This window comes from Amblyomma mixtum, chromosome 5 (genome assembly GCF_055824585.1).
Source record: "Amblyomma mixtum isolate Tamu chromosome 5, ASM5582458v1, whole genome shotgun sequence".
In the NCBI taxonomy this organism is placed as follows: domain Eukaryota; kingdom Metazoa; phylum Arthropoda; class Arachnida; order Ixodida; family Ixodidae; genus Amblyomma; species Amblyomma mixtum.
The window spans coordinates 77,747,686-77,891,864 of record NC_143016.1 but is presented as its reverse complement, the minus strand read 5'-3'; the positions used below and the strand labels follow the sequence as shown (position 1 = coordinate 77,891,864).

Below are 144,179 nucleotides of genomic sequence, written 5' to 3'. Positions count from 1 at the left end.
ATTCACGGAAGAGCGCGATTCTAATTGCGCTTTTAAAGGCGTTTTGAATAAATTCTTTCTATAGACACGTGTAGAAAGCCGCCGACCAGAGGACGGCTTTGGTTTCTGATGTACGCCATCATATTGTCGGCCTGCTAGAGAGTTGACTTAGTTTTTCTTGTGTTGGCAGCAGCAATAGGTACGAGACCAAATTGGATGAAAAGGGATATTTATCCCATTTCTGTGTACGTAAATGGTAAAGTAGATTATTCGATCGAGCTCGACGTAACGCTGGAGAGCTCCGTACGAAGTGTTCATGTGGTGCATCTGATGGTTGTCTGACAGTGAAAAAAAGACAAAAAATACAAATGAAATACAGAGTAAGCTGTTGAAATTTTCAGGCTGCTGTCGGCTAGTGCTCGTTGCACCAGCAACTGGCACAGGCCACACTGTGCCATAAATTGTGCCACATTGGAGATGTCACTCTTCCCTGCTTGTGCAAGCTGCTGGAAAAAAAAAAGCAACTTATTGGACAAATTTAAGTATTATAACCACGCGAATTCAAAACTAGTAGGTTATAACACTTTGCCTTTAATCTACGCGGCCACGCTAAAACTGACGCATTAGGATTGTGTGAAGGTCGGGTACTACTGCCCCCTTTGTTTTCTCGCGCTGTGATTGATCCCATCTATATTTCCACCTCTTCCTACGCAGGCCAGAGGAGGCACAAGCGATCAAGAAGCTCTGACCGCATCGTTGGTCTTGCGGCGACGTGTACATGGTAAAGCATTAGGCGTGATCTACTTCGGCAGCTGACTGAGTGAAGAGTTCCGCCTGGTCACTGTTAGGATCGGCATACATTGGAAGAACGTGCTTGAGCGAAGTCACGCACGTGCTTCGTCAAGTGATGTCTAGCAGCAACGAAGTGCGCCGCAGCCTTCATCCCAGACAATGTACTCTTCCCAACTGGGAAGCAGACAGAGATAGAATACTCGGCTGCATCTGCTTTTCAGAAATTTTTGACATGGGAAGGCAGCCATGGTGCAAGCTGTTTAGATACGGATGAAGCTGATGACGTCACCAAGGGCAAAGAGGGATGTGCTTGTGCTTTGTGGCATTGCCAAGTGAACCTTTGGGGTTTATAGGATGGCTGCAGTGTCGTGCATCTGGTGCTTGGACCTCCTCATCTCATTCGTGATTCCAAAGGTGACCCGCCCATGTTCGCCGGCTGCGTGTGATTCGTCGAGGCAAGGTGACATCCTCATTAGGACTTCATCTGAAGAATGCAACTGAATTCATTCACGGCTTTTCTTGTCAAAAAAAAAAAAATTCTTCGAATATTCGTCTTGTAAATATTTGTACATAAAACTCTTTCTGCCTATAGAACTTTATGTCAACTTCTGAGGTCCTGCCTGTAAGCCTGGTTTCATGCAATACATTTCATGTTACTTCTAAAGAGGATAATATGCTGTCTTCGTACAGCGGCAACGGTGCACATTTTTTCTTTACCTTTAAGGCGATAACTTTAAAATCGCAGCTAGTTTCGTAGCTCGGAGCGACATCAGCCACAAAGTGGTTCGAAAAAGAGTTTCAAACTTCCAAACCTCAAACTTAACTTACCTAGATATGCTTTTGTAAAACACGAAGATTCACTTCTCAGGGGACTAGTGTGAATATTTTGTGGGCTATACGTTTTCCTTAATTAAAATCGGTTGTTGGCCTCCTCCGAGGCGCTGACACTTAACAGCCGGCTTGCGACCATGCCCTTGGTGGCAAATAATATGAAAAACAACAGTGTTTCGATGCAAGTGATGGAACAATCCAAAAATTCATGGACTGGGTACTTTCTTCTCAACCAACGTGAAGGAATACAGCGGACAAGTAGATGGAGGATGAAAAATTCGGATCAACAACTAATGTATCTAAAATGCCGTAAAGGATTTGTTATTCGACTGGATAAAATTAAATATGGCTTCCTTGAAATCTGAATGTTTCATATCATCATCATCATTATCATCATCATCAGCCTGACTACGCCCACTGCGGGAAAAAGATCTCTCGCATGTATCTCCAATTATTCCTGTCCTTTGCCAGCTGCAGGCACCGTACCCCCGCAAACTTCTTAATCTCATCCGCCCACCTAAATTTCTGGCGCCCCCTTCTCTTGGAATCCACTCCGCTACCCTTATGGACCAGCGGTTATCGTGCCTTCGCATTATATGCCCTACCCAAACCCATTTGTTCTTCTTGATTTCGACCTGGATGTCATTAATCTGAGTCTGTGCCCTCAACCACTCTGCCCGCTTACGGTCTATTAACGTTTTACACTTATCATTTTTCTTTCCATAGCTGGCTGCGTTCTCCTTAACTTAAGCTAAACCCTTTTCGTTAGCCTCGTAGTTAGCGTTAGTAGTGGTGAGATACAGCTGTTATATAGATTTCCCTTCAGGGATATTGCTAAACTCTCATTCACGATCTGAGATAGCCTGAGATATGCGCTACACCCTATTATTATTATTCTAGTTATTTCCCTCTCATGATCCGGATCAGCGGTGACTAACTGCCCCAAGTAGATGTATTCCCTTACTGTTTCCAGCCCCTCGCTACCATTTGCGAACTACTGTTTTTTTGACAGACTGTTGAACATTACTTTAGCTCTCTGCATGTTAATTTTTAGACCCACCGTTATCGTTTGCCTCTATAACTCATTGATCATGTTTTGCAGTTGATGTCCTGAGTGACTTAAAAAGGCAATGTCATCTTTGAATCACTGATTACTTAGGTATTCTCTATTACGTATGTTTTATAAGGGAACTAAATTCATGATCTGAATAATCTCTTCTATTTTACCGCCGCTTCGATGGCTCAGTAGTTATGGCCTTCGGAGGCTGACTCAAAACACGCGGGTTCGATGCCGGGCGCGGTGGTCTAATTTCTATTGAAGCAAAGTTCTAGCCGTGTGCTGTGCGATATCAGTGCACGTTAAAGAACCCCATGTGGTCGAAATTTCCGGACCTCTTGACTACGGCGTCCCTCATAGCCTGAGTGTGTTTCAGACGTTAAACCTCCGTAAACCAAATCATATTAATGTTTAGCAGTAAAATAGAGCCTAGGTAAAAAGGTGCGAGCATCAATGTCGGAGATGTATTTCAGATTGCTTGATGCTCAAGCATAATGTAGGAGGACGCGAATTAGCCTTGTCCAGATCAGAGCATCTTTGTCGTTCTATTTATTTATTTATTTGTGACGCTGAGTGTGCCGCGCGGCATAAGACGTGGTGTTAGTCACGAAAGGTAGAATAAGTTACAGAAATGCATGAAGCCCGGTTGCGTGTAAATAGTCACATAAGCTTCGGGCGTAAATGTTTTTAGTTACCCACACGTTCAAACTAGAGTCATTGTTTGCAGACAGTCCTGCCTCTTCAAGAACTCGAGCGCGCACCAGTGAAGTTTGTCGTTCTCGAATGTGTTTGTTAATCATGTTCTCAAGCACTGCCACTATGGCAACAAAGCTGCACGCTGAAAAAAAAAAAGGCTACAAAAGCAAGTTTTTCTCTGGCTACCGCAGCCGCAGCCACACCGTCATAATAACGTTTTACGACTAAGGCTCCCGGCAATACTAACTGGACAAAGACAACTTTTCCTCCGTCGGCTTTCTATTTTCACGCGCGGTCTATTGCTCAAACACCGAGTAAATATGGCGCATATATACTGGTGACAAGCTTTCGTTCTCAACGCTCGAAATGCATAAGTGATCCAAATATTCATTCATGTTAACGAGGTTCTTATCATCCGCCACCACTGCCATTATTACAGCTTCAACAAGCATACACAAAAGCGCTTTCCTTGCCACCCCCGTCAGGAATTTGACGCCTGCAGTGACAATATATACTGGTCCTGCTCACACGCCATAAGTCACCCTACTACCTCTCACCAAAATTTTTACTACTTCCCGTCCCTTAGCCCCTCCATGACATACTATCTTAAGAGCTACATCGCTTCCCGCGCTGTACTGCACCCGGCAGTTGCACTACGGTCGCTTCTTGTGGCCCACATAACCCACGTGTCGGGCAACCCTGATACTCCGCACAACGACACCCTAAAACCAACCACTTCAACCAGGGACAAGGATCTAAGACTTGTTAAAGTTGCCTTTCTTCTTCTTCCAACACTGCACCAAGAAACATTTAATACCTTGAAAAATAATTTATTTTGTATAGGGTTCATGAACAAATGACATTTAGAATGCCGATGCAAAATTTGCAGCCGGGAGAGTAAATGCGAACATCTATTTACGGTGAGATTTTGACCGTTATAAGACTGTGCAGTCACCTCTGTTTTGTTTATAGAAGCATTTTTCAGTAAAACATTGCGACCCGTTTCTATTAACAGCATATATATTACGTTTGTTTAGCTTACGAACTGGAGCATTGTAAACTGGCGCAAATTTGAGGCAGAATTTAGAATTCTGCGGTTTAAAGTCATGGCGTTACTTTGAAATATAAGGGACGCCTTCGTGGAGGGCTTCGGAATACTTTAGAATATCAAGCTTTCTTTAACATGCGATGACGTCACGTAACACTCGGCCATTTTGGTGTTTCGTCGCCATCGAAATATGGCCGTCGCGCCGTCAGGATTCGATCCTGCGACCTTGGGGTCAGTGGCCGGATGTCAAAGCTACCGAGTCCCCGCGGTGGGTACAAATTTGATGGAGTGGTCTTCTTCTGTGGCAGTGTAGTGTCGCAGTATATCCAGCTCATGATCGTAATTGTCTCGTAATCGCAGTTTTTAAGACGTTATAATTGTAGTGGCTTACGAATTTGATCTTTTATTGCAGCCACACAATTTTTTTTATTATCACAATATGGTACAATATTTTTGTCATGTTGCCATATTATGATGCTGTGTGCTTTGAGCAGATTATTAGTTGAACATACAGCAAAGTTAGTGAGAAATCCTCAATGCATTAGCTGTAGAGAAGAACTGAAAGGATTATAGTGACGGCTGCCGAGTTTACAGTCACCTTTCTTTAAAGCTTCCTACCGAATGATCAATGATGTAATGTATCAACAGTGTCTGCAAAACGGCTCGATTTATTCTGTTTTTACACCATTGGAAGCGGTGCATATTTATATGAGAGAAGATGCTTTCTTTAAAAATAAGCAATCAGTGCCCATGAAAACATACGGAATGTCAAAGTAACGCAAGCCATAAATCATGCCCAGACACGCAGAAGGAAAAGATTTCGTGTTGAACCCCGGTATTTCCAGGCCCCAAATACCTGAGCAGACAGATTTTCCCGCCAAAAGAATGCCGAAAAGCCACCGAGTTGCGTCGGTCTGATCAAAAATGCACCATCTCCAGCGGTCCAGAACATTCGCGTGTTGACGTTAGCCGGTTGTGCACCATTAGGCGTCACCAACGCAGAATATATTTTCTCTACAGCGTCATGTGCACAGCCCGCCTCCGCGAAATCAGCGTCCGACAGGCTCTTTATTTCTCCTCCGGGAGGAAAGCAAAAGCTGTGAAGCATGAACAAAATCTGGGACGGATTCCTGCGAACACGGCGGGGTCCGCGTATTTGAACAGCCTTTTGTTTGGCGGCCAAGGCTTGTTGGTTTCTTCGTTTTTCCAGAGCTCGCTAAAAACATTTTTCAGATTCCACAGGTCCCTCTGGTGACATTCCTCGAGCTAAGAATTCTTACGACGTCATTACCAAAGCCGGAAAACTGAAAAAAAAATTAAATCGATGCAAGCGGTAGCATAGAAGCACTCAAGTATAGGCAGAGCTTTCCACCAACTTAGCCTTCGAGGCATGTGTGCTAGCAAGGCCTGCTGGTTAAATTTTCCATTCCGGCGATCTGTTTCAGCTGCCGACAAAAATTTCCTTCCGTAAACGAAGATGTGATAATTCGTCTTCATCGTCGTCTGTGTTTTTGAGAATTTGTTTTGTTTGCTCATTATTCCGCATTACAAGGCCTCTAATAGGGTGAAAGCCTACAGCTAAAATCAGAGCCACTGGGAGGTATGCATTCCAGCACGCTGCTTAGACTACATCAATAAATTTAATGTTCATCATGGAAGCCAAATAAAGTTCCCACGACTGCAAAAAAAAAAAAAACACGAACAAAAGCTTCGGTGCTGTTGAGCGACAGAATTTTTATTAGTTTCGAAGTAGGGATTATGTATATAAAAGCTTATGTGAATGGTTTAACATCGAAGTGAATGTTCAAGAAAGGCGAAAGTGATTGCTTGATTTGTTTTTTTTTTTATAAGAAGACCTCCTCTGCATGAACAGTATTCCCAAGCTTGAAACCGGGTTTCTCTGAATATTGCGGTCAGAACCTCATGCGAATGCACGTAGCTTGTGGAATGCTATTGTTTTTCTTGCCAAACGAAGCTTATAGGGAGAGAGCGAAATGCCAGTTGCGGCCGCTGCATTTCGATGGAGGCGAAATGCCGAAACGTCTCCTTGCTTGAAATTTCAATGTACGTTGAATGAGTGTAGATGGGAAATTTCTGTTGCACTTCTCTTCCGTTTTGCAAGATAGCTGTGTATATGAATAATTACGTGGTGTTCGCCTATGACGCTGAATAATTGACAATCAATTTTCTTTTCTGATGCGGTTTAGGTTTCACTTTCAGCCACTGTACGATGGTGGTGACGTGAAAGGACAGTATAGAACATCTGAGTAAAGCTGGTTGGTTTTTCGTGCCCGACTTTTTGAGTGCGCTACTCTAGTAGTCAGGGCACAAGACAGAAATGAAGTGTTCGTTTTTACTTTTCGTCTCTGTCTGCTTCGTCACATGACTACGTCATATGCGGAATAAAAAATAGTAACATAATCCCTGTTATGTCGTTTCAGTTAACTACAACGCTGGAGCCGGCCTTTCTACAAAGAGCCGGAATGGTAACAAATGATGAGGCAATGGTTACAACGCAGTTTTTTTTTTGTGACTATGAAGCAATGTCAGTTTTTAAATTCATTAAATGCAACGCATTAGGGGAAAATGGCAATCACGTACGAAACCATCCCAAAGAAAGAAATAGGATAGGTAACTGCAGTTAAAAACGGCTACTGTAACTTTATGTGCATATGTGAAAGTTTTTATAACATGCCTAGTTTAACCACTGCACGCGATTGCCAGCTTGAGCACCAATCAAAATGAGTTCTTGGGAAGGAAAAAAGAAAAGTCGAATCGAAATGTCCTTTAAACCGTCGGGGACCAGCTCACGAAATAAGAACAGCACTCGCTTGTCAGGAGCGGCTATAGTTCATAGCGCAGGTGAGTTGAACTATCTATCGCACAAATATTCAAATACCAGCACGGCTTTCGCAAGGGATGTTCATGCGATGGGCAGTTAGCGGGATTTACTAATGACTTGCTATCCTGTATTGGCGTCGGCAACCAGGTGGATGCCATATTCCTGGATTTTTCTAAAGATTATGACCGCGTTCCTCACCACAGGCTAATAGCGAAACTAAAACATCGTAACATTAACACACATGTCATTTTATTGATAAAACATTTTTTCTCATTCGGAACACAGTTCACAAATATAAACCATTGCAATTCATCTTTTATTACAGTCACGTCCGGCGTTCCACAACGGAGCGTGCTTGGTCCATTGATTTTTCTAATGTATATCAATGATTTGCCTCGCTACATTTCGTCCCGAGTAAGACTATTTGCCGATGACTGTTGTTTACCGTAAAATTACTACTGAAGCTGACGAACAAGCGCTGCAGTGAGACCTAAACGCGATTAATATGTGCTGTTCTGACTGGCAAATGACCCTAAATCATACCAAAACTAAGTGCATGTCATTTACACGGTCCTCTTCCCGCATTCTAACCCCATATCTTATAGATAACAATACTATCGAGCTTACTACCACGTACAAATACCTAAGATGTAATTTTCAAACGGATCTAACATGACATCACCCCACCAACGTTACTCTTGCAACTGCTCGCTCGAAATCATGAAACACAGACTAAGGCAAGCACCCTCACTATTAAAAAAGCTCGCATATACCACCTTAATCAGGCCTAAAATTGAACATGCATGTGCAGTCTGGGACCCAGGCCAGGATTACATCGTACGTAACATTGAATCCCTGCAACGCGGTGCTGTTCGCTTGATTTTTTCAGACTATTCCCCGTACACCAGTGTTACATCTTTTAAAAACCGTGCCGAATTAGATCCCCCATCACTACGATGAAAACACGCTCGACTATCTCTGTTTCACAAGCTTTGTCACCACGACGTTTTGCATGACGACTTCTTTCAGCCAGGAAAACAAAACATTCCAGAAATTCCAAAAAATTCCAAAAAATTAGAGTAGCTCTCAGTGCATTCGTCGTTCTAAGCAATAACTGGGGAGGAAGTTCTTGAAGCGTAATTAGGGTTATTGTTGTTGATGGTGCCACAGGGGTTTACATCTTTAAAGACTTGTCAGATGCATTGCTTGCTACGCCCTTATAGAACTAATCTCTTCAGGTTGCACTACTACTTGGTGTGAGAGAGGAAACGGGAGTTGTGTGTACGCAGCAATAAAACTGTTTAATTCGTAAGCGCGGGCTCGTAAACAATAACAGCTTTCCTCTTAACGCTTTGAATAGCATAGCTACAGCGAGCAGCTGCGATCACCATGCTGCCTTGCTACCAAGGGTTCGTTTTATTGCAGAGTACTCTGGCCTGGGAACACTTGCGTTAATCGCCGTGAAGGCTCAGAGGTTGCGGTGCTTATCTGCTAATCCAAAGACACAGGCTCGATACCGGCTGCAGCAGTCGCATTTCGATGGAGGCGAAATGCTAGAGGCCCATGTACTGTGCGATGTCAGTGCACGTTAATAAACCCCGGGAAGTAGAAATTTCCGGAGTCCTCCACTACGGGGCCCCCAATAGACATAGTCGCTTTTAAATCACATAAAGCAATACCAAACTTACGGATTAGGCTGTTTTCCGCATGGTATCCAGATGCTTTGGTTAGATTTTTGTTTTGCATTTTTTTTTTATTTTTCTTCCCGCTTCAAAATCCTAAGTAATCATTCCCTCTAGTTACTTTATTTCACCCCAGAAAGATAAAATCTACAATGTTGCTAGAAAAGTAGGAAGAAGAGAACTAGAAGAAAGCCTTCTTGTAATCCTTGCTCTTAGAAAACATCTCGCGCTCCGGGCATTGGTTTGGTTATTATAGCCTTGGCGCAGTTGTATTACCTATTTTCGTATTCATCCAAACGTTTTTCTTAGAGCCAACCATGCCGGGGCGAAGGCAGGAAGAAAAGTTCTTTATTCAAGAATGGGGTTATTTCCTTTTTGATTCCGGGCAATCAATTAATTTGTACGTGCAGGAGAGTAGTTCATAGAATAATACTCATTCATGAGGTTGGATCTGCAGGATGCCATTAATTTTATGGCCAGCTGGTGGGGTGTGTTTTTACGTTTCGCCCCCATGGAAATGTGGCCGCCACGGGCGGGTTCGAACCCGGACACTCCGGCTCTGTAGCCGAATGATCTAACTACTGTTTTGGATTCATGTAAAACCAAATACAGCCGATACCGCGTGTTCCTGACTTGAAAGAAATGTCACAGTACGAAGTGCTAAAAACCACCGCACCGGTGAAGACACCGTCTGGGCTGATGCACAGACTTTGTGTAGAAGTGGACTTCACTACAAAATGATGACGAGAATTTCTAGCTACCAAATGCCGGGGATGCTTATTACCATGCGCAAATGAGTGCCGAGGATTTTATGTCATCTTGTTTTCGTCTCCTCGGTTCTAAATTTTTACGTAGATGTAGTTTCTGCCTTTTCCCGTCACTCCCTGCCAGCGAAGCAAGTGAGAGAGGTGGATGGGCATTTCCGGTGCTCGCACTTCCTGTCGCTAATTAAAAGACGGCCAGAATTTCTGGTTCTTCTGGTGCGGTCCGGCGGAACTTATATTCGGCAACAACCATGCAAGTACATGCAGTGTCTTTGTCGTCTTTTGTTTCCCACCGATATTTGTCTTCTTTCTTCTTTTTTTTGATTCCTGCTTCCTCGAACTGTTTGCTATACGTCTTTCGCTAATTAATGCACCGCATTTCGTCACGTCTTCTGCCGGTAAAAGCAAATTATGTGGATACAGCTTTTTCATTAATATTCACGACCAAAATACCCATAGTAAGGTGTAATTTTTTTTTTCGTTCATAATGCCCTATCCGCCACGCAGAATTTACATGGTTCTCCTTGCGGCTCGTATGTCCTAGCAAGAAACCATAAAAAAATTTTGTGCATACATGGACAAGCAGGGTTTTTCTGCGGCTATGGTGTGAAGAAAAGAATGACAGACGAATATGATAGCTGGCAACGCGAAAATTGGGTGCATCTCTGCACACACTACCTGCCGCCATTGGCGGGTGGCGTGTTACACGGTTAGCCACCCTCCAGGACTTTCCAGGAGCGGCCACCCGCAAGCTGCCGTTTCACTCTGCTGCTCAGAGAACCGGTTACGTCGACAACGGCGACGACTGCGCATACGTCGACGACTAGCGCAACTACGACGCGGAACGCGGGAACGGGCACCGAAGAGATGCGCTCTAAAACAGAGTTCAGTTTCTTAGAAAATGCACGCGTATGTGGGCATTTGGTAGAACTATTTTACGCTGGCCCGACTTTGAGAATTGATCAAATTAATAAAGCAGCCAGAACGTATCTCACTTTTCGCTTGATGATGAGCACGTAAAAGGTATAAGGAGGAATTTCATTTACTCCTTGACCTACGGGTTTCGATAGCGAACTGAAATACGCCCTTCATACCCACGTCCAGTTTGGTGCGAAAACATTCAGGCAACTGATGTCGACAATGCAAAAGTATTCATTTTGAAACAGAAGTCAGTCATAGAAGAATTTGAGCGTTCAGCTTGACTTTCATCTGCGCTTACGAAGCACTCTGTTTTTCGATTTAGAGGGTGCGAAGCGCCCTAAAAATGCACTTTTTTCGAGCTCAGTATATATTAAAAAAAATCGACCGCCGGTGTACACCGATCTGTACACACCTGCTTGCCAAGTAGTACTAATCTTCTCCTGTATAGTCCAGATGTCGATGAGAGTGAGCATGGCCTTTTCCCAGTGTCTTTCTAGCAGACTAAACAGCGGCACTGTAATGCTCAAGACTCAGATTTGCATCTACATTCGCCATACCTAAGAGACCAGTTGTAAAGAGTTGGCAGCTTGAATAGCGCGTACGCTGAGATGTCTGTATGTGCGCCGTCATCAGATTGAGGGTCTCTTGAGGCGGTTCGCTACCGCGTACGCAATGCTCTATCAGGAATTTAGTTTGCATTAATAAACCCATCAAAGGAGTTTTCTGTTGCAAGCGAGTGAACTGGAACGACACAACGAGGTAGGCCGTGCACAGGATGCAGAAAAAAAAATGAGCCGCAGAGGTTCCAGTGGCCGCACGAGAAGCACCGTTGCTTGTTAAATATCCCCGACGCAGAGAGGAAGCCGAGCAACTTTCGCGATGCGTTGGTATTGATGCAAAGCATTGTACTGCTCGCATACAGTTCAAGACCTGCGATCGCTCCAGGAAGGTCCCCAGACGAAGGCTAGAAAGTTGCCAAATTTTCACCATGGCCCTGAGGTGCAGTGAATGCGATGAGTATCATATACTTCAAATAATCGTTGCTAGTGGTATACCCTGTAATTACCTCGCACATCTGTTCAACATTTGCTTTGTCAGCGTAATTTTCGCAGCTCGCTTTGGTGCGCCCCATATCAAGCGCGTACTAGAATCATTGGAATGTTTTTCCAGTGATTCTAGGGCGCACCATCTGTGGAGCCACCTGGTGTATCCGGATGGCATACTGCACGTAGCGCCATGCCTCCTCTTGGGCAGCGCGCTGTGTTGTTCTTTTCTTGTCCACATATCGCCTTCACTCGTCGATGAGGGTTAGGCGGCCCTGACATCGGCAATGTGGACGCACGAACGTCCACACTGTCTCCTGGCGTGTGAAGCAGATAAGAAACAGGGTGACCGATTCACGTCTTGCGCTTTTCTAGGAATGTATAGCAGGTGGAAGAAAGCCGGGAGAGGGAGAAAAAGCCTGTTTTCATTTCATTCGAGTCTTTGTTAAGATTTAAAAAGTTTTGCAACACACAGAAGTATCTACGAAAATGCGCGTAAACTACAAAGGATATAGTACAAACAACATCCAAGAGAAACTGCGGCACATTATGTTACTGTGGCCCCTTTTCTTACATTCATCCTTCAACACCGGCCTAGCGCATTTTGTTTTCTCAAAGGACGTTGCAAGATAACGTACAATTCCACTAAACAATACGGCAATGGCCATAATCCAGCTGCTGCAACTTAGCCGCAGCTTTGTCTTCTTTATAAACCATCCTTACTACTTTCGACTGCTTTCTTTGCACCCTGCGGCAGCATGTTGGAGACTAACAGTATATAATTAATGTGCACAATGTAGCCAAAGACAAACTGTGCTCTGTGCTGAGGGACCGCGAAAGGAACCACTTTCTGAGACTCATTCTCAAGCGGTGTTGATTGACACTGGCGCGAAGACCTCTCCCCGTAGATTTTGTTGCGTGACCCTGGAAAGGGAAATAAAATATGAGCGATGACGAAACGCCTCAAGAAAAAAATTACCCGCCAAGAACTTCCATTTATCAACCGAAGATCGATATGCTCTGCTCGCTTATGTCAGGACAGGTTCCACCAAATGTCTGAGAAGCCTTAGCGGAGGACGTAAATGATCTATGATGAATACTTTGCTTCAGCTTGGACCTGCAGCCCTTTTAAAAAGAAGCTCCTATACAGGGCATAATTGGTAAGTAAAAGCTGTGCATGATGCAAAAAAAAAAAATTATAGCGTCGTTGTTGCACTCGATTTCATATTGCAAACAGAGGCACATAAGGTATGCAGATTATGCGATGTGCTCTTGGCATCTTTGGATAACCTTAATTGGCTCGTTAATTGGAAGACACATGCTATTGCGAGATGAAACCTACCCGGTGCCGCGACTCATTGCTTAAGGTACTTCGCTTCTTATGTTCACTATATGACCGTTGTGGGATCGTTCCATCAAAATTCAAAAGCATCTTCGACAGTTAGCGCCACACGAGACTTAAAGCATCAAGGGCGCCTATTCAATTAGGCGCAACAAGATCAAGCCCATTACAATTAATAGGGTGGCTATGCTATTTTCAGTCTTAACCTGTTACGGGTAGGGGCTTTCGAATATATTGCGCTATTTAGCTTCGAATTGGCGTCTGTGCTTCCTGAGAGTTAGTTTGTTTTATAAAGCACATATGCCTCCTTGTTGAAGTAGTACACGCTTAGAAGACTGCATAAAATGGTTTATAAAACTAGAGTTGCCTTTTTGTAATCAATATAAGTTTTCCTGAGCTTGCTTTCAAAAAGAAAAAGACTTTCCTAAGAGGGCAGGTCTGGAAAACTTAATTATATCCATCTTTGTGCTTCGTGTGCGCGGCTCGTTTTGTGTTTACATAAATTACAAAGTTTCAAAGGACAATGAAATGTTTTGCTTAATGTCACGTTGACGGTCACTTTATAGTGATATGCACAAAACAAAAGCGCCGCAAATACGTACCGCTACAAAATCGTAAATCTAATAACATGGTACACATTGAGCTCCTGCGCCTGAGGGATATCAGCTAGGAGGTAACCTGTGCCCTGTCATTTTGGGCGATTCTTTTCTCACGATTATCACATGAGTAGCACATTCTCTATGAAAAAGGTGTAAGTGGAAAACGAATCATTTAGTTCGTTCCGGTTCATGCAATAATGAACCGCAAGCCCTGTGAGTGATCCTATTATTGATAGCAGCCCCTTACCTCCTCTTGCGGATTATAATGATCGCGTTTATTTCAGTGTACGAACACCTGAATGACCTCAGCTTTTCTTTCATTTACTCATTACTTAATCCTGTTGCTATGACTGACACACCTTGTCTATATTTCACTTGAACATAGAGTGAAATAGCCGTGCATATATTTAAAACTTGATGCCCTAAATTCTTGATGCGTTACCTAAACGGTTATGCTGTAATGTGAGGCTCCGCGTAGTTTTCTAATCTTTTTTACTTTTCTCAGAGGACTCCCTCTGAGGACAGAAAAGAGTTAAGAAGATATAGCTATCCTTTTGTGCTTCTTTCAGGCAAGAATCACAAAATACATAGACAAGTAAATGTTTTTCTGCGGTTTTTTTTGGTTATTGCGTTCTCTCCACGTAAGGCGTCAAAAAGACGCACCTAGAAACCAATGACTTTATTTACCATGGTGTATTGTAAGTTCACATTTGTGAGCCTAGATTACGCTAACGATATAGATTGCTTCTTTTCAGCACTAAAACAAAAGACGAAAGTTTGATGACAAGGATGTTTATTTATTTTATTTATTTATACAGAATACCCCTAAAGGCCCTCGAGAGGGTATTACATAGGGGGGGGGGGGGGGCACAGGCAATTGAACAGAATAAAACAAAACCACAAATATAAAACAAACAACAAAAACATAAATAAGACACTTTGGATGACATAAGTAAGCAAAAAAATCAAAAGAATGGCTGCGCGGCAAAGAACGAAGATTACTGCAGTTTTAAAATTATACAAACAGAACACTAATACAATGAATCTTTTTAGTAACAAACCCTGCAAAAAAGGAAGCCATGAACAAATAAAATAACAATGTATGCGAAGAGTTAAGCAGTAGTTATTGAAGATATAAGTTTAAAATATTTATCAGGATCAGTGGTGGTTGCGATATGTGAAGGCAGAGTGTTCCAGTCAGATATTGTGCGTGGTAAGAATGAATGCGCATAGATAAATGTTCTGCAGGTGAAACGTCTAACTTTAAAGGGATGATCCCAGATTTTATTTTATATTTAAATGAGGGTAACGTTTCTGCAGTGTTCTGGGCTTTTGTGTCTGCCCACTGTGCTGCAGAGAGTTATAACTTTCGGGATGAAAGTGCGGTGGGGCAGAAGGCATTAGTTAGCAGCAAGCACTTCAACGAAGAAAGGCATCCGACTTAAAAATAAAAAGAAAACTTCTTGTTAATGAACCCCGTCCGTATGAAACTCAATGGCTTCTAGAGAGGCAGGAGTGATATAGTAGCACTTTTCTCGCTCTGGGCTCCAGCTGTTTGAAGAAATTTCAAGTTATTTTCTAAACCACGACTCTACGTACAGGTTTTTGCAGATCGCTTGCTGCCTTAAAACAAGAAAAAGCACATCCGGCTGAATATTTCAAGTGTACCAATAAACTGAAAGAAAAATTAAAACTTCAGTCAAATTCAGATATTATTTAAGCGCTTACCTCCCGGCATTTAAGATTAAGGGCACAATAAGTTCACAGCCGAGGGCCACACGAACACGTTATTATTATGAACCTTGGTCACCGTAAAGACTTACCGATGAACTACACGAACAGGAACAATATAAACCGTACAAGACTGCGTTGGATGAGCCCAGGCGCACGGCTATTCTTCCCTCTATGGTAGGAGCTGAACAGCGCCCTCTGAATTTAGCTCGACATGAAAGGGAGGCATACGAGCCCAGAATCAAACTCTGCTTCTTCTCTTTTATAAAAAGCAAAAACGCCTCACAAACGTATGTTTCCGCCCACTTGGCTTTATAACCAAAGGAAGCTTCAGTGCTCTTTGTCGTCCGAGGAATAAAGTTTCCATGCGCAGAGGCAGAAAAAGCACTTGAAACAAACTTTTCGTAAAATAGAGTCACGTGGTATAGAGAAACTTCGCAGGTGTAAACATCGGGATGGCTTCTAGTGAACGGAATGCTTTGAGTGAAATGTGGATGTAAATGCCTTATACTGCTGGTCGCAAAACTGGCTACCGAGAAGCTTTTGTATGCACTGCCCACTCACCTGGTGTGGGAATGCTCTGGAGCTATGTTTTTTTTTTTTGGACAAACTGCATATCGCCATTCTTTGTCAACATCTTCCAATCCTTTTCTTCTAGCTTCTGTTACGCGTTTGTTTTATGTCTGCTATTCAGATTTTTGTGTATTTTAGACTTCTTCCTTTTGTTCTTCGCGATTTGTTTTGCTTTATTTTGTTTTACTTTGCCTCCCGTAGTGCGTAACTGAAAGCTGCTAAGGTACTTGCAGGATATTTTTTTTTATCTTACAGTATGGTGACACTTACACTTTGCAGGATATTTCTATAGCAATCCTAGGTACTACCCTCCGAAATATGAATTAGTCAGTTCGGGCTTGAACCCAATCAGATTTGGTTCGGCATTATCTGTTTAGCAATAAAGGAAGTAGGCTTCACGAGCTGATATCATTTTTATTCGGTGGAGCTCCCAGTGGCGGAACTGGCACAGACTTATTTTAAAGATTTCTTGGTACTGGCTCTAGAGCCCACTCGTGCTTCATGGCCTATTGGTAGCCGATAATATGGCATCAATGCATTTGCTGCATGCATCCATGCAATTTCCCCTTTTCTAACTTCGTGTCTGGCCATTTAAATTTTCTTTGTCACTCAACGCCAAAACGCAGTTTCTACTTGTTCTGTCTCATTCTTGCTGCTTTATTCTAATCCTTTAACTACTTTCACCTCTTTGTTATCCCGGCCCTTGTGTAGCCCTGCCCGACGTTTTTTTGCGTGTTGTTTGACATTACAGCCGCTCAAGAAATCTGCTCTTCATTTTATGACCTTAATGCCCATGATTTTTTTTCTACGTCTTTCAGCAATGATGACTGTCATGAAAAAACCCTGGTGCGGGCGCCAAGTTCCTGGGCTATTGTTCCTAAAAACTAGCTTCTTCGCACTTTTAATTTTCAAGGTGGCTTCTTTCAACGCAAGATGGTTGTGCTAAAAAGCACGCTTTAAAGGACAAATGGGCGTGCTATCGCTATGTAAAGCCTTGACCCGGGGAGCGGACAGAGAAAATAATTCGAATTTTCTAGGCAAGTCGAATCAGGTCGATCCCGCTTCTGAATTCTAGCAAAAACTCCATTTTCTGATTAATTTCCGTAGTTGGAGAGAAACGGCTACTTTATGAGGGAAAGAAAAAAAAATGAATTTCTCCCTCTCGGTGCTCATCTGAACTGCGGCGTTAGGGAAGGTATTCATGAAGAAAAGAAGGATTAAAGCAAATGAAGTAGATACAAACAACGCATGGTTAAGATCATGCGAGGTTGGTACTAACTTTCTTAAACCCGGGGCTGTGGTGTTGCGAGGCACCATCAATTTTCTAACTGCAGATGCCCCCAGCGGGGAGTGAAAATGGGGAAAAAATAAATAAATAGAACAGTGTTTTTTTTTCCTCAAACTGAAACTCTCTCCAGGTTTTGGACATTGTATGGTTGTCGTACATTTTGCGCCCTTGCCATCCTGAAATTGCTTCCTCTAATGTCACTCCATTTTCCGAATTGCTGAATTCTCCATGGCTAAACGTTACCGCTTTATTTGGCCCCTAAATAAAGTGATCTAAATGTAAATGCTACGATTTCTGTAACGCTCCTGCGCACTCGGTTATTTGCCTACAGCAACTGTGAGGAATAAATTCCTGTTTGCGTCAAGAACTACCAGCAAGATCATATGTCCCAGCCTGCGCTTCCCAGAAAATATGCTGACTTCTACAGTTCAGCTCAGTACCTTTTTGGAAATCAGTGCAATGGCGATAAAGTACATAATGACACAACAAAAACAAATGCTGCCAACTGTACTGTTGACATTAAAAATATCGGCCGTGCATAGCAAGGTGAACCGACGCCTCTCACTGTACACATCACAAGCTTAGAAAAACGGCGTTCTTCTTAATGTGTCGCTAAGAACTTTTTGCGTGTTCTCAAACGCATTTCCCAAGTGTAAGCCATTGAAAACTTCAGATCATATACTTTATTTCTTTTTCAATATTTTTCTCACAACAGAAGATATTTGTTCTTAAAATCTGTGACACACCTGCATACAAGAAAAAATTAAAAAACAAGTCAAAAAAGAAGAGTATGAGAACGATATGCTGCAGGAGCTGTGAAAAGCAGTCACTCATAGCTAGAGCCCGGAACTTTAGGGTTTTGCGTAAACATGCATAGAAATGCCTAAACGGGGGATTTTTGCGCTTGCCTGCGTTTTTTTTTTCCATTTTCTGGGAAATACTACCTGTTTGAACCACACTTGTTGCCTATAAATGCCTAAATCCGGCATTTCGGTCCTCGGTGCTGTTCTTCAATTTTGAGACATCTTAAGTATAGCGAAAGGCGCGCGCCAATGCACGTATAAACGGCGCGGGTCTCGGCAAACGTTTTTCTAGAATTGTAACTGGCGCAACCAAAAAAGTTATATAACCTCCTCGAGTGTAACCCTACACCCGAACCAGCGCCGCCCAGCCGAAGACCTGAATGTGCTCCGTTCAGGCGGGGACCGTCGCCTCAACGCGCGCAGGACTCTCACCTTCGCGCGCTCACTGCTCGCTCGTCACTCGGTCGACTATCGGCTGCCTGCTCCTCCGCAGAGAATGGCCACTTATTTGCCTGCCGCTTCCGGGACTCGCGACACTGGCTTTAGCGGGCTCCCAACCTTTGCTTCGTCAGCGCTATTCATTTCATTTCGTACTGACAAGTATGACATGCCGAAAGAAAAGGCGTCGAGAGGCGCTCGTAGCAGGCAGTGGGTTTCGCAGTATGGAGGTGTTTTTTTCAACTGATGGAACTGTGCCTTTCTGCAAATCGTGCGAAACATCAGTATCAACTGAGAAGCGTTGCCATGTAGAGCAACACGTCGCTACCAACAAGCATATTGCAAACCTGAAGCGAACGAAAGAGGGGACTTCGCAGCTCCTACTGGCGGTGGCTTTCAGCGGCAGTTCGACAGCAAAGGAATCGTCATTTGCGAAAGAGTTGTGTGAAGCATTTTTGGCGGCAGATATTGCGTTGTGGAAACTGACTAACAGTGATCTTCGGAGCTTTTTGTTATAGTACACCAAGCAGTATGTCGCCGAATGTGCCCGGCTCTCTTTTGCCCAAGTGGGCGCGTTAGTATCTAGCACAAAACAGGTGCTTCTTAAATCTCCGTCAAGAATTGTCGTTTTCTGCGCCAGAGCACCGAATATTCATCTGCCGCCAAAGCCTGTTTAGACTCGATGGGGAGCATGGATAAACGCAGCAGTATATTATGCACGGCACTTTGAAGTGCTCAAATCTGTATTTTGAGGAAATCAAGGATGACGCTACGTGTCTGATTCAACCAATATCTATGTTCGAAGGAGCGACTTTGGAAAGAGACATGACATACATCAGTGAAAACTTCTCAACATTGACGGAAAGAATGACGAAGTTGGAAAAGGCTGGACTCTCAATAGATGAATCATTCAAGGCAGTCGAAGAAGTACAGCAGCACTTTGGGAACTGGAACAAAAGGGCGCTACTGCATTGCAACAGTGGTAGCAAAAACAAAATAGAGGCTTAGAAACATGTTCGCAAATCACAGACCTTATACGCGTAAACAATACGGCCACATCACGTGAAGCCCTGAGCCTCCATGACCGACAGAGCTTCAAGTTCGAAAACCTGAGATGTGTTTATTGTGGCATGCTTCAATTGAGAACTGCGTAAGCTCCGTGCTTGACTGACAAATCTTGTACTAATAAATAAAGAGTACTATTCAAAGCACCTTTTTTCGCTTTATAGCAGCTATTTCCATATTTTTTAGAGCCTAGGTGCCTGCCTATTTAGGGGTTTTTTAGTGCCTAAATTTCCGGGCCCTACTCATAACTCATGCAGTTCTTATAATTTTACTTAAACTTCGAGCCATTTTGGCATAGTTGTCGTCTATATAATCAAAGTGTACAACTTGTAAACATTTGGCACTGGGTGCCAAAAATTGCACCGGATACTGAACACAAGAACAGTAAAGCTTTCGATATATATTTCTTAACTTAAAAAATAGAAAAGGTTCTAAAGCAGCTCTACTAAAGAAAACGAGTAAATTGACTCTGTTGAGCGATATGTTGATAGCTGGCTTTGAACCATCGGCGTTATGTTTATTTTTCAGGTAAACCATTCCTTTTCGGAGATTTCCGCGATGGGAAATTCCTCTGACAATGCATTTAAGATGTGCCCCAGCCGATGCAAACAAAATACACGGCTTCCTAAATGAGAGAAGATGAAAGTCAGATGATTCCTGTTCCGTGCTTTCTACTGACCCGAATCCCCATGTCGGGTGAGGTCGTCTTTTTCCAAGCGCCACACTTCGGGAAACTTTAAATGCAGGCGTCAGATCCAGAAAGAGATCAATATAAAAAGCGGGTAAAAGCGTACGACAAAACATTAATGGTGTGTAAATGGCATCTCGTCTTATATTTTAGACAGCATGCCGGATGAAACCCATCACTTTTAGCTTACATGTTGGAAGTCCTGTTTTGCAGGATTGTCGCTATTCTTTCTAAAAGATGTGGTCCGTGGTTTGGTACGTGGGAGGTCAACCCCTACTGAATATGCTTGCGCTGCATCGGCGCTTAATTCACCCTAGATCCTAGGTGTCCTGTTTATTGCCCATAAAACTGTGCTAATTACTAGAAAGAACTCCAGCCAATCCTACTACTTTTTGTTAATACTTTTGTCCCAATGGTCTCTCCATATTCGGAAGAGAGACTTGTTCCTTGCAACTAAAATATATTCATATGCAAATTTTGTTTTCGTGTTACACATTTTATAAAGCGGTAGCACACAATGTTACTTCCGTGTGACAAAAGGCTTTTGAATCTTCGGAAAGTGACAACCCTTGCCGTCTGTCTATCATGGTGGCTTTGGTTCAGCCCATGTTTATGCTGGACAGATTGCTTAAAGTTTGATGTTTTTATTCTTCACGTCTAACAGTCCGTGCGTTCATGCTTGTCAAATGAAGTTTTGCCTACCCTTTTTTTTTCTCTTCTAATAGTTCTGTCCGCGTTTGCGAGGGTGAATGAATGAAATCTGTTTTGGTGTTAGTTTATTACTGGTTCATTTTTCACGGGCGTGCTCGTTTTCAGTGCAGCGAGAAAGGTTGCACAAAGGCATGATCTTTGTTCTTTTCCCTCTGCTTGTGTGCCTCTCTGCATACTTTGGGCTGGGTGGACCTGACGTAATTAAAACAATTTTTTAAAATGTTTCTTTCGCTTTCTAGGAAGACTTTCTTTTACACTTTCTTTTCTTGGACAATGCGCTTGAAAATAGGGATAGAGAAGATGGGCATCTTTGTGCTTTCGATAAAATCTAGCCTCTGTTAATGCAATACTGTACAGTGGTGAGCAGCCTTGTCTAGAGCGCTCGGGCGGTGCACTTCCTTGCAAACAAATCCAGATTTTGTGGCAGCCCCTAATGTCCAGCTGCAACGCTTGCACGAAAGTAGCGCCAGATAGCCTCGTAAACAAAACAGGCACGAAAACTTTGCCCTGTAATTAAGGGCTGCTCTCTAATTTCGGTTTTTGTTACCAAGTGCGCACTGCTCAAGGTCTCTAGACAAGGCTGCTCACCACTGTACTAGGGTGTCCTACAGTGAACATCAAAATGGCCAATTACTTTAGCTGTTGCACCTCACCGTACTGATCTGCAATATGCTGATAAATATCTAAATCTGTTTAGCCCCGCCGCGGTGGCTCAGTGGTTACGGCGCTCGGCTGCTAGCCCGAAAGACGCGGGTTCGATCCCGGCCGCGGCGGCTGAATTTCGATGGAGGCGAAATTCTAGAGGCCCGTGTACTGTGCGATGTCAGTGCACGTTAAAGATCCCCAGGTGGTCGAAATTTCCAGGGCCCTCCACTACGGCGTCTCTCATAGCCTCAGTCGCTTTGGGACGTTAAACCCCAATAAACCAAACCAATAAACCAAACCAAATCTGTTTAATTACTGGGCTCCACTGCCTATGAGAAACTCGCATGATGGACTGGCATTGCAAATTTGTTATGGCAACCAAATCCTATTTCAGCCGAATCATTGCACATCTCGGGGAGGTGCGTGCCCAGACAGGCTTCAAACCGGAGGGTCACTTCCTCTTGGCGATGCGCTCAGCGGTGCCATCAGACTGCCGGGGCGTACCTTGTTTCACACTTGATTTCACACTGCTTCCTAAGCAATTTGTGAATTGTTCATGCCCACAGATCCTTACTTCCCTCTAATAAATGTCGTAGATTAGAAAAAACTTGGTCACAGCGAAGCAGTTTCATGTGCTAAGGAAGCTTTTCATTCTCTGTCCGAGGTGCGTGGGAATTTTTATGTCCTCGGACGTAAAATTAACAGCGGCGTATTTTATATTAGTCAATTTTCTTGAAATAGGTCCAGCATGCAAAAATTCGAAGACTTTGTCCTCGGACGTAAAATTAATAGCGGGGTTTTTTTATATTAGTCAATTTTGTTGAAATAAGTCCCGCGGGAATAAATTCGAGGACTTTGCGAAGCAAAAATATAGGAGTTTAATTCATTTACTACATTGACAACAACTGAAAAGGAGGAGCTACAGCTAAGCAGAGTGTCGACGTGCATCACTGAAACCTTACTGGTACTCCTAATTTCACAAATAAAATGATCGAATTTGGGCGTAAAAATCACAGATATGTTTGTGCAGGCTTTATGAATAAAAGCAAATCAACAAATACTCCGATAAAGCGTAGAGCTCTGTTTTTAATGAAGGTTGGCCTATTGAAAACAATATTTATGATTTACAGCTCGGTTAAACGATTTTGAAAAAAAAAAAGCACTTCGTTTCGAAAGAACGTGTTCGGCATGAATACCGTTTGTGTGATGCCAGGTTAAACGATATTTTGAAAAAAAAGTAAATGGATTCGAAACAGCTTGACCCGAAGAAATTAAGACAGGCTACTCGTCGGTTGGTGCACTTGTGAACAGCTGCATTAAAGGTAAACAAAAGTAGTCAGCTCCTGTATTCCTGCACTTAGCTGCTGGCTCTATATTATGAGTCAAAAGAGCACAGAGACCCCAGGCAACTCTTTTAGCACGCGTTCCATTCCGACATATTTTTCTTATTAAAGCTTCCATTTATACCTGTCTTTGCTGCCGAGCAGAGTGGGCTCTTAACCGGCCAAGTGTTTCCCTGACCCCTGGCGGCACCTTTTCGGACCCCAATGAAGGCCGGGAGATGTGCGGCCAGGCGGCTGGTTCTCCTTAGGGACGCCCAGTTTCTTCACGCGCAACAAGCAGCTGCACCCCTGGAAGAGTGCTTCCCTCTGCTCGAACAAGTAAAGTGCATACCTGACCTGTTTTTGTGCTTCAGGAAGCTTGCAGCTGGCTCTTAGTCAGTGCAATAAGCGAAAGAACAGGTAAATTGCTTTAAGCTTTCATTTCCGGTAGCCCAGAGCAAGAGTTTTAGCGAAAAAAATTTTGCCTGAACACGCTGATTCCGCGCGATCATAAGTTTTATTAAGCACTAAATGCGCCAGAAAACGCCTGGAAAATAAGCGCCAGAAAATGGCATTCCTGCTTTATTTCACAGTATTTATGAATACTGGCCTGTACCGCAGGACCTTAGGAGCAGGAAATTTGTGTTTTTAACCTGAATCATAGACTTCATTAATTCCGGGAACTGTGCGCGTTGGACCAAATAAGGTGGAAAAAAAGTGCTCTGAAAGAATATAAGAATATGGGGAGTAAATTATGTAAATGTAAATTTCTCAGTGCGACTGCGAATGAAACGCTTTTTGCGGTAGAAGTGCCAATAATTTTGTGTTTGTTGGTAAAACGAGAAATAGATAATTTTGAGCAAATTAGCCATTTTGTTTGCTGCATACCCTCGTAAGGTTGTTAAAACGGCGTGGTTTTAAAGCTACCTTTCGCGTTCTTACCCTTTGTTCTATTAATCTTGTGCTAGAGACTGTCTCTTTAACTTGACAAATTAGAAAACTGCTTCACATTTTCAAGTACAGTCTTTGTCAAAAGTTTAGAGCCCAGGGGGTTCACTTCAAAGCTTTATGCTGGGACTCCAGTAGCATTCGCGGAAGTTCTACCTATTGCAGGAGGCAGTACCAGAAATCTTCTCACGTTCAGGAAATTTGGAGCACTAGAGATTCATTAAGAACGACACAGTGTGGCTCAAAAGAAAACCCCCTGGGCTCCAAACTTTTGACAAAGGCTGTACATTCCAGTGTAGCGTCGGCAGTGCGGAAACAGTAATTTAGGTGTACAACATGCGAACTCCGGGTTCGGTTCATCTGGAGCGCTTCTGGATGCATTTTTGAATTCTCAGCCGCATTTCTGCTGTTGCTAAACGAAAGGCTACTCTCAACATCCCTTCCTGTGCTGTCCGTCACTTAAGTGCTGTCCTTATCACAGAATTAAGCGCAATGTTTTCGAAAAGAAGTGCTTGCTTATATTTGTCTGCTGCGAAAATACGGGCTGCCCAGCTACTCTATCATAATATCACAAGAGCGCTCCTTATCTTAAGTCGTTAATATACTGCTATCATTGTTTGTCACTAGAGTCGTGAGAAAGGCAGATATAAATACAGCTGCCTGCTCTTTTCTTCCTTTGGTACCTGGCTCATATCAAAAGAAAGCTGCCTGCCGTTGTTGCTGACGACCCCTGTGTATATGGCGCATACCAGCTGCCTGTCACTGCTATATGACATCCTCCATGGCTTTACCATATTTGAACAAGATGGAGAAGAAAGCAGATTATTCTCTTTCTCCTGCACCATGTTCAAAGGTGGAAACGGCTGCATAACAAAAACAAAACCAGCCTTTCGACAACCTCATGTGGCTGCCGTCGAAATAAAAGACAGTCACACACGATACACTTTCCTAGTTTTATTCACCGCCATTAATTCTGCAACTCGATTATCCCTTATTTTGACAGTTCTAGAAAGGGCTACAAGCACTGGGAGGATGCACAATTCCATTTAATGAATTTTTCCTGCGGAGAAGCAAAGACAGGTGCCTAATTTTCTTGTCTGCGGAAAGCTTAGTGTGGTATAGAGGCGCGGCAGCGTGATAAATAGCGGGATATAAGTGAGACAAATGTAGCGCGAAGCCGAGTGACATTCTGCGACTCCGCATTCGTGAATGCTCACGGACCAGCCTCCACGCCCGCACTCTGGCACACCTACACCGCTTGCATCCCCCGCAATACCCAAATGTCTTTGCCTGGTGCAAGGATCCAACCACACTCACCCTCTTCATCTGGACACAAACACAGGAACAAAAATATTTAAAGCCAGATAACCCGGTCTTAAAGCGATGGTATGTACAGCAGACCAGAGCCGCCCTGGAGGGATAAGAAGAGCTCATCTGGATAGTTACCTCGTCGGCCAAGGCCGCAGAGATCGGACTAAAGGTACCCCCCCCCCGGCCTTCCTTCCCTAACAAATAAAACTTTTCTGCCCAACTACCTACTACCGGCCCGCGTGGCTGTTGTTGATCATTTCTAGGACTCACTTCACTAACTGCGCAGCCTGGCCGCTATAGAGTTTTTAATCTGCACTTAAAGATTAGCGTTGTTAAGGCTTTGCGCTCGCAGGGCAACTGAAGCGTTCTTGGAAATGGGCCATACGTCCAGTCAGCAACTGAAAAAACGGCACAACTATGCGCACGGCCTGACTGCACTATCCTTTCAGGCTGCCCAAGTGCGATCGGACTAACGTTATGGGAGTCGTTTTCCTTCTCCTCTTGGTAGCTCCGTCTCAAATGATTTATGACAGTTATAAAACTAAGGGGATAAGATCTCTTAGGAAGAAACGAAAATGCGGAAGGTGTACTCACGCGTATGCGAAAGACTGAAAAAAAAAACACAATAAAAAGAGCTCTTATCGAGCGGAAGGTTGCGCGCGGAGGTCGTGAGCCGGCATAAATCAACTGCGTAATAGGCAATTACAGTCGGTCGGCATTTCAGCGTACTCTAAGCATCGACGCATGGTGGTGCTCGGTGAACGTGGAACCCGATGTTCCCGCATATATCTACGCATTTATTTTAAACCGATTCTTATGCACCTGGCTTAATATTTTTTTCAGGGGAAAAGAGCGAGAATAAATGGCTGAAATACGAACGTCCTATTCCCTAATCTCTAGTTTTTCTGTGCTCTGGCTAAAAACACATCAGTTCTCCATGCTTCCGTGCATATTTCCTTTTTCCGGTCTCACTAATGCCCTCAGCCTCTTCTATTAATGCCTCTAGTTTTGTTCGGCCGAGCTCTGCAAGGTTTTTAACAAATATAAAAAGGAAAATTTGATAACCCACATTTTCGTAATACTCGCGGCAGGCTCACCTCACTTGATTTTTTGGGGGAACTAATATTGTTTTGCGTTCTACTTCACAGGGGGGAAAATTTGCCAAAAAATAGATGAGCTTTAGCGTTGGATGTTTGGCTGTTTGCAAGGCTTGCTTAGAGAAAGATCATCAAGACGAGCGAATGACGCGTAAGCTCATTCTGAAAGTAAATATTAATACACAATTGCTGCCAAAATAATGACGCCGATTCCTGTAGATATTTAAGGAAATCCTAAGCCGTTTTCATGGGGACGTAGAGTACGATCAACGTCTTTCGTTACACAGCTTTTGTATCAAAGAGCTAAGAGCGCTGCAGCCCCCATGTTACACATCGACCGATGGCACCTAGTTAACTCGACACTATGTATGAATTATGTATTCGAGGTTACACTTTCTTCTGAAAAGCGCAGTCCGTAATGATTTGACGGCTTGTAGTTCAGAGGATTCTTTTCGCAATCTTCAGTTTTTTGCCTAATACGTGCCTCTAGCACTCTGTGATCGTGTTGTGCCCAAGCGTGCACCAATCCTTACGCAAGAATCGATGCAAGCTGCCGCAGACGAAGGTTCTTTATGTGTGTGCATGTCGCAACACAGTGCCTATACTGCCGGCTACACCGCTCCACGATCTGATTTCGTTGGTTGCTCAGCGTTCTAGGCGTTCCTTTCACTGCCGTTATATCGCTTACTTTTGTTGTTTTTCCTAGTGTGATGAGCGTGGTAACTTCTTTATTGATTTCTTTCGTATGTAACATCTGCGCAGTTTGCGAATAATACATTCACGTTAGCCAATTCTTTACTAGTACATCGGTTCTGACGAGCTCCTGGGCAGGACGCCATTCTTCACTGTTAGTCCTTACTCTTACTGCCAGATCCACGGTAGGTCTTAATCAAACAAGGTTTATTCTCTGTTGCAACCATCACTTCACCTTTACTCTGTACGCGCCACATTTTTTTTTCAGCCCTGCGGAGTGGTCTCGTTATTGATGTGATGCAAGATCAGGAGGCAGAAAGACCAAAAATTTCAGGAAAAGAAAGAGTAAGACAATAAATGGGGCTTACTTAGGGAAAGAAATGTGGCTGAATTCCAGCTGATGGTGCAGCTTCGTTCCTCTGTGAAAAGAAGCAAAAAACTTAGCTGCCTTTCTCGACAGTGCAGCTCGGAAGAAATCCACTTAAATTAAATAAGAAAGCGAAATAGTTAATACAGTAAAGATACAGCTGGTTATAACTACCAAATACACTAGTTCTAGATCAAGTATAAAAAACCCGTTTAACAACACGTTCCTTGTATGTGAGCGATCTCTTGTATGAAAATAGAGAAAAAAATTCCAGGGAAACTGTTTCGAAGAATGCTTGGCAAGGGATACCATGGCAGTGACTTCCAGTCAGAAAAACAAATAAGACGAAATTCGAAAGCAAAACACAGCGAAGAAGTAAGTTTAAAATGAGTAAGGCAATTAATTACCTTGCTAACTCTGAACTATTTTGCTAGCTCTGTGCTCAGTACGAATCAAGTTGACTGCGAGCACCATTTTAGGAGCATGTGGCTGTAATATCACCTGAGTGCGTCCGGCTGCTTCGTAATTGATAGAATGGGTAGTTACTGTCGTCTTCTTGTGAAGAAAAGCGCCGTTTGTCAGTAGAAGTAGTCGCTTTGTTTTAAGTGTGACGTAACCAATTGACATCGGCAAAACGAAAAATTCGGCCTCCACTTCCATTTAATGCACCCCCCCCCCCCCCCCCCCCCAAAGTGTAGACATCAAATGAACGTGAAAGTTGCCTATGAAGAAAGCAAAAGTGCAGTAACTGTCTCAACCTCGGCGGAAAGAGCTGAACTGCACTGTGAGGGTACAGAGTGAATAGGAAAATAAGAAATAGAGCAAGAAGCCCAGTAGTGGAAGGATCCATCGCGCTGCCCATCTCCGAAGGTGGAAATCCGACCTTGGATGCGAGACAGAAGGAATAAAAATGATAAGGTCGCGATGTTAGCCCCACAAGCATCCTGTTTGCAGCCGCAACCTGTGTGAAAGGGAGGACAGGAAGAGAAAGAAAAGAAACGAAGGAAATAGTGGAAATGTGTTTACGGGAGCTGAAACGGGGCTATAGCGCATGGGGTGTATAGCTAGCGTTAACAAAAAAGTTTTCTTCCGAAATATGCGCAGATGGTGAGTTGGTGAAGCTGTTAATTATGAGCGCGCATTCGAGCAGGCCTATAAAGCACAATAAGGCGAAATATGGCGGGTTCAATTTGAAGGAAAATGAAATTAACGGCATAGACTCCCAAATGCAGCGCAGAGGGGGACTGTAGGAACGGAGAATACAGGCAAGTGAACAATAAGGTTCTCTTTTAAATGCAGATAAGAACGAGAAATCGAAAATTTGCACACTTTTCCCTTCTGGTAAACCGACCAGGAAAATGAAGGGTTAACAACAAGCATAAAAGTGATTAAGTAAAGCAAAAAGCCAAGTCCGCGTGCAGATAATTAACAATAAGTCCCACGTGCTCTTATCGTATAAAAACAAACGCGGATCTCCGGATCCACGCTCAGTGATGCATGTAGCGCTGTAGCAGGTTGAAATTTTAGATTGAAGCGTCACGAAATCAGAGCTCATTGACCATTAGAATTTTAAACCGACTCATTGAATTCCTGTTTCTGGAACTTGCATGCTGATTAGTCCAGATTTCTGAGTAGACCTTATTTTGTTGCAACTTGAGAAATTCAATTGTATTCCGGCAAACAGAGAAAAAAGTAGCGGGCCACCATAATATATGCGGCTCGATGCGCATTTCACTTGAAATCCCTCTATCCTCTAACTTTCACAAACCCAACGGTGCACATACTCAATTTTCACATGCACGTTCGCGAGTATAATGACTTAAAGAGCTCTTGCAGAACTGCTTACATGTGTAACAAGATTATCCACAGGATGAAAATTCCATCTCCATCCCTCGAAATTCAGCGAACTGTATCAGCCTACCCACTTGTAGTTCTTCCTTCCAAAGTGCAAAGCCTGCTAAGGCGGCTGGGTCCCCGATAAAGCAAGCTTATCTTTCTTAAGCTTATCTGTCCAGCCTGGCCAGCACACTTTTCTCCCCCGTCGAAGAGAACAGCAACAAAATTTCTTCTTGGATGGACGTCCACTTAACGGCTAAGTGCACTACCATTTTTGGAGTGATTTGTTCTCTTACCGAATTGGCAGCTATCTTTCAACGCTTTCTCGAAGAAGGAGGAGCGGTGGCGTGGGTGGAAGGAATGCGTGCTTTCATAATTCTACGAATAGCTGTATGCGGTACTGAAAGCAGTGCCCTGCCAGTTTCTTTCTTCGGCACAATAGCTTCTGACGCAGAGGAGGCGAACGGAGCGTACATTAGTTGCAACATCCCGGAGTTTAAATATAAAAGCCACCTCATGATCTGAAGAAAGAAATGAAGAATAAAAAAGTGTAATAAGAATAGATAAATTCAAACGTGTATTTGACTGACGTCGAAAGAACCCGCGGAGGTTCGTGATAGAAGAGAAAAATCACTCAGGGCACACAAGATCACAAGATGAACAAAGCGAAAACACCGTATCTAGGAAGAATAAACACATGCTTCGAAGCAGCAAGGAGAGGTGAAACAAGGTAAAGATCGAGAGGGCGCAAGAGAGGGAGAGGAAAAGCAAACGCGACAACAGACCGTGAAAATCTCGTCCAATCCAATAAGCCAGGCACGAAGTCGCAAGCACCGGCTGTTGCTAAGTGGATTGTGCTCTTTGCCTGCTTCTTCTTTGCAGGCACAGGTGAGATTGGAAGTATCTTCATGGACTGTGCTCCGTGAGGAAAGAATTCGTGGTGCCCCGTCGTGTTCTTTCATTTCGTTAAGAGCTGGAACACACGGTTTGAGTGCGGAGCTTGCTAGGTAATTACCACTATTCTTTAAGAACACACTGAAGCGATGAGCGTTCTGAAAAAGAGCAATTTTTCTACTGTCGAAGTCTGTGCTGTAGAAAGCATGGGCAATATTAGCCCGAAAAAAAATTATAAATGAAAAGGTTGGACATCGTTACGCAACTGAGCACCAGTAAGGTATGTACAACCGCCATGTGGCCTGGGAAGTTTTGACGGACCCTGTACACTCGCCGTCAGAAATAAATGGAAGGCGACTTTGTCAAAAAAATTAAATTTCTTTAAATCTAAAGCATCATGGTCCCTGTTTGTTGGGGAACATTGCAATTCGCACAATCACAATTAGGCTGCGCATATGTATTCAAGGGTGCATGAATTGGGGGGGTAATGATTAAATTTTTATGCGAAGCATACTACTTTAGCTACCACTTCAGCCCTTCACCGTGGTTATGCGCCTCCAAATCACGTGATACATGACGTCCCACCACGTGACTTGATGACGTCACGACAGTGGAGAAACAGGGGCCCACCTCGCGCCGTCGCTGTGGTTGTGCGCCTCCAAATTACGCGACACGATGATGCTTCGCATTCTCCAGGCTTAACCAAGTTAAGCCTTAGCCATTTTTTCGTTAATATTGCCTCCCATTTACTTCTCACGGCTCCTGTACATAGGCGGGCTGCGCTTTTTTCTTACTCACTGCATTATATGACGGTGAAAAGCATGGCGCTTACGCAGTTTTCAGAGTTGAGTTTAAAGGAAAATAAGAAAAGCGGAAGGCACCTGTCGTACAAGCAATGGCTCAGCGGAATTCATTAGCACCTAGCGTTGCAACTATCGACGATCTTCATTGTTTTCAATCCGCGCTTCACTCATTCTTCCAATCTCAATGCACTTTAAAATAATTTTCCCTTTATATTCACCGTTGCTTCAGGTGCTAGTTTTCGTTGTGAAGTAAAAAAGAAACTGTTCCCAAGGTTTTGTTTTCTTCATTTCACTTATATTTTGTAGCAGTATGTTTTTATTACAATATCAGTGTATGTACCGTAGATTTTTTTGTTTTTCTCTCTAATACCCGGTGTCTATTTGTGGTTTTTATTGCATTTCTGTATTTGCCTGTACTATGAAGGTTTTTGTATGCAAAAATCCACCAAATTTATTTCCCTTCGGGTCCTTATGGTATGCAAATATATAAATAAATAAAAAATACCTGAACGCAAAATATTGAATTTAAGGAAACAAAGCTAACTAGCAGGAAAAATATATGGGGAGGGAAAAAAAACTTGGACGACACTTAAGCAGCCTTAAAACTACTACGCAATTGTACTAAACATTTGACTAATACAGTTCCCCCTTCGAGTTATTGATCAATTCGCTCTCGCCCTACCATAAGCTTGCCGTCACGATTACCAAAATTGGTAGAGCGACTGCTCCGGTGAAGCGGTGGTCCCGGGTTCGAATCCCTGACCAGGACGAACTTTTCTTTAACTACGAAGTTTCTGTAAAAGCTGTGTAGCTTTTCCCTGTAGCCGTATGGCTGCGCTTGGGTGGATGTCAATGAGTAATTACTCCCTCATTATACCATTACAGATATCTCCCGCGCATGTACTCCTTTACTTCATGAAGCGGTCGCATAGGGACTTCATCACACTGAACAAACACTCCTCAGTGATGCAGATTTGGCGCTTCCGGCTCGCGACCCAAAGGCCGAAGGGTTGATACTAAGACAGAACTGCCTGTCTGGTTGGGTTTAATAAATTATTCACAGTCTCCGTAGACCGTCCCGTCATGTGGCGGTAATAGAGAGAAACGCCAGAAAGTGGGTACTGCGGGAGGCCGGGAACGACATCTCAAGCGCGTTGCTGACCTGCTCAGAGATGTAAGCTCATCTTTCTTCATTTCTTAATACTTCATGACCAAATGCGAAATCCGAAGACTGCGTTGGTGCTTTAATGTTCAGGACGAGCCGTCTGTAGCCAGAAATTAATTCATACTTGACGACGATACGCAGGAGAAGTAAGATTGGAGGGTGAGCCGGCAGATTTGTGTGCGAATCACCGTCACTAAAAATTGCCCTTGCACATTTTACATGCAGGTTTTATTCTAGAGCACCATGGCTAATAAAAACGCAGCTGCTTAGCGTGCTTTGACAAAATGCGAATATTTTTGCTAGGAGGTGTTTCCACCGCCAGAAATTATTTTTGGCCCTAGAAGTGCAAAAACCAGGTGAGTAATAAAGGGGTGACGTTTCTCTGGAATTTTCTAATTTTTCAAGCCTGGTGGTTTCTAAGCCAGTGAGTGACATGGTGGCTGTCCTATAAGTGCTGACAGGACCACCCAATACGGTCTTGTAGGGTGCGACGTTTATTTCGGCCTTCGCCACATCTGACCGTGTTGGGGGCGAGCAATTACACGAGTAACCTTCTTATTGAGCTTCTACATGCTGCCAGGATCATACTTCACGCTATAGAAACCATATGATCGAAACCGCCATGCGACCAACCTTGTTTCTGCGTTTTCTGTATTGCGGTTGATCCAGCGGGCTATAGCAGCACGTTCCAGCAAAAGTTATCAGAAACAGAAGCAATGAAAAATTGGCTGTGGTTTAATTGAGCTATACCTAATGAGATGAGCAAAAAACCAGCCTCCATCGCTCCGCAGAGTCGAGCCTCCAACTGAAGCGAGCGTGGAGAGGAGCGCGCTATATGTGGCTAATAAGGTGGTCGTATCACGTGGTACGACGGAGGCTTGACGCAGCGACGAGGCGAGTGCCGCAGCGAATGAGGAGCTGGGCTCCAGCTGTGGTTAGTCACGTGGTAGACGTTAGGAGTGTGAGGCCCGGCTCAAGGTCAAAGTGAAACCTTGTTGTCCTTGAAAGTTGCTGCTTGGAGAGTGAAGCATTCGCTTCAAAAGCTGAATTTGCCTTCCGCTTGTAGGCGCGGACTGCACCGAGCACTTCACAGGTCTCGCTGGAAAGTAAGAACTTAATAGCAACATGCTTAAACCGCCAAGAGAGAGAAACCGCTTTTCGCTGTTTCCATGTTCGAAAAGTTCAAAACGCACCAATGAGTGCAGCGCTTTTTCTTTCCCACTGAGTCCTGAAGGAGGTCTAATAAAAATTGTTGCTTCCTTCCTTCCTTTCATTTAATCCTATTGTCAAGCGGCAGCTGGCACACCGTCGGACACTGAATAAGTGCTTCCTGCCGCATTCTTCACGTGGCACAAGCTTTGCCCACATGTTAGACGCCGCGACGCGTAGCACATGAGCCGAACTAGTCCGTGAGCATTGCGGCAAAACAGGGGAAGTCTATTTACCTTACAAAGGGAAGTATGTGAAGCTCCGATGTCAACACGTAAGCGATCTAACACAAGATTTCACGCTACACTGAAAGATGCAACGTGCGCTCGATCATCGCCTTTTCACCTTCAAATAAACATAGAATCCCGGCCTAATCTGCTCATATGTGGCTCATTCGATGTCCTTGGGTGTGTGAGCTACTGATTTAAACTGGCATACTGTTGCCCCGTGCAGCAACATGCACAAAGCCAACACTGTGCTGCAGCGCACTCAGTCCAGAGTTTCCTTCTTCCAGGGAGCCATCTTGAATTTCGTCGCGCCACCTAGAGGTAGTGAACACTGCGAAAAACTAAAGCGTGAGACAATTCCAATCGAAAGATTTGTAATTTAGAAAACATGACTTTTCTGAACTGGCTCGGGTCCTTCTTAAAGGCTGACAGGGGACTGTTGGCTTGCGTCTTTGGAGAGGCGGAAAGAAAGAATGCGGCGTTGTAAAGAATGCGAGGGGGATGGGGGCGCCGATTTTAGGTCTACACAGGAGGAGATTGCTCTTTGTGGAGTTGACATAGTTTACAGTGGTTTGAATATTAATTGTCAGGCTCGAGCATGAGTCTCTTTCAGGAATGGGTTTCTGCTACGGTCACTGTGGTTCTGAGGCAGCCCATTCTCTGCTCGGCCACCGTTTTATCTTCGAAGAGAAAGTGTCTTCTATCTTCAGAGACATTTCGTAATGATGGTTTGATCATGTTACAACTCTGTGGGTACCGTCACCGCCATCTCAGTGAATAGAAATTTCGTTTCACCGCCGACGTTTTCTCAAGTATGTGTCTTCTAATGCGGTCGCATTAAAAGCATCGAGCTCCTGAAGAAAGTCTTCGTGAAGCAAGTCTTCGGGAACCAAGTCTTCGTGATACAAGCCTTAGTGATGCAAGTCTTCGTGAAGCAAGTCTTCGGGAAGCAAGTCTTCGTGATACAAGCCTTAGTGATGCAAGTCTTAGTGATACAAGCCTTCGTGAAGCTAGTCTTCGGGAAACAAAGTCTTCGTGATACAAGTGTTAGCGATGGAAGTCTTAGTAATGCAAGTCTTCGTGAAGCAAGTATTCGGAAAGCAAGTCTTTGTGATACAGGTGTTCGTGATGCAAGTCTTAGTGAGGCAAGCCTTAGTGATGCAAGCCTTCGTGAAGCCAGTCATCGGGAAAAAAGTCTTCGCGATGCAAGTCTTCGTGAAGTCTTCGTAGAGCGCTTAGTAGCACGCAGCACAAATTATTACTCTCGTCCCCGTGAATAATCGTTTGCTCTGTAGCAGCTTCAAGGATACTATTGGTTAAAAATTGGTGAGAAATATTCCGATAAATCGTTGCTGGATATTCATTTTTGCGCGAGGGCGGCTTCTCAAGTAAACACATTTGAGAATTCCATTAAAAATTTTTTTGGCAGAAAGAAAAAATCCTTTCGGATGATCGTTCTGCAGTAAAATACTTTCTAGGTCTCTACAGAAGCAAAAAAAGAAAATGTAAGCGAACATTAGGAAATGGTCTATCATTATACTTCAGTACGCACTTTCCTTTATTTTGCTTCGAATCAGTGGGCATGCTAATGCGGGAAGCCACGGAAACCATAGACCGCTTTTGCATTATCTCGAGGCTGTCGCGATACCTCCGCAGTGCTCGACGCCAGTTTCCCTTAACAGCGAGAAAAAAAAAAGTGAAAAGAGAGTGGTCGAAAGTACCGGACAATAATACGCTGCTCGCGCTGATGTTGAGTATTCAGGATGAATTACTTTTTTATCATTTTTTGCACACGCTAGTGTTTGTTCGTTTCTGAATTCGGTGAAATGCGTTTCCCTTTCCAAAAATTTCAAATCCTCTCAAAAATCAGTACATTAACTTTTAACCAGCATTAAATTTTTATTGATTTAGTGCCGGAATATTTGATGAAATCGATAACAAATATTTCAGTTTCTTTACGACATATGAAAGAAATTTTCATGCCAAGGACTGTGCGATGTGACCGCAGATGTAAAAGTGCGCATCTTTGTGCAACTGAGGTTTCCACGCATGTCTTCTTTTGCTTTATTTTTGTCTTATTGCAAGCGGATATATCTGACCGCGAATACTTGAAGGGCACCACACCAGAGATAGGAGAAGAGGTTCGAGCTTGGTATCGATTCTTGATCGAGATTCACCTCGCTGTCAACAAAAAAGGAAAGAACACCAAACGAATGACCTCAAGTAGCAGGCACTTGAGGACCTTTATGGTCTCTAATTTTCCAAGCTTTCATTAAGTTTTGCGTTATTTATATCGTATACATTGCTCTCACTTCGCTACGAAGTTGCCCGAGCTTTGTTTTTTCTTCGGGCAGGTTTTCACAAACTGAATACTGCAGTCGCTCAATAATAGGTTAGGGCCTCTGGGAACTCCTCTGCTTACCTTTCATTATTTCATTTCTGCGTTTCCTTTTGAGCTTCATTCACCATCTAGGGCTACTCTATCTCTTCATTTCTGGTACCCGTTCTCAAATTTTTTCTCCTCTTTCCTGGCTGCCTTTCTTGCTTCATCTACTTACCGCTTACATGTTGCTCTCATGTGACTTTAGTGCCATGATGATTATTAAGTCCTCCTTGAACATCACGGCGTCTCGCGTGGATTGTACTCAACCAGACACGCGCGTCAGCTTTTCTACCTATGCATTCAATGAACCTACGGACTCTTCCAGGTAGCTTGGAAGGTGCAATGAATAACCCACTCTTGAGTCGTCTTCCTTCTGAGGGTCAGCGACCAGATCTCGTATGGAGCATCATATGAAAGGCTGTGCTTAAGCCCAAACAAAACAAGGCTTGCCCTTCGAATCGTTGTTTTTTTTACCATCTCTTTCTCACTTAACCTTGCTTAACGTCGCGGGTTCTGCAGTGCTTCCAAATGTAATGGTGTTCGTTTCTTAACCATAAAAAGAGAAGCCAAGGGATCAAAGCTCTAGATAGTCGTTCACAGCCAGGCTTGTGAACTATTCATTTATTTTCTTCATTGTCTTATGCCTCGAGGTTCGCTTTCGTCAGGTAGAAACAGTTGACACTTCTCCGTTACCCCTTCTACTTCAAGACAGAAAGAAAACTCCAACCATGAAGGAAGCAGAGAGGTTGAGTGAAATTTTGAGAGCAAAAAACAAGCGAAGGCACCAAGAAGGAAAATTCACTGAAGTGTTGCGAGAATAAGGAGAGTAAGAAATAACCGCAATAACTTCGACGGGCATCTTATATTTACCTTTAACGCAATTTTTAAGCAAACGTTGTATTCTGAAGCACCGAAACACGTAGCCTCAACGTTCGGATTCATGCAGGTATTGTCTGTTTCAGAAACTCGCGTTAGTTTACGCGAGTGTTAAGAATGCGAATGTTACGGCTCACTGGCAGCAAAACTAGCACAAGGATGCGTCAGGAAAATATCTGTAATTTGCCTTCTCTAAGAGGCGCTTTAAGAAATTACTACTATAGGACTTTCTGGAGTTCTACATAAAGCGAGCTATATGATGGCTAGGCGTAAACCGACATATAATATTTTACGCCTGCTGACAGCTGAGTCCTGCCGAACGCCCGGGTAGTCTGTCTTATCTATCAGATTAGGGAAGCACTGCCGTATAGTCCTACTCCTTCACACCGGCACCATGGCTTACTTCGGTGACACTCTGTTGTCTTGCAGCAAATTATGCAACAATAGTTAATTTACGTACAGTTAACAAGTAAAGCACACATGGCTAAATGTATTCATAATTGGTTGCGATGAAAGAATTGAACCTATAACTAGGAACGTTTATGAGAGAAGGGGCATGTCTCATTAAAATATGGACATATAGCTGAATAGATTAAAGGTGTACCTGACAGCAAAGGTTCGCCAATAAACTGCTGAAGGTGATTCCACAACAGGCTAAGCACCTAAAACACACTTCAGGCGTAAAGAGTTCATGTTGCTCTTTGATGTAAATTGAATGAGCACGTGTTGTTACAGAGTGTTTAGGGCCATTTTAGAGCAGCACGCATTGACATTGCATGCAATGCATTAGGAGGATTCAATATTTATTTTTTCATTAAAGCAGAAGGGAAGCGAGTCGAGTTGGCTGTGTATGATAAGGAGGCATTTTAAAGCGCACACAAAGACGCAAGAACCGAGTGCAAGAGAAAAATCTTTCAGTCAATTCACTGGAAAATATTCACGCAGTTACATATTCACATCATATTTACGTTTCGGCTAGTGCGCTAGGCAGAGGGCATAACCAGGGACTTTGGTTCATCGAATGGACGAATACCTTGTTAAGGTCACTGCAGCTTATATTCAATATATCCCCTGTATTGAGACTGCGTGTTAACCTGATATGCTCGCACGAGCCCTATCGCGAGGACGCATACATGGCACTGCAGATTATAGAGTGTCTTCTATCACATAGCTTGCGTGAAGTGTAAATTAAGTTATTGGGAGCTCTGGGTATGAGTGGAGGCAATATAACACAGATATGTTTGATAGAGATGTAGTCTAGTTATATGCAGTGATGATTTATGCTGCAGTCTTTAGGGGCGTGGTGCATAGTTAACCGAGCTAGCGTAACCTTGTTATAACCCGGCCGCTGTTTCTGATTAAAAAAAGCTTCGTCTTCGAGGTTTCCTTACCTGCCGCCTTCCCTCCTTTTCTGTTCCGAGTCGACCACTTGCGTCAATTAGACGGCCTGCTCGTGTGTTATTTACTGCTAGAACTTTTTCATCATTTTATTTTTTGCTCCTAGCTAATGAATGCCTTAATCCACGGCATTAATTAATCCGCTTCGGAGCTTGAGTTCAGCAACCACCGGAAGTGCTGTAGGCAGCAGTTTCTGTCTGTAGGTGACCGTAACCTATTATCTAGGTTCATTTCAGACTTGAACCCGGAACCAGCAGCACGCATCAGTGCTTGTAGAGTTGTACATGCAGTGCTTGGGACAGGAGGACTTTTTTTAATTAATCTACTTAATGTGACGCTGAGCCTCTTAATAAAAGTGCGCATTCTCAAAGGATCGCTGAAATTTGGCTGCTGTACACTGCAGCTCCAAAGAGATGAAACCATTTAGGGGACGGGAATTTTTGAATGGGCTTCTGGAAGGAAAGTTCACGAAATGACTTCTTTAGGGTTTTAACTGAAAGAAAAATCATAACGAAAGGTAGTGCGATATAAAACTGAATAAAGTGCTGGTCAGGAGTAGTGGCGCATGACCACCATTCGCTTCGATCTCGCACCACGAAGGAAGAGCAAAATCCATGCCTAACGGAGCAAAATTTTCAGTGAAAGTCTTCCCTTAGCAAAAACTAATACGTTTGGAATATACGGAGGGCTATTTAAAATGTATTTTAAACATATTTTGTATTCATGAATGCACTAAAAATATGCAGGAAATACGTTTCTGAAATTTCATGCTTGGTATTCGAAATATATTTTTAAAATGTGCCAAAAATACCTCACTTAAAGCATACTTCGAGCCCTTTTCAAATACATGAAAAAATATGCATGCAGTTTTAGCATCTTGTCAGTGTATTAAAAGTGTATTTTCGGAAATATGAAATTAATTCATCGAAAGTATACTTCAATTCTAGAAAACGGGCAGCCCTTGTAAACGTATATGTATCCAGTTTTAGCATCTTGTCAATGTATTAAAAGTGAACTTTCGTAAATATGAAATTAATTCATCCGAAATATACTTCAATTCTAACAAACGGGCAGTCCTTTCAAAACGTCTTTGCACACTTCTAGCTGCCATGAACAGTCGAGTGCTCGAAATCGTGTTTCGGGAAATGGCATTTGCGTGTCGTCAATGTATTTGAAGTGTACTTCCGTAAATACGCAATTAATTCGTCCAAAGAACACTGAAATTCTAGCAAATTGGCAGTCCGCATTAGCATGTTTGCAGCGCACTACAAGCTGTCGTTGAACAATGTAATGCTCAAAATCGAGTTTCGGGACATCGCATTTTGGTGCTGGCCATCTATTTAAATTGTACTTTCGTAAATACGCAATTAATCCGTCTGAAGTATATTTAAATTCTAAAAAATGGGTTGTCCGCGTAAACATATTTGCATTACACTTCAAGCTACCGTGGAACAATCTAGGGCTTGAAATGACTTTTCAGCGAAGAGTGAAAACTTTCCCTTTCTTGTCATCCTTTCGTTTATGGTAACTTCTAGCAGGAAGGTGATCACCACCCCTGCTACACGGGCGCTTCGAATGCCTTCCAGCCGAATGTCATCTAACGATGCTACACGTGTTTTGTCTAAGGGAGTGCTTGAAGATAGTATTACGCCAATGAATATTAACCGCGTCAGCATGAAATTTCCCCGGGAGTGCGCCGATGAGACACGACTGCACTCATACTGTTGTTTACATCGCTTGTTTACATAACATAAAACGCAATCTGCGCTTTGGTTCTATTAAACAATCTGTGTTCTTTTTTACTGGTTGTACTCGTGATTGTTTACGCAGTCCGACAATGTGTGGGAAGCGATGATGCGATCGCACGCCTGAGAAAGCCGGGTTGTTGGCATCGCGCAGGACTGGCGCTTCTCGCTTCTTGTCCCGGCTTTCTCCGACGTGACCAGTACTTTTTTTTTAAACTACATTATCCAGAAGTATGTCTGGCGACTGTTCGCTTTAACTGAAACGGCCGAACTTGTTATCCACAAGCTAGCGACGGCGACGACTGCTGCTGGCCGTAAAGCACGGCTCGGCAGTCTGGGTCACACCGGCGATTCCCGTTCATTGTACGCGTGCCCTGCGATGTAAGCAATAGTTGATTTCAGGTCACTGTTGCCAAAACTACACCTGGTGACCATTTGCATTCGCTAAAGCTTGTGATTCGCTCTTCACAACCGCCGAAATCACAGATCCAACCCTGCGAACTCGCTGGGCCTAGTCGTCGCGGAAGGGAACAGAGCCGTCGTCGATTGAAACTGATTTGGCAAGCGCTTATCGCTGGTGAGTGTTCAGGTATGCACACGTGAAATATAGCCGTTCGTTTCGCTCATTTAGAAGCGCGAGCATGTACACACCGCCGCCTCATCACCGTGCTCTCGCTCAGCCGCCGACAAGGCTGACCGTCCGCCGACCGGATTCGTCGGTGTCGTTGGCCTGAAAAACGTGTCCCTCTAGAATCATATTATAGTAAACTAGATATTTCACTATAATTACATGCTGTTGTTCAGCGTGATATATACTGTCGTTGTCGGACTAGTGTGACCGCCGTCGTCGTCGTCGCTGTACACTGGAAACGAGCTGAGGCTTTCGAATGCGTTTCGAAAGTGTCGTGCAGCACCGCGGCAGTCCGTCGAGTCCGAATGTCATTCCTGTTCTCGGATGTCATTCCACTCAATGTCCTTCGAACATTTCCGTGTGGGAACGTGATAGCATTATACCAGCAAAAGCGCCTTGGGTACTTCTGGGTCCGAATAAGCCAGCGGAAAGGACCCCGTCTGGCAGGGCAGACCGGCTCCCTTACATGCCCATGTATCTATTGGTTGACAGTTCGACTCCTGACCTGTGCCTTACGCAAGTTTCAACTAGCAATTCCGTTCTCAATTAATCGCAGATTCCAACGCGACAAGTCGGGTACTTCTGCGATAATTTGGCAGCTCACAGTACTTGCGCAAAAAAAGGCCTCACTGTGCAAAATAGTGCGTCGCTTTCGCTGGGTATATATGCGGTAAGCCAAGTATATCGCTTGTCGTAGGATTTCTTGTTTGCTGTGTGTAGGTATCTGCCGTGTAGGTATGTCATTCCACTCAATGTCCTTCGAACATTTCCGTGTGGGAACGTGATAGCATTATACCAGCAAAAGCGCCTTGGGTAGCCGTTCGTTTCGCTCATTTAGAAGCGCGAGCATGTACACACCGCCGCCTCATCACCGTGCTCTCGCTCAGCCGCCGACAAGGCTGACCGTCCGCCGACCGGATTCGTCGGTGTCGTTGGCCTGAAAAACGTGTCCCTCTAGAATCATATTATAGTAAACTAGATATTTCACTATAATTACATGCTGTTGTTCAGCATGTACGCGGCTTCGTGAGTAACTCGGTAGCTGGTGGACGCTTCGGTGTGTGTTCCGGCCGCCGGCTTGCGTCGGTGGCCGGTGTGTGACCTTTCGACGTACTGTTTTGTTAAGGTGTCCTTCGGCTGGCGGGCGCCTCATTATGGTGAGCCAGCCACCTACAAAGGCTCTGGCCTTTGATGTTGTCGTCCCTGAGGTGGCTAGTCCGGAGGATGTCGTCGATGCGACAGCCTCCGTTGTTGGATTGGAGGAAGTGTACTGCGTCCAGCACTTCGGTGGACGCAACTACCAAGTCACTGTGAAAAGTGAAGCCGCCATGGCTAAAATCGTTGAAGCTTCCTGCCTCACCATCGGCAAGGAACGCGTCGCCATCGTTCCCCTGAGCCCGCAAGTGACCCAGGTGACTGTTCTTTTTCTGCCCGCACGTGTACCCAGTGACGCCCTTGCCAAGGCTCTCTCCCCTTTTGGCAAGGTGCTGCACATCAGTCGCGGCGTCATGGGATCGCGTCCCACTGTCACCACCGGGACCCGCTACGTGCGGATTGAAATGAAACCAGAGTCACCCGTACCCAACTACATCAAGGTCGCGGGCCACCGCGTGACGTGCGACTACAATGGCATGCAGCGCGTTTGCCGGCGTTGCGGGTCCACTGCGCACTTCAGGGCACAGTGCACGGCTCCTTTCTGCGCCCGCTGTGGGGTCTTTGGGCACCAAGGCCAGGGTTGCGTGCTGCCATGTCGTCGTTGTGGTGATCCGCACGCTACTGTGGCGTGCGCTATCAGGCCCTCGTACTCGGAGGCTGCGGCCCGCCCTGCGCCCCCGCAGGCCGCTCAGGGAGCGGTTGAAGCCATCAAGGAGACCGGCGGGTCCAACACCGCCGCCGTTACGGGTGCTTCCACTGCGTCTCAGCGTCGCTACGTGGAAGAGCCGGAGTCTGCTGTTGATGCGTCCTGTGCTGCACCAAGCGAGCAGACAGTAAAGGTTCCTGCTGCGTCAGCCTCAGTCTCTCCGAGCGTCCCTGATGAGACAGGGGCCGAGCCTACTGTGTCCCTGGAAAAATCTGAGGCTGAGAACGTGCCACCCTCGGAGCCCGCGCTAGAGCCCGTGGCCAGCGTTGCGGTTTTGAGCAGGGACGCCGACATAGCTAAGGTCGACGGTGACGACAGCAGCTTGACGTCCTCGGCCTCTTCAGTCAACCTCGTCATTGACGAGACTGTCATCACGCCTGAGGAGGACCCGACGCCGCCATCGTCGTCTTCGTCATCGCTTGTACGAGAGCCAAGATCATCTCCAGACGCTGACCCTGTGCAGTCGCCGTCCTCTTCAACATCGAGGATCAGCGCTAGCACTTCTAGCGAAGAGTCGTCGGATATTGAGATGGTCGCTTTAAGTTCGAGCTTAAAGCGTCCACATGCGTCGACTACGGACTCGGACAATTCTGCCGGTCGGCCAAGGAGGCCTCGTGCCTCCTCTGGTCCGACCCTCCGCAAAAAGTGAGGTGGTTTAGCGCCGTTCGCGGCGCGCTTTGTATTGCCTAAGCATCACGACTGTGCAGGTTTCATTTTTCATTTCCAAAATGACTAACCTTCAAATTATTACTCTTAACGTGCAGGGGTTCCGCAGTGTTTTGAAGCAGGCAACGGTGGTCGCATTCGCTTGTTCCTCGGGTTGCGATATCGTCTGCCTGCAAGAAACCAATTTTTTTCGTCTCAGTGACGTGTTGAAATTCAAGCGTAGGTTTGGCGTCGATGCCTTCTTTTCGTACGCCAGCACGCGTTCTAGCGGCGTTGGCGTTCTTGTTTTGAACCGCTCACTGTTGCGCGATCATCATGTTACCTACGATGCGCTTGGACGCGTGTTGGCGTTCGACTGCACGTTTAACGCACTTCACCTGAGAATTCTTTGTATTTATGCGCCTGCGCATTCCAATTTGGTAAACGCATTCTTTAAAGATTTAGATGTGTATTTTCTTGGAGGGCGTAATGTTGTGATGTTGGGCGATTTCAACTGCGTGCTCGATACGGTCGCCGATATGCAAGGGCCTGGTAGGGGTAGGCCAGGCTGGAATGCGCGTGAGTTGCGCCGCTTAGTGAACCATTTCATGCTCACGGACGCGTATGAGCTCCTCTATGGCAACGTCTTTGTGTGGACTTGGCGTCGCGGGTTATCGTCGAGTAGGCTAGACAGGGCGTACGTTCCGGCGAGCCTTTCGCGGTCAGTGTGTGTAGCTAATGTACTGACACTGCCATCCTCGCCGGTGCACATATCAGACCACCGTCCTTTTCTTCTATCACTCACGGTTCCGGCGCCTGCAGTATCACCCCATAGACCATGGCGGTTGGATGTACGCATACTTCACGACGCCAGCACTAAAGAGGGGCTCACACGGGTCTTGCGTTTTTCGGTTGTTGGGGCGGTGCCTGGTGACTGGGACCGTCTGAAGGAGCAGTGGCGTCACCATTGCGCCGCATCTGGTCGAGCCCTTAGGGCTCGCGTGTCAGATGAGGTGCGTGTGGTGACGGCGAAGCTACGTATTGCTCAACGCACCCCGTCACCTTCGTCGCTTATGTGCGCATGGAAAGAGGAGCTTTCGGAGCGCCTACAGCGTCTTTTACGTGCCTCCTCTTTGACAGCGGCTGCATGGCGTTGTCGACGCAGTCCAACTGCTCATCCTGAGGTGCTTCGGTTGGCCCGCCAAGAGCTGTTGTACACTCAAGGTGACCCTGCGTTTACATCTTCCGCCGGGGCTACGTCCCAACCAGGTGGCAGGAATTTCAGTGCGTTTTTTAGCCATTTCAGGGGTATTGCTCAGTCGGTCATTCTAGTTGATCGCAATGTCGTTTCCGCAGCCCCATTTTTAGCAGGCTTGCCGCAGGTTTCAACTGAACTCCATGACGGCCTTATGGCTGTGCCAACAACAGATGAAATCAAGGAGGCGTTGGACTCCATGAAACGAGGCTCAGCGCCTGGTCCAGACGGCCTTCCTGTGGAGTTCTATTTAGAATTTTGGGATATTGTGGGCCCTATTTTCTCGGAAGTATTAAAAATATGCTTTACTGAGCACGTATTTCCTGAATCATTCAAAAGAGGCCGCATTGTCCTTATTCCTAAAAAGTCTCCTATGTCGACATGTCCGCCAGATTGGCGCCCTATCACCCTGCTAAATTCAGATTACAAAGTATTAGCAAAATTACTCGTTCGTCGTCTACGAGCTCTCCTCCCGTCACTTATTTCCTGCCACCAGGTTTGCTCCATCCCAGGCCGTGAAATACACAGTTTATCTTCTGTAACGCGAGACATCCTAGCGTATACTTTACGACGGCGCGCACAGGGTCTTCTTGTTTCCCTTAATCAGGAAAAGGCGTTCGACTTCTTAGAGCACGAGTACATTTACGGGATGCTGGATGCTTTCGGCTTCCCACCTTCTTTCGTGCTTCTCATTAAAGAGATGTACAGAGATATTTCAAGCACTCTGTTCCTCGATGGCCGGGAAAGTACCGCATTTGATGTTCGCCGCGGCGTCCGTCAAGGTTGTCCGCTCTCCCCCCTTTTGTTTGTCTTAGCATTAGGGCCTTTCCTCTTGGCAGTCAATCACCACTCCTTTATTAGAGGTCTGGCTTTGCCAGGCAGCGAAGCGGTACGCGTCACTGCTTATGCAGACGACATCACTCTGTACTTAGCTGATGAACGCAGCCTGCTTGAAACTTTAAATGTTTTCCGTGAGTACGCCTCCTTGTCTGGGGCTGCTCTTAATTACTCGAGGAGTTGTTACTTTTTTGTGGGGTCTTCCCAGACTCGTATTACATCTTCAATACCTTTGCAGTGGTGCGCTCAGATGCGCATTTTAGGTGTGACCTACGACTGTGCTGGAATATGGAATGGTGTGTGGTCTTCGGTCGTCGAAGACATTACAGCTCGTGTGCGAAGGGCGCAGACATTGGAGTTGCCTCTGCTTGAGAGGCGCTACCTGGTTCAGTCCGTCATACTTGGTGCCTTCTGGTACCTCTGCTACACTGTTAAACCACCCCTTCGTGTCATAAGGCGAGTGCAGACTACAGTTTTTTCGTTCTTTTGGTCAGGCGGAACCGAGCTTGTAGCCCGTGCTGTTCTTGGACAACCATGGGAGAGAGGAGGGTTTGCCTTTCCAAATTTGTCCGTCACGTCCTCGCTGTTAGCGTTGAAGAGTCTTTTGCGTATCCTGCTAGGAAACGCATCTCCGGCGCGAATCCTGGCTCGGTACTTTTTGGGCCCTTCTTTACGCTTTTTGGATCCGGCGGCCCCTGTTAATCATGGACCCCAGTCAGAGCAACCTACCGCTTTCTACGCTTCATCAGTGGCCTTTTACAGGCATGTAAGAGCAGTAGAACCTGCTGTCAACATCGTTGCAGACCGTGTGGTGGACATTATGGGCACACTATTGTTACCTGTTGTGCCGGCGTCTCGCCGCTCACCTATGCGCCGCGTTCAGTGGGCGCGTTTAGCGTCGACACCTCTCCCAGATCATCTACGTGACTTTGTCTGGAAACTTGGCTGGGCAGTTCTCCCTACTTGTGATCGGTTAGAGCGGTGGGGTGTGTTACGCTCCAGTACCTGTCCGAATTGCCCGCTCCCGGAATCTAATCGCCACGCTACAGTCACCTGTGTTGTAGCGCGTGTCTTTTGGCGCGCGGTTCATGCGGGATTTCGTGGGCAGGGCATTTCGTGCTTCGTCTCCCGCGGCCGCTTCCCCAGCGGCCGTTTTGCTCGCCTGTTAATAGTTGCAGGTCTTTTTAGTTTATGGCGCAGTCGATGCGCCGCGGTCGCTAGTGGCTCTCGACGCCGCGCTGTGTGGCCAATTCTCGGCCGTCTCCGACGGGAGCTGATTAGTTTTTTGTCCGAGGAACTCTTTTTCTTGGGTGAGGAAGAGTTTCTCCGACAATGGTCATGCCCATTTATTTCTGTTAATAACGGTCGTCTTGCCTTGGTTTTTAGGCCAAACTGGCGCTAAGGTCTCCTTTTCAATGTTTCAATGACTAATTATCGACTTTTCGCTCTTCTGTCAATCGGTATATATGCATTCTAATTTTACATTGCCCATTCCTGTTAGTTACTTAGAAATGTTTATGGTACCTGTTTAATTGGCTCACCTTACATGCTTAATGTCATGTTAATGTGAATGTATCTTGTAACCTTGGCATGTGTACATATGTAAATAAATTTTTTCTAAACAACATCTGCCGTTCCCATTCAATCACGTGACCTTATAATATCAGACTCTTGTTGATTAATGATAAATACCCGTGTACGATTTGTTCTCCAGTTAAAGAATTAACCCGTGTCATTCCATGGAGCCGCCCAGTAGACTTTTTTTAAGCCCGAGTAAACACACTTTTAATGTATTAAATGTATATTTTTAGTATATTTCTAATGTATATTTTTATTATATTTTTAATGCATTACAAATATGCTAAGCGGGCAAAAATGTACTTTTCACGTATTTTTAAGAATGTTTAAAATATTATTCCTAGTATACTTAGAAAGCATTCGTATTGCAGTTTAAGCATAGGGACAAAAAAATGCGAAATAAATATGAAATTAATACAATACGTTTGAAATGCATTTTTAACACATCCTCTTTTTCGCTAAGGGTTGAGCTCTTCTAACAGCGTTGTTTCGCTGATACATATTTGTCATTTATTTAAACGCAGCAGAGTTTAAACACTCGTGCTTCAGAGGCTATGGCACCGCAAAAGTGGCTTTGTCGCTTAGCCGTGTGTCTGTGTTTTTGGCACGTAAAAGAGAACGAGGTGTTCCGTTACATTCATTGCTGGAATTGGAGCACTGGCCTGCTTTAAGCATAAAAAGAGGTTATCTCAAACATTATAGGCAATGTTTTTCCTCGCTTTCATAGAAGCATCAAAAGCGCGAAAATTAAGGCACTCCCTTGTTTAAAATTACCCAATGCACCATGGAGTTTCGCCCTCGACACTTTTACACAGTTTAATATATTTGTAGGGTGCTTCAAAGTGACCTTTGGCGCCTAATTTTGCCTAATCCACTGCGCTTGTGAGAAACAAGGCTAACAGTTTAAATACTTGAACTAAAAAGCGATATAAAAAGTTTATGACCTCAGGACCATGAAAAGTGGAATACTCGTTGCTTAACTAATTCAGTAGGCGGATACGTCGCAAGCGCTATTTTTCTTTGTATTCTTGATTTCTCAGTGGTGAACACTGCAATAGAGTGTAGCATAACACCTAATTTTCACCGAATACTTGAATATCGCTACAGGCTTAGCTAATGATCCCGAAGTGAAATTCAGTTGAAGCCTCCTGTTCAGCACCAACCACCACATCATTACTGAAAATGTAGCCGTAGCTGTGCTTCAGTGGCTAGAGCTCAGTTCGTATCCTACAGTGCAGTACGGTAGTGCAAAAGTCTATTAACATAGTAAAAAAATACCATAAATATCGATGACAGTCGATAATCTTAGATACCTAGGGTGACAACACGAAGGAGCGCCAGGGTCTTACTGATGTAAGTAGCACGACCTTCGTGAAGGTTATGTAAATTTCGTGACGGGACTTGGGTAACTTCTCTTGTTTTGCTTCAATGCGTGCGCATTACTGCAGCTCAGAGAATGTTCCTGGAGCTCAGGTACTGTTGTACCTGAAAACTCGCTGTCGGCAAGATGTCGAGATGAGATGGTGTCCGGGGAGGGGCACTGAGCTATGTTGGGCATCGCAGTCCCGACAAATAACAGAAAGAAAAGCAACATCTCACGGTGTACAGCGCAGGAAGCGACACGCTGCCAAACGGTGGGCGGCTCAGGAGCGGCAAGAAAACAAGCGGCAAGCTTAGCCGTTGTGAAAACAGCGCCATGAAAAGAGGGCAGGGCCACGAGGAAAAATTTGGCAGCAGAGAACCCCGAAAATACTACGTGCGTAGTAACAGGGTGCGCGCGTGAAGAAGCCCCATCCTCTGCTACATCACTTCGCGACTTTTGCGTTGGACACTGCTATATTCGCTCACAGCTGTGCCAAACCCAGGGATAGAGGAGTGCCGTTATGTACGGAGAAAAGTTATAGATTGAAAAAAAAAAAAGCAGTAATTGCTGTATTTCTTCCGGTGTGAAGTTTACAACCGTATGGAGAGCCTCGAAAAGAGCGTCACCATTTCTCGCTTATTATAGAACTCACTTGGTGGGCCATTAGAAGCTGCAGAGAACGAAGCAGTAAAAGTCATAATATTAAACATGATCAGCTGCATTTTAAACTTTTTTCGTTGAAAGCAAAAGGAAGGTTGCTTCAAACAAGTAAGGGAGGTTTGTGTCGCTAGTAGTACATGTCTTAACGTAAAAGAGGACGGACATGTGCTGAAATCTTGATGTCTCTCGCTAGTGCGTGAGAAAAGTTAAACTTTCCTTGGCTAAGATGAAAGCAGGAGCAATTTTATCGAATTTACTTTTTTTATCTTCTGTAGAAAAAAGGCTGCTGAAATTCTGCGTTTCTAGTGGCTACAAAGAAAATGCAGTGCACCTCAAGGTAACGAAGAGAACTGCCAGCATTCCAGCATGTGTGTTAAACCTGCAGCAAAATTAATAAATTAATGTTATACCTGCATAAGCGCATGTCATTATCTACTCCAGTGTTTTTCCTACAATATCACCTTGCTAAAATTGGAAGCCGCCAGCAGTTAATTAGTAGTTTCGTCTTGAGTTGAGTATAATTCAGTCTATGTAAATTCTTTCGATCCCTGCTGAACGTGGCTCAGAAATCAATTACGAGGCATTTATGGGACATTCTGTACCGGAGGAGAGCTGCCCCAAAGGCGCAGAAAACCAATATAAAGGGGCTCTTGCAAGACATGCCGAAATGTCGAAAAAATTATGTCGAAAAAATTTTGCGGATGCCAGCTTCTTTCTTCTTGAGGTGTTTCTTTTGTAAAGTGTGCTCGAGGGAAAAAAATTTCGTCGTTATTTCGCCGTCAACCACAGAGCGCCTAATCTGATGTTCTTCATTTATAATTCTTGAACTTTAAAGCCGCAAACAAAAATAGCGGCCCATTTTAATGTGCGCAACTTTCTGAAACACAGAGGCAAGCCCATCCAGGAAGATCTGCATTCCGGATAAGAAACACTGCCTCAGACAAGCGCAAATATTCAGGTAGAAAATATATAGAAAACCTGCGATGCGAGCATTATTCGCGGTGAGAAAAAAGCAAAAAAATGAAATGGGCGCATTATATTCGGAATTCATGCGCTGTGATTCGAAATTTTCTCATAATAAGTGTGCGCAGCAGCTTCGCAACGAAGAACTTAGAAAGTGAAATGTAAGAAGGAACCTTTTTACTAAGAATACGCTGCCCCACCTTGAAAAAAAAAAATACCTCGTGTGAATGAATCTCCTCTGTTCATAAGCTATACTTGGGAAACAAGGGACTATATTTCTCTCATGCGCATACGAAAAATGGAGGAGCCCATCGTATAGGCCTAAAACATGTAAACACAACCAAAACAGCGACGAAAAAAAAGCACTTGCAAGCTCCATTATGGTGTCGAAATCAGATCGCCCGGCTGCTTAAATATCCCACCAGTATTCGTCACGTCCGGTTAGAGCCTAAAATACATTAAAAGCACACGTTACAGCATTCCACGCAGTGGCTGTGAGGAGAGTGATCTATAGGAGAGCATAACGCACCAAGACAAGGAAGGTGCTTGAGTTGCTAAGCAGCGTAATCGGTTAGAGACAGGGCCGCTCAAAGTCGCTAGGAAGCTGTGAGCACCTGTATTAAGGCGGAAGCCTTTAATGTCTTATCGTTGTAAGCAGCAGTTGTCGACAGAAAATGTCACGCTTTTCAATTGGTGGAAACGGTCGTGACGTCACAGTGCGCGAATTTCAAGCGGGGCCAATTGCACTTTGGCTAGTAACCATGCAACCAATTGAAGGGATCGTATAGTGATGCTCCAAGTAAGTGGGACTGAGCTTAGTTAATTGCTTAATTACCCATTAGCCTAATTAGCTTTAATAGTCAGGCCATATAAATAAATAAAACCGAATAAGAAATTGGTCGAGCTCAGGAATCGAACCCCGGTCTTCGGCGTGAGAGACGAGCATGCTATCCACTCCGCCAAGCCAGCTCGATGGTTTGGAATGAACAAAGGCGCGTCTAGTGAATACGGTGTCTTCACTCACTCTCATCCTCCTCCATTCCCTTCCGGCGAGGTTTAGGTGTCCACCGACAAATGAGAGACAGATACATTTCCTTTCCTCAAAAACCAATTTACCGACGAGCGAGGCGTAGAACCGAATGGGCGAAGGCGTTCTATGGACTCCTTGGCAGCGTTGCAAGACGCTGTCGCGTTCCACTCTTAGGGGCGAAGCTTAACATCTTAACCACACATCAGTGAACACACTTTAAGTCAAAAAAGTGCCCCCCTGAATTTTGACGGGTGTCCACCGAGACATGTGAGAAAGTTACTGCGTAATTTCCTTTCCACAAATACAATTTTCATTTTCTTCATTACGGCTCCTCTTTATCTATCTTCTTTCACTCCCACCGCCCTTCCTCTACGGTGCGGTTCAGGTGTCCACCGAGATGACAGAGAATTACTGGGCCATTTCCTTTCCTCAAAAAGCGTTGCGTTTAAAGGGCAAGGCATCGCGCCGAACGGGTGGTGGCGTTCCGTGGACTCCCTGGCAGCGCTACAACGCGCTGTCACGTTCCACTCCTAAAGGCGAAGCTAAAGCGTCATTAATTAACAGTTAATTAGCATTCAGGCATTAATAAGTAATTAACAATTAATTAGTGATTTGCCATCACTTAGTAATTAGTACTCAATTATATGTGACACCACCAGTGCCACAGAAACAGCGAAGGTGGTGCGGAAAACGCTTCCGCCTCTACCCACTTTAGACAGTCAAAGTGCCCCCTGAATTTTTAAGTCGTCTTCTGGCCATGGCCTTAACTGCAGACTGCATTTTTGTTTACATGTCGTACCGATAAACAAGTGATGTTCGATGTCTTACACAAGACGGCTGGTGACAAAAACTACAAAACAATTTTCAGGTATATAGAGGACACTTCGAGTTAGGAAGTTTCACGTGATCCGTGACTGCCACGTAGTGAATGCGTATGCATAACGTCGTGTTTCCTGTAATTCTAAAGACGGGAATACGCTTTTTAGAGATTTGTTCTGCACAACTTTGATACAAATATAAATAAACTGACTGAATCGATGTGTCTTCTTGTATGCATCAATTTCAGCTCTTGCTCTGAGAAATGGTAATAATAAAATGAAATCTCGTTATTAAATCGCAGCTTACGAATAAACTGCCCACGTTGCCAGGCGAGAGTTAAATTACCGATTGGTCACTCGGAAAAAGCAAACTGGGTCGCACGTGGGCCACGGGCAGCAGCAACTGCCATCCCAGGGCAGTGGCGAATCGCTTAATTGCTGCACCACTGCTATGCCACTGCGCCAGGAAGGGTATGAGGACTCCCAGGAATCTTTGTACGTAACGCCGAGAATTACCAATTCTGCATATATGGGAAAAAATCCTTTATGCTATCGTGCTTAAGGCGGAGATTAAGTGACCCCTTCCATCATTGTACCAATCTTGCTTTAGCTGTGAACAGTGTATGAAACACTTCCATTCATCTATGAGACCTCTTTTTCATAAAATGGATACGAATGATATCTGTTTCAGCAGAAGCGGGTCTTTGCCGAGGCGACATATCAGCTGTCTGTTTAGTTTCTCTTAAAGATTTCCATAAGCGGAGAACAGCAAGAAAGGCGTCCATAAAGGCTTATGGTATCCATTCATGTTTTCAGTTTGGAGCAGTAGAGAAATGTCACAATGAAGTCATTAAGCATCACAGTTCTAAAAAACAAACAAGCTATGACGTATGACGCCACGCAATGCAGGCATTAACAAACTGTAAGCACCGGCTCCATAGAAGTGGGGAAGACCTCGTGACCTCAATATTTCCCGTGCCTACAGGCTACAGACGTGCAATGAATGCAGCTAGGTGCATGAATGTATGCTTGGAAGAATTACCAATCCTGCCAAAGTTCCGCTGATAAGCACACAGGGTGCGAGGCTATGAAGAACCTGATTAGTGCTACCGCTTTCAAACCACACCACGTTTCTGTCGCACCCGTTTAGGTCAAAAGCCAATCTGAATTCAAGCGACGGGCTGGTCACGCCGATAAGGGCGCTTTTTCATTCGCTCGCAAAAAGGACTTAGGCTGTTAGAAAAAAAAAACGGCTCTGTAATGGCCAGCGAATGGGGAATGGCTGTAATCAACAGAAAACCAGCAGCGAACGGATTGAAAGCCTATTGTCGAGCGACTTCTAACAGGGCACTTATCTGAATCACAAAGCGTTCCAGGAAGCCGCTTTTGGCTGTGTTATTACTGTGATAAAAGCTTTACGTAGCTGTCACGTTTTATTATATTATTCAGGTGGGGCTTCTTTTTTTCATAAACAGTTTCTAAGGCGTAATTTGAGCAAGTGGGGGCAGATCAATTGATAAGCACACGAGAAAGATGAAAGATGACTGCCGTTCATGCGCCCAAAAGCCTTGTCGCTAGAAATTAATCTCTGTATATCTCATGAGCATGACGCTAAATTGAGCGAAATATTTTGTACGATGTTCGTGTAATAGCTCGCGCCAGTTCGTGTCGAAGTCTCAGACAGGTCAAAATTTCAGGAAAAGTGCATGCACTAGGTGCCGGGCCGTCACTAAGAAGGATGCATCCGTCACTGTCGCCAATTGCCCCAAGTGCCTGAGGAATACTGCGACACCACTTTCGTTCTTAACGCTTTCGGCGAAAACCTGAACGTGAGCATAGGTTACGACAGCACGCTTCACTCCACGTCAGCGACAGGCCACGCATCCTTTCGTGCGTAAGTGGTGCGCGCAATCAGCTCTCTTTAGAATTCCTTTTCCGGCGGCTATTTCCTTTTCAGGGAGTCCGAATACTTACAAGTTTTAAGCAACTTGAAGTTAATTGTTTGAAGCTTCTGTTCACGAAATTCGTTTCACGATTCTTTCCGCCTTCATTTTAGCTCATGCATACACTGACGTTGTCCAGAAACACTCTTTTGATAATTTATGTAGCTTTTGTTGTCAGTGTAAAGCACACAGACATCCATAAATAAATCAACAAATGGCCCATGTTTATAAATGTTCAAGCAATAGGTATATTCTGAAGCAGATGAAATAATGGGGTATAATACAATATTTATTTCGTTTAATTGCTCTTTGACTGCGCTAGTCATCTTGTGAGGCGATACATGAAATTTCCAGCATCAAATGTGAACGAAGGCCCCGGCGATAGTATTTAGTGCCATAGCCCGAGCCTCTTTGATAACTGGAATTCGTGAGTCGCTGTCAGCCAGAGGAGTATTTCATTATATTTTCCATAATTTTGCTTACTGAACTGTATTTTTTATTCACTTTTAATGTTTGGTTGATTTATTATGTAACGCCTCTCCTGGTAGTTCTGTTTGCACCAAATTGCAAATATATTAGCAACCTTTAATGACTAAATTTCAAATTGAAGATGACTAATGCTGATTATTTTCATTTTATTTAATATTACTGTCAACCCTGATATGACGGTTATTACAGGGAGCTAAAAATGAAAAGAAAAAACTACAACAAACACCACACACTTCGAATGCGTAATAGAGGGTATACAAGAAAAGGCGGTTCACACCAGTGTTCAGCTGCCTTATACGTGTAAGAAATTACTGAAATTCAGTTACACAAAGATCAACAGGCACCTCATTTCTAAATATAGTCATGAATGACATTCACAAATGCTGTTACACTTGAAGTACGAGTGGCATTAGCGCGCTGTTTCTTCCACTGCTCCGTAGCGTCAAGGAAAAATGAACAACGACAGGATTTATTTCGGGTCATGTATAGTCGGACTGGGCATACATAATGAGAAAAATGAAACTTTCACATAAAACGAAGTTATGATACGCAAGAAAAGATTAGGAAACTGAAATAACGGTATCGCCACATCAATGTGTTTTCTCAAAGAACTTTCGATATCATGCGTTATGTTTGTTCGCGGACATTTGACGTCCGGCTATGCTGCAATTCCCTTAGAGATGGCAATCATGGAATTCTCAGTTACGGGACGCCATGAACGCGACCACCACTGCGACGAGGTTTTAATCAAGCGGCGGGATGAAACATGAAATTTTTAGCTCTGATTTCCTCACCAGCAAATGAACTTACTGCTGCTGAAGAAACGTCAACAAAGTCACGAAAGCACAGTGAATCAAATATCACTGTACACAAAATCTGGGTGTAACGTTTTTCTCAGGCTGCCTTTGAAACTTAGGTTCCACACAGCTTGGGACAAGACTTGGGCAGCTGAAGGGAAAATTCGTTCGTTCATATGCGGAATACAGCAGAGGGCTATTGCTTGCTAACACAGAACTGACACAATACATGCGAATGTACGCACCATCATAGAAATCAAACAAAATTATAAGTAAAACAATCTACGGACAGGAGCGACTAGAAAACAACACCAGAAGAAAACTGCCATCACTATCCTAGGCGTCCATAGGCAACTATTCCTCGGTGACAAAAACCACAGCCATCCTCACGGGATGTTATGGTGGTCTCCAACGCAGATGCTATAAATCAGTTAACAGTCTACCTGTCCTGCGTACTTCTTGACGAGGGTGTTGTTTGGGCTGCAGAAGAGCGCCTGTGCTTGGGAGAGGATATAAACAAGAATAACATGGAGACCTCATCTTGCTAGACTGAAAGGAGAAAAGCAACTTTCTATAGAGGCCAATGGAACGTACTTCAAAATTCTGGAGTGTTGTGAGCGCGTTTCTCGGCAGTACAATTACTAACAATGCGCGCAACCAGGCAGAGTTCTACGTAACGCGTTACAAACATTTGATCGCTTGTAATAAATGAAGTTTTCTTGAAATTTTGTAATTTGGTGAATTTTTCTTCGCTCAGAAACATCACGAGGACCCTAATTATTTTTTTGTGCGTGTAATCAATTTCTGCATTGAGTTGCTTTTTTTTTCAAAAACAAGTTGTAACCAACGCTGCAGCTTTGAGAAAACAACTTGGAGGCAAGCACTGGTACTAGCAGCGATGGTTCCGTCGTGACAGAGCTACAATAGACCAGCTACGAAAAGCATTTCGCGGTCATTTCCCAAGTGCGTTCTTGCAATGCATGTCTTCTTCAGCTATACGCCCGCCTTCGTGCTCTGTGTGGAAGCCGCCGGAATGGGTTTAGAAGCAAGTTGTGGCGCTATCTGACAGGACAGGAGGTGCCTACAGAGCGGTCACGTGAAATTTGTCGGGACGGTCGCTGCCGTAGACGATGTTCAATTTATTCGTGTCCTATGTGTGCAGTTATTTATAGTGTCTTCGACTGGTCGTTTCAAATCGCTCTAGAGCGCTCTGAGATGCAGCCGCACGTTCGGCTGGTCGAAATCAAGCGCGCTGACTACATTCGGCTGGTTCTTTCAGAGCGCCCGCCTCCAGCTCAGAGCGCTCTGAGGCGCTCCGAGAAAAAAGTCGGAGCGGCCCCGAGATGTGTTCACGTGACAGAGCCACTTCCGCTGTCGTTGCTGTCGTGGACACCAGCGGCAGCGGCGGCGCCACTGCGGTGTGGCGGTTCCGGAAGTTACGTCCTTTTTCTGCTTCCTGTGCTTTCGCTCTGAAAACTTGTTGACCATTCGGCTTGACCGGTCTCGCCATGCGCTCGGAGCTAGAGCGGCTCTCACTTTGCCCCAAACCGGATCGTGGGAGCGACCAGTCGAAGACACCATTAGAATGTTCCGAGTTTTCCCCTTGTTGGTAGGTCGTGAAGTATCGCCCTCCGGCAAGCACATCTAATATTTCACCATGCCTAAGTAAGACGTAATAGAACAGTGGTCCATGTCCTGTAATCTCCTGTAAGCGCCGATTTCTTCCCACTCCAAGCGAGAAATGTCGAACCACCCGCGTCCTGGTGTAGCTGGTCCTCTGTAGCCAACGGCGCGCTGCAAATGATGATCACTGACTTGGTCCTTCTAGTCTACAACCACTTTGAAGGCACTGCAGGACTGCGAAACTTCTCATTTGCATGTTTCTAATTGCAGTTCCGTTGGTTCTAGTTCCAAAGGCAGTCGAAGTTCCTTGAGCTGCTGTCTTGTTTGCACAAGCATTGTAGCACCTCTGCCTAACTCCGTGCGCAAGAACGCCCCTCGAAATTCGTCGCCGACGGCCACGGGACGCCACGTTTTCTGAGACAGCGTCTGGGCCAGTATCGTCGGTTCGGAGGGTGCGCGTCCACTTCGCTGAATTCACCGGCTTTTGCTTTGTGGCATGACTCGCGCGCTGAACGCGGAGCTTCTTTTCGCAGTTCGTGCACTTATCTGCGATACGCGGAAGGTGGGGAAGAAAAGGCTTGTCAGCGCCGCGCTGATAACGCTCGAAAGGCGTCTTCCTTTTCGTTGCGTCTTGGGTGCTCATTCTGTGAACGTCATCATCAGTGTCGTCCACGTGCGCTTCTCGAGGATTTTTTTTAGTTTCTTCCAAAGCAAGTCGGCGCTCCGCGGCTGCCTGGAATGTGAGCAATATATCGTCTGCCAAGAAGTCCCGCTGAATGTGGTACAGAATATAACGCAGACAAACCTGCCGCGAACAGCTTCGTCCAATAAGGCGTCGAATTTACAGGTTTGCTTTAGTTTCCTGCGTCCGGCTACATACTGTGCTATACTATCATGCTGTAGCCGGCATCTGTGAAATTTTCTTGGCCCTCCGATCACAAGCAAGCTCGGGGTGAAGTAACTGCAGAAGAATTTTGTTTGTGGCTGGAATGTCGTTTGCGACGGCTTATGTGGTGCAGTCAGACTTCAAGGCTCTACCAAAGCGGCCTCCGTGAGTTTTTTCCATAGATTTTTCACTCTAGCAAAAAAAGAAGATCGGTAGTTCTTCGTAAGGTACTCAATCGCTCACAGTTTCGTCGAAGGCTTCTACTTGGCCAACCTGACTGGAGGCAGAAATTTCGGTGGATTTGTCGCCTTTTGTTGTAGTTGCGGCTGCGTCAACATTACTTCTCACAATGTAACCTCAGGGCTTTGCTTCCTCAGCTTCAGTGCTTCTTTCCTGTGTCTTGCCTTGTTTACGCCATCCCCGTCGCTAGTGGTGGTGTTCGCGTGTCGAAGAGAGCAAGAAGCGATAACCAGTCAGCGTAGGACTCTATTTGGCGGCAGCTAGCATGCTTTTCAGCTTCGCTCCTGCGCTCATGCATGTGCTTCCTTTGTGTAGAGCCCCTGCAGACATAGGCCGGCACTTACCACGCTGGTAACAAAGTGCGGTGGCACGTATCACTTAACGTCTCGTTTTAAAAGAGCTAGAAACTACGTGTTCAGCTAGTTTCGAGCATAGAATGGTCGCAGCGAAACGTAGCCCGACTGATCATACCAATTCAGGCGCCACATTAACGCGTCGATCATTACCACTCTTCAGTACTTTCTCTCGTTTACAAGGCTTCGTGTATGCTTGCGCTGTACTGCATGCATAACTGGAATATTTCAGCATATTTAATGTATTCACGTGACATCATTCAGCTCTGAATTCTGTCATGATCCTCAGAGAACTATCGTTCTCATAGCTAAACGCCACCATTGATCACCGTGTCAATTTGCTCTCCTGTCCACAAGCAGTGAAGATGGGTGATAACACCCGCCATAGTGCCCAAAATACATCCCCGATAACGTTTCCCTTCTAGGCGAATGAAAGGCGGTAAAAATGATATACATGCAATGAAGTGACATAGTAACAGAGCAATATTCTTCAAGAGTTAAATTGGAGATCACGTTTTAAACGGGCACAGAAGTCGCTAGTGGCAACGCGATCTCTGCGGAGGGAAATTTTATGCTAACTCTGCTGAAGTGTTTAAAAAAAACACATTATCCTCTATTATTATGGTATGGTTACTAAATAAGAAAGAAAAAACTGTTTATATTTACGGCGTAAACCAGAACTGTGGTTTTCGAGGTACGGAATCATATAGGGCCCGGGATAAATTTAAACTACATGTGACTATTATCTGTGCAAGGATATCTCTATATGAGACGATTTCTGCATTTAATGTACCATCAATAACAAAACCATTACCCCGGGTAGTGGCGGCAAAAAATACAAGAACATAAAGCACATGAAACCAGACAGGATGCAAAGAGGTGAGGGATGCTAACCTAAACGAAGAAGCCAAATGCTAAAGCGCAAAAAGCACTAAAGAAAAGAAAATACAAACCGAAATATCGTGGTAGTCTGAAAGAGGCTTCAACAAAAAAGGTGATGCGGTAACCCGGGAAAAGTACAGGCTCTGTAATTGATCGGACGTCTTGTGCAGGGTTCTTACAGTACAAAACCAGAAGCAGCACAACAGAAAAAAGTACAAAGAGAAATATGATGGTATACTGAAATGGATTCCGACACAGCCGATAACATAGTCACTTGTGAAAAAGCACAGGATCTATAATTGACAGGACATCTTCTGAGAGGCGGTTCCAGTCGCCTGATGTGTACAGGATGAATAAATTCAAAAGATCCTCGAGCAATATGCAGCCTCCATGGGCGTAAATGAGTACACGAAAGTGCTTTGAGCACTGATGCGCCGCAGTAACTGAAGATGTTAGGAATTGCTTAAGAGGTAGGATGGGAATGAGGGGCCGTTTAATGCCACAGTGTCAACAATCCCGTGTAGCAGAAAATGAGCAGCCCGTGTTGGCGTCCCCGGATTCTGAGCAAACTGCCTGCAATGGCAGGTAGCAGTGAAATTAATTAACCTGTTGCTCTGAAACATCACTGGAGGGCAGTGGCGCCTCGCTGAACTGCTGCATCACTGCGCCAGGAGTGGTATGAAGGCTTTCAGGGATCTACCAATACAAATAATGACGAATTCCGAATATACAGGCATTAACCAATTAGCCCTATAGCGTCATAGCCTCAAGGGGGGAAATTAAGTGCCACATCCAATTTTTTTTTATGTGTAGTTGAGTCTTATATGAAATGAGAAATTATATTTTTTTAGCATTTTTCTCTTTATCATCCAAAAACGTTCATAAACTGCTTCATGAGAAATTTACCGCAAAATTTTGAAACCTTGCTCGATTATTTTCGCTCTACATCGTTGCCTTTAATTGTGTGTTGTCTTAAGCGAGGGCACGCGTTCAGAAATAAAAACTGCCAGTGGTTTTCACTGTTCCGCAACGTCGTTCTTCTCAGTCATACTTGTTCCTTCGGGGAGAAACCTTCTATATAAACCAAACAAAATGTTTGTAGCATGAGAAGACCTTGCACTGTTCGATGTCAGTGGTTTTCAAGGAACCTCAGGTGGACGGAATAATCCAGAGGCATTCACTACGGCGTCCCTGATAGCTTTAGTCACCATGGGACATTGAACCCTATAAAAGCCAAACAACACTAAACTATCCCTTTTGAAATCGGCCTCTCCGCAACAGCTCGTTCATTACCTAAAAGAGATGAGCTCAGTGAGTCCTAGAGTTCGATTACTTCTTATTGCAATTGCAGAGGTGGTATTTGAAAATGAATATTATCCTGGTTCTTTCCTTGTCTCTTCTAGCCAATGGTCAACCCCGATTTTGCTCGCGCTGGTGAATGACTCGTTTTTCTTCACTAGCAGTGACGTCGAAGGCGGTGGATATCGGTCGCAAAGATGGAAGCTAATAAAATTTGACATCCAACTCTGGGGTTGCACGAACTATACGAAATCTGATGAGCCCTTTTTACTCGTGTTTCTCATGTTCACTTTTCTCCTGCTATGCCTGCTAGATTTCCAACTGCTCGCTAGAACGAAAGAAAAACGATACGTTTTTATTTCCGAGGTTTCGTAATGCTGCACCAGGGGATAAACCAGGCAACACTCCTAGCACTGGCTGGAAAAGGTTTAAGTGTCATATGCTCGAGTCAAGATCTCATTCAAAGTGAAAGAATATAAATAAGGTAGCTCTGGTCCGTGTTCCGTACTGGGCGCCAAAGCGCCATTAAATCCAAGCAAGATGATACCGCTACGTTTCTCAGGAGCGATGTACACCGGAATTCGGCTTTGGGGCCAGAAAGAATAAGCAAATCCAAAGATCGAGATTTATGGGAGCAGCGCGTTGCACTGAAGTTGGAGAAACCGAATTTCAAAGCCACCACAGCCCTACTCGCAGTGATGTAATAGGCAGAAGCATGAGGTAACATCAATCACCGCAGGCTGCTCCTATGCTTGCGCAACGAGTGCAACGCAAAGCCGAACTGCTCAAACGAAATGTTGTAAGAGCGCCTGCAGGGAAAGCAAATAGAAAGAAACCCTACACTGCATCGCTTGGTTCTCCCAGGAGTGCATTTTATTGCGGCTTACGATGCTGCCGCAAATTGCTATCTCAAGCAGCTGTTTATAGCTTCGAGTTGGATGAGTTATATAGGCCAGCTGTGGCAAAGCAGGTTGAACGAGAAGATACTGAGGAAAAACGAGGAAAATATAGACCATCATGGCGCAAGCGTTTAGGCGGTCGACACGTGAAGGGCGCTTAGCAACAAAACGCGTCCAATGAATGAACTCAGTTCTATCTTCGGGCTTAAGACGGGCTGGAAATTGAAGTATGCTTGCGTGCAATGTACCTTTCTTCGGCATGCTATTCTACCCTTTAGACCCAGATTTCCTTTGCAATCAAGAGACAAAAGACGTTTCCGTGAGCGACTCTTCGAAGAATATGATGATATGGAGATGTTGACTAAAGGAATATTATATGCAGAGAAATATTTTTGCGTAGTCATCCAGTGTCTTGCAGGTGCTTACTTAATGGTTATTCTCCGTCGTGTTTTACCTTCATTTCCTTGATATGGTGTCTACTTCTTTAAATTTTGTTTTAAAGTGATTTGTTTGAAAGTGACAAGGGCGGTGGTTGGGATAAGGTAACACTGCGCCGTGGAATTCAATAAGTACCTGCGTAAAAGGCTTATCGTACAGGTGCATAGGGAATCAGTTGAATTTTCAAAAGTATTCTGGTGAAAACATCGGTCAGAATTTCCATAGGATACAAGGCACGTATACTTATGAAACGTGCTAACGCTCTTTAACACATATTACTACTTCATAGTAATTAAATATTAATTGTAAATTCTTGCGCTGAAAGTAAAGTACCGAATTGACATATATAGGCATGAGAGCCGCCGTAGCAGACGACTCCGGATCAATTTAGACACCTGGGGTCCTTTTAAGTGCACTAACCTCGCCAAGCACAAGGGCGTTCTTGCGTTTTACCTCCGTTAAAATGCGACCTTCGTGGCCGGGAATCGTTCCCGCTACCTTGGGATCAGCAGCCGAACAAGAAAGCTATACTGAGCTACCACGGCGAGTATTAAAAAAGGGTATTTTTTCTTTCACTTCGGACAAGGCGCATAGAGAACGCAGCAGTTCTACTTAAGACTTTAGCAGCTTCGCCTCTGCGTTGGTGCTGGAGACCTTTAGCGGAGATTCCATCTTAAACAGCGACGAAATCGACAGGGTGCGCAGAATACTTGGGCCATGCTTCGAGAGCTTGTCGTTGACCTTTGTCGAGTGCAGCGCGTGGAATGGAAACAACCGTAGAAGAAAAAGGTTTGCATTAAGAGTTAAAGGAGCCGGGGAGGGCCGCTGCTGTGGCACTTCCTCAAAAGAGGCCATAAGCAAGCTCCTTAGATAATGGCAGCTGCTCGTATGAAACAAAGCGCGTAAAAAGTAGACAATGTCCCATTATTTTTCTGTGCTTCGTAAGGTAATAGCCTATTTGTAGTCCTTTTTTCACGACTAGTGTCTCCAAGCCGTTGCAAATTGCTGCTGTAGCGCCATGTTACAAAGAGGACTTACATGAATTGGCAAAGATCAAGAGAACGAAAACTCCCTAAAAGCCTGGTATTGACGAAGAAAAGGTTTCTTATGTAATTACATAAATAGATAGTTTTATTTTACGTAGCAATAAATATCACTTAGCGTAGAGAACCGAAGCCGACGACGACAGAAAAGGTAACGCAGATAGTGTATGAAAGTGATGAGCGAAATATTCTATCAAAAATTCGTGATAGTGCTCTAATAGCACTCTTAAAAGGCTTCGTCCGGAGCCTAACAACGCAACAACCTCGGAGTGTTACAGGACCTGATATTGGGCGCAATCTGTCGTCTGCTTCTGGTAGAAGCGAATCGCTCTCACTTATTTCCCACTGATTAACGCTTGAAACTAAATAATGAAAGAAACACTCCCCTATCCTTTCCTCGGTTTCAATGATGTTGGTTTACTTCATTATTGGGTCAAGACCCCTCGATTCCCTATCCTTGTGTGCTACATTACTACGTCGTCGTGTGCCAAAAAATAGCAGGAAACCCTTCATGAGGTTCCACTTTGAGGCTTAGACGAACCAGGTTCTGAAGACCTCGCGATGCTATTGTTATAGCCCGTCAGCCCAGTCAGCTGTTTATAAATCCTGTAGGCCGCAGCGCACGGCAGGGGTTCGGCTTACCTGTAACCGCGCGCTCTAACCGGACAGTAAGGGCCGGCTTACTAGGTCTGCAGCATTGAGTGTATCCCAGGTCTTAGCGTTACAAGCCAGGACCCAGCACAGGCCCCAGTATGGGCGCTGTGCTTGATAACATATAAAAATCAGCTGGCTAGAGTTCACTCATTTAATCCGTAGTCATTGGCGATAGTTAAGACAGAAAAGACATAATGCAAATGCACGGGAACGACGCTAGCGTCTGTCCTGTGCAGAGGTGTAGTCCGTCACCTCTCATAAGTGCTAATATACTATGGATTCACTGCTTGCCTCCCTTTTACATCTGCAAGCTTGCACAGGTTTGCGCAGGTAATTATCTTAGTACAATGAAGAAAACTAAACTTGTGGGCATATTTATAAGAGCTGCCGAACTGAATGAAAAAAGCTGGCATGGAAGATGCTCACCTGCTGGAAGAGCAAAGATGTTCAAGGTACTGAATGAACTGCGGTACAGCTAGAAATAGTTCAATATAAGTTTTTTCGTGGGCTGTAGATGTTCTTCAGTCATTGCTTCTGACTGCTTTGGTGTTCAGCACATCAGAATTAGCTTTTGGTAGACACGTGGGCACCAATTTTAGTTTTGAACGTGCATCGCACCCTGGTGCCAAGAAGACCGCAGGAATTAAGTATTTTAAACTTCCGGATACCTAATTCGCCTACCAAGCTGATAATACTCCGACATTATTGGTGCGCTAACTATATATCCTTTAAGGAATACTATGAGCTTTTGGAGTGTCTTGTTCGTGATTAATGCGATTAAGAATGAAAGCAATATAGTCAACAACTTTCAACTCCAAAGCCCTGCAAAAATTCCCGGGTTCCGGACGAAGCCTATTAATTTATACCTTAGAGCTTTCGAACATCCTCGAAGCCCGTCATGCGCTTCCTACTCTTGCGTCCTTTTCCCTTTTTGGCATCAGAACTATGTTCATGGTCGTAAAAAAAAGGTCACGAGGCCCTGATAAATTTTTCAGCCTTCCTTAGTAGTCATTTCGAGAAGGTAGCTCTTCGTCGCATAGAGAAACACCCGCATGCTCCAACCTGAAGACGCGCCAAATTTCCTTCATTTCCTTCTTGAGCTGGATCCCCAGTTACTTCAGCTAATGTATTGGGAACTATAAAACGAGACCCAGACGCACGAAGATGTACACAGGACAGGAGCGGTGACTGTGTACTTTAACGTTTACTCTTAAATGTGGTGTTAAATGCGAACAATACAGAGCAAAATGTCTTAATTTTGAATAAATGCTATGAAGACAACATGCTTTACCGCAGTAACAGCTTGTTTCAGGTGTCGTCTAAAACATCGTGTACTACACACACAATGCTATGCTTGCTATTAAAGAACACTGCAGTTGTTTGTCACATCCATCAAAAACACTTCCGAAAACGAATGGCACTGCGAGAAGAAGCAGCGTTCAGGCACAGTCGTATGAATGCAAACAGTATTGGTAACTGACGATAACATTTCCGCTCATGCTGTATAGATTTCACGTGGTTACACGCAGCGTAATGCGCCTTCACCCACTTTGCTTCTTCTTCGGATCTTTCCCGCGACTATGAAGCGGGCAAAAAAACTAAGAGAAGGCTTGTCAACCCGTCTTAAGCTTAAGGAACATGTGCGTCTCAAGAACATCGAGAGGGCACAGGACGAACGCACATTTACTGTACATGAAGACCTGTTAGGAGACAGAGGACGGAATGAAGCGGCTTAGACAAATCGAGAAAGATTTTTCTTGTTGTTTACTGCTCTTCTACTTCTCTCAAGTCCAATCCGGTTTCCTCACACCCATCCTCTGAACCACTGCAGCGTCGTTCTTAACCATCTGTTGCTCTTGTTCCTCGCCACCAGAAGACTTTCCCGATGATGCCGACAGAAGCATCATGTGGAAACGGGACGAACAGAAGTTAATGGATTTCCGCCGCGTATCCCTCTTGGCGCAGCAGCGAGACTTATAAACTGCCTCCGCTCAAACAGCTCCCAACTCATCTGCGCGGCTCCCGCTGAGCGTATGATGGCCAACTCCCGCGGCAAACTTTGGCATTAGTGAACAGAGCGCGTGGTTCCCAAAAGATAGGAGGGAAAAGAAAGAAAAGAAATTTCAAAGTGTGGAAAGGCAAGCCTAGCCACATTGGCGCCGGGTTCTTTACGTGCACTGGGTGCACACAGTGGCTAATCTAGACGTCGCGCCGCGAAAACAGATCGATGTGAAGAGAGAATGACACAAAACCCCTGGTGCTGTACGCAGCTGTTTCTCCGCTCTAGAGATGTCATTTGCGGGTTCGTTAAAAGTTGTCAATGAGCTGCTCTAGAGCGCTGGGATAAGAAGCACTTTGGCAGAAGGTTGCAAGTTAGGTTGGTCGGTATATGAGCGCATAATTAATATCCCCGCGTGTTTATCAGTGTTATGTTGTTTGTGTTCACCAGTGTTAGTGTTAGTGTTAGTATTGTGCTATATGTACTAGTGTCTGCTGCATTGCCTCCTTCTTTGAGGAAGAGCAATCCCTGTGGTCAGTCCGATTAATAAACTTCTCTTTGGCAGCATAACAGACGTAGTAACACACAAGGAACACAAGCCTGCGTTGTGTTATTTGCGTGTGTACGGGTTTGTTGCGCTGTTACTTTATCAGCATTGAATGAATAGAACCTTCTTTTGAGGTCTCTTTGTTTTCCAACGTTTGCTAGTTCTAGGCAGTACGGCTACACCCACGACCATTTCTCAAAGATAGACGCCGAGCTTTTAGTATAGTTGTCACTGATAGCTGGAAGAGCGTCTCAAAAAGGCTATCAGGAGATAAAGTAATCAGCATGTGCTAGCCTGCAAAGTTTATGTATGTAGAGCCGGCCAAATCTTCAACTAGCGTGTGCCACGGCCACTTTTTCTGCGCTACTGCGCTTTGCGACGAAGAAAAACTGCGGAAAGTTCAAAATTAAGCACGAGCTAAGTGTGCCTATGTTTAGATTTGATATTTTCGCAAGTTTGCTCCGTCATAGGCTGCAGAACCACGGGAAACACAGCTGTCACGCACGCCAGCTAAAGCTTTGGCTGGCGGTACTATAAACTTTATGCTAGGAAAAACTGAAACTCTAGAAATGATTTTTGTGTGCCAAAGCGACGCGAGGCAAAAAATATTTGAGCAGCGTACCACTTCCTCATCAAAACGCGGGATTCATCTGAGACGTTCAGAAGCATGGAAGTTCTATGAAAAGTTAAATAACCCCTCTGGAAAGCTTTTTTTTTTAAATGTATGCGCTCCGGATGAAATAGACAGATGGCAAAAAGACTAAGTCCAAAATTTAAATTTCATAGAATATATGTAAGATATAAAAGAGAAATATTGAAAAAGCAAAAGTTTTGTATCCTACGTCACTTGACATTTTATTGATAACCTGAATGTTTAGCATAAATCACTGAAACCGAGAACCTTTGCTGATCAGGCTATTACAGCTTGTCAGACTGGGGGAAGAACAGAGACGCCTCCCACGTCCCACGTATATCTTATGCAGAAATGTGGAAATCAAACTGTAGCCAAAATAATGATACTGAGAACTGAGCATGCGAATTAGACGTTATCAGGGGTTTCAAGATATGTGGAAAGAAAATTTGAGAATTCGAAGTCTGTTCCATTCCTGCCTTCCTTCGAGTGGAGACACTGTAGTTCGCAACGGAGGTCGCTGGCCATACTGCTCATCCCTGTGCCCTTATTTCCTAGGGTGTAGTGTCTTAACAGAAATATTCACTTTCAAGAAAAACAATACATGAAGGGGAGATGAAAACAGACTTGAGCTAACACCACAGAGCTTGATTTGTTGTCTTTTAATGCATAAGATGTACTGTAACGCGAAAGATGATTTATTCCTTTATGTGCAGCTAAAACATTGGGGTCGAAGAGTAGCAACTGTAGCAATAAAAATCTTCGCATATTCCATCGCAATCAGCCTAGCAGCCCACGTTCGACACGGAAGATTCAAATGAAAGAAGATTCAAAAGAGGGATAACAGAGGTAAAGGTTAAAATGTTAGTAGGCCATTTGAGAATGTAATCAGGAATATAACTGCAACTATTCCAAACGATACCTTGGAATAAAAACGAAACTTAAAGTACCTCCACGTGCAACATCACAACCTTGTATACTCCACGAGTTAGTGCTACAAATGTGGCTACCTTGACTTATGGTGTTAGATATTCCACGAAGGTCCAGAGAGGGAGAGCGAAAGTCGGAATTTGAAAGAGGTAGCCTGTCTCAATACATAATCTTCCCCCACATGACGGCAGCCAGGAAGAGAAAAAAAAAAGTTGCTCATAGTTGTCCATCTCCACAAAGGGGTTCTGAGGATTGACGACAGCTGTTTCATCGTAAAAGAACGGCGCCATGAAATAAAAACAATGAGAAATGAGAAAAGAGTAGGTGGGCCACTAAGAATGGGAAAACTGTCTTGAAGGCTGAGCAGCTTAGCAGCACAAATCAAAGGTTTGGTGTAGCGAAATGTTGTTAGGATCGAAATGAAAGACATACCTCAAAACTTCCTCGTTAAAAATGGCAGCGCACGGAGTTTGGTGCATAATTATTTCTTTATGCTTGTCAATTGCCCGATTTTACTATCAAGTGTTTGCCTTGTAATGGTGCAAGATCATAAAGGAAATAAGAATTCTTACCGGATTGTTTTCGGTTTTAAGGGGGGAGGGGATAAGTGTAGGCATAGCAGCCGGCAAGTTCTTTTGCGAAATCTACCGTCACAAGCAGTCTCATACGTTAGGTAATAATTCGTACACGTCGTAATTATATCTCCACCTATAAAACAAGACTTTTCAATGATTTCAGCACAGTTTTTCTCGACTGCATCGCTATAGCAATAGCCGTTGCATCAGCATGTGCCACTGTTTTCAGTGACTAGCAGTCAGCTGTGCTCAACTTCGCCAACTATGTTGGCGACAGTTCTGTGTAATTTGCAACCTGTCTGTATCAGTTTGGTTCCAGAATTCATACTCCGTACTTGCCTGGAAACTAGGCTGCACACGACGCTGCTCGAGGTTTCGTCCACCGAGCAGGGTGATTAGGCAGAATCCAGACGAGGTTCTCCACCAAAGACCTCCTGGTCTCGTATCACGTCATTACGCAATATTTCCGGTACATGAGCCACCGGTTTCCACCTGGTCGTAAATCTCTCTCAAGATTCGAAATGTTCATATGGAGATAACTTCAGACGCTATCTATCCCCACACCGGCGCCGTTTGCGGCCATATTTCTTAGTATTTCCTCCCCCGTGACTGCGCCATCTGCGGTCAGCGCGCTGATCGACCTCATATTTTATGAGCTTGCCCTAAGATCAACCTAATCCAGGCTTCCAACTCAGTGCTCCAGACGTGTGGCAGGCCGCTTGTGTTAGTGCAGACCTGGACGATCAGCATCGGGCCATCTAGTGAGCCCAGGAAGTTGTCGAGAAGCACGGACTTCTGCAACCCTAACACCCCGGTCTCCGGTTCCATTTTTTTGGAACCGATACAGGTTTTTCCTCTTCCTCGTCATCCACTCCCAGCGTAGATGCCGGCTGTTGGCGTAGAATGCAACCAACACCTTAGTGGTTTCACTATTGAAGACGGGACTCAAATCTACGCTCTTTCCAGTGAAAATTCCCAGCTCTAAAATTGCAGATACCCCTGAGAACTAGGTGGTGTTAGTCTACGTACAACATCAAGTGGGCAGTCTTTGGGACTTTGGAGGCCATACTTGCAGGCTAGTTGGTGAGGTATTAAAAAAAAAACGAAAGCCGCAAAAAGATACGAGACAGAGGTTGGCAACAACATGGAGATGTGAAATGTGTCTGTGAAATCTGTGGCGCGAGAACGGCGGGGAATATCTTCCGCTATCATTGCTGTCTTCTTTCATGGGGAAGGAGAAAATCTGTTTGCTCTTGCATGACGCTCGTGCATATCTTGTTTTTTATTTGTATCTGTGCTCATCCCTGCTTGAAGTCAAGCGTCTCCGCAGTATTAAATATGTAAATATATAATAAATAAATTCAGGACTAGTAAATGCTGTGGGGGAATTAACATAGACTTTAGAAAAATAAACAACATTGAAGGGAACTGTGCACATTGCTTCATTTTAGAGGAACGTGAGCTAGTTCAAAGCAGTTTACAGCAGATTACTTTACAGTAGACTGAACAGATATGTTTTATGACAACAGGCATGACACAGAGAGAGAAATAGAATTCATGTTCAGCCAAACAACGTAACTAAGTTACCTACGAAGACGGTGTCTATCACTATTTAGTTGCAAAGATAATTGAAGGCTGAACGCCACCTAACCTCCAGCAAGCGTTCCTAATGTCGCACAAGTGAAGTTAACGACATACATTTTCCTTTCTTCTAATTCTTATGGTTTAAGTTCTTTCAACCCCTAGCACAAGCCTTATACTCTAGCACACTTTATATTAAGTTATTACGTACACAAAGCTCGAATGTACGAGGAAAAGAAAACTACGAGGGCTGGTATGGCGTATGCAGCCTTTCACTCAGCGATAGACAATAAAACTTCACCGCCTTTGCTGAGGTTAGTCACCTGTGTGCAAAACGGGCTCCTTTTGTGGGGTATGTCGAAAGGCGCTAGTGCCTCGGGCAAACGCGCTATCACTCGTTCGCAGAAACTTTTTAAATAAAGCTGCATAGGAAGATGAGCCGACCTTAAACAAAGAAATCTTCTAAGCGAATGCTGGCATTGTTGGGCGCTTTTGTAGCGTCAGAACGGAGCGTGGTTTTGCAACTTTTGACAACAGGGAGCAAGGACATCACGTCTGGCTCTGAGTTCTTGAGCACGTCGTGCGAACTTGTTCGCAACATGCCTTCCGGTGAAACAGAATTATCGCCTTGGAAACAAGCAGCTTCTTTGAAGTGAGCTATAAGAGAAGCTCTTGAAAGGTGCTTTCACACATAGCAACGAAATATGCGCTTCGTTTTGTTTTAACTTCTTTACACTCTGGAATAAAATTATTGGTTGATAAAGACAAAACATATGCTTCCTCAGAAAAGCAAAAAAAAAAAAAAGGCGCCTCCAAAATTGTGAACGCGGTCTATGTTCTGCAGCAGGAAATAATAGTGATGAAAACATATGCTTGGACCCTAAAGCTCCGCTTGAAGGGTATTGCGCGATAGCTTCAATAGGCTAACGCCCATATATGCAGAATTGGTCCTTCTCCACTTAACATTTATGGATCCGTGAAAGTCCTCATACCACTCCTGCCACAGTGATGCAGCGGTTAGACAGTGCGTCACTGCCCTGCTATGGCAGGTGCGGCCCCCTGTGGGGTTTATGAGACCCAGGTTCTCCCTTTTATGCAAACTCTCGTGATCAACAATTAATTCAACTGCCACCAGCTACGGTGCGCCGTTTGCTCACAACCCGATGGGATGGCTGGGAAGACGCCACAAGGTTACGTGACTTAGGCGGTCCACTTGGCTCCTAGGTTGCTTCCGTGGGAATTTTTCGTGAATATTCTGCCTCACGATCAACGACGCCGACGACGACACCGCCCTTTCTGCGACACGAGCTTCTTAACGCTATCGCGCTAAAGCCGCGCAGTTTCCTTCGAGGACACAGCCAAAACAACAGTCATGATATTTACACAGATTGCTTCGTTGGCCTTGGAAATAGCTAAATGTATTCCCAATTAGATCAATAATTGTAATGTTGATCCGTAACGCTATATTGGATCCACACGGCAGTTCTCTAGTTTTCGGCCACGGCACGTAGAATCTCGTTTGGCGGCAATTTGTATTGATCTAATTACCTAGGCGCTTTTCTGATAACTCATCGTGATCCATTGTGACCTATTGTGACCCATTTTGACTCACACGGTGGAGACACCCAGAAGCAGTGGGCAAAAAGAAGATTAAAAAAAGCGCGTCTCTCGCTTCAAACTAGTCAACCCTGAAGATGGTGACGAGTTGGCGCCGATACGTCGGCTCTCCCGTGGGACTTCCGTAAGAGTCTCGCAGTGTCGCAAGAATGTCGCAGTAAGAGTGTCGCAATACCACCGCACGGTATTTTTAAATGAATATATCTTTTAGGACTTTTAATACTCCTTATTCCACAAAACAATTCGTTCACTTGCTTCCTTTTTCACCTCTTAGCGAGAAAACAACAGTTCAGGAGAGGGCAAGATTACTATAAGAGTCTGTAAGGCCTTTTGGGAAAGGGTCCAGGGCCGTTTTACAAGGCATCTCTCCCGTGAAGAGCCGAGCACCAGACAAGGAGAAACCTTCTACCTGTTAGGAAACCGATCGGTACCCGGGGACACTAGGGATTGAACCCAGCACCTCCCGAATGGGAGGCGGATGCTCAACCACAAGGTGTCTTCGGTGTCTTGTTTAGTTTGCCAACTGCTGCAACTCCGATTCATTACAACAGACGGCCGGCAGGTGATTAAATCCTAACGGAAATGTCAATCGCATGTCCTCTGCAGCTCTATCCTCAGTATACATGCAAGCTGACCGCAGGAATCGTTACCATTGAATATTTTGTCCGTGCCCCCTCACATAGAACCTTTGAAGGAGAACGGGAGAAAGAAGCGAAAACAGATTATAGCATCAGGCTTTAGTGGAGATTCGTGCAAAATAGAAAAGTGCTGCTAACCTAACCGAAAAAAAATTCAAAAACAACCGTGCTCTTTCTTGCACATCAAGTAGCAGCCTATCTAAGCAATAAAAGTTTGTCTTCGTTGGAGAGAAGTTGCTGTTCCTGGGGTATACTTCAAATGCTGTTCGTACGTGGTTCTATGAAGATCATTAACCCACCATGGTGGCTCAGTGGTCACAGCGCTCGGCTGCTGGCCTGAAAGACGTGGGTTCGATCCCGGCCGCGCCGGCTGAATTTCGATGGAAGCGAAATTCTAGAGGCCCGAGTACTGTGCGATGTCAGTGCACGTTAAAGAACCGCAGGTGGTCAAAATTTCCGGAGCCCTTCACTACGGCGTCCCTCGCAGCGTAAGTCACTTTGGGACGTTAAGCCCGAATAAATAAAAATCAAATATAAAGATATAATACGCACAACAAACTGTGGACGCACTTATCCGTGTTAACGTGCTATTTCGAATGCAATTTCGATGTGACTGTTTTCGTGTGACAAAGCTTTCTGTTTGTTTTTTGTTTCCACTACTCCAATGCTACCACAAGCAGTTATGACGCCCACTAAATGTTTTGCAATGTGTTGGCCGTGTGACCAATTGTTCCAGTCTCTGCTTCCGCCTGTAAACATTAGTAACAAGGCGCACACAGACACGCCAACACGAACACAACATATCAGGGGCAAATCTAAATAAATATTCCTATTTCGACGTTTGTGGAAGGTGGGACGGTGTATAAAATTCCCGTGTCAGCATGGCCGATCCGTGAAGCGAAGGAAAAAATGAAACAGAACTCTAAAGGAATAACAGTGTGCTCACATAGATGTCGGAAAAGAAAACTTGGCGGTATAGGTTAGCCTGCACTCTAATGCCAGAGTACCTTCAATTCCTTCGCTTCTATTTTTTTCTCTCTCTCCTTCCAGTTTTAAAATTCGGTGTAGCCACGTTTCGACTTGATGTTTCGAAAAGTGTCCCCAGAAGGATCACTGGAATGTGAAAAATGTGCTCAGCGAGGTCTCCGCAAAAGCCTCGGCCGAAAAGCTGCAGCAAAACCGTCGAAAGCTGTTCAAACACGCGACGTGGTCGTAGCCACGCTGGCAGGATTTCGTCCGAGTCTCTGAACACGCTTCATAACTTTTACTGTCCCTTCTGTTCGGATACATAAGCCGACTTGGGGAAGAGTTTGAGGACGCCGCGTGATACGTGGTGACAAAGCGAAAATACATGTACGGCGACTTTATCCAATAGTGCCCCTCGGGCGGGCATCAACGCGAATATTGCGGAGAATTCGAAGAGGTGCATTATGATGAGACACGCGGGACTGGTTCGCTTTTCTCTTGTTCTTTTGAGGCATTCTTGTGTAGATAAGTTTGGAGAGCAAATATTTGACCGGCTGAGAGAAAAGCTTTGCTTTCTGCGAACCTTGCTGCAACTTCAGGCTTGTTCAAGACGCCAATATGCCTAAAACAATTTTTGCACGCGGTGGAGTTCGTTTATAAAAAAGCGACTCCGCACTTGTGGTTTTTACGCCATTTTGTAACTAGGGCCAAAAGGTGTATCGTGTACTGGTTATTACGCTAAAAGAATCTTCAGACAGTATCTGTAGTGCTGCTCTAACACGCGCATTAGCTTTTCCTTTTACATGTCTTCATCCTCTTCCTCGATGCAGGTTAGCCAAATGGAAAACCCTTCTGGTTAACCTCCGTAGCTTCCGTCTTGCTCTTTCTCTCTTATTTTTTTTTTCAGGGAAAGTCTATAGGTGTCCTGACGTTGACAAAACAACGGAGATCAAGCAGACGGTCACGTCGTCCAGGGCACTGCACGGCACTCCCTTGTCATGTCCTTTCAGACCGGCTCCCTCCCGAAAGGCAAAGCTGAACCAATTTTTCAGAATTTGCTTTAACTCCGGACGTGCGCGACCCACGTCTACCCATCCAGCGCTACCATCCTAGCCGCCCTTGTATTGAACCTTGCTACCATTAATTGTTGAAACCACCCTGTACATTTACCCTTATTTTTGCAAAAAAGCGAATTTGCTCAATTTAAAAAAAAATATCCTCTTCGACCAAAGGAACGACCCCAAGACCAAGTTACTAATGATGCCGATCATCTCTTTAAATGTGGACCGAGAGAACAGCTCTTCTTATCGCTTGTAGCTTAACGTACACCGATGTCACCTTGGACGCTGTTGGTTTTGTGAACCCGGCAACAGCTACTTTTTCGGGTTCCTCTTCAGTAATCCTCTTCTTGATGTTTAATTTTTTTTTCAGAAATTTTCTACTTTCCGCCGCAGGCTAGATGCGTCAGAATATTGAGTCTAAAAGTATGCAGTTTTGCATCATACTGGTGAGTTTTGTTTCCTTTTGTTCACAGCAGTTGAAGACACGAGATGTTGTCAGTGGACAGCCTGCTATGTCAAGAAGGCTTAACTGGTGGAGCAGTACAATGAAAAAATGGGCTACGATTCCAGTCATGTAATCTAAAGTTTACATCTTGTTTATATCATTGAAGCAGGGCTAAGGGATGTGCAGAAGTGTGTGTACGGTTTTTCCTGCTTTAGTTCGTGGGTGTGTGAGAGTAAAAAGGAGAGTAGTTAAAATTTGAAGCCTGACAAAGCCCTCGTGATCTCGAAAGTCCAGCAGTGCAGCGCCGGTTTTCGATTTCTGAGGGTGACAGAGCCAACTCCGCAAGCATCCCACTTGTTTTTACTGCTTTGATATCTTTTGGGATTAGTTTGTTGGTGATACCAGTCACCATGAAATAATATGCGCGACACTTGAGAACCTTCCTTAAACTTAGAAGACTCGCAAAGTAACTTTTTTATGCTTAAATTTGAAACAATGAACGGGTCAGCCGAACTGCTACACTGTGGAAGTACGCCTTCGTGCGGTTTTGTTAATCCCTAGTGACGGACGTGCTAAAACTGCTCGGATACAGCCCTAAAGTACATAATTTGCTAACGATCAAAACGTACCAGCGCTGCACAGTACGGGTGTGCTGTAGAGCGATATGTTTAGAAAGAAAGGGTTGATGAACAGTGCCCTACGGGCTATATCCTGACACCTTTGTATATAAATAAAAATACTTAAAGCAGGAATTTTTTCAGGAATTTCTTTGAAATGGTGTTTCAAATTTGGAAACAAGATAAACTTTTAAAATTTTCAAGCTCTACTGAACAGCGCAGTCTATAAGAGGTTTCGTTTGGGCAATGGTGATAAATTTGCACATTCGAGCTCCTATTTCTCTTCAATTTATTGCTTGCCAGTGTGAAAGCATTGGGGTCTTATGCTTGTTCTCCTCGTCTCGCGCACACGAGCTGTCTGCTTTTAATTTTGTGTTATAGCACACTCGTACTGCTACATTGTGGGTAATTTTTATTGGCTTGCAACTGAAATACTAGCTACTAAAAATTATTCTGCATTGTAGCTTTGCGACAGCTACTTAGACCCTCTTTTCGATATCATATAAAAAGGAATGAAAATAAAAAGACGTGCCCTAAAGGAAATTGTCCAAGGAAGTATTTTTTTGGAAAGAAAAAAGTAAGGTGAGTCATATGAAAGGGGCACTAATGGCATCGATGTTTCTCTTGGCGCGGGTATTCGCGAGCGGCCCTCCCTCGAGGCTCGCTTGTGAGAGACCCCTGGATTCTGCCATCACATGCTCTCGCCTATCAGCCGGTGCCTGAGTTCGCTCCTTCTCTTTACAATTCAGGTGGGATCTTCGCTACCGAATAAAAGAACCCATGTCATTATGAAACTTTATCCGGTCCGCACGGTATAATATCGGTGTAACAACATAGGACAAAGTTGCTCTACCGCTTAGTCATGAACACAACAAAAAACTGTGAATACGTGATTACTCTAACGCTTTCCTAATATCCCGCTATTAGGAGTGCGCCCCTCACAGATTATCTTGTAGATTAAAAAAAAGGAAGAAGAATAGCGGAAAATTCCATGAAAAAGGTGCTTAATTTACCGCTCAGAAAGGACAAAAACTATTCAGACCCCATCTGCACCGGCGCCGAGCTCGTAGCTAGTGGTCTTTCCGACCGAATTCTTCTATCTAACCACCCAGAACTTTACCCTCTTTCCGCTGTCTCGATCTATACACGTCAGCACGTATCCGGCTCATCCGTCTCCTCTTTTGCGATGTGCGAAGAGAATTGAACCTCTGGAACAAAGGTCGATTGCCCATCTTCTCAGTGCTTGAAGGACGTACTGGTTCTTTATACCTTCTACTCAAAGGTACTGTGCACTAAAAGCAGTAGGTCTAGTTGACCGTCATATCGAAATGAATGTATTGAGGGGTAGTGTAACGAACGCTTTTCTCGCCTGTAGCCTAAGCAGAAAAATACTTTGGAAGAATCCTTGATCGACAAAAAAAAAAAAAAAAAAAAGATGTCTCAAGGTATGAAAGACACTCAATAGGCATGCTTCTTGCTAATTTTTTTTTTTTTGAAACTAATGCGTGAGTAAGACGAAGCACCACCATGACTGCGCCACAGCTCAACTATGAGGTAAACGAAATTCCACATGAGCTATTTTTTTTCTCCGCCTTGTTTACTCCATGCTTTAGAGAACTCACAGGCATAAGTACGTCAGAAAGAAAAACATCCTGTTGCTATTAAATCCACTGCGTCATATGGCCGCAAGCGTGCCTATATGAGACATGCCTGGTTTTACGCAGTACAACACTCCTCCTTAAATATTTATAATTCAGCGGTTTTAAGCTTATGAAAATACAATGGCCTCTGTTACTCATCTCCAGTCAGCCCAGTCCGGCACATTCGCGGAAATTTCTCAATCTCGCTTTCTCATCCTGCTTCCTGCCGCCCTAAACTCTATGTACGCCATCTCACAGAACCCAGTCCTCTACCATGCATCCTATTCCGTTATTATTTAGGGCAAAATCTCTAAACAGGGCGCCTAGCGCTCAAGAACCCTTAGTTCTTGAAACCCTAGCACGCGCAAGGGCCACTGAAGTTTTTCTATCGTACTAAAGCAATGCAGCACGAATAGACGACGAACGTCAACGAAAAAACAAGACGAGTGTTGGTCTTGTTCTTTCCTCGCTGTAAGCTGTCTGTTCGCACTCTTAATACCAGACGAACCGCTACCTGCTCACCTAAATTTGCATTTTGCTCAACTTAATCGAAGCGATGGTCGGGCACAGAAAGAAAAACGCTGGTTTCTTCGCAACTCTCACACCTTACTTGATTAAAACTGCAATAAATCATGAAACATAAACGTAGTTAAAGTGGTAGATTCGTAAGCTGCCGTCTGGCGATGTATCGCTTTCTTCATTAGGAATTAGACAGAACACAAACTCGAGCTACACAATGGGCGAAAATGTGATGCCTTTTCCCATCAAGTATAAACGAAAAATTTGATATAAAGGCAAGCAAGTAAAGACGCGCATGCGCTAGCGTAGGTCCGAACGCTAGAAGCGCTGCCAGGGGGCGTGGCGATGTATTTAAGCACTCGCTCCCATCCTATAAACCATTTTAGTCCCATACAACGTTTTCTATGCGCAGTGCAGCAGCAACACTGTGGCTTTTTACTCATTGCGGAAGGTTTCCTGAGCAGTGACACAATTTAGACGTCCAAAGTAGCACTTTTGTGTCGAAACAATTATGTGTCTGCCTTTAAAGACAACGATGACGTATATAGAGAGGCTTTTCAAGCGATAAAACCATCCTATCCTTTTGTGTCACTGGCGATGTATCTTTGTTGATGACGGTGCTGAGAGTGATGATTAAAGTGATCAAATCTTGGGGTGAAGAAGGGCCTTCAACAATTAAAGCATGATTTTCCAGTGAAGTCAAACATGGAGAAAATAAGTAAAAATAAAATAGCAAGGCTGCTAATCAACTAGCACACTTAAGTAAAATTAAAATAGCTACACTGCTAATCAATCAGCACACGTTGCTGAGAACAGCGATGAGATGACTTCGGCAAAAAATTGCAGCCAATGAATTCTCGAAAACGTTTTTGCTCCTCTATTCACGTGAGAAAGGTGCGCATGGACTGAAAACCAACGCTGGCAGCCTAACACCCAGCATGAGAAAAAACCAAGTCATAGAGGGAGCGAGAGCCCCACAACGTTCCTTTGGTGCGTTTTCCTTCTTTTTGTTTATTTCATTTTTTCGCGTTTTTCAAGCAGTTGTACAGGTGCGGCAATAGGGAAACGGAGTAGGCTATTCTCCTCAAAGTGCAATCACTTATATCTTTACCGAAACAATCAAAGAGCATGTGTTCGTGGCAATCAGACCTAGCAATCATTACACGTTTGCTGATGTCATACTTCATTTTGATTAGGCAACAAGCAGATAAAGTTAGAAGAAAACAGCGTACTATTTACTTCTGTCTGCATCTGTACATCGAGCTCTGCCATTTTTTTTAGTTTTTATTTATTTCTTCTGCGTTCGTACAGTTTTCTCACCAACTGATGCGGCATCGCTTAAGAAAACAGTGCTAGATATACAATTAATCAAACTGAAAAAAAAACGTACATCGAACAATAGTTTCCATCTACAGAGAACTTGAGCAGCAACCAGGACCTGAGTTAATACGTGCCGAAAGGAAAAATACAAATAAAGTGAGACATGACGGCACAGGTGCCAAGTTGTTTCCCGCCCCGCTCCTGAAATATACGCATGTTTACTCGGCCACACGTACACACTAGCAAGAGAAAAGTCGTGTAGCCCTACAGCGAAGGGAAACATCCCTGCTGTTGCCGGCTGCCAACGGCTTGGGGTAACTCACACCACTCACGCGCCCACTCGCACGTGAAGCTTTTCGCCGAACAGCGATAGTCCATTTGCTTCCTGCCACCTCGGTTGCAACATCCTCTCTCTCAATGCACATTTCTTATCCATGAAGGAAACTCTCAAAGGTCGCTGTTGGACTGCAGTGTTACCGCTCACATTCATACGGTTACATGGAGTGAATTCATCATAGGTGCTCCCTAAACCACGATGAATGAGATATTAACAGTTGTGCACAAATAGTTTTGAAACTTCGGTGCACGTTGAAGAACCCAAATTCTAGAAATCAATTGAGAGCCGTGCGTTGCGGAATGCCTCAAGGCCCACAGCGCTGCTCTGGCAAGAAAACCTATCTGACATTCTTTGCCTACAGCTCTTGCGCTTCATGTGAAAAAAAACAAAAACACTATGGTATCTCTCAAAAATTGAAAATAAATTTTGTTGCGCGCGATATTCAACCAAATAAAATTGAAATACTTGCTACAAAGACTGCCACCTAGAGACTTTGTTCTCTTCGTCTCAGTGAATGTCCTTTCAAAGGGATATAGGCCGTCGTCAACACGCTTTTCAAACGACACAAAACTAGGAGCACCATCCGGGATAGTCAAGCATGCAGCATTATTATTATCATAAGCATTGCTTCACTGTCCGACCTATTAACAAAAATCCCCCTAGGCGGTGAGTCTCAGTAAGTTTTGCGTAGCGATAAAGGTTTTCGCAGTTTGAACAGTGACGTAGACTTTGAACATATGATATTTTACTAGAGGACTGGTAATGTCTCTTTTTTATGTAGCAGCCAGCACATGTAATGCCTTCTACAAATGGTATTCATTTGTAAAGCTGACGTCTTTTCAAAAGAGCTTATTCAAAGAGTACACGGAAAAGTAACCTATAGAAAGTTGGACGCGCGAAGTTCACGTCTTTGAATGCATGTAACCGGACTGTACGAAAGCTGGAATTTGTGACGGGTACTTACCTGTAGGATGTTTCTAGTTCAATTGTCCAGCGGAAATAATGGCAAGTCCTGTATCCAATGGTGCACTGGAAATTTACTTTTTAGTGAAATGCAGCTCTGCAACAAATTTTTGAGTATTTTAAAATAAGTACAGTTATGATAAACTATTTTAGGCTGCAAGAGTGCAATGAGACACATGCCAGGATTATGAACATTCGTTTTCGCTTTACTATTCCCTTAGGAAGCATGACAGAATAACGCTGTGCCGGAAGCCTTCCTGTGTTACAAGTTAAATTTAAATTCAGGGCTTGACGTTTGCTTTAACGAGTCTCTGCTCGCCATCACAGGCGCATCCCTTTCTATCTTCTGCAGCATCATTGCATGCTATTCGTCTAAGATTCCTGAACATTCATAGCACTTATAGAATTGTTTTATTTTTGTTATGTAAAATTGGCAATCGAATAGTTATGTGTTCGAATTATACCTTTTAAAGCAAATTAATTATTTTCCCGGTCTCATTTTAAAGGCACACCAAGAAATTAGGTTTATGGGGTTTAACGTCCCAAAGCGACTGAGGCTATGAGAGACGCCAAGAAATTAGCTTCGACAGTTCGACTACAGGAATGACTTCCATTTTCGCTTAGCTACAGTTCATACAGATGACAGTTACGTATATACATTACCCTCTATCCCTGAATTCTGATAAATATTGGAAATCTATTGCAGGCTGCTACCATGTTATTTCGTCTGAAGTTATTGTACTACTGTTTTCCAAGCATTGCCCAGTACAACCTCGTTTTTGTTATTATCTGTATAAAGCCCTGCAAACTCTGTAAATAAATTTGTAGGCACAATCAAATTGTGTGTGAATAAATTTTTTGGTATTTTATTTTAATAAAACAAGAATCAATTAAATTCACATCTTTGAAGCACACTATCCGTGGAGTGCAAACACACCTTTTGCGCCTTTAAAGCGGCACTCTCTAAACGTGAATAAATCAAAACGGAAGTAGAAAGTTAGAAAGCTGTCCTAAGCAGTGACGAAGATTTTAACAGCTGTTTCGATATCCTCTGCTATCTAAACTCAAGATCTCCAGTGCCACTTTTAAAGACCTTCTCCGATTGCTAACCGCACCTAGTTATATGCTTTGCACGGGTATACGCCACACCTGCCAAGAATTAGCTGTCCGTAAATTTAATGGTCGAAATCTACCCTGTGACTTGGGTCATTTCCCGCCGTGGTGGCTCAGTGGTTGAGGCGCTCGTCTACCGAGCCGGAGTACCCGGGTGGGAACCCGACCGCGGCGGCCGCGTTTCGATGGAGGCAAAACGGAAAAGGCGCCCATGTACTGTGCGATGTCAATGTACTATCGGTTTTTTCTTCTGCTTTTCTAATCAATTCGCTTTAACCGATAACATATTCAGTAATATTCTAAATTAATCAACACCACAAAATAAATAAACAAATTAAAAAAAAATATCCCCTGTGCCCCTTGGTTTCTGTGGCTGTTGGCTTCTTTCATATTTATAACGAGCTCCTCATTCCCCTTCCCTTGTTTGCTTTATCGGGGACAAAAGTTGTATACTCCACGTGGCGGGACCGGGAGCAGCGCAAAACTGCGGCATTTTGGCGAGCTAGAACACGAAACATTGAGACGAGCCAAGTGACATGCCTGCTGATAATAAAGGTCGCGTATTGGCTATCTCGATCCCAGAGGTCGCCTGTAGATGGTGTTGCAACGCACTTTTCCGTTGCTTCGGCTCCCGCCGTGTGGATTATACCACTTTTGTCATCGATAGTACGTTAAAGAACCCCAGGTGGTCGAAATTTCTGGAGCCCCTCCGTCCAGAAATGTCCGTCCTTCATAGCCTGAGTCGCTTTGGGATGTTTAGCCCCCATAAACCGCAAGCCGTAAACCTCTTTCTTCCTTTCTACCACCGCGGTGGCTCATTGGTTATGCCGCTCGGCTGCTGACCCGAAAGACGCGAGTTCGATCCCGGCGGCAGCGGTCCAATTTCGATGGAGGCGAAATTTTAGAGGTCCGTGTACTGTGCGATGTAAGTGCACTTTAAAGAACCCCCGGTGGTCAAAATTTCCGGAGCCCTTCACTACGGCGTCTTTTATAGCCTGAGTCGCTTTGGAACATTAAATCCCATAAACCAAACCCTCTTTCTTCCTTTCTGCTTTCACTCCCTCCTTCATGCCTTCTATACGGTGTGGTCCTGGTGTTCACTGAGATACGTGAGACAGTTACTGCGTCATTTCCTTTCCTCAAGAAAACAATTTTCATTTTTTGGTTGGGCAGCATAACCTGTGCCTAAAAGGGAGTACGCTAAAGGAGAGCTTACTTTCCCTATACTCCTATATAGGCATAAGCGTTATTAGTGTGTACAAGCGAGGAAAAGATTCAAAAAAATTTGTGGTAAAGAATTTTGTTTTTGAAACTATTCGACAAACGTCATACATAATTTTACAGGATAGTATATTTTATTCTTTCTGCTAATCTCGTTTTCCGGATTAATCTGGAGTTAATATATAAAATTTGATTAACCGGTTGCATGCCGCAGCTTAAGGCATGGATACGGTTTATGCGCGGCCACTTTTGGCTGGTTGTTGCGGCACGTGCGCAAAGACGCAATGAAAAAACTAAGTTGAAGGTGCGCTGTTTATTCTAAAAAGCTGCATCCTATTTGAAAGCTCCAGTTTCTTCTTACACGCTTTGCAGGCATTTCGTGTGGCGGTCCTTTGAATTCTGCTTTCAACTTTCTATTCTAGCTTTACATACAAAAAAGAAACTGCCTCTCTCATGTTCATCTCTTATTCTGGGCCCTTTAAGAAGTACTACTTTTCCTGACGGAATTCTCTCCACGTGTTATCATTTCAAATCACAGACTCGACTAAGGCGATCCGCCAACCGAAGGAAAGCGAATGCGGAAGCAAACTGGAACTAGAAGCCCATAGGTAGCATATGTGGGGTTCTGAAAGTCGCTGAAAGTTGATTCCAGATTTTTCAAAGCATCATTCCGCTGTGAATACGACCCACTATAGAGGAGTCCCAAGAACGGCTAGAACTCCCGGAAACAGAAAGACGAATTATTTAAATCAGCCGTTTCTGTGTACCGTCCAATGCCTTGCACAGTAGAGCGATGATGGCCACATTTCTGTATTCTTCTTCACTCACAGTGAGATGAGTGCGCGTTTGAGAATGCTGGCGCTGCCTGTCACCCGTCATTTTCGCATTGTGCGCACAGTATGCAACCGCATTTGCGTATTTTTCACGTGTTTATATTACTAAGTTCAAAGTTTGAATCATATTTCACTTTTTTTGCAGTGGCTTGTGTCTGTGAAACATGAAGCTGTAAAGTGAGCTGCTGTGGATGTAACCTCAGCGCTCATAGTCCTTTCTACTACGGCCAGATTTCCGGTCCGTTGTCGTTTTCGGAAGCTCCACTTGAGCAACCCCAAAAAGGCGGAGAAATGTTTCACATCAGAAAGGCAGCGCATGCAGAGCCCTTCAGAACTTTCTGACAGCGTCATTCCACTTTGGTCAGGTCTGGTTTGGTGGGTGCCTCCGTGAAAAAAAGGCAGTATATCTCGTCTTCGAGAGTAAACTTTTGCATGAAATGCATTACAGGCAAGGCGTAGCATATTTTCGTGGCGGCTTATTGATGGTGCTAGCCGAACTCCTGTGTTGAGGAGCCTCAGTCATCATGCACTTTTCTTTGCTGCACAACGCACAGAGCTTCCTTCATCGCTTTTAGGGTGTAGAGATCCACGTGATCACTAGTGCCCACGACCCAAAAAGAGAAGGTGGCGCCACTGGCACTACACAAAACACTGGAACTGTTACCTTGGCCGGACTCCACCGCCACCGCTCTATCGACCGCCGCGTCAATGCAGCTCCAGCTATATGTGATTGGGGCCATGCCATTGTAACCCCTCTTCTGTGGTAGGCGGCCGGTGTGGGTCGCGCGGGTCTCTACTAGACGTTTTAAGTGCAGCCCGTTTAACCGCTTCTCATTCGTAATAAGCAGCGCGTTCAATGTATCTTGACGCATTCATTAGGTCTCTGCACCTCTTTCAAGCGCCGTAATCTTTGTACGCTCTTCGGCGACTTGGAGCGCTCGGTGATCACCCGGAGGACGCGGGATTCAGTTGCGGCAGCGGCGGCCATGTTTCTGAGAAAGCGAAACGGAAAAGATGCTGGCGTGCTATGTGATGCCAGTGGACGTTATAGACCTCAACTTCTCCTAAATTAACCCAACACGGCCCCACTTTCTTTCTTCATTCTTTTTTCCCGCCATGGTGGCCGAGTAAACGTTTAGAACGTTTGGAAGCTAAGCCCGAAGAAGGGGCTTCGATTCCGGCCGCAGCGCCTGCGTTTCGGTGAACACAAACGCAAGGCGCCCAAATAGTGCAATTTCAGTACACGTTAAAAAACTCCAGATATTGGAAACCAATTCAGAGCTGTCCACGACGGCATCCCTCATATAGCCCATGTCGCTTTGGAACGTTATGCACTACAAATTACTACATTATGCTCTCTTGTTTCTTTCCCTCCGTCCTCCATCTCTTCACTCTTCTCACACCGCGGTTGAGGGATTTTCTGTAAAGTAAGAGTACTGCTCTTTTCTTTTCCTCGAAGTTCGTTTCTCTCTTAGAGCTTTTCGCAAAAATTTGCAACACAATACGAGTAGATGTCCAGCGCACAGCGTGACAAACTAGCAGCTAAACAATAGGTCACAAACTCCGGATAACGAAACGTAAAGCCGTCTAGGCACCCCTTACAAAAGCGGATTGGTAAGAAGCTATTCCAGGACCTTTTTCTTTGGTGTGTGCGTAGGTGTGGTACACACGAAAGTGACGTGGCAGATCACGTGAACCGTGGAAAGTGTTGGTACGAAACACAGCGGCCGTTTGTAGGTGGAATACCTGATGCAGACTTGAGAACACGATGGAGAAATGTCGCATTTAGTCGAAATACAAAAACAGGCAAAGCCTTGGTCAAAAGTGCTTAAGCCTAATTGTTTACTGAGGATCTGAACCTCTAGAGTGTGGAGCAGCCTCATCTTCGCCTTAAGAGGCATTGTGGTATTCAGGAGTCCTGTGAGTTCTGGACTGCATGTTTGAAAAACGAACCCTATGGCCTGAAGAGTTCTCAATACAAGTGTACCTCTTTTTGTGCTCTGTGTCAGCGTGCTGCCAGCTCATAGTGCTCTCGGAAAACAACCTTCGGCTTTGCGACTCCAACGCACGGTGTCCCATGTGCAAGGTAATCTTTAAAAAAAAAAAATGCAGCCTATTTCGTCTTCGATGCAGGGCGCAAGCATGAAATGCATTGCAGGAAAGGCGTTGCGTATTCTAGGATGGCTCTCTCTCGAAAACGTTGGCTTCCAGAGTGTGACGCCTTTATTCGCGCACCATAAGCAGTCGGAAAAAGGGGAGTGTAGTGTTTTTTGATAGATTTCACCAAAGGACAGTATGCTCCAAGTAGAGTACAACTAAATTCAATAGTGTCCTAGTGGTGCTAAGTTGCTGTTGGAAATCCACCGTGAAACCGTCTGCAATGTTTTGATGTTAAAAAGTAAAAAAATACCCGAAGAACTTTATTTATGAGGATTTGGAAGTCCAGTTCTCCGTTACTATTCTCAATGTGCAAACTAATTACACTGGTGGTGACGGCCACGCAGTCAAGTGAATTTGACAGTATAGCATGGTTTTGTGAACTCCCAAATATGAGTGGCATGCAGCTTTTTAAAAATATAAACTTTTTATGGGCGCTTAGAAGCATTCAGAGAAAATGCGTACACCGGCAGTTTATAAACTGTGATTACCGCAAAAAGCAACTCAAACAAATTAATTGGAATTTGCTGAGAAGGCTAAAAAAATCTCGGTTGAAACAATTTAGGGCGCCAAGCGGGACTTGTACGGTACAATAACTGTTGGTGCTGCTTGGTGCTCAGTGATAATTGCTTACTGATTCTAGAATTCATACAAAGGTTAAATGCACTTAAGGCTTCTAGTTAGCGCATTACATGTTTGTTGGAATAATTTGTTATATAAGGACACAAATATAAAAGCCCTTGAATAATTGCGTGTCAGTAGTAAACAGTGAACTTCAACGTCCCAAACCGACACAAAGACTATAAGGGACTCCGTAATAATGGTCTCGGAATTTCTTCACATCACATGGTGTTCTTTAAAGTGCCATGACACCAAACAGCATATGTACGTTTTTGTATTTCGCCTCTGTCGAATTACAGCCGCCGCGGCCGGGATCGAACCCGCCTCCATGGGTTCAGAAGCCAAACACCATAGCCACTGTGTCACCGTGGCGCGCCCTCTGAATAACTAATTTACAGTTTGGACGCTTTTCTCATACTTGGACTTTTTCTTATTCGGTATGAATTATTTTCATCATGCGCTTCAGGAAGAAGGTGCGCCCCCTTTACGAGAAGCGGAACGGGTAGAACGAGCAAGTCTCCGAAGAGTTTGCCTAATAAACACCCGCGTAAGATAGACGATGTCGGAGGAATGTAAATAAATGCGTCTCAAGTTACACCAATGTTTTTTTCCATGGTGTGTTCCTCTTCTCATGATAGCGAAACGATTGAAAGACGTTCCGGCCTCTTTCTTCCCATTTTGTTTTACTTACCAGACTTGGTTCGATTTAATGTCAATAAGTATAGCCGTCTAAACCTGAAGTAACGAATAAAAGAAACCAGGAGAGAGTGTGGGAAGGGACCCCGGCTCTCTTTTGTTCTCCTTATCGAGAGGAGTTTTGCTAGAACATGTGATTTGTTTTTTATCGTAAGCGCTCTTACACCGAAAATTCCACTTTTTTTTGTTTATGGCTCTAGTTTTACTCTTTAACTTGCTTCTTTCGCCTTTCTGCAACGCATTTTTGCGAATGGGGCGCCTAAAACTTTTTTCCTTACTTGCCTCTTTAACTTCCCTTTCGTTCAGTTATCGAGAAGCACTAAGGCCGGTGATGCGGCCGCAGTTTCCGCCCACTTTACTTAGGCCATTTCCTCAGCAAGGAGTGTTTCCTCGTCGCACGGGCGTCTTCGTCATCAGCTTTGACTGCAGACGTCTTATCTCCAAGACTACACAAATATGTTTTGTTGAGAATAGGGTAGGCTTGCTGTTGTCTTTGAAAGCGGATAAGACACCTAAAAACAATATGTTCTCGCGTACTGTTCAACTACTTGTAGACTTTAATCTCTGCCAAATCGCTTGAGCGAGTTTGTTTGTCTTCTTTGTTTTGTTGCGGTAATATATCTCCCGAAGATAAGCTCGAGCCGCTGTTAATATTCCGCCATACATCCTTGCCCATACCTAGTTTATTACAGTTGCCGCGTTTTACCTGACCTGGCAGTAAAATGAAAACTGCGCACTAATTTTGTAACTATGCCCATTATTAAAATGTGGTAGTGAAAGACACTTCCCAGAGGTCTAGCCAAACCTAATTTTAGCTTGTGTTCTACCTATGAACATACCAACGCCTGCTTCCTTCTCACATACCTCGGACTTTTTCGAGTGGAACAGCCTTTCTCTATATTGCCACTATTGAATGTAACCCACATTTTCTCGATGCACTAGCTAACTTGGAATATTCACGGGAAAGTTGACAATCACATTAATGGTATTGTATTCATTGCTTTGTTTTATTCAATGTAACCCACTCTGCTCTGTAATGCATTTGGCCCTAAGGGTGCAATAAACAAATGAAAAAAAAAACAGGAGAAATGTGAGTTGCTTACATTGTCGATGTCTGTGCACACAGCAGCCGGCTTCACAGTTCCAGTAGAACAGCAATGCTGGAACAACATGTTATGAAAAGTAATAATTAGCATCATTTGCAAGAATAATGCCATCAAGAAGCCTTGTTTGAAGCGAGTGGAGCCACACGGGCTGTAAAGATATCTTTAAATGCACTATTATTTATTCCTGTGTCTATTTGCCGCTTCAATAATTGAAAGAACACCAAAGACTCCGCTGGAGATGCTACCATTCAGAAGGTAACCAAATGCGCTAAAAATGGTCAAGCTAGCATTACGCTGTTAGATTAAGAAAAATTTTGTCGCCTCGTACAGGCAAGCTCGAACCCGAGCTGCATTCGTAACGTGTCTGAATTGTCGGGCTGAGCAAAGACTGAAGCTTGGTTTGGCGAAATAAAGCAAGAAAGGTTTAACGTGGCAGAGACGCGAAAGCTTGGTTACACAACGAAAAAAAAAAATGGGCGAAGTTCTACGATCTAAGGGTTTACTGCGATCAGCTTGTGTCCAGTCTCCAGCTCAGAACACACAACTCCCTCTCTCATGCTGCCCCGCACATTATGCCCCTCGGTCCAGCCCTTACCTTCATGCAGGTAGGCATTTAAACAGGGTACATATAAGAAGAGTGTTCTACTACGCACTATAAGAAGAGTGTTCAAAAATGCGGGGTTGCACTCTGCCTTATCGTCATGCCCTGGAAAAAGTGGAACGACCATTTGATGCTCCGTTTTGTCTCTTCAGTAGTGGAGGAGGAAACCCTCAGAGGAGATCCTCGGCCGATGGTTTTAACGCGTTGGCAGCAAAAGGCTCGTTATATCCGAGTTTGGCACAGTAGAATTCATCATACAGTCGAGCCCACTTATAATAAACCTGACGTTCCCGCAGAGGGCTGACGCAGAGTCGCTAGCGTCTCGCGCACCGACTAAACTTTTAGCCTGTCTGGGCACGCTTGACCGGCGGTTAACTTCAGTTTCAATGAAACCTTTAACATTGTTTTTTGGAAGTCGACGCTTTCGATAGGGGGGATCAAGGAAGCTAGGAGATGCTCTCTAGTCTTCGTAATGTCTGGAAGCGCTCGTTTTGTTACTTCGCGAAGAGTTTACGGCACCTCCTTGTTTTTAATTACGGAGTGGTACGGCCACAGTTGTCAGGTTTACCTGAGACGAAGTGCCATAACCATAATGCCTATTTTGGCGGTAAACCCGACCTATTTCGTAATAACCGAGTATTCGTTACAACTGCGTTCGTTATAAGTGGGCTCGACTGTAACGAGTGTGGTACATTTAGGTTCGTTATTCTTATGTCCACGCACTAATTTCGTTACATCCGAGGTATGGACCCGAATATTCGTTATATCCCAGGTGGCATACTTAAGTTCGTTGCATTCGTTTCTGGAGTAGGCATAGGTGTTGCTACGTTTCCGTGAAGGGCAGGAAATAACATCCCAACCGCAGGTACACATGTCCTTGTTAACACTACCCAACGCGAGGCCGACTTCGGTGATATCCGCAGCAGCGCTTACGCTCATGGCTCTTGGCGTGGTTCATGCAGAGTTTGTGACAAATTCACTGTGATTAAACCCTTTTCATTGGTGTTTGGAAAGATGGATGGATCAAACTTCTGAAATCAAGACAAGCTTCCTTCGACAAAGGCATATATGGCTACCATAATCTCTGCTGATATTTAATTACATAGCGTTACATACGAATGTTGTAGACTGTCAGACAGCATATTATTCGGATCCTTAATTCTTCGCAAAGACGCCGAGTGGTTTAGTGATCTTCCAGGAAGCTCCAATCCAGGCTTTGAAGCTGTTTCCAGAAATGACAATTGCAGCACAAGCCATGAGTACATTCCAGAAAGTCTTAGACTTTCAATGTCCGCTTTTCTAGCTTCCCTATAAATTTCAAGCGCTTTCCTGGAATCACGCTCTTCAATATCTGCTTATGGAGACGCGCTTTTGACAAACGGAAGTCCACTAACGGGACGTCACAGGACAAATCTACACCCATTTCATTTCCTCTCAATCGTACGACAGTAGCCCACAGTACAGGAGGTTATATAGAATGCTAAAACCTCCAGTCCTGTTGCCCTGACGGAGGGGCAGCATCATATTCTGTCTACTGGAGACGCACAGCGAAATTTGAGAGGGCCCAACGACATCTGTCCAACGACAGATGGGAACGGGAAGGGAAGCGCTACAGGGAAAAAAAAAGTAAGAGATAGAAATTGAAATATCCTACTTTTTTTTTATGGCAAGGGTCCGTTTTTCTTTGTTTAATAAGTTGCCACTGGTGACAGATTATCAAAATAAAAATAAATAAAAATGAATGAAAGAAATGGGCTTGTGCGAAATTTACATACACCAAAAGTATGCAGTTGGACTAGTAGTTGCTATTCATTCGTTACGCTATAATGACAACTATATTCAACTGATGTGCTTTTTGCACTGATGAGCAATAAAGCTAAACCGATATATTAACACATCGTGTATCGTGTGTGTGGCCCCATTGGAAAACTAAAATTTCGGATAATTGTTGATCCTCTCACACCTGCTAATATGAGAACGAGCAGAAAAAAACGAGAGTGCAAACGGCTTCACTTATTTGCCCTTTTTTACAACAACTTTTGTGTACTTGGGTGTCTTCAGTATGGAAGCCATTGACAATAACTTCTTGCCTATGCGCAAAGAGTCTGAGCGAAGATAAACAAAATTTATTCTACATGTTTCCGGTGCCACACACCGCAAGACTCGGCACATGGAGCACTAGATCCTCAGATATAATCGACGTGACAAGAAGCCGCTTTTGCTGGATTGGAAGATTGAAAGAATGACGTTAGCCGTAAGTCGTCGGGGCGGCACATCTTTTTTCACGCGAAGACTCACGTTATCGAAGCATCTGTTGTTCAGTATCCATATTTACTACGAATCGCTCAACGTCGCACGCAGTATAAGTAAACTTTAAACAGATGCTAACTGCCTCATGATAAACGCAGTTTATGACATTGGTCACGAGAATCTTACGGAGATGAAATTTACTGATATCATCATGTCACACGCTAAAGCATCGTAGCATTAGAGTGACGCTTACTGTAATTCGAATGGAGATTTTGAACAACACGCATTTTGTTTGAAGCATTATCAGTTGATGGACGGAGATATGGGCCATGTGTGAGTAATATATATGGTGAAATAGAGACCTTTGTTTACACTAAATAAGCTGTTTTTGCCCTTCGTTCTATCTGATAGAATTGGGCTGGTTAAGCTTTACCCCGCTAAAGAGTGAACTAGCCATTGTAACGAGATTTCGGACAAACAGAGGCTCAGATAATTACCGAGCTCTACAAAATGTGTTGTTGGAAGAGAAGTAGTACGGAGTGTGCGTACTCTCCGTGTCGCTGCTTTTTCGCCCTAGCCTTTGTCAGATGCTCGTGTTCGGTTTGCATTGAACGCATAGCACTTTCTGCTTCGCGGAGGAAACCAGCCAACGTCCCTGTGCGGATGTTTGCACCCCTTTTGCTAACATTCATTTGAATTCATCGTGATATATGCGCGATGCACACGAAGTCACGCCATAGACTATAGCGCACGCGACGTGCTCGAAGACAACGATCGAGTGCCGCCTCTCAACGCAGTGCGGGACTCACGGAAAAATGCATTATCGAATCGGATCGCGCACACCCTTGACCGCGCTGGTGCGTTCGAGCCTCATTAGAAGTTCCACACGTGCGGAGCCTAATAAAAGATTCCTGTCAAAATTCCGACCCACAACTGCCGAAAAAAGCGGAGAGATGGGTCCTTTCTTCGTTAACGTTGAATGAACTCGACTTGCCTCTAAAGAAGAAATGGTGCCGCTAGTGGCTCGGGGTATCATGCTTAACCAGATCACTAATCTCGTCGCAAACCATTCTTCAAGAGAAGTTGCTTGGTAGAGCACCGAATTGTGGATTACAGATATCTTTCGTTCAAAGTATTGCAAATGACTGTTCGGAATTCATGTCAGCAGGTTTTCCGAAATCTATAACTTAGTACTCATTGGATAGTAAAAAGCATGTATTTTAGACAGGCCATGGAAAATCACCCCGCAAACGCATCAACACAAAACCAGCATTCTGAGTTCTGGAACCTCTACTCTCGTTTTTATGGTTGGTTGGTTTATGGGGTTTAACGTCCCAAAGCAACTAAGGCTATGGTAGACGCCGTAGTGGAGGGCTCCGGAAATTTCGATCACCTGGGATTCTTTCACGTGCACTGACATCGCGCAGTACACGGGCCTCTAGAATTTCTCCTCCAAAGAAATTCTGTTTACCTCCATCTTGATTGTTCGCTAAACTTCGTATTCACTAGAAGACAGGATTTGCGTGCGGCACCAAACCCTGAGACGCTGAGTAAACTTGTATGACGCGCATGTTATTAGACGACGTAATATTTCTTGCACAATGAATGGACATTCGTAGAAGGCTGAAAAACAGAGCACGGCCGCTGTCACCGGATAGATGGACAAATATTAAAGGCATCCCTTTTGAAACGGGTCGGTGGCTACTCTATCAAATTTAAGCGTCAGACTGATCTCCACGTCTACGCAACATTGCAGCGAACATAATTTATTATATGGCAATGTCCCATCCTGTTATATAGCAATGTCCCATCCGCGAGTAGGGTGATTGTCTAGCGCCGCCTGATTGGTATAATCTAGAAAAGCAAAGCAAGCGGAGGGCAGCCGCCGTTGGAAGCGCGTATGCGTGCGTAATGCGCTGAATTTCTTTCAAGCCCGGTTATACGCCACTGGGGCGTACTTAGTGCTGCCACAGCGGTACGGTTCAGTTCTCCTCGATCTGCGCCTGAGTGTAAAAGCAAGCGTGGCTTGCTTGAGTGCGCCATTGAATGGGAGCGTTGCGGCTGCATAGAGAAACGCCAGTGAATTCACACACCGAAAAAAAAAGTTAAGCAATATACCGAGATTAAAGCCATAGAGTCAGAACAACCATATGTATTGCACCCACAGCCACAGCCGAGGTGAAGTGCGACAGATCTTATGAAATCAATTTTGATTCCGACATATAATTTTTTTGGCGTTTTAGAACGTATACAAGAGAAAAGCGATAATGCCTCCACTCTTTGGACAAGAAATATTCAAGGAAAAATTCGGAAAAGGCCACCTTCCGAAGAACCGCTTTCATTACCTTCACAAACATCCGGTCTTCTCTCCTCTTCGATGACATGCGAGGTCACGACCGCCGGAGAGTCGCTCTATACCAGAACGATGCACATAATAGGCCACGGCTAATTCCTTTTATATTATCGACAGTCGCAGGCGCGAGCAGTTTCGCCAATTCAGTTCCGTATTTTCTGACTAAAGCTGGGGCTTCCAGAACGATGGCACGTATGAGTGGAACCGAGTACATACACATATCGCGGTCATACGTCTCGCGAAGGCAATAAATATAACCGCTGGTCCTTATGAATAACGGAATGGATTCCAAGAGAAGGCAAGCGTAGCAGGGGGCGGCAGAAAGTTTGTTGGGCAGATGAGTTGAAGAAGCTCGCAGCGATATGGTGGCCTCGGGTGGCACGGGGATTGCAGAGATATGGGACAGGTATTTGCCCTGCAGTGGGCGCAGTCAGGCTGAAAATGATGATGACGCAGCATTATTTTTAACGCGATCAGATTCTAAGGAAAAAAATAAATGTCGCACTCAAACAGAAGCGGAATAGAAATAAACCCTCTATATACACCACAAAAGGAACAAAAGTGCCATATTTTTCCAGCTCACCAATTTTTAATCTTTCCTCTCGCGCTCGACCTTTTACAATTTGTCTTTATTTTCAGTTAAATCTGCATGTATGACAGTAAACACGCAAAGACTTCACCACTGCTCACAGCACATAGAAGGTATACGCCTACCTTAGTTACCCTATCCGCGGCGCCAGTGTTGCCAAGAATGCACAGAACAAGTACGTGTGCCTATAATGTTCGATATGCCACTATTAGGCTTCAACGTATTTACGCCATGAAAAATTTAAGAATGACGTAATTTACTCGCAAACATGTTAAAAATCGTGCTAATGTTACTTTGACCTTCACCTTTTACTACGGGTTGTTAGGCTTCTGTTTCTAGAGCCAAAAGCGCAAACCATGTAATTAGAGTATTGCCTGAAAGCTAGAGCAGTGGCAGTGTTACGACGCGCGGAGCAACTGTCGAAGCTAAGTTGTTTTGTGCCAATGTGTTCCACGAACTTAGAAGTCGTCTTCCTTTTATTACTTCCACTTTGTCTTCGTGCCTCTCGCTTTATTAGGTGCAGACAAAATTTTCGCTAACTGGAAGTTACATTTTCGATGTGCACAGTCCGCCGCAGTCAGTCCTGTGTTTTCTTCCCCTCTGTCTGCGTCGTTGCGCTGTTCACCTTCAGTAAACAGGACCACGTCGCCTTCTGTCAGTCTTGCTTCGCTGTCGTATTTACGAGTTTTCTGCTTACTGTGTGGCTAAATGGACAAAGCCGGTTAAAGCCTTTTGGTGCAAACTAGGCCGAGTTTTACCTGTATTTTTTTTAACCAATTAGTAAACGCCAAATCGTTTTACAGCACAGCTGTTAATGGCTCGTTTGCAGATTGAGCGTCAGTGTTGATGGCGTTGCAACCAAGTCACGTGACCAGCCCGGGCACTTCCATCGCACCCGTGGCCGCTTCGTATTCTTAGCGGTAAATGTGCACGTCGCCCTGGGAACTCATGGTAAGAGAAGTTAAGACTGCTCGAATTGGACGAGAAATGAAGGTGCGGATACAACACATCAATGCCTCGGGCGCAGAGCGGCAATTGCTTATTCATGGTAGCGAAAGTGCAGGCTGTATAAGGCGGTAAATCAAATGTGCAAGTACCTTCGCCGCTCGCATATGAACAGATAATCACTGTCACACTTCTTTCTAAAAAAGTGAGAAATTAATTACACAAGGACAAATGAACCAGCAACGTAATTATGTAACAATGCTGGAGGCTAAATTATTAACCGGGGATATAAGATATCACACCACTAAGCACTTCATGTAAAAACTGGAACAAAATAACGACGATGACAAAATGCAAAATAACGAACAACCAGATAACGAACAACCAGAGTAAAACGCACTAACGAAAACAAAAATGTAAGCTTAGAAATCAGCAACAGTTAAGGCGAACATGAGGAAATATAACTTCATATGACTACCAAAACGGGCGAATAATGCTTTGCATAGGAAAACGTTATATGACTCATTTGAATGCGGACGTGGTTGATGGCTCAGTTATCAATACAGCCGGACATCTAAGATAATTACAGTAAGGCACGGAAGGCCGTACAACTTCCAAACCCTCAACAAACCCATTATAATTTTCCACTGCATTAAAAAAAGTGAGAAAACTTTTATTCACTCTCAGAAATTACCCACACTATCTGCAGTATAAGAACTCATTAGCGAGTATCAACCATCGAGTGAGTTGTTTAACTGAAGAGAAAGGTTAAATGTTAGCTTGTACTGTTCAATCTCTTAACGTCTGGGCATGAATAGCGTTATATTTTCTCGGCGTCGAAACCACATCGAAAACTAGCTGACGAAAAAGCTACTTAGTTCGCCAAAAGCAAGCAACACAAGCAACTTTATAGTTACATACCATCGACAAAATCTCACGCCCAGTGACAAAGCTATTTCTTCAGTTACAAAACTTGCACATCATTGCTTTCTTGGCAGTGCATAAAGGAAAAGGAAAACCACAGTGCCATGCTTGACTCGTCAAACATCCGACAGCCCCAGCGGCCTTCGACTATGGTAACCGATATTCTCGGCATTGGCACCACTTGGCGTCACTGCCGTATAAGGCAGCTTGCCTTTAGGGTCATACATAGCTCTTTTCTCGGAGGTGGGCTGAGAGAGGACTTTCTATAGTAACAAGGTACCCATGTGGGCTAGTTGGTGTACATCAGACATAACTTGACCAGCGAAAGAACGAGACACTCCACGGTGATCTGCCACTTATGTATCTGTTTGTTTTGTTTGGTGTGCCTGATACTCATGCGTCTTCTGGTGACCTAGGTTGGCCGTTTCTGAGTTAAACTTCAGTTGTTAGTCCAGCGTTGTCCAGTGTTCTTCTTCTCCTCGTGTCTCGTTCTTTCGCTGGTGAAGTTATGTCACTTTCTATAGTGTTTTGCATGACATATGTAGGCGTAAAAAGCCCTATAACTCAGGCCAAATTTGCTTTCCACTACATGATTTGCTTTTATATGTAGCCTGTAGGCTCCGTTCAGGTGGGCGCGCAAAGCCTCCTTCCCATGATGAAAACTCACGATGCATGAACGAAATCTCGGTCGTAATCCGAGCTACCAACAACGAAGCGCGAGTGTTAGCGCAGCTTTTTTCTGCTGGAGCGAGAAATACTTTCCTCAAGTCCCGTTCAGAGCTCACTAAGCTCATTCTGCGCACTCCCTCGACCGTTGTAGAGATGTTACTGGGGTTTGGAATTCCACCACAGAGAGAGAGACTTTAGGTGGGAAACAGCGCACAAAAAATGAGGATGGGAAGAAGGTGACACGGACTCTTCTCTTCCTCGTTTTTTTTTCGCTGTTTCCTACTTAAATAAAGGAACAACTAGCCCAACAACAAGCTTTATTGGATATACTAATGCTGGAGACAAAAATTAAAAAGGGAAAAGCCAATACAACTCAAACAAACGGTAGCAGCTTAGCGTAGATGTGTTGTGCCGAAAAAGCTTTGCAGACAAATATGTTGATGCTTTTTTTTTCTGAAAAAGTTTCTTGTTTTCTTCGAGGTGTCTCTTAAAGTTTCAATCATGCCCAACTGTCACCGCTTCCAAAACTTTAATGCAGTATAGTCGCACAAAATACAACAGATATGTTTTATTGTTCGTTTGGTGAGCCTTCCATCCACTAAAAGTTAAAACGCCTTCGTTTCGGCATTTTATAAAACCTATGCAATATACATTGCCCCGCAACAATTTGCGAAATTAAGTCCATCCTAGTTATCTCCCTGTGGCAGGACAGGAATACTTACGAATCTTGCTTCCGCGCGACGTTAAAATTGCGTACACCAGACGAATGGGTGGCTTTATTGCAGCATAGGAACGTGGTTAGAACACTGTGGCCTGAATTAGGAAAAGTATTCTGTAGAGAGCATTGTTTCTCTGTGATTTATATTGAGACTGAAACCGCAGTGTTGTAATCTCTTCGGTTGGTGTATGAGCTCTATGGTGGGCGAAACTGAGCTGGTACTTCACTTTGAAAGGAACAATAGAGCGTGTAGTGTTTTAAGAAAATCGCTCCAGTGCGCAGAATTTTAAGCGCCCGAATCCAGACTACTTCCTGAAAAACTGCACAAAGGAGTGGTTGCAGAAGATCCGGGATTATCCAGAAAGGTAAACATGCAGCTACAATAGGGATAGAGTTACGTTAATCATGTGCTAGAGAAAAGCGTGGCAGGAGAATCTGTCCCGGTGAACAGAGCCGATTTAGAGATGATTGCTATTAATTTCTAAGGGGACAAAAACTAAAGACAGAAGTCTATTATTTCCAAAAATATTAATTTAGGAATTGTCCATAGAAATGAGGGGTATTTGCTCAAGCAGAAGAGTAAATTTTTCGATTGAGTAGTAAAAGCTAAATAATTTTGATCATCAGCATATCAAACACCAGTGCTGCGTGAAATACTCGTTTTTTTTTCTTTTTCAGGATTACTGCCAAAGGACTCCATGTATGGGCGGGTTGGTTTGACACGACGTAAGGTAACTGCAGCAAAATCAACTCCACTCATGTTAGTACAACAGTGCTTAAGTGCGTAAACTCCAGGTTGCTTAGCGAATGCATTGAAGCTGATTACCTGACGCTTTCTTTATTGGTTCCGTACGAAAATACGTCAAGTGCCACTCTCTGCAGGGATCTTGTAAGGATCGCATTTTCTGCCTGCCGTTCTCTTTCACGGCGTCTACTGACGCAAGGCGTCGGCCGTCTGCAGTCGTCCAGAATGCGTGCTATAAATAACGTCAAGCCATGGCACCCTGTCGCTAGTCTCGGCTCAGCTGTAAGGTCTACTGCTATGAGTGCATGTTTTGTGTCTGTATCGTTTTATCCTTTCTTTTTCCCTCGCAGTGCATTAAGCATTATCCAGCTGCCTACGCACACAGCCCACACTGCACGGACCAGGAAGGCTGAGACGAACGCGCGTTCTCTGTGCGCTAAAGCGTCGCCTGGCGATATTCGACGTTGGCGACTGGATTTTGTTTTCTCGTCTCGTAGATTTCTTCGTGCCTTTTCCGGGGCAGTCGATCTCAACGTTGTTTTTCCTTCGGCCAGCTGAAGCCCGAGCCTTCCATCGACATGTCACACGAGTAGCCAGGTGTGAAATGTTGCTTACTGCTTCCTTTCAGCGAAGTCTCTTCTTGGATCAGGGGCCTGTAAGGAAACTTGGCACTATTGTAATTGCCCTACGGCGGGAGTTAAACCGTAAAGGTAGCGTTGACCGTGTAAGAGGGCCTTTGGGTCTTAGACGTCAGATGGCGGTCGCCGAGGCAAACACAAGCCGAGGATGAGAATGTCTTAATGACGGTTTATTATGGCAGCAGAAATAAAAATTAGAGCTCGCTACAAAGCGCAGAATATGAGTTTTTACAAGCTGTATGCCACCTAGGGACGCCTTCCGTTCCCTAGATGGAAAATTTCGACATATCAAAGTATCACGTTGTCGCGTCCTACGAGCTGAAATTAACATTAAGCGCTTGTTTTATCTTGGCATCCGAAAGAAAAGATTCCTTTGCTCATTTGCTCACACCGATACTTCTCCCGGCTCCTGATTATAGTCAGAATTTTTTAACGCAATGTGACGCAACCCCCTCATGTCGTTATGCGCACCTTTTAACTTAACTGGGATAAAACGCATGAGTATGTAAAAGCAAAACTCCTGAACATGTAATTAATTACGCGAAAGAAAATTTAGAAGTCATAACGGATGTGCATATCATGTTAGCGAGCTAAGCAATTCAAAAAAGTATGATACAACCTCGATACATATTGAATATTATGATGAGAACATGTTGGTTTGAAATGCTGTGGTAAAAAAATGAAATATGAATAAACTCTGAAAGCCGGAATGTTTTCAGGAAAGGAATGTACAAAATAAAATGAACCACAATAGGAATAAGAAAGACATGGAATAAAAAAGGCAAGGTGGATGTTAATGCTCCTCTATTCTTAGAAGTGTCTATCCGATAAGGGATATGCACAACTGGCAAAGGGCGTCAAAGGGCTGCAAAGGGCGTCATCTTCAGCAAGCCGTCCTAGATGCCACCATTTTAAAAGCGAGAACGAATTCTCATGTAAGCTTCACAATGATTCACAATGATTCAATTTTTTTTTCGAAGTCCGCTTGCGAGAGACTACACGAAAAGGCTTTTTTCAAAGTCCTCTTGCGAGAGACTACACGAAAAGACTTACACATCACTTTGCAAAACTATCGCTGTTTGCATATCTCGTTACCCATTCTGAGGGAACCACAATATGCGCACATGCATCAGCGGCATAAAAATAGTTTAGAATTGCGTTCAACGGTGTGCTAACTTGCACTGGCCAAAAGCCGTACACAGCCTTTTCGCAGATCACTGCCACCAGCCAGACCAGCATATTGCCTCTCAACGTACTTTGGGATTAACTTGGAATACTATGCGACACCGAGGTGGCATTAATGGCACATTTCGACTGCGTGAACAACCGTGAACTGGTCTCCAAGAATGGCCCCCATAGACTGCGTAGGCATTGTCGGCTAATTTTTACTAGCAGAGCAGCCTGCGGCCCAGCCTGGCTGCAGGCATGTCACTGCGCATGCGCGAGAGGTATCCTGTAAACCGGCATACGTCTCCGGTATGAAAAAAACGTCTATTGTCTCCTTCCTGGCGTGTTCCGTGCACGTTCTCCCTTAACGTCACCCCTGCGCTTCCTGTGCCTTCTTGTGTCGTGAAAGAATATTTTCTTTCGCGTTTCATCTACCGGTCTCTCAACCTCCCCTCCTTGAGTGGTGTCTACTTTCATGCCTGTTTTCTTACTCACGCACTTTTCCACACCCGGGAGCTGGCTCCATTTCCCAGCGTTCCGGGAAAGGCAGGGTCTTTCTAAAATATTGCGACAGGGCCGCTTGCGACACTCGCATTCTTCACGGAGGAGACGGACATGGCTGCTGCACCCAGCGAACACAGCTGGTCATACATCACCGCGGTGCAAATATGGCGCGGCTCACGGCAATCGATTGCTGCCCTGGCCCCACAGGCGGGGAGATTCGAACCGCCGTGCAAGGAAGTGTACGTGATCACGCCCCTTCCTCCAACGAATCTCCTCGCTAGACCGACAGACGCTAACCACAACATCGCCTACACCGCCCATCCCACATCTCTATCCGAGCGTCTCAGTGCACGACGTGACCGAGTGGTTCTTCACCATTTGTCCGAGCCAAGGGGAAGAGGTGAATCACTATGACATTTCCCTCATATTCCTGGTGCTCTCCATGATACAAAATAAAATAAGAGGCTTTGTCTCCAGTCCGCATCTCAAGATTTTCTGTCTTTAGTTATACTTGCGCTTGAATACCATGTAATTGTTTGTTTGATTATATCTCCTGGTTGATACTCTCGTCAAGACAGCATAAATGTTCGCACTTGTACAGTCTTTGTCAAACGTTTAGAGCCCAGGGGGTTCACTTCTAATCTTTATATTGGGACTCCAGGAGAATTCATGGAAGTTCTACCTACTGCAGGAGGCAGTACCAGAAATCTTCTCATGTCCAGGAAATTTGGAGCGCTAGAGATCCATTAAGAACGATACAGTGTGGCTCAAAAGAAAACCTCCTGGGCTCCAAACTTTTGACAAAGGCTGTACACCTATGTTAAAAGCCAGTGGAATATTTTTTTTCTTACAGTGGTAGCACAGTGAAAGTAGCACATTACTTGATGTTAAACTGCTTCATCCTCTACTAAGCCACGGTGCAGACAAACGTCGAATCAGACAACCAGCAGTGGAGGCTACAAAATGTTATCTGCACAGCATGCCTAAATCCAGCCCATGCAACGACGGTGATTTGGTATTCATGGCTTTGTATTAGCGCGAAGAACAAGACCAATTATTATTATTTGAGGTATTTGACCAATAACAATATAATGACCATCAGTAAAGCTCAGAAAATGTGCTTAAAGACGGATACTTTTAAGATAGTGAAGTGACGCCCTCTTTAGGTGCCTTTGGCCGCTGTTATCTCAAGGAATTTCCCATAGTAGTATTACCTTCTCGCAGGAAAGAAAAATTTCCTTGCAGTAGCGGCTTGCATCCCGGCGCTCAAGCGTGCATATGAGCTGGTACCCTAAACAGCAAAAGTGACTAGATCGTCATTTTTTTTAATTACTCAATAAAGGTGTTTTATATCTCAGTAACAAAGTGGGTACCAGAATTGGCGTTACACAAAATGCGGATTACAAGCTTTGACACCCGAATAGCACACAACATCGTAAAACCTGCCACCAAATATGTGACTGCGGGATGCGAAGCGCTGCGCAGCTGCGCGTAGTTGACGCAGTGGTGAAAATCTCATTTCACGGAGGTCTCATTTTACAGATAGCTTGAACAAACTGGAAACTTCTTTGTCTGTTTGGACTTGTGAAAACGCATCCGAATTAAGTACGCTATTTATTGCATTCTCTTGGTTCTTCACAACTGCAAAGAAAAGGAGCGGTTTCCATACTCCATTAGATTTCTTAATTGCTTCTATTCACTTAATGCTCACTGAGAACTGTAAGAAGATTAGGACTACTCAGCGCTGTAGTGCATCGTCTTTGGTGGCCAGGACTCGAGTCTTGTGCTGAACTTGCGGCCTGTTGCTGGGTGTTCTGCCCTGCAGCGCACTAACTGCTGTCTGGGTTAGTCGGCGTGATCGATCGATAAACCCCCTCTTCAGAACATATCTTCTCTGACGAAAGTTTCGATAATCTGCTACTTGCGCAGATTCAATGATGTAATTATAGAAAATACATTCCGCCGCCACAAGCGCGCATTATTTTACGGCTAATGCTCTGAAAAGCAAGTTAGGTTTTCACGTGTACAGTGCATCAGGAACGCAATGCATGCACATATCCCTGGCATGGACACGCTGAATTTTGGTGCACGATGAATTAATATGAGGTAAAGCGGAAAGCACGAACCAGTTGCTTCGCTGTGCTCGGAGCCTATTTCGCTTCTTCCTCCGAATTGTGTATCTGCCTAGGGGGAACTCTGCATATGATTATGGATGCCTCAGAACTGCGGGTAGCTGAAGCGAGTTAATTATGCAAGCGGCGGCACGCTTAATTAAATCGCGAGCCGACCATCGCGGAGCACCCTGTAGAGGTTTTATTCTCTCGTGGAAATCTTCGCACCGCACCTGAGGAGTTGAATTGACGAAGCGTTCACTTGTGAATACTGCTTAGAGAACAATACCCTCAAACAATGTTTAGTGCCGAAACAGCTCCGTGTACCACTCCATGCTTGACTTGAAAGAATGTATGACTAGGTGTACCGATGGCTCACGCGATAAAAGAGCTGTGATGCAAAGAGCGTCGGCTGCTTGCGGTACCTTTTTAGGTTCTGTCTAATATTCTTTCTTTCTTCATTAAAATCTTCTGCGCCCTTGACATTTGTCTTGGTATCAAGGCGCGGTGGGCTAAACCGTTTCTCGCCTGTACAGAAGTGCACCCAGTTTAGTGAAAAAAAAACTCCTTTTCGAGCAAGCGTCACCTCCATATAAAGAGGTCACCTCTGTAGACGCTATCGGAGCCAGCTCTGTCCACTGCTAGAGTAGAACATTCCTAACTTTACTTTGGGTGTGCAACGCAAGAGAAAAGAATGGTTTAAGCACAGTCTACAGCTTGATCATCAAAACGTTCTCGTCAAAATGCGTAGAATGTATTTTCTGGACTTCATTCTGAGAAATACGAAATACAAAAAAAAATGTTTCCGGTGATATTCTGAGAAACACTACTATTTAGAGAAAATACATGCATATCGCCATAGCCGAGATACGCGCGGTAAGCCTGTGGAGCTACTGGAGCACTCTTGCCTCTAAATAACTGTCTTCTCAGTAAGTCTATCATTTTTTTTTTCATTTAATATAGCCATGAAACATGGCTGGTTGTTATTACAGTTGTCTCTGAATGTTCAACTTCCTTTTCTCTCTGCCTCATTAGTTTTAGCAACAGTACTAAAAGCGGGAAAGTTAATAAATGCACGTGCAATTCAAATACTATCTCTTGATACCGCTAGCGTGATCGAAAGTGCACAGGCCACAGACTGCGCGGACTGCACAGACCTCTGGTCCATTGGTCATCATGCGTAAAAGAACATGTTTGCTTCGTTGTTGGCAGGATTATAAATCTGCCATTTTTTCTCCTTCGACAAACGAACATCCATTGGTGACATTTTGTCATCGGTGACGCAGCGGATCCTCTGGTCAAATGGTAAAAAGCTCCTGACTGTCGCGAGCCGTTCCGATGATTAGCATCAGGAAGCTTTTCAAAGCTGCTCCGGCGTGCGTTAGCGGCAAGGATGAACTCTGAACGCAGGCGTAGCTGTATAGAAAATCTTAAAAAATGCAAGCGAATGTAGCTTCTATTCGCCACCAAGAAAACGCCCCCTAGGCTGGAGTTGTAACAGTTGACATTGTGCGCTCGTAACATCAAACGAGGAGACAAACGGCACGGGTGACATACATCCCAAAGTTTAACTCGCAAATTAAACAACAGCAGTGTATCTCGTAATGAACAACATATTTACGCATTGCTCGATTTTTTAGCTGAACAACCATGTTACGATTGTTCTGGTTTTCTTTGGAGCCACAGGACTAATCACCTGATGTCAGCTGTCATTGAACGAAGCTTGAAATAGGTAAAATTAACCACGCCAGATATCCTTCGGTCAAACTGAACAAGTCTGTGTTGTTCTCTTTGCTCCTTCTCGCGCTCTCTCTCTTATTTCTATTAAATTTCGATGACATAGTTTTTAACTTGCTTTCCTGTGACAAGACAGCTTTTTTCCATCTAAACATTCCTCTCTCGCTGCTCGAATCACACAGCACTACTCTTGAGCCAGCACTGGAAATACGAGGGACGCCCAGGTGGAAGGCTCCGGATAATTTCGGCCATCAGGAATTATTTAATGTGAACTGACGTGTCACGCTCAGCTGCCTCTACGAAATGTCGCATATCTAGACGCTATTTATTTCTGGTTGTTAGGCACAGAGCAGTATTTAACGAGGACAGTAGTTTTACTGAATTCTTCCTTGGTAATCTCCTGGAGGAACTGCTAGCTTAAACGTTTCCTGTGACTTCGAGTCACTCTTCGTACACCTTTATTCTCTGATGCTTTCCCTTCCTTTCTCATCATTGAAGCGCTTGATTTCTCTTTCATTTGACTGCCCAGCTTAGCGCTGTATTAACGAAAATGTCTGTTCTTCATGTCTTCTAAACGGACGCCCCATTTCATCGGTAAAGAGCAGCGCACTCTACAACACTCTTACGCCATTTTTGAACAGCAGACAACTAGCTCAATCTCGGCACGTTCAAGGTTTAACATGTCTCGGGCATTAGTTCAGCAAGCTCTTGTTGTGTCACTATTCTGAGTCTTGCGTGTGGTGGTTTTCAAATAATAATTTATCACTTTGGTTGAAAACTCGCTCTATTGTCTGTTTTTATGTGAGCTAAACTCAGTCCATACACTTCGCCTTTGTCTCGCCTTCGTCTCGTGCCTCGTGCTGGACCTAGAGACATCGAAGATCTATTCGTCCCTTCAAAAATGACGTCGCTATGACGTTAGGTTTTTGTTTTTCATTACGATGTCATTATTTAGTTGCCCACACACATAGTAGATGGCGCTGGCCCAGCACCATAAGCCGCCATGTTTTGAACGTGTGGGCTTCGATCTGTCCAAGCTACGCAACCATTCCGCACCTACCTATAGGCAGGCTTGTCACGTGGACGGACTGCGGGCAACCAACTTTTAAGTGTCTGTCATAGCTGGTTTAAGTTGAGGCGACGCAGAAAATATTGTGGAGCTCTCCACCATACAAATGGACGGTGCCGTACGTGATCGTCGCTTGTTCATAGTTTCTGTTAAATTCACTTGTGAGGGAACTGGTGGCATTAGCCTGCGAACATCTGGAAGCGTTCATACACATTTATTTATTTATTTATGTACATACTGCAGACCATGGTCAGGTCCAAGCAGGAAGGGCAGGTTCACAAAAAGCAAAATTGTAGCAACAAAAATACAACAATACAGCAACTATAATGTAAAACAACAATACAGCAATGCAAGACAAAGCAGAAAAAATACACAATACGCAATATCAAAGATGGCTGAGGAACGCGTCTGATTTTTCAGGGTTAATTAGGTTCGGTTAATGAGTTCCAGTCGGATATGATGCGTGGGAAAAAGGAAAACTAGAACGTGTTAGTCCGGGCAAAATGTGGTTTTAAAAGAGCTTTGTGATAGTGTCGTGTATTCTGTTTTGGCATTGGGGAAAGATAAGCAGAAGGGTCAAGTCTGAGTTTATTGTTAAGTAATGAAAGAAAATCTAAACAAAAACATGCCAGTGATGTGAGCTAGTGACTGCAACTGGAACGCAATACAAGCGCGATTCACTGGTGATATGCATCAGTTTTGATTGCAGTATCTTTTAAAAATGAAGCAAAATCGACGACAAAGCGGGGTACTTGTATGGACCTGTATGCCAAACATGACAAAGTGCATCTCTGGCATAATATAACGGACATCGCCTTCTGAGTTTCAAGATTTACGCACCATAGTGTGCTATTTGCTTCTTTTTGTCTCTCGGAATATACATCATACTGAGTGATTAAAATTCGATAAAGAAAGCATAGGTAGGGGGGGGGGGGCACAGTAGCCTCTAAAGAAACTTTACGATAGTTGGGAAGTGCTTCTTTCTGTTTATAGCCGTTTTCAGCCTGAGTAACTTAGTTTGATGGTTCCTTAGGGTGCACCAGACTTACACAACGAAGCGACTTCCTTGATGTTTTCAATATTTTTGTGCGAAAGATGTGGTTGTTTTCGCTTTATTCATGGTATTGAGCTGCTGTTTCCTCTTCAATCTTTTTTCCACTCTATACTCAAGTTGCTTCGAAATTGTTGCTTCCGGGCTGACACTCCTATCCGAAAAAATCCCGTATGCATATAGAGTTATTGGACACGGACCATAAGGAGGATATGGCACATACGGGACATATGGGTCATATGAGTAATTGGAGTGGCCATTTTTTGAAAATCTGGGAGTTGTGGCCATACGATTCAAATTTCGTGGATGCACGTGTAAAATAGGTAGAACGCGATAAAATATACAAAAAATCGCGTCATAACATAGTTTCGAACCAGAGACCTTCGGATTACCAATGGACCTTTTCACAAATTCCGCTGCGCCGCCAAGCAGCCGCGCAAAGCACTTTGGGAAAACTCAGAGCCACGGCGTCGCGCTCGCGTCTTTTCTTTCGTCTCTCCGACTGTGCCTGATCACCGGAAAGCCTCTTTCTGCCATCTCGTCGCCATGGCTGTTTCTTAGTCTTTCTGTGTTATCTGCTGTTTCTTTGCATCGCATGACACAGTTGGATGTTGCGTTCCGCAGCCATGGACCACCAGCCGAGCACCAGTAGAAGCCAAGACCGGCGTTCGCCCAGTGCATCTATACGCAGAGCCATCGCCGCTCATGTGCCCGTGGTGGTGGTGCAAAACTTTATTTATAAAAGCCTGAAAAAAAAAAACGAAAATTATGCAGCAGAATTGCGGGCGGCCTTCAGGCTGCCGGTTGTGGCGTCCAGGCCGTACCTAGTCGTGACGTCCGCTGCCGAGGTCACCAGCCGAAGTTGGAGATTCGAATATGCCCATCGCTCCGCATCCTGCTGCTGTCCAGCTGCCCGAAATGGGTGTGCCCTTTTCGCTTGGGGCGTGTTATAGCTTTCAGATGTGTTTTTTTTTGCTGTTGCGGTTCACAAGTCATCAGACAGCTTGGTCTTGCACTGATCGTTCGGGGTCGTGTTGTTTCAACTTCAGCAGCAACTGAATATGCGTGCAACGTTGCTGCCATTTATTCGCAATGCAATAGTATGGCTTTTCCGACTTGAATAAGTGTCCGCGCGAAAGGAGGGCGAAGTTTTTTCGCCGCCAACGCTTGAGCCACCGCTTCGATGTGTGATGTGATGTTGCATAAGATCGCGTTCATATGCATGTTATGTACGATGAGAGGGGAAAGTTAGACAAGCATTAGCAGCAGACAACCGTCTTCTCGTGAAGCGATAGTCTTATCCATAATCACATGAGGTGTCCGTTCCGTATACACTATAGGTGTGGAAAGATCGTGGGGAGACGATCCATGTATCCCTTGCGCCCGCTAGTGTTGAAATGCGCACCACATATTTTGTGGCGTTTCGAAGGCTTCCACAGGATAAATCGCCCTTGCGAACCTTGCCGATTTATCCTGCGCAGCCATTCTAGCTTCAGCTTCTTGTCCTTGGGGAATACGAGGAATGAAATGTTGATGTCCTTTCTCGTGTTGTTACAACAGACGGGCACGCAGCATGTTTGACCGCCACCGCGATTCTCCTTTGAAGACATGTCGAATGTCTAAAAAAGTCACCACAGATTTGCGGAAAGACTAACAGATAACCACCACAGCAGTGCGTTGCAACATTTTGCTAAGACACCAACAACGCGCACGAGAAGACGCACAACGCCTGAACACGGCGGCACAACACAGCAACACGCTCGACAGCAGCCGACGCGGGAGGCGATCGCTCCTTTCTCCCATCATGCTTTGCGCGGATCCGCTAGGGGATGGCGCGACGCTGCAATTTGTGGAAAGGTCTATTGAGCAAGGTAACCACAAATCCACGTCGAGCAATGAAAGGAGCGCATTGTTTGCTCATGTCTATGGCAGATGCTCATTTTCGCACGTTGTAATTTTTCACTAAGTGAACACACTGCACACGTGGCTATTACTACTTGACTTGCAAATGTGCTGATTATTTCTGCAGGCTATCAGCAGGTGTCACCAGTTCCCTGCATCTTTATTAACCATTGGTTGTGGTAGAACCATCTGGGGTGTCATAATTTCTCATTGCTAGCTTTCGTATTGTCCCCTCAGAAGGCACGTAGTTCTTGCTACGCACAGCTATCTGCCTCGTCAATTCCTGACATAATGCGTCATTCAGCTCCACATGCGGCCAACGGAGGAGCTGCATCAAGAATACACTTCTGACTAAGCATTAAGACGCGCATTCAGACACAGAATAAGCATTCAGAGACAGAATGAACCCCACAGTACACGCGCGATGGTGGCAGCGTGCATCATTATTCCAGGTTACGTAGATTTCCATCACAATAAGACAACTGGCCCGATAGCCGATTCAAGATCCGTTAACCTAACCAGGGCTCATATTATGAAAGAGAATGAGCTAGAGGAAAGCTTACTCTTTTTTTTACGGGCATATGGACGCATGTGCCTGTATGACCTCATATAACTTCCCATATCAACTGCACTTGCTCCCTTATATGCCTCATAAAAATGCCCATATGGGACGCATATCGCTTCATATGTGTCCCATATAAAATCATATGGGACTTTTTCTATAGGGACGAAAACTGTTTTTGACGGCTAAAAACAATTTTCTTTCTCATGCTTGAATAGAGCGCAATAAAGACCACAGAATTAGGCAAGTTAACCTTCATGAAGAATTCCAGTGAGTATTGTAGCTGGTATATACATTTTACTGAGCAGGAAAATTTTGAAATGTAATGTGCCTAATCACGAGCTTTGATACATAATACGGAAAGAGCACCAGAAGAGTCCCGAAGCAGCACCTCTCCCAGCGCTTTAAGGAAAGCATGTAAGTCTTGTTTCTGAGTGGTAAAGATTAACTTCATGCTAACCAGTGGGGCGGATCCAAGTCAAGATTTGTGAAAGTTTGTTGCACATAGGATAGTAATTTTTGTGCTTTCCAGTTTCTGCTGGGTGTTCACAGCGCAGGGCATATACGAGGTCTGTTAGAAAAGTATCCGACCTTTGGCCGAAGAAAAAAAACTGGCATAACTGCAGCGTTGGAAACCTAATCACCTTCAAATTAGTCTCCTTGGGACTCCACACACTTCTCCCAGCGGTGCTGCCATTGTTGGAAGTATTTCGAAAAGGCCTCTTTCGGAATGGAGTTTAGCTCAGCTGTCGTTGCAGCCATAATGTCCTCTCTTGTCTGAAATCGCGCTCCTTTCAATGTCCTCTTGATTTTGGGAAACCGCCAGAAGTCGCAGGGGGTCATATCAGGAGAGTAAGGAGCCAGTTGAACTACAGTAGTCTGGTTTTTCGCCAAAAAAGTCTGAATCAAGTACGAGGAATGTGCAGGAGCATTGTCGTGATGGATGCGCCAATTTTCTGTTGACCTCAACTTCGGTCTCTTGAGCCGCACAGCGCCACGTAGGGGACGGGGGATATCCCTGTAGTACTCTTTGGTCATTGTTTGACCCTGTGGGGAGCGTAGCCGTGGTGTGCCACACAGAGGGAGTCACAGAAAGCTGTCAGCATCACTTTGACATTACTGCGCAGTTGGCGGGCCTTCTTTGGTCTTGGTGACATGGAATGCTTCCACTGTGACGACTGGGATTTGGTTTCCGGGTCGTACCCGTACACCTAAGACTCGCAATCAGTGATTATGGTGTTCATGAAGTTGCGATCACTGTTTGTGGAATCTAGCATGTCCTGTGAGACTTCAACACGAAGTTGCTTTTGCTCCACCGTGAGCAGCTTCGGCACGAATTTCGCCGCAACTCTCTCCATAGCCAAATCTTCGGTGATAATGGAATGTGCAGAAAAATTGCTGACGTCCACCTCTTCTGCAATTTCTCGGACAGTCACAAGACGGTCTTGCATCGCCACGGCGTTCACTTCGGCAATGACCTGGTCATTTCGGCATGTTGATGGCCGACCGGAGCGTGGCTCGCTCTCCACCGATGTGCGGCCATCTTTAAAGCAGTTGTATCACTATTTAATTTGTGTGCTGCTCATAGCATCTTCACTGAAAGCCCTACTGAATATTCCGAGTGGTTTCCACTTGGCTGTCATCCAGTTTCTGGAAAAATTTGATGCAGTAGCGCTGCTCCTGTCGCTCCGCCATTTCCCTTGGAATAAAAAACCGACGAGAGCACTGCGCACTGCCTCACTCAAACGCTACGTCCCAGCGACTGTCGCTATCAGCAGGCCGGAAAAAATTCGTGCATGCGCACGAAGGTTCAAGGTCGGCTGATGCAAGTGCGCTTGTTTCATATTCATCAGGTGTTCGCAAAAAAAAATAAATAAAGTCGGATACTTTTCTAACAGACCTCGTATTCATAGGGTATCTATTCCGCTTGCAAATCCCAAGTGGCTGTGGCCGTTCGACCGTGGGAGCTGCCCGACTTTGGCGAGACTATAGTCACATATGACCGCATGACAAAGAGATACAATATCAAGGCCTTCGATGCAGATTGATTTGCGAGTCACAAGGCAAATTCCTTGGAAAGAGATTTGACTTAATTCGAGCTGCTGTTAAATTAACAACATTGCAGTCATCACTTTAAGGTCTAGCTAATCGCAAACATACTCTGCAGTGTGGCTAACCCAGAGTTGAAATCGAACCAGAGCACGAAAAATATATGGTTTAGAAGACATTGGCTATAAGAGGAAACAAATGTTCACTTTGTCTTGCGATTTATTTTTTGGTCTGGTTTTAGAGCGAAACAGAAATCTTAAGTTCTGTTTCAGCTCAGGTTAGAGCTAAAAAATCAGTTTTCTTTTGTTTTTTTCTATTTTATTTCCATGTGCTGCCTTCAAGCATTGTGATTACCCAGGCGTTCTCGTTCACAATGACTTCCCGAAAAAATTGCTCGACAGCGTGATGGGATGCTTTTGTTTATTAATTAAAGTCAAGTTGGCGTGGGGCGTTGGCTTGACAAAGTGCACGACGCGCTCTGCGACGTTCGTCATGCCCGTCTGAACATGCTTTGGAAGAGAGCTTCGGTGCTTGCATCAAAAGTGCATTAGTGAACAATTTGGAATAAAAAAAATGAGAGCAATTTCGACGACAGCAGTTTGGCGGTGCTCTTCAGGGCTTCAAAAGCATTTCTTTAATTACACTTCTGTTCTGGCCCGGCTGTTTAATGCTCAATTTAAAAGTTTGGCGATACATACAGTGATATTTTTCTCAAAAGCATAGCAAGTTAATCTCTGAACAGATTTAAATTCCTAATCTCCGTTGTGCGGAAGCGAGTGATTCGAAACGAACGGCTGAAAATGCTAGCGGGGATTCTAATTCATTTACGGCTGGAATTAATTAATATACATTTTGTTAAATATTATACTGCACTCTATAGTGATTACCAATGCATGCTAATACCTGTTGTTTTAACTGATGACACGTGACGTGCGAATGGCATAACCATAACGATGCAAACATATTCAACCTTACTGTGACGAGAATGAAAGGATTGCAAACTCATAGTCTTTTGGTTTCTGTTTATTTTCATGAAAGAAACCTGTGGGCCGAGTTATCACGAAAATAAGCTGAAAACATACGCGCACATAGTAAATGACTGATTAGGAATGATTTCGTACCTGTTGTTTCGTTCTCAGTAGGCGCCATTGCTAAACTGTACTTTGGCGTCGTGGTCGACAGGCCAACCTCGTCTACCACATTTCTGACGTCGGCGTCGCCGGCAAGCACAGATGTTCCTGTAAACAACCACTGGCTTCGGTGATGTCACAATAATTCAAGTGAGTGCACATACACGTAACTCGATGCGGGTGGAAATGCCGGGCGGTTCCTCGGACGACATTCAAGATCATATTAGATTAGGTTTTACTCAACGCTTGCGACTGAAACTTTCTAAAGAGGATCTCCTTAACCCTTGGAAACCAGTGATATCATAGGTTTGCCTCCGAATTTCTGTGTCTTTACCTCTTTAATGACAATTTTAAATTCAACCTTTTGAAAATAACAGCCAGAATGAAGAAGTGTTTACTTAGCTTGACGATTGAAAGGGAAAGTAAACTCAAATACTACAAACGTCGGTGTTTAACGCTACAATGGGGCTTTACGAGGACCGGCATATTCAAAGGGAGCTTTAAGTCCTTCAATTTGCCAATGCCTATTTTTTGAAGCGCAACGAAAAACTAAACGAACTGTAAACGAACCCTTTTGTGCAGAACCTTAACAGGGGGTGCTTATCAATAAAGTGAGTTGCTTACTGTTGTAACGACATAAAGTCCAATACTTGCATCTTTGCTCACCTGCGCAGCGAACAACACTGCAAGGTTTTGTATTACCACATGTGCCATCCCTAAAGAAAAACAAGAAACCAGGTATTAACAATCCTTTTCCTTCTCCCTCCTAGCCCTCGGCTATCTGAAGAGATTGCACTCACTTGATAGAAAGCCACATCCGTACAGATTTGTTGAACAATATGTTTTAACGACGTCTTAACGAACGCCCTGGCAAATATGTCCTCTGAACAACGAGCCGTAAAAGCAGGGCTTCGGGCTAACAAAGGCCACCCCAGCTGTTCGTGTATCAGTCGGTGCAGTTCACAAATACCTTCAATATCTAAAATCAAAGCTTAACGAAGATGGTTACACAGCTATTAATTTTTCCCAATGAATGGCACGAGGCTTAGTAATGCCTACAGCCGCCTGAAAGGTCTGACATGGTGCTAGTAGGGGCTATGTAAAGAACATCTGTCGGCGATCATTTTTCATGCTAACACGATAGGCCAACCTGTAAACCTTGTCATCTGCTGTAGATGGAACGCCCACAAATCTAATGTTGATCAGTAGCGAAAGACGTCGGCAAGGAGATCTCCCCAGCGATATCCGACAGATTGGCGGTTGGAGCCGGGAGCGATAAAAACAGCTGGTCTTCGTCGATATAATATTTCTCTTACATGCTCGCTATTTTTTATATCTTTCAACACAAAAGTGTATTGCTGCCTGCTTGCATATAACGGAAGAAGATAAGAGCCTTGGATCAGAGCTGGATGGCAAGTATACTTCATGATTACTATGCCAGGCAATAACGTCCCGCTCTTAGTCGATACCATTGGCCGGTGCAGAAGCAGCCCTGTACAATATAGAAACGATACTTTCGGGCCATTCGGCGATAGTAATTTTTTTCCGATAAGTGAGGGCCTCCTTAAAGTTCACAATAGGTTTCCTGGCCTTTGTGGGTGCTTCTTTTTGTAACTATAGCACCTAAGTGTCCATAACACGCAGTCAATTGCTGTCATTTTGACACCAACTTTACACTCCAAACAGAAAGGAGTAAAAAGGGAGCAAAGTTGTCCTCCAGCGCCCTCCCTTCAAGAAAGAGAGTCCAACTTACTCTTTTTTTATTCTCATATAGGTGTATTCGAGTTTAGTGTGTATGGCTTAACTGTGTCTGTCAGACAAGGTGTTGATATTATGCTATTTTTCAGAAGCTGAGTTTCTACCTTCGTTGCCTTAACAAGGAATTTTCCCAGGGCTCCGTAAGCATTCAAAATTTTTAAATAGCGAAGCAGAAATCCTTCTGTATTAAGGGAGTAATTACTCATTGACGTCCACCCGAGCGCAGCCATACGGCTACAAAGGAAAGCTATAAAGCTTTCTCAGAAACTTCGTAGTTAAAGAAAAATTCGTCCTGGTCCGGGGTTCGAAACCGGAACCACCCTTCACCGGAGCAGACGCTCTACCAATTGAGCTAACCGGGACGGCAAGCTTATGGTAGGGCGAGAGCGAATTGATCAATAACTCCAAGTGGGAACGGTTGGTTGGTTTATGGGGTTTAACGTCCCAAAGCGACTGAGGCTATGAGAGACGCCGTAGTGGAGGGCTCCGGAAATTTCGACCACCTGGGGTTCTTTAACGTGCACTGACATCGCACAGTACACGGGCCTCGAATTTCTCCTGCAAAGAAATTCAACCGCCGCGGCCGGGATCGAACCCGCGTCTTTCGGTCCAGCAGCCGAGCACCATAGCCACTAAGCCACCGCGGCGGCACGAAGTGGGAACAGTGTTGAACAAATCTTTAGGGGATTCCCCTAAGGTGGAGTAGATTGGTAATAAGGGAGTAATTACTAATTGACGTCCGCCCGAGCGCAGCGAGCGAAAATCCCGAGCGAAAATCTTTCTGTTCGATTTGCTGAACGAATCAAACGGCGCATGATCAAAATTATTCGAAACGAATCGAATCCGTTCTCAACTTGCGAAATAGTGCTCGAAAAATTGTCACAAATTTCGAAAGAGGCACAGCCTATACGATGAACAGCTGGACGCCCGCACTCCAGCTGTTTTGTGCTTTGTGTCGTGCGCGTGTGTTTGTACTGTGTTCTATCAGACCTTAACGCGCGTGCGACCTGTATATATTTATATTTATCATGTATATATGTAAATAGATTTATTGTCAATGTACTCCTTCTCCTGTCTTTTCTACTCTCTCCTCCCCTCTTTCTTTTCACTTCTACACACTACCTGCTACCCTTTATTTCCGCTGTCCCATCTCAGGTGCTTCCAGCAGCTATAGCAGATGCCGGGGTAGAAAAAAATTCTTTTACCTTCCATATTCAATACAAAATAAAAAAAAAACACTACTTCTACTACAGTCTATAGTTTCTTTTTGTTTTACAAGTTTGTTTCAAATGTAAGGCTCAATCCGACGCAACACTTTCACGATCGGCCTGTGCGGCTAGAAGGCTTCTGTGCACCGACGCTTTGCGTTCGTGTGACGACCTTCTTGATTATCAAAAATACGTACAAATTAGGTCAAAAAATTCCAGAAATTTTCGTACATTACAGGCAGAATCGTTAAGAAGTTGAAGACATGGTACTAAGCCGTTACGTTGCGACCGCGTGCTTGTGGCCGTTTTCAAAATTTGAGGTATGTCCCATGTTAAGCGTGAAGAGGCAGTTTTCCAATGTTTTCATAATAACAATTTTTGGAAAAATGCCCCCAGTTTTAAAAGAACTACACGCACAAAACTAGGATTTTGACTTGCATGCAGCTTTCTAATAAAACGGCGTGCAAGCATGAAAGGCCGTACCTGCGATAATTAGAGCACCCAGAGGCGCTCCCAAACGCCCGCATTGCATTCGATTAACGCGAAGCCTTTCAAATTCTTTGTGTCCCAACTGTCGGAAGTGAGAGAAATCCGACATCCATTAGTGAACACTCAACTACACCTTACGCGGTGCGAAAGTCTGCTGGGAAAAGTTCCTAGAATCGAATCACTTTTTGTCCTTTGCACCATATGAAACAAATGCTATAAACGTGTCCAGCGTGAACCTGAAAATACGCTGTGCATATTATTGACGGCAGTCCTATTGGTGGTGTCAATGTCAGCCCACGGCATATAATTACAATCGTCAGATCACTTTCAATCCAAGCCATACCCGCGTGCTCCTGCTGAACTTCCGTCCACGTCGCCCAAAAATTACGGACGCAAAGAAGACGTGAATGGAAACGACCCTTAAAAAAAAATCTCCTGCCTGCATTGATGAAGTCGACCCCAAGCGCTCCACTATGCCTAGGGGCACCCATTCAGCGCCCATATATGAAAGGGGTGCCCGCAGGGACGGGAGAACTAAGCTCGTTGATAAACGGACCACTTATCTCTCAGGAAAGAGAGGCACAGGGTGACTTAGAAACATGACAAGCCCCAGATGTAAATACGAAAGCGGAAGGGCAGCACGCTCTGCATAGCACACATGACAAAAAAGAAAAGGAGGGCGGGGGTATATTCTGGTTGACAGGTCACCCACGGAAAGCTTCATTTACGCAACGCGACAAAGAATACAGGGGAAGAGAAGACATAAAATGGACGGAAGATAGGTTCACTGCTTTTGACAGGTCACAAATTTTTACAAAGGTGTTCATAGAAACAAGAAACGTGGAAACTGCGCCCGGAATGACTGTTCGTCTTGTTTTTCCCGAGAAGGGCAGCGAATTAAGAACTTAATTTTCATCTTAGCATTTATTGCTAGTTCTAATCTCAAAAAGGCACTCGGCGGAAACGCTCAGGGGAACGTTTTGATGAGGGCAGATTTTGTAGCATCTTGTTTAGATGCGTTGCGCTTAATTCGTTTACAGTGTATAATGAATGCCGCAAATGAAGAAACACATCACATATTGATGATGATAATGAATTTTTATGGCACAAGGGCAATTGTGGATTAAGAGCCCCGTGGCACAAGGTTTTTTCTTCTACTCGAGGTGGGCTTCGAGATCCAAGACCCACATCAAATATAAGAAGTGCGAGTTTTTTTTCCAAGCGATTACTTTCCCCAGTTCTTTTCATGGTTCTTTGGCAATAAATTTCTATTCTGTTCATTGTGTTAAAACAGCCCCAGAAGTAGTGACCCTAAATTTCGGAAATAACCACATATGATAAGGCATCTTGAAAGACATTGTGCACATAATGCGACATAGGAAACCGGTCCCGTTTTTTCTGGAACTGGATGAAGGATTTTTTTTTCATAATCAATTTAGTTTTGCCTCATAAGTAAGCTTATGAATCAGTAAAAGGCTGTTTCTATAAGGAAATCACAAATGCGTCTGTTAAATATATGCAATTGTAAAGACAAGTTTTCTTGAAGCATATATCTTTTGGATCTTAAGAATTGCAGATTCCAAAATCTCCTCTCATGGTTGCGTCACAAATATAAAAATTTGTGCCCAGCACCGCAGATAGCGAAAAATAACAGCTGCAAAAAGTTGATACCTCCCGCCTTTCTTTACATGTATAATTTTTTTGCAAAGCGCATTGTTCGATTCAGTAATGTGTCTTCAGTGCCAATTAAGCTCACTCTCAAAGAACTCACACGACAGACTGAAAAAAGCTTTCAGTCAGTGTTGCTAATGTGAATCATAACTGCTACCTTACTACCATTCCTGATGAAAAATAGCAGGTGGCTTGAAGTTGAACCATTTTGACATGCTGAGACCGTATGAGTGCGTCCCGCAATGTTATAAGATCTATGACAATGCGCTACTTATAATAATTGCTTTGTACCTTATCTTTAGGGGGCAAAATGACCAAAAACAAGTGAGCGATGCGAAACCAAACACCCCATCACAGAATGTCTGTATGCTAGCAAAACATGAGGCACAGAAAACGACTTTCGCTCTGACGTTCAACTATAGATGTGTCGCTCGCGCAGTAATTGTCGTTTCCTAAGCTAAAGTAAGCCACCATAAGTTCTCCTGCCTTTTATCGCAGCATCTTCCTCCTTCTTCGAAAGTGTACAGTGTACAAACATGGCTCGCATGAGAAAGAGTGTCTAATTCCGCTGTGAAGCGGCAGTGCTGTGAAATGACACTCGGTCGCCGCCGACTTGTGTAAAGAATGTTGCCTTCTGTCAAACATTCGCGAGCATCGTCCACAACAGACTGACGGCCACGCTTCCTTGCGTCGCTGGAAGAATCTAATAGCTCTACTCTGGGCTTTGCTTCAGTAAATCAGTCCAAAGTGAGCGCGGCCGGTGTCTGCTCCCATGTACCTGTACTCTTTACGCTCAGATCACATTATCGACATTCACCAAATAGCCGAACATTGCACATTTTAAAGGCCTATTCCATGAGATTTCTCCAAATTATATTTTGCACTGGCTGCTATTAAGACTTAGTGCACAGTCAAGACAAGAATAATGAGTGTTTGGGCTGAGCTTTTATTGTTAGTGTCCACTAATAATATTTTCTGGTTAGTTCTATGCAAATAGATGAAAAGTCGTTGCTGATATTACTGGCATTGTTAACGGATATGCATCTACTAATAAATATAACTTTGAAGGCCCTGAGAGTCACTTTCAATGGCTACGTCAAATTCCACTTGCACGGAAAAATTTTGCAAATATAATTTCGCGAACATAAGTGAAAGCTGGACGGTCCTACGGTGCCCCCCCCCCCTCCCCTCCCCTCCCCCCCCCCCAAAAAAAAAAAAAAAAATACAGACATCCGCCGAAATGCTGGCTGAAACTAACGCAGATAACGCACTAATAAGGACTAACCATGTCACCCAACGAATTCGTTGGAAACAGCTTCTTTGCAAAGTACTTCCTCCTCTCCCTCACGTTCCCCTTTTTACGAGCTCCCCGAGGTTAAATGGACAGCTGACTTGCGAGCCCGTGTATGCAACGTACGCTTCTATAGATATGGATGACCACTGTAGTTACTCACATTAGATTGGACGTAGATTGCTTTAGAGGTTAGCATTGAAGAGCGGACGGAAAAGTGGGTCAGTAATCGTGCATCGAACTGCTACACCATATTTCTGCATTAAAAAGAAAACAAAAACAATCTACGACAAACACTTCTTGACAAGGACCATTCTCGGATTGCATCGTCATACGCCCACTTACACCCTGCGGATGGCTCAGAGGCGAAGCAATATTTGTCCTTTTGCCTGTATTACATCTTGTTTGCCCCCTGCTAGACGCATTTGTTTTCCTTTGTTTTTAGAGCGCAGCTCTTATGCCTTCGTTCCTGGCTTGCGCGTCGTAGTCATAGGCGTTGTCGTTTGCGTCGGCGTAACAGGTTGTGCAAGTGGAAGAGAGAAACGCAACCTGGAAGGTGGCTGCCACAGGAAGAACCCGCAGGGTGGGAAGCAACGTGACGCACCACCTACCATTCCACTACACCTCGGCGTAGTCGGCGTAACGCGCCACTTGAGTGGCCACGAGTCACTCCGTCACCTGTCACCTGACACGCCACGGCAAAAGCGGAAAAAATGTACCGTTGGAAGGTGGCTACCATGGGAATATCTCGAAGAGTGGCAAAAGTAAAATACACGAAAAGCTGCGCTGCGCTCAAACTTCGCATTACCGTCTGTCGTAATCGGCTATCAATTTTTAACATCAGCAAAGTACGGCCAAGAAATGGAAGAAATTCATACCGCTGTGGCACGACGAGGACAGGGACATAGACGGAGTGACGACAACACACTCCGTCTCTGTCCCTGTCCTCGTGGTGCAACAGCAGTATGAATTCGTAGGAACTCGCCCAATTCTCAACCATTTTGAATGGAAGAAACCACAGCGCCAGGCTGCGTCGTGACGTGAAGGGCCTCTCACAACAGCCACCTGCTGATCACTTGCGAGAGAGTACAACGCACTTCAAGTGAGCTAGTGAATAACTTGCTCCTCGCCTCACTCACTCATTGTCGTGTTATGTTTGAGAGATTTTTTTTTTGTCGTGAAGGGCGCCTATATTCAGATTTGAAGTGTTACATCGACTATGATATCTGCTGATCAATTCGCGCTACAAGGAACATACACACAGAAACAAACGGACGAAGCGCTTCGTCCGTTTGTTTCTGTGTGTATGTTCCTTGTAGCGCGAATTGATCAGTATGAACCACCAACTAGCCCCCGCTCTTGGAATGATATCTGCACCAACCACTTAGTGCCACACTCGTCCACAGTTGACAGTTTTTGGCACACTTTACTTTTCGTGTTGTCATTAAAGGCCAACTGAACCTGAATTCTATCCGCTCAACACCTTTTTTTCTTTTATTGAACGGTAAAACCCAAGAACAAGGCACCAGACAGCCCTTAAAGCAAGACATACAGCCAAAGGCTTCGAGCGATAGATAGTACTTTGCTGTTAGCCCGGATAATTCGTGGTTGCTCTCGTTTGACATGTTAGGCCCCTGCAATGTCCCGCTAGCAAGTGAAAAGGAAATAACAACGACATCCTGACAATCCACCGAAGCCGTTAGCTTTTAGGGTTCCTTTTGAGAAGGTGCGCCGTTTTCTTCTTGAGCAGTATCTCACTTGAAAGGGGTACGTACTTGCGCAAAAGACGGGAAGATAACGAGGAAACACGACATGTACAATGCGCATGCGCATGTACATGTACAAAACGACATGTACATGTCGTTTGTGTTTCCTCGTTATCGTCCCATCTTTTGCGAAAGTACGTACCCCTTTCAAGCTATGAACCAACTCGCCCAGATTAGAGCTTCAATTGAGTATCTCATTGTATACTGTCAGCACAAAGCCATGAAACAAGAGCTGACAAGCGTGGTAGAAGTGAGAGCACAAGAAAGCGCTAGCAGAAATCTTCAATTTACCCAGCCAAAATTCAAAAAAGACTAACATTCTAAATGCCGGAAATTATGTACAACTGGACGTTCTTATCAACTCGTCCTTGTACTGGCGTTTCAGTAGCTCGCTGTTGCCCATAGAAACCACAGCGAGCGGGCACGCATTATTTGCATGTTATATGAGAGACGCGCACGCCGATTACATGAATTTACAGCACTCCAAACAGAAGCCCGTGTAGAGAGAGTGCTTTTTTTTCGAGGCGTCTGCTTATTTCTTCTGTCATCTACGAGAGATGAAGCTGCCAGCACAGCCTTCACCAAAAATGCCTTAATCACCAGAGGCGATGTGGGCTTTCAATTTATTATCGCAAACCACGGCAAGGACATTACCAGAATGCCGTTTTGAAAGTAGAAGGGCATATGCAGCACAACGCGGAACTGAGCGAGAGTGTTCGTGGCGGTGCTCAGGAAAATTGCGGGCTGCACTCTGCCCATTACGAAGATGAGGAGAGACGGCGGCAACTGCGGCAAGTAGGTCCATGCGCAGAATGTGAACGTTCAACTTGCAAACCATGAGCAGATTTTCAGTTAGAAGTGAGTGGGGCTCTTTTCTACACTAAAAAAAAAGTTTAGGAGGAGTTTATTTTTATCATCATTCAAACAACTTTTCATTTCTAAATATGAAGCCAGGAATGCTATTTTGCTATGACGTCTAAGTGCTGAACTTAGCTTTAGCAATAGGTATGCGAACCTGCACTCAAAAAATCTGATATTTAGGCACAATCGATTAAAGAGTAGGACTACGTAGGGCACTAAGTAGCAGTTAGTGATTTCAACAATAGTATGCTCAGCTAAAACAATACACACCGACGCGCATTAATGCCGGCTTTGTTGCATATCGTAAGTGAACTGCAGGAACCCTAGTCCGAAATACTCTGAGAGGTACTGCAGCCACTCATGACACACTTCTGGATGTATTGTGAAATAAGGTGTCATGGATCAGAGATCGGCCTGTAAGTCGTGTTAAACAACAAGCAGCAGCAGTCTTCTCCTTGACGCAAATTTGATCCTTTCGAGGGCTTATTTATTGTCTCAGCGGTCGAAAGCACTCCGAACCCTCCGACATGTCGTTTTATCTGCAGGGAAGATGCACGACAATGAAACCGGGAACGCAGATGCTTCTGATCTCCTGAACAAATAGCCTTGCTGTTGGGGCTCCTCGTCCTGGGTCAGGTTTTTTATTTTTTCTTTGCTGTCTGTGCCCTGGACGTCCCCCAATTGACTGTCTTCAGGAAATGTATCAGGGTTTTAGCCCTCTGACCTTACACCGGTGTGGAAAATCTACGTTATTTTCTTGCTTACCGGAAGAAAGCCGGCTATCGTGCCCTGTTTAATGGAACGTTGCAGAACGGCGCGGGATTATCGCTTCCGAAGATGTATGACCGGATCTCAAGAGACTCGCTTTCTTTTTTGCCGCGGATGAGTGGCCACGTTTTGTCCGTGCGCCCTCCGAGCGCATCAGGGATGGGCGCTCAGCTACGACGGGTCAGGAGAATTGGACACAGATGCTTGAGCAAACATTCGCAGGCAGAGACATCGAAGCGAGACATTTGGATAATAGATACTTATGCAGAAAAACGTGTCAAAATGCTGGTCGTCTGTTAGACTTTTTCTGGAATAGGTTGCATAGGCGTTGTCCTTGGCGTCGGTCTCCTAATATGTCGAAACCGAGAACTGTCGCGCTCTTCTCTTGGTCACTGAGAATGCTATCCTGATAGGCTGGAGAGGGAACGCTCTAGATCATGTAGACTTTTCGCTACTTTTAGCGGGAACACTAGAGCCTTGTTCGGCGATTTGCGCTTTGCCAGCTGGGGGCACTTGGTATAGATAGCGTCACCATGCAAGGTCACGCGTACAGACACTGCGAGGGTGTGCTAGTCGCTCGAGCCGCACAACTATCCGCTCAAGTGTTTCTGCTGTGTCGACGGCCTTGTACTCAGAGGGGCCACATCGTCAGGTGAGCTTGGTAGAAACTGATCGTAGTGTGTCTCAAAGGCCTGCGGGGTGCGAGAAGTATACCACTGCCATTGACATACGGCTTGACGAAGACCCAAAAGTGTGGCTTCTTTCTTTTTGTTGCACAGCAAGAAAATATTGGGCGAGAAAATTATTCTTCACCGTGACACCGCATTCGGAGGGAAGATGTGGTCGTCTTCTATTGCGAGAAGTTTGGTTCTTTTTTGCCGCCGAAATGGATACGATATACACAGATTTCATCCTAAAGCAATGTTTAATGTAGTGTGGTGAAGGACCAACAGCTTCATGTGGCGGGCTTTTCTGCATTCTGCACAGTGTTACAACACTCAGACTTTTATTAATTATCCCATTTTTGGTGAGAATACGTCTGAAGCACCGAATTTAGTTACATATAAATGTGTAATGTGCTGCTCTGACCATTCACACGTCATCACTGCTGCACACGCTTTCCGCCAGCCGAACGTTGACCCACCGAAATTACACTGTACCTGTTAATATAGTTGGCAGTTTTTCTCGTGGCAAAGAGTTGATTATTGCACTGCATTGGTAAAACACCTCTTAAAGACACGTATTTTTACTGAAGAGCTGAACTGAGTCGTTCCTTTAGATGTCCTTCAGACACTTCCGATTTCACCATTCAAAGTTGAAAACCTTGCTTTGTTGTAAACCCCTTCAACTACATCAGAACATTTTTTGTCGTGTTAAGCTCCTTTATCAGCATATCGTAATTCAATATATAAAACAGTCTACGTCTGCGCACGCGCTCTTGCTTTTGTTTTGTCAAGAACATCATCTATCTTCTTTCTCTCTACTATGGATTGACTACAATTGTGTTTTAGTGCGTTAGCACTTAGGCTGGCCATTTCCCGCAGTTAGCCGTTGCTAGTGTGTGTGTTTTTCTGTCTGTTGGTTTGTTTGCTTAATTGTCTGAAGCCTACTTTGTGGCCGGCTCTTCACCTGCCTCTCGAGCTATGGGCAACGTGCTCATGTGTGTGTGCGTGCGTACAACATCGGGCGTACTACGTCGTGCGTACTACGGCGGACTTACTACGTCCGCCGCTTACGAACGTGGGTGACGCGGATGAACACTCTCAAAGTTAGGTTACTTGTAAACATAAATACCCCTGAAAGCAGAAGATTTGACAGCCGTCGCCGAAGCTCAGAGGTAGAGCACCGGACGAGTAATTCGGAGGTCGTGGGTTCGGATCCCACTGGCGGCATGTGGTTTTTTCTTCTGCTTTTCTAATCAATTAGCTTTACGCGGTAACATATTCAGTAATATTCTAAATTGATCAACCCCACAAAATAAAAAAAAAATAATTTAAAATCCCCTGTGCCTCTTGGTTTCTGTGGCTGTTGGCTTCTCTCATGTTTATAACGAGCTTCTCAATATCCTTCCCTTGCTTGCTGAACTGCTTAGCGAGGGCCTCGATTCTGGCAGCCTTGACTCCATAGGAAGCATAAGAGGGTTCTCACACAGCTTCCACCCTCGTCGTTTGATGACGTTCTACGTCACACCAGCGGTAACTCAGGACGTACTACGTCCGCCGCTTACGAACGTGGGTGGCGCTGATGAACACTCTGAAGGTTAGGTTACTTGTAAACAAATACCCCCGAAAGCAGAAGATTTGACAGCCGTCGCCATAGCTCAGTTGGTAGAGCACCGGACGCGTAATTCGGAGGTCGTGGGTTCGGATCCCACCGGCGGCATGTTGTTGTTTTTCTTCTGCTCTAATCAATTACCTATATATATATATATATATATATATATATATATATATATATATATATATATATGGTTTGGTTTGGTTTATGGAGTTTAACGTCCCAAAGCGACTAAGGCTATGAGAGACGCCGTAGTGGAGGGCTCCGGAAATTTCGACCACCTGGGGTTCTTTAACGTGCACTGACATCGCACAGTACACGGGCCTCGAATTTCTCCAGCCGCCGCGGCCGGGATCGAACCCGCGTCTTTCGGGCCAGCAGCCGAGCACCATAGCCGCTGAGCGACCGTGGCGGCTATATATATATATATATATATATATATATATATATATATATATATATATATATATATATATATATATATATATATATATATATATATATATATATATATATATATATATATAGCGAAGTATACGCTTCGTTAGAGGAAACATATTTATTCAACTCGACGTTTCGATCGGAAGACCGATCTCCTGAAGAAGATCGGTCTTCCGATCGAAACGTCGAGTTGAATAAATATGTTTCCTTTAACGAAGCATATACGAGGGTCGTTCAATAAAGATTTCCCCTGACCCACTTCCTTTGGACGGAGAGCAACGAAACTTTGCAGATTTATTAGTCCTTCCGTACATAGTTGCCACCCAGGGACACACACTTCTCCCATTTTTTTATGCATCTGTAAACACCTTGCTTGTAGAAGTCAACACGTAGCTCCAAAAGCCATGTTGTGACTTCGGAAATCAGAGTCTCACCATCTGGAAAATGCTTGCCCTTCAAATATGACTTCATTGTTCGAAAGAGGAGGCAGTCCGATGGTGCGAGGTCGGCTGAATAAGGGGGATGCGGTAGAATTTCAAAGCCGCAGCAGCGTGCTTCCATCTGGGCAGCATGAGAGTTGTGAACTGAGGCATTGTCTTTCAGAAGGCGGAAACCTTTGGTGAGCATGCCACGTCTCTTGCTTTCGATGGACTCCCGCAATTTCCGCCGCAGTGAAGCACAGTATGCCCCAGTAATCGTGGCACCATTTGCTACGAAATCCATCAAGACTACTCCGTACTGGTCCCAAAAGACTTTGAGCATGACCTTGCCCGCCGAGGGCTGGGCGCGTGCCTTCTTTGTAGGCGGTGAGTCCAAGTGCTTCGATTGCACCGACTGGACACTAGTCTCCGGATCATAGTAATGGACTCAGCTTTCATACTGTGCAATCAGTCTGTTGAAAAAGTGCTGGTTTCCATGGCACATGGTCAAAAGAGCCTGGGAGCATTCGACTCGTTCCTGCTTTCGGAAAGGTGTGAGCAGCCGGGGAACCTAGCGAGAAGATACCTTACGCATGCGAAGATGGTTCTGAATGATTTTTTCCACGGACCCCACACTAATCTTGATATTTTGAGCTAGGTCTCGAGCGGTTACGCGGCGAATTTCTAAAATGGCGGCCTCTACTTGCTGGATGGTGTGCTCATCGATAATGGAGTGAGGTCGCCCTGCAATCGGAGCCGTTTCCACCAAAGTCCGACCACATTTGAATTGACGATGCCAGTTCTTTACTACACCATATGATGGGGAATCCACCCCATAAACCTGTTTTGTCTCATCGAACGTCTCCCTTGGAGTGCGGCCTTTCAAGTACAGGAACTTGATGACTGCTTTGTATTCCACTGCATCCATTATCACACCTCACACCACTTCAGCACCTGTGAAAGGAATACCGTTATTAGTTAAGAGTTGCATATTAGCACGTGACCTATAGGGACTTAAGTCATTACACATGCGCAGTTTGAGCATCCTGCAATAAGTAGAAGTGAGTCAGGGGAAATCTTTATTCAACGCCCCTCGTACTTCGCTATATATTCTTATAAGCAGTCTAGTACTTCACGCTTTCGCAACCTATATATATATATATATATATATAGATAATCAATTAGCTTTAAGCGGTAACATATTCAGTAAGATTCTAAATTGATCAACCCCACAAAATAAAAAAAATAATTTAAAATCCCTGTTCTCCTTGCTTTCTGTGGCTGTTGGTTTCTCTCATATTTATAACGAGCCCCTCATTTTCCTTCCCTTGCTTGCTGAACTACTTAGCGAGGGCCTCGGTTCTGGCAGCCTTGACGCCATATATATATATATGTATATATATATATATATAATTGATTACAAAAGCAGAAGAAAGAACAACCACATGCCTCCGGTGGCATCCGAACCCACGACCTCCGAATTACGCGTCCGGTGCTCTACAGAAGCACAGTGTTTGCCTACAGAAGCACAGTGTAGCGTCATGAAGTGGGCATTTGAAGGCCACTCAGAAATCACATAATTCATCACCTGAAAGAGAGAGTATGTTTTCTTAGCAAAGTCGAAATGTCCGTGACTTGAATTCGAAAAATATTTGTTTTCTACTCTCAATGAAAACTAATTCGTCACTGAACGAATGAAATTTGCCGTGTAAAATCCAGGCTGCCTTTGATTTGTAGGAGGATGCACGTTTCAAGGACAAGGACAGTGCCCTGCATACGATGGCGCACGTGCAGAAAAGTTTCATGCGGGGTTACGGATTTGTGAGAAAGGCTGCATCCTAGAAAATTGAGATTGATGAAATTTTAGTGGTTGACTGCGAAGGTCTGCGTGGTGTGCCCCATAGCAAGGAAAAAAAATTGAGGTGACTCTTCAGCTACGCCCTAAGGGTATGACAAGATAGCATTAATAGATTAATACACATATTGCGGAATTCATCGTTCTCTACTTTACATCCATAGATCCCTGGGAGTCCTCGTACCACTCCTAGGGAAGTGGTGTAGCAGTTAAGCGATGCACCCCTTCCATGCGATGGCAAGTGCTGCCACCGGTGGGGCTTGTGCGACCCAGGTTGGTCTTCCCTAGTAACCTATCGCGACGAGTCATTTATTTAACGGTCACCTGCTACGGTTGGCAGCTGGCTAACAGTCCGGTGGACAGGTTGTGGTGACGCCACATGGTCATGGACCTAGGTGGCCCAGCTAGGTTGCTTCTCGGGGGATATTTTTGTGGATTTTTCGCTCGCGTCAAACGACGTTGAGGATTACACCGGATTTTCTGCGGTACGGGTTCCTTGACCCTATCGTGTTAAAAAACGAGAGAAGGAAAGAGAGGAGAGTGTGCACACCTTTCACTAATGGCGTTCAATGCTGTTTTGTCTTCTTGGAACAGCGTGATACCACCCTTCACTACCCTTCACGCCCTCCAAGCACCTGCAAGCTAAACGTGCTCATCGCATGAACTCGGACTGTGCTTCATTGCGGAACGAATGGTGTATTGAAAGGGCGTTTGGATGGAATTGTTCCCCGTTGATCATGTCTGCCTTTTATAGCCTTTTCCCTCTCGTTGTTGTAGTCGTATGCGCTGAAAGAGAACACATAGGCCAAGTTCAGCACGTGATTTTCTGCGGAGCCTCTCCGTACTCTTCCAACGCCCCCGACAGGTTATCAAAAAAAGCAGAGAGGCGTTGACTGTTCCTCGCTTTCTGATAACTGAGGCAGATGCCAACTGCCCCGGCGACTCGTAATATTCTTATGCTGAATACCGTTCGTATTTGTGCCCTGGGATTTACAAAACAAAATAGAGTAGCAATGAACAACTAGCCGTCCACCCTTTCCCTAACAAGTATTCAACGTTCGTCAAAGGCTGAATGCTGCATGGGACCTGTATTTGAAAGTCAGTTAGCGCTGACCGTGGTAGCAGTGGTGGCGTAGCTGTTATAACAACGAGCGAATTCAGATAGACCCTCTCCAGCGCTGCTGTACCACTGGGTCTCCACCTGGCGGGGACACAGTAACCGCTCGTCATCAAATGAAATTTCAGATCCAATTTATTTCAACATCACAACGTACTATCGCGCTCAATATGAGTTGCAACGCGCGGTCATCGACCGGGGCTCGTTCCGTGGTGTGCCTCCTCCAAACAGTCGCTCGGAATTCTGGGAGAAACTTTTTCCTGAGCGGGGGTGCTGTTGTTTCGTGGAACAGCAGTTTCTCCCAGATTTCCGAGCGACTGTTTGGAGAAGGCACATCACGGAACAAGCTCCGGTCGATGACCGCGTGTTGGAACTCATATTGAACGCGATAGTACATTGTAGCGCTGCAGGTGCAGGCAAAAAGCCTTCAGGAGGCTTGTCGAGACCTACACCATACTAACAAACACTTGGCAGAAACAGCTGTTGTGATCACTATATTAGTAATGAGCACAAAACAATACGAAAAATTCGAAAGAACAGACAGAAACAAAAGAGAAAACAAATGACGTGCAATCTTCTTACAGAGTGAGGAGATACATTCCGAGTTAAAAGTAGTAGGCAAACAGTATTTTAACATTTGACGCCCGTAATTTGTTCGGGTGCGAGAAGTGCCCAGCGGTCAGTGCTACGTGTGTTTTCACACTGTTTCACAATGTTAATGAAGCAAGATCTTTGAGGTATATCCCATTTTTGGATATGCCGCGGTGGTAGCGTGAACTAAGCACTGAATTTTGCGATGCGGTAAAGGGTAGAAGCTCCAATTCATCAAAAATTGGTTTTGTGTGGTAGTTAAAGTTGCCACTTTTAATGATACGTAATGTTTTTTTCTGCAACCTAAAAAGAATGTTAATAACAGTTTGTGTGGTAGTGCCCCAGATACTAAAACTTGCGGCCTAGCCTTGTGACCACTGCACTAGTCCGGTTTAGGAGCAATAGACAGGTGACAACGCTTTCAAGCATGCATGAAGAGCCATGCACTGAATATTAAGTCGTGATGTTCACGCCGTGGATGCTGACGTTTGATAGATGAAGGTGACGTAGAACGTGTTCATAAGGCGCAAATAAGCTCAGCTCCCTGTCCATTTTGCCGGAACTTAGAACCGGCACTTAGAACTTTTTATCACTCCCAAAGTGTGATCTTAAAAAGCACGGAAGCATGCCTGAAATTTCCGACATAGCTTATCTTGTCTGGAGAATAGGCGTACTAAGACATATGAAGGTCCCTGCCATGGTTCACTAAATGCCTACGTCGCACCTAGCTGCGGGTGATAAATTAAAAAATGCAAGGCCTGGGCGACTGCCCAACAAGTCACTCAGTGCTTCCTACAAGCGGGGGCAGGCGAGTTTTTCCAAAAGCAGGAGAACTAGCGATTGCCCATATATGGCGGCATAGCGCAGTTATCTTGAGCGCTAAGCCAAATGCACGAGGCTAGTACAGATTCCAGTGTGCCACTGTGATAAGCCAGCGACAATACGGAAAGAACCAAATGCATAGCGTACACTAATTCCCATCACATTTCAACTGTCCTACTTTCCGTAGTTAGCGCGAAACAATAGCGCCATGCGCAGTTCCTATTTTAGTATCTCCCTTATTCTTTTTGTTCAATTCCCTCGCGTGTTTCAATGCTGTTACGCTGTCAGCAAAAACATAGAGCAGAAATTCTTCCCAACTGGAACTGAGCCCATAACAATCTTCTTGGATAAACTCGGGTAATAAGCATCGCAACGTGGCGAGCTGCGCAAACACATCCTTTTCTCTCTCTTCCGGGGTGCGTTTTCCTTATTAGAGGACTTTATCCTGTTTAACGAGCCGATGCCTAAAATTACTTCTCATCAAACGGAATACCCTCATTCCAAGTGCGCGAAAGGCTTAGGCTTTCAGAAGTCGTTCCTTGAAAAGTTCGACAACCATGCTGCATCGTAATGACTTTTCCGCGTCGCTGGGTCTGTTCCTTACGGGCTTGGAAAAAGGTAAAGACTGTGGGAGGTTTGTGAAGGGATGCCTGTTTATTACGAATCAGGAGTTTCTTTTGAACAGAGTAGAATTGCGCTGATGATGCTTCTCTTGTACCGAAAATCACTGCTGGAACTATACTTAAAAACACTGCCGGAACTAAATGAACTCTTTCTCGACACAGAAGTAACGCGGAAATCTTATTTCGCCCCTATAGCGCTATACTAAGAAATGATCGCGTGTGCCTTTTACAGGTTTAGCCAAAATGAATAGCCCCAAGATCTGCAAAAGGGGCGTCTCAAAGCTGGCAGGTGTGTAGCGTTCTGTTGGCAGTAAAGTATGTTTTTGTGGAAGCCATCTTTTCATTCTCTTTTCCTTTCAGGCGCCGCCGCAGTGGCTCAGTGGTTATGGCGCTCAGTGGTTCGATCACGTATGAACGTGATCGAACACTGAGGGCGGAACCTGTGCGCGATCCTTCTCATGCTACCTACGGCATAAAGACTGCCAGAATCGACCCTCGTTAACTAATGGGCAGGCAACGAAATGTAAAAGAGCGCCGGGTTATGACACACATGACGGCAGCCAACAGTCACCAAAACCATTGAGCATAGGGCATTTTTTATTACATTGTGGCGTTGCAAAAAATCCCCAAAACTCATGGTTATGCTGACTGTTGGTTTCTATCAGGGCCGGATTTATTGTAATTTAATATATGCCCGTTGTTCTTTTTGTCAATGTGTAAGCACTGGTGCCACATTTAGAAAATGAGGTTTTCGGATAATAAGCTCACCTACGCTTACGTTCTTCAGTAGTGCTGGAGTTTCAGCAACTAAAGTGACCCCTATTTTATCGACTTAAGATGGTGTGTGCTTCAAAATTCATTTTGTGAAGACAACTTTGTCCCAGCAATTTTCGTAATTTACATAAACACTGCAGCAAATGTCGGAAAGTGTGTTGAAAGTGTGTGAAAGTGTGAAAAGCATCCCAGCAAAAACAAAAGGCGGGTCTCAGCCAATGCAAAATATACTGTCTTTGCCAAAAATAACTGCGCAGTGAGGTTTTATTCTCAGTCGCATATTGTAGCATTTATGACTCCCCCCCATTATTTTCCCTACCGTTCGCTAGCGATGACGGCAGCGAATAAACTGTAGTCCCGCCACGCCGCGGTGGCTGTGTGGTTACGGCGCTCGACTGCTGAACCGAAAGACGCGGGTTCGACCCCGGCGGCGTCAGCGGCCGAATTTCGATGAAGGCGAAATTCTAGAGGCCCGTATGCTGTGCGATGTCAGTGCACGTTGAAGAGCCCCAGGCGGTTGAAATTTCCGGAGCCCTTCACTAGGGCGTCTCTGATAGCCGGCGTTGCTTTACGACATTTAACCCCAATAAACTAAACCAAACTAATCTATAGTTCCATCTTAGTAGATGATGGGGGGCGAGAGCTACTTATGAGCCATTTCTTATAAGTTCGGGGATATCAAAGCAGGCACTCAAAATCTGCCAGAGCCTGCCGCGTTAGCCAATCTTGTAGGTCTCGTACGAGCACCAGAACGCTATCGCAAGGATGGACGGCGTCACTTAACTAACAAGACCATCCAGCGCAAACTCATTACGGCAGCATGCGGCGCAGCGTTGCTTTATTCGTAGCGTTTAAAATATTCGCAGAGAAAAACTTTATTAGAGCTTCAGGCCGATGATTCAAAAAAGATGCGAAAACTTGAGAACATATCTGATTCTTTCTGGGTAGTTTTCAGCACTTGCACTTTTTAAACTGTTCTACGAATCGAACATGGGGATATTTGATTCGTTAAACCAACTTTTCGAATATTTGCACACCCCTTGTTATACGTATGGGAATACAGAAGAGAGCCCAAAAAGAAACGAGAAATCTTTCCAGCTTTTCGATTCTCGTCTATCACAACACTACTGTTATGAGCATAGACTTTACTTTTTTGTTTAAGGCCTGAGTGGTTATCGGAGCCCTCTTCGAGCCGTTGCGCGGATGAAGCCCGTCCAAGGACACTGACCGAGACAGCCAGGAAAGAAAGATGAGATAACGAAGAGAGGAGCGGCGATGGAAGAAAGAAGGGAAGGAGTACGGGTAGAGAATAGATAGACGCTGTTGCCGACAGAGGGCTTCAACGAAGAGATAGACAAAGCGATGCCGCTCGCCACTCGCTATTAGGAGCAGCGAAGGCCACCGGCCTCGTGAGCCGGCCTAATCGGTTCTGCGTTGTGTCTCCCCAGTTGGCTGCAGCTAGAAAGCGAAATGCTCGGCGAGAGGGAGCTGCACAAATATTCGCTTCGCGGGCAGCCGGATAATCTAAAGAATAAACCAGAAATCCAACACGGGTGCGTGGCCAGCAGCTTCCCTTTTAGTACCCTTTATTAGGCCTGTCAAGGGACAGATAAAAAGTAAATAAAAGGGAGCGAGAGCCGGGACCAGCACAGCTCTAAAAATGAATGACAATAATGCTCGTCGTGCTCGTGCTCGTGAGACTCGCCGTCGACAAGGCACAGTTGTATTCGTAACCGAGCAAGAAGCTGATCTGCGACGTAGCCAGACCGAGGAACAGTGGGTGACGAAGTCGCAGCAGTCAGAGTGGCGCCGGCGACAACGCCTAGAGAGCGAACCTTTAACTTCCGGAACAGCCGTCTCGAAAGAAGTTCGTGCAAGGAGGACCGCGCTGGAGCGAGAGTGTAGGAAGCGTGAACACGAAGCAGCCGCTGCAGTCCAGCCGTCGGTTCACACCGATTGTGTACTTCGCCATTGCCTTGGCTGGCCATTTTTTGGTCCCGGTTAAGGTAATTTTTCTTTTGTTCCAAATTCTTTCTGGCATGCTAATGCAGTTTTCGTTTTCCACTTCTAAGATTGCCTTTTTTTTTATTCCTAGCCATTCCATTGCTGCACACGCAACCGCAGATATATGCGGCCGGAATGTTGGCAGATGTCTTGCAATATCACAACAGCCTTCTATTCGAAAGTGCTGGCCCATATGGCATTCGTGCGTTTCGAAATGGGCGAAAGAATCGATCGCCGCAGCCCTCACCTCTGCGGCCAGCCTGCACAAGAATAATTCATCTCTCGCATCGGCAGACGTCCATGAGGAGCGGAGAGGCGATACGGCCTCGGTTTAGGCCAAGGTTTCGTCGCAGGGAACCGTTCTTCCTGTACTCATTCCTGCTTTATCACGTTTCTTTCTCCGTGCTCCTTTCATTCTCTCTCGCTGGCCTCAGTGCAGTCTGATTCAGGTTGCGAATATGGCATGAGAGGCCAACACGAACACCAAAGGAAGCAGGACAAAGGGGTCTGCTTGGTGAGCAACGCAGCCGAAGGCTTCCCACACTGTGCGCTTGCAAAGCCAAGGAAAAGATCTTGGAGGGGGAGGGGGGTGATGTGCTCAGATTGCGCTGGTTCTGCAACGACCAGGCAATTGAGAACATTTATGGCTCGCAAGTTTTCGGGTCCTTATACTGTTTTGCGTCCACTACTTCTAGGGTGGAATTTTATTTATCTTTTTCTTTTAATTATTTTTGTTTTTGTCGTCACACTTTTTACCAAAAATAGCGCGCTGAAATATATTCAGCGTCGTGATCAGTTATATTGGTTGTTTTTTTTCTTTATCTCACGAAGTCACTTGCGTTCCACAGTGTGCTGTTCCCCATCAATGTGCGCGCTCCCCTGGTCACTTAATTGCTCGCTGCTTGCAAAAGTATCCGCTTTTTTGTTCTTTACTTGCAGCTGTCATCCACAAGACGCAACTTTCTTTACGCTCGCATCTTTTTTTTGGGGGGGGGGGGGGAGGAGGGGAGGGGGGGGGGGGGGGGCGAATGATCACTCAGAGAGAGAGAGTCAGTTTATGCAATGCCTAGGCATTTCATTCAGACGATTAAGGAACTGCTGGCAAGGTAAAAAGGTTTCCAAGATGGCAGCTAGTGCCCTGGGCTTTGTTGCGTTGTTACTTGCACTAAAAATTTGGAAAATAGTAATCACAGGGTGAAAAATATTGAGCAGTAGAGGTTCGAAAACGACATTCATTACATTAAGAAAGCTTGAATATGCAATACTTTTTCATTCCGGTACCTTCGCGCAGCATAAAAGTTCAGTTTTTTAAAAAAATGAAACAAAATGCCTGCTTATTGACAAGGCAGGGCTATGTCCTTTGGATATGGTTATGTGAACGAAAAAAAATGTATTGAAAAACGTTATTTCTTGCATCTCGTGAATATAAGGCTCATAATGAGTTCAGTTCACTGCATGGAAGAATGCCCTAGCCCATATACATATCTCAATTCCACATGTATTATGTTTTCCTTTTCAGAGGCAGTCGCGCAACCGTAGTGAAGTGACAATCACAATATTAAGGTGCACTAAAGCATTCCACGAAGAGCTCATTTAGCTTTCATGGTACAGTAGCGTATTTGCTTCGTTGTGTAGATGGCTGCAAAAGAACATCACAAAATTCCTGCATAATGCACGACATCACTGACATGTTTTCTAGTTTTTTGTTTTTTCTTTTAACACCACAGAGATCAATTCTTATAACACGAAAACTACCTAGCAGGTAAATTGGACCCCGATCAATAAGTTAACCCGGTCAGAGCGAGGTCGCAGAGAAGAATTAGGGCTATTAAGTTACTGGAGGTCTGCTGCTACACACAAAAATAGCCTTTTAGAGCTTTTAGCAAGGTGAAGCCTGAGGTAAAAGCGGGGCATTTTTTTTTTCAAGAAGAAATACACATTGGTGAAGCATTTAGACTACCTACGAACTGCAGCGAGAAAAAAATCATAAAAACAGCAACAAAGAAAGCAAACGTCATTGCCCACCTAGAGCTTACCAGTGCACCGTCTGCTGCTTTATTTGTTTTATTGAGCTCCTATCTGCCTGAAGGCGGCCGGTTACCTTCCTCTCTTAGCAATACGGTTGCTCTTCACGCTTGCCATTCTTCTTCTGTTCGCAGTTTCGCTCCTGTTTTCTTTTTTAAGCGCAAAAAACAATAAACCACGCGGCTTCTTTGTGAGCTGTTTTTACCAAACCAAACTTTATTTTACAAATGTGCATACAGTCTTTAGGATGAGCCACAGGCCAAAAGCTAAAGAAAATAGCTTGAAAATGCCTGTGGCTCATCTAGGAGCCATTACAAAATAATAAAATAAACACATGCATACAACGGTGGCAGATCGCAAACGAGCACACTGTAGAAAGAATTTATAATATTTACGATTGAACTGATGGGTACACAGAGATGTAGTTTGAAACTAGAAAAAAACAATTAAAACTGAACAAATGCATTTGAAAGTTATACACTGCTGGGTTGATTACAAAGGGGAAAAGGACACCGATACATACACAAACTACAATATATGAAAAGAAGTTATGGAATATTATTTACAAAGTACACTTTTAAATCATGTGGTCGGAGGTTATACATGCTCAGCTGGTTAGATTCGTAGCTGTTTAGAACATTAGGTATAAGGAAGTTAAGTGCTTGTTTACCATAGTTAGTTCTAGCTCGTGGAAGTGTCCATTTTGCAGTTGATCGGGTTTGAACATACTTTTCTATGGGCTTTAACAATGCGATATTAAGCAAAAAATTACATATTGATGGTGAAGAAAATTTGAGATAGTATAATAGGCGGTACTCAAGAAAAACATTGACACAAATTACTTCATACTTAGTAAACAATTCAGCCGTATGGGCAGTAAAACTGGCACCTGCGATAATCCTGATAGCTTTCTTTTGGAGAATTAGAATTTTCTGTAGATTTGTTTTGGATGTGGTAGCCCAAACTATGTGGCAATAGTTAATGTGTGATTGGAATAGGGCATGATAAATCATTCGTTTTATACAGGGAGGAAAATCAGTGCGGTACCGAGCAAGAAAACCAACGGAAGGAGCTAATTTCTTGCGAAGATGTGTTGCGTGTGCGGTCCAGCTCATACAGGCGTCAAAAATTACACCGAGTGATTTGAAGGTGTCCACGATTTCTATTTTATGATTTCCAAGTTGAAGATCATCGTTTAAGTTAATTTTGACGTTTTTAGGCCTGAAGAAAACAGCTTTAGATTTATTGGTATTAATAGACAACCCATTTTGAACGGACCACGCATGCAAAGTTTTAAGAACAGCATTACCGCGATTTAATAACTGATCTGTTGAGGAGCCCGTTAAGAAAATACTGGTGTCATCTGCGTACAGAATGAATTTAACGTTACTGTCAATGTTTACGAGATCATTTATGTATACGTTAAAGAGAAAAGGGCCTAAAAGGCTGCCCTGAGGCACTCCACAGTTTATAGCCTGAAAGAGTGGATCCATGTCCATCACAGAAAACAGCCTGTTTTCAATCAGTGAGGTATGACCGTAGAAGATGGAGACACATTCCTCGAACACCATACATTTCTAGTTTAGCAAGCAAAATAGTGTGGTTAAGAAAGTCAAAAGCCTTACTGAAATCAACAAAGATACCGAGAGTTAGACATTTACGTTCAAAATTTTGCAAGATAAATTCTTTTTGTGAGAGGAGAGCAGATTCGGTAGAGCGTCCTTTTCGAAAACCGAACTATGAATCTGTTAGCAAGCTGTGTTTAGTAAAAAAGCTATCCATTCTTTTTAGAATAATCTTCTCATATACCTTCGAAAAAACCGGAAGTACGGAAATCGGGCGGTATTTGGTTAATACGGCTTTATTACCTCTTTTAAAGATAACTGTTACTTTGGCATTTGTACTGGAAAGAGCCATCCTACTTTCCACTTCTTTCCTTTTCCCCCTCTTTTTCTTTCTCCGATATTTGTATCCCGGTGGATATCTAGCCATTCGTCGCAGCTATAACTTCCTTCTCAATTTATTTTTTGCTTCCTTTACATTTAGATTAGATGCTGTATTGGCAATCGATCAGCAAGGTGTCACGTTCCCCGTGTGCACCGTTGCGCCTGTAAGCCACCACGGGGAGAGGAAAGAACGAACTGCAGGTAGTTCTGTCAGCGTACTGTATACGGCCGCCAACATGAAATAAGGAACGATCGATTACCGCATCACCTGCCACGTTGCCCATCGCTTTTAAGCAACCTCTATATAAAAACATAATGCATCGCCGCTAACTAAGCGAAAAGAAATGAAAAAGAAGTAAAGAACGAAGCTTGAATAACCACTTACCCAGTAATTGGCTGTCAAACGCAGCACAGAGCTTGTTGCGGGTTTTTCTACATACCGGTGTTACGCTTGTGCAGAAAAAAAAAGGGCTGAGGAGACAAGTGAGGGAGACCAGAAAAAAATGCGGGGGGGGGGGGGGGGGGGCGAAGGGAGTGTTCACGATGCATGTCTTCGGAACTAGGCAGGCGTGTTCTGATCGTCGATACTTTGGGATGTGCTTGAGTGTAAGAAGTTTAACGAAGCTGGGAGGAAAAGAGCGGTTGAGCACAGAGAATACCACGGCGTTTAGCGACCCCTCTATAATTGGCTGGTTCCTCTATTCAACTTTCGACGAAGCTAGCACACGAGGATCTCAATTTAAACTCAGTGCGTTCCACAAGTGGTTCAAGCGCGTTCTTCATGGGCTGTGACCGTAACTCTTGTCAACATATATATAGCATCCGAATGACGAGGGTTGCAGTGAAGAAACAGGAAACAGGAGACTGGAAGGTTAAAAAAGCAAACCTGGGCTAGATTTATACAGGCTTATCACGTCAATTAAATTGCCTGTTAGCTTGGCGCCTGCGACGTGCCTCTAGCAGAGGAATTAGCCGAGCCATTTGGTACAGGTAGAAGCAACATGAGAGAGAACACGGGAGCTGATGGCCTTCGCTCTTCGTGAACCGCTGCCGCCTGGAGGCGACGAAATGAGCGGCAGAAGGAGCATGCGCGGAAAGAGCAGCCGGCCACACGTGCTTGCCGCAGAGCGGAGGGCACGCACTCCCATGTTCCCTCTCATATTTCTTCTGCCTGTACACGACACGAAATTATTAACGCAACGTGTGGGCAGAGAAGAAGAAACACACCAGTGCTGAGTGTTGTTTTCACTGCGAAGGGCATGCTTAGCCAACCTTAGCTAGTGTCGGTAGGCATCTGCGGAAATGATTTATGAACAATTATCCCAGAGCATAAGCAATGCGTTTAGCGTTGCCATTTAGCTCCTTGACTTCAGCACTGATGTCGCACCTGCTGTCGTAGCTGTGCAAGCCATCCCGCCTCTCTCCGCTAAAGTCATGTAGTTACTGAAGCTTGACTTTTGAAACGGGGACATCTTCCGAAGTAAATGAGGTGGGTTCATGAAAAAAAAGCAAGAACGAAAGTTGTTGGTTGAACGTATCTTAAGGAAAACAATCAAGTGGGGTATATTTCAATCAGACAATAATTGCTGATTACCGTCAACAGGAGCGTGGCCATACGGGCCCCCAGGAAAACCCTCCAGTTTCTCATAAACTTCGCAGCTTAGTAAGCAAATTTCTCTCAGCGCATAATTGCTTTTCAATACATGTTTAAAGCTCTCTTCGTTGTTGATTACACTTCTCGAGAACATTTAATATTCAAGCTGTTTGTTTGCGGTGCTTTCCAGCACCGGGCACAACTTCTGCCGCAATCATGAACACATTTGAATAAATTATAGAACAAATGTCGTTTAAAACCTGCAGGTCTGCGTATTTAGCATGGTTACAAAATGTAAATATAGCTTGCTTAAGACTATATCTTTGTTTGCAGAGCCACCATTTTTTGAGAAATTTCTTATCACAAGTGTGTTGTGTTCAGAATTCGTGAAAAAGCGTTCCCTAGTACTGCTCTTGTACAGAACAGTAGGGGGTCGGCAGCTGTGTTGTCCATCGTGTCGCAGAATTTTGAGACACGCATCTGTCGTATCACCCTCCACGGCTACCGAAACTACAATTTTTGAAGCTGAATTCCCCTTGCATCCGCTGGGGCGTCTTAGAAATAAAAAAAAGAAATGCCGTTTGTGTTACATGATTTTAGAAGCTATGTCGGCAAAATCAAACTGGATACCTCCTGTACGGCGCACCATCTTCTTCGTCTCCTTTCACTACTTCCTTCATTCCATCCCCCATGGCGTGGTCCAGGCGTCCAAGGAAAGTGCGAAAATTTTTGCATTCACTTTCTTGACACACATTTGCACTTTTTTTAATGTTCTCTCTTGTGAAGGCTCAGCTATTCTTCAGGCGCCGAAGAAGGGAAGCCACGCACGGCTCCACAAAAATATTCTTTTGGTCTCAAGTATGATTCTCTATGTCACTCGTCATCACTCCCTCACCAGTTCCAACTCGTGGGATATGTGCCATTTAAGAAGAGGCCAACAACAACATCAAGTGCAGCCTACTCGCTTGCGCTTCCTCTGCAGACGGCACGAGGAGCAGCTCGAGCTTTCACTGCATAGAAAGCAGCTATAGAGGCTGTGCCCTGGAACAGAACATATGGATTTCCAAGGACTCAGAATTAAAATAGCGTAGAAACATGTGCCGTACTAGATAAACTACCACGACACAGGGTTCTGACTGCTCCCGCTTATATAAAATCACTGCAAAAGACAGCAATAGGAAAAATGCTAAAGAGAGAATACGAATTCTAAGCATGCGGCCAGGCGCTTCGGATTCCTGTCTCTCGCCCTATATCGAGTGTCCAAGAGCCCAGTTCACGAGGGATGACGCCGTAATTAGTGGCTTTGGGCACATCACGCCGCTAACAAACTTTCCACCACCCCATCCACCACCATATCAACTGGTGCCAGAGCTGCCCACCGGGTAATTTTTCTGAGCCAGCAAATGCGTTCTCTGAGTTTACCGTCTTCGCTAAGTCAAGAGTTTGTTCCGCCGGCAGCACGCGCTGTTTCCGATGTAAGCTGCATCTCGCCTAAATTTGTTGGTGGGTGGCTCGGCACCACTGGAAGCGATTTATAATGCGCATCGTGCTGCGAGTACCTTCATAAGGGTGGCGGCAAAGGAGAGCCGTTAAGTTCTCCATTCCCCTATTTTAACTCGCTAAAGGAATTCCAGCTAAGGGCGCAAGACACCCTTTCCAATGTTTGTGACAGCAGGAGAAGAGGAATAAAAAAGATGCCCAGGCTTAGCTTGGTTAAGCCAAGAATGCGTTGCATATTGCGCGGTCTTTTTGCGCGAGGTATTGCGTGGCGGCACTCTATTTTCTCAGCAGGTTTTCCTCCCTGACGTATGGATAGATGGATGGATGGATAGGAGCGCCCCCTTTGAAACGGGGCGGTGGCAACCGCCACCAGGCTCATCTTTTTTTTCCTTTTTTTTCTTTTTTTTACGTGCTTTGGTGACGTCACATCACGTGGTGACGTGACGTCACCAAACCACGTGACGTGACGTCACGTGGTTTGGTGGCTGCCCGGCCGCGCCCAAGGGCTGAACTAAGTGATTGCATTATGCTACGCATAAAAAGAAAGGAAAGTGAGGGAAGAGAAACAGGGCCGCGGTCTCAATGTGTGCCAAAGAAACATGTTCATGAAGAGGGCAAAAGCCAAGATGGATCAGAAAAGAAAAGGCGGCAGCAGGGCAAAAAATAAAAAAAAAAGTAATAAGCCGTGTCTCAGGCTGCTTAGGCGCTCTTCATTCCGTTCTTCGTCACTATCCTACTGCCACTCATCGCCTCCTCCTCCAGCCGCTTAGTTTGCCTCGCCTCCCAGAGCCGTGTTCTGACTCGGCACGCGCGCGTGGCGAGTGTGCTGTCGAGTCTCAGGCGGGTTAATGAGGCACCGCTTCCACCGCGCCAGGCGCAGCCTAAGGAGAGAAGCGGCTCGCGAAAGCAGTCTTTTAGCACGGTGCACTTTCTGAGTGCGGCATGGATACAACCGAAGGGCTGCCTGTGCATTCAGTCCTTTGCATAATTTTATATTGTCTGGTCATGTTGACGGAAGTGTTTTTAGTGTAAGCATCGAGTGCAGTGCTCATTACATTTAGTTTTGGAACATTGAATAGTATGTGCGGTACCAAAATGCGGTCCTGAAGTTAGTGCAATAGCAATGAAGAAACAAGCATAGCCGCTTCGAAGTGTAGAGAGTATCTAGATAAAGGAAACTCCTGCCCTTCAGCCAAGCTAAACCATGTAAAAGGAAGCAGAGAAACGCTGATCACCCGACTCGAAGGGTCTCTTATGACTCAGGCTGCATTGAACATCTCTCTTCATATCAAAATATTGAGCTGGGCCGTTAATGTTATGAATGAACACAGAAACCCGAATTCTCATATATCGATTCGCAATAAATGAAGTAAATATTGAACTTTCCACAAATGTGCCACTAAAACGCAGCCCATGGTAAATTATTTCGCTCACAACTGTCAGATCTATGAAACACTCCTCTAGTTATATTTTTGCAACAGAGAACATGATTTAAAAGGAACAAAGTACTTTGAATACCTCTTTGATCTATTGAACGTGCTGATGGCTCAAAATTTTATCTTCGGGCCACAACAAAAAGTCTGAATTAATAAACATAAACTTTGAAAGAATGTGTGTTTTTCTGCCAGAATATTGGTCCCCGATAATTAAATACTCATTAAATATGCCTCAAGACAGATATACGCCTCAAGCAGTGCCTTCCTGGCCACGCTCCCTTTCGTCGCCTGTGTATCATCGCTGTATTAATCGGTCACCTACTCCTTCCTCATGACACCCCGTTCAATGGCCAGTCACAGCAACCGGATACGGCTCAGGCGCGCTTGTCCGGACGTTCGGCGCGATGAGGATCGTTCCCTGAGCGACCGGCCCTGGCTGAGCGGTGCGCCCCTCAGCACCGCTGCTCCAGGAAGGACATAACACCGCGCTTTCCGGGGACCGCCTCGCAAATGGCGGGCATCTTCCTTCTACCGCCGTCGTCGTCACCACCACTGCCGTTGTTGCCGCTCTGCCTCTTTTGCGCCGTTGACATACGACTTCTTCGAGGACTGCCGCCACACCCTACTGGGTGCAACGCGTGTGCCCCTGCCTCTTCCTCGCTTGATAGTTTCTTGTTGGGAGACGCTCCCGCCAGTGTCATACTTTGTTTCTATCACCCTTCTCACTCCCATCGCACACTTCTCCACTCTCTCTTCTCCGCATCTTACCCTTGATTAATGGCGTATGTCTGTCTCTTCTGGATGTTCCGTCTGGAGAGGAGGGCGTCCGTAGGGGAAGGTCCACCTCCATCGATGATTTCTGAGCGAAGGTACATCTTGTGTTATTTACAAAATGCCCGTAATTACGGGGCCTCTTTTGTTACGGCCTCCATGGCCTCGAGTGCACCCCAATTGCTTCTCTCTTCCATTCTACTGATGTCCTTTTCCTCATTGCGTTTTTCAGGGGTCACCTTTACACTGCAAAAGAGGTTCCCAACCTCACGCGTTGCGGTGAAGAACTTAAAGCCCGTGTTGATGCGGCTCCATGGTCATCATACGCGGCGCCTGTCTATAAATGCAGCGAACGGCTGCTATCAGCAAGAAATTTTACAAGGCCTCCGTCTTTTTACAAGGGACAAAACATTACGAAACCTCTACGTCTGTCTCGTCTTCTATCTGTCTCGATATTGCATGTCAGTGCATTTGTAGCGACCCGCGTGGCCGACAGTGACGAAATGAATGTTTACTGAGGTAAACAACATCAGCAACAACGAACTAGGGAGCGCCCTGGGACCTTGACCATAGCCGCACGCTGCTGCCGCTACCCCGCTATCTCCTCTATGGCAGCCCTCAAATAAGTGTTGCCGCGGTTGCCTCTTAGGCAACCTCCACTTTGTGGTGACCCGCTGAACCACCCCTTCTTCCCCAACGGCGTTCTAGGATGGCGGCTGGAATGGCCCAGGATTCGACCCGCCGCTTGCGGCGTAAAAGCCACGCGGTGTTGGCGGATAGTTCACTCAGTTCATGGCGGCGATGTACCTGAACGGCATCAGCATGCAGCCGTTCAATCACGCAGGCCTCTTCGAAATCCTCCCACCCGACCTGCTGCGCCGTCTCGCCTGCTCTGCCTTGGGCCCCCGGCCGTACGACGAGCTTCGCACGGCCGTCTTGGCGGACTTCGGCAATTGCTCCGCCTGGCTGCCGCTCTACGACGCTGCCGACCCGCTTTAGCCGCAGCCAGCATCTGGAACCGCACTAGCCTCACTCTCGCCAACGCAGCCTCCATAAGAACACTACCCACCCCGACAGCCCCTGGTCGCCCCCCACCACTCCTGCCTAGCGTCTCCGGCGCAGTCGTCCCTCTCCACGATACTCCAGGAAGGCTCTACACGATCTTTGCATCACGTCCTGCTCCCACAACTGTCCTCAGCACGTCTTTGTACCTGCCTCCTTGCTCTTTGTGTCCGCCCACGACCACGTCCAATGATGCCCCCGCTATGCCTCATTGCACGAGTTCCCTCCCTGAGACAAATTCTGCCCAGTCCCTACCACATCCTCCTTCACTGACGTTGCCGCAACCGCCTCCTGACGACGAATAATGCTCTGCAGCAGCAGCATCCGTGACGCAGCTTTCGGCATCCCCGTCTGCCTCGTCACAACAGGCAACAGCTGGACAGGCCTCTGCGGTGACGTCGAAGCCACGGTCAGCTGACGCTGTCGACAAAGCCCAAGCCTGCTCGCCACTCCCCCATCCTCTCCAAAAGTCCGCAACGCAGTAAACGTCACATGACGAAGGATGATAAGGCCAAACAGGAGAGAACAGCACCAAGCATGGCGATTGTCGCCAGCCCTACCTCGCTTGAAAAGGACCCTGGACGGGTGCCAGAGCCTGTCCTCAAGCCAAACGAATCCCCTGATGTGGGCCCTTCTTGCTCCCCATCAGTTTTAGAAACTTCAAAGAATCCTTGCACCACTGGTTCGGCCGCCACCAAACGCAAGTTCGCCGGGACACTACCGCACACAACCTCTTGTCCACAGCAGATTCAGGTTCCCACCACGCAGCAGCTTCATCAGCCGCCGTCTAGCAAGATGCCTGGGCTGACCTGGCCTGCGGACGTGCCCCCGGTGCTGCAACGTTGCAAAGGTTGCCTCCGATTGTCGCTACCTCTCCGGCGTCATCCTTCATAAAGGGCTCGACGTAAGTGACAAGGGCGTCACTCGTGCGGCCGCCTGTCACGTTCAAGCCAATCAGTCCACGGCTGTGAGCATGCCACAGCCGCCACATGCAGTCCATGACCGCCATTCTCCAGCCTCGCACCTCGCTACGCCTCCCGTAGCCGCCCTCCTGGTTACCGGGCAGTTCCGACCGGCAACAGTTACACGAATCTCGGAACCCTCAACATCTCTAGCTATCTTTGCTGCGCCGCCCCCCATGCGCCGGCCGTCAGCTGCTGCACCACAAAGACCGGCACTGTGTGCACGTAGCAGGCCAACCTACATTCATCACCTCCCTCAACGCGTCCTTCGCAGCCCGCCGAAAGCTCTGCCGCAACGCCACAGCCAAAGTCGCCCACCTGTGCATCGCCTTCGAACCCCGGATGGCCTGCACGCAGAATTCGACGACATACCGACTACTCCACACACCGAATATTCATCCATGAGGGAGGGGGGGGAAGGGGAGGGGGTGACCTGTAGCGACCCGCGCGGCCGACAGTGGCGAAATGCCGAAGAGGACGAAGGGTGGCCAGCGGTATATGCGATGTTTACTGAGGTGAACAACAACAACAACGAGCTAGAAAACGCCCGTAGACCTTGGCCTCGGTCAGACACTGCAGCCGCTCGCCGCTATATCCTCTCCGGCAGGCCTGTAATAAATGTGGCCGCGGGCGCCCTCTAGGCGACCTCCGCACATTCTATCGGGAGCAAGCAGAGAGAAAGCAGAGGTCAGATATGCACAGAAGCGCTGTGGAAGCACGCACGCAGGTTGACTGCCCGGATTGCTTCGGAGCTCACCATTCAAAGGACAGCTGGAGCTGAGGAAAGAAATCAAGAAGGCTCCAAAGATTGCCGTACTAACCTTCTACTGCAGGGAAGCGAACGCAGACCAAAGATTGTTGCCTGCAGCAGAGAGTAGAATTGGGGAGAGAAAATACTGCCGCGAGCTCAGTGCTTAATGATGTTTAGAGGTATCACAAATGCACATTACGTGCGTGATAGGATTGCTGGTATTTGATCATCGCTATCCTAAGTGATCGCTAGTTTCGGATTTACTTTGGCAATACTTTATAATTGATTGAAAGACCAATCGATGTATTATCACAAAAGCGAAAACTGCGCACCAGCAGCTCCATTATGGCGAATTTGCCATGTTCGCGTGCACGCTGCTTTCTTTTGTTGGGCGGTGCTTGCGTGCTGTGGTTACGTGATATTGCACTCTTAGCAACACAAAAACGCACATGCCAGTCATTACAACGACACAGAACAAAACGCCACAAAAGCATAACAATTTTGATGCGACATTTTTTTTTACAGCATATTTCGCCATATACGCATTCATT

The 144,179-nt window shown here is 44.9% G+C and overlaps 1 pseudogene; it reads left to right on the top strand.

Annotated features, from left to right (window-relative positions):
- Positions 1-23,085: 23,085 nt before the first annotated feature.
- On the top strand, positions 23,086-142,220 carry LOC149342736 (uncharacterized; annotated as a pseudogene).
- Positions 142,221-144,179: the final 1,959 nt, after the last annotated feature.